The sequence below is a fragment of the Primulina eburnea genome, chromosome 13, assembly GCF_022965805.1.
Source record: "Primulina eburnea isolate SZY01 chromosome 13, ASM2296580v1, whole genome shotgun sequence".
NCBI lineage: Eukaryota > Viridiplantae > Streptophyta > Magnoliopsida > Lamiales > Gesneriaceae > Primulina > Primulina eburnea.
The window spans coordinates 23853805-23961670 of record NC_133113.1 but is presented as its reverse complement, the minus strand read 5'-3'; the positions used below and the strand labels follow the sequence as shown (position 1 = coordinate 23961670).

Genomic DNA, 107866 nt, shown 5'->3' with positions numbered 1-107866 from the left:
GCAAACTAGACTCGTAGAGGTTTGCAGCGGTATAAAATTTGCAGCCTAATTATGCACGAGAAAATACAGTTTATTTGTTGAAGATAGAGCATATGTGCTGCAGCAGAAAATGAGCCATGGAGAAAATTGGTTAGTTATCCCTCCTCTTTTACATTTTTCAAAATTTCAAACATATAGGGGGAGAACTCATTATAGCTTTAATGAGTAGATTATTTTTAGATATTGAGGGGGAGAAAATTTTGTTTAAAATGTTTTGAAATATGACTTTTTGATTCACACAAAAATGGGGAGAAATATGTTAGTTGAGTTGATTGTTTATCCAAGTTTTGTGATCATCAAAAAGGGGGAGATTGTTGGAACTTTTCAAGTTCGCAATCTTGATTTTGATGTTAACAAAACTTTTTATTGTGTTTCTAACATATTTACTCAAGTGTGAAGTTGCAAACACAAGAAGCTAGCTGAAACTGAATTTTGCACAAACTGAATTTCTGGCGAGCTTCGGTATTTTGATGATATCTCTCAACTGGATTATGCAAATGACAATCCGCCAACTCGACTGATTAGAAAACTCAATTTGGAACAAATCATATTTCACGTCAGTTGGGCAAAATCGGACGTTATCATGGTCTAACCGATCGCTCAATTACCGAACTGATCACACGAAAACAACAATCAGTTGTGTTTGAGCAGCTGCCGTATTTTGGTCATATCTCTCAGCTCGGTTATCGAAACGAAGCGATTCAGTATGCTTTGGAAAGCTAAGACAAAGATCTACAAATCATTATTATAAGTCAAAGTCTGAATCGAAGCTTATGATGCTGATAAATGACGATGAAGTTACTGGTTCTGCACAAGCTGAAATCAGCTAGGCTGATTTCAGCACACCAGCTGAAACTGAACCAGCTGAAGACCAGTTGAACCAGTCCAACTGAACCAGTTGAACTGAACCAGACCAACTGAACCAGTCCGACTGAATGACCAGTTGAGTTGACCAGAGTTGACCAGTTGACTAGAGTTGACCAGTCGGGAAAATGCCCAGCAAGCTGAATTTGACCGTTGCAATCTCGGAAACAGTACATAAACTTTCCAACGGTCATATTCTTGTGTATAACGTATATATCAGTGTTGGAGCCTATAAATACAACATCTTGAAGATCAAACAAGAGCTTTGGAAGGGGATTCAAAGCATGGGCAGTTAGCATGAAGAAATCAGCTAGTTGAGAGCACAAGCCCTTGTGTGAGGATACATTTGAGATGTGCACTGTAAAAGATAAATTCCTCACACACACACAATCACTCACACATATATGAGAGAGTTGAGTTTACAAGTTTAGTTGAGTGAGTCTTGCACAAAGACGTAAAACTTGTGTATGTAGTCTTTGCATATGAGACATTAAACAATGTGCTGATTGTGAGGTGCTGCCTACAATCTTGAGTGCTAGGAGTTCTAGTTGGGTGCTGCCCTTCCGGATCGGGTTTGTACAGAGAGTTGTATGAATCAAAGTCTTCTAGTGAATCCTTCCCAAGGGGAAGAAGGGGTGACGTAGGAGTGTTTGAAATCTCCGAACATCCATAAACAAATTCGTGTCTATTTGTTTATTGCATTTACTTATCATTTCCATTAGTTTTAAAGATGCATTGTTGAAGCATTTTATGTGTTCTTCAAATACCAAAATATTGCATACCAAGTGTTTGATAAAATGCTTCAACCGAAAATCTTTTTACTCATTCAACTTGCATATATCTTAAATGGTTTATAAAATATTTATTCGGTTTCTACGAAGGATTATTTCGAGTGTTTTCCGCTTGATTTCATATCAAACTCGATTTAATTCATCGGTGTTTAATATTTCAAGAACCGAGCTATTGTAGCTCAACGATTACCCCCTAATCGATCTCAACAAGTGGTATCAGAGCGGGTCGTTCTTGAAAGAACATTGAAACTGATTTTGATGTTTCAAATTCGAAATTTCAGATTTTTTACACATATATATGCAAAACTGAATTTTCGCGCAGCTTGCAGCGACCGTGGGAAAAATGGCATATCTCTTAGCTCGAGTGTCCAAATGACGAACCGCTTTTTGCGTTGCAAACTAGACTCGTAGAGGTTTGCAGCGGTATAAAATTTGCAGCCTAATTATGCACGAGAAAATACAGTTTATTTGTTGAAGATAGAGCATATGTGCTGCAGCAGAAAATGAGCCATGGAGAAAATTGGTTAGTTATCCCTCCTCTTTTACATTTTTCAAAATTTCAAACATATAGGGGGAGAACTCATTATAGCTTTAATGAGTAGATTATTTTTAGATATTGAGGGGGAGAAAATTTTGTTTAAAATGTTTTGAAATATGACTTTTTGATTCACACAAAAATGGGGAGAAATATGTTAGTTGAGTTGATTGTTTATCCAAGTTTTGTGATCATCAAAAAGGGGGAGATTGTTGGAACTTTTCAAGTTCGCAATCTTGATTTTGATGTTAACAAAACTTTTTATTGTGTTTCTAACATATTTACTCAAGTGTGAAGTTGCAAACACAAGAAGCTAGCTGAAACTGAATTTTGCACAAACTGAATTTCTGGCGAGCTTCGGTATTTTGATGATATCTCTCAACTGGATTATGCAAATGACAATCCGCCAACTCGACTGATTAGAAAACTCAATTTGGAACAAATCATATTTCACGTCAGTTGGGCAAAATCGGACGTTATCATGGTCTAACCGATCGCTCAATTACCGAACTGATCACACGAAAACAACAATCAGTTGTGTTTGAGCAGCTGCCGTATTTTGGTCATATCTCTCAGCTCGGTTATCGAAACGAAGCGATTCAGTATGCTTTGGAAAGCTAAGACAAAGATCTACAAATCATTATTATAAGTCAAAGTCTGAATCGAAGCTTATGATGCTGATAAATGACGATGAAGTTACTGGTTCTGCACAAGCTGAAATCAGCTAGGCTGATTTCAGCACACCAGCTGAAACTGAACCAGCTGAAGACCAGTTGAACCAGTCCAACTGAACCAGTTGAACTGAACCAGACCAACTGAACCAGTCCGACTGAATGACCAGTTGAGTTGACCAGAGTTGACCAGTTGACTAGAGTTGACCAGTCGGGAAAATTCCCAGCAAGCTGAATTTGACCGTTGCAATCTCGGAAACAGTACATAAACTTCCAACGGTCATATTCTTGTGTATAACGTATATATCAGTGTTGGAGCCTATAAATACAACATCTTGAAGATCAAACAAGAGCTTTGGAAGGGGATTCAAAGCATGGGTAGTTAGCATGAAGAAATCAGCTAGTTGAGAGCACAAGCCCTTGTGTGAGGATACATTTGAGATGTGCACTGTAAAAGATAAATTCCTCACACACACACAATCACTCACACATATATGAGAGAGTTGAGTTTACAAGTTTAGTTGAGTGAGTCTTGCACAAAGACGTAAAACTTGTGTATGTAGTCTTTGCATATGAGACATTAAACAATGTGCTGATTGTGAGGTGCTGCCTACAATCTTGAGTGCTAGGAGTTCTAGTTGGGTGCTGCCCTTCCGGATCGGGTTTGTACAGAGAGTTGTATGAATCAAAGTCTTCTAGTGAATCCTTCCCAAGGGGAAGAAGGGGTGACGTAGGAGTGTTTGAAATCTCCGAACATCCATAAACAAATTCGTGTCTATTTGTTTATTGCATTTACTTATCATTTCCATTAGTTTTAAAGATGCATTGTTGAAGCATTTTATGTGTTCTTCAAATACCAAAATATTGCATACCAAGTGTTTGATAAAATGCTTCAACCGAAAATCTTTTTACTCATTCAACTTGCATATATCTTAAATGGTTTATAAAATATTTATTCGGTTTCTACGAAGGATTATTTCGAGTGTTTTCCGCTTGATTTCATATCAAACTCGATTTAATTCATCGGTGTTTAATATTTCAAGAACCGAGCTATTGTAGCTCAACGATTACCCCCTAATCGATCTCAACAAGTGGTATCAGAGCGGGTCGTTCTTGAAAGAACATTGAAACTGATTTTGATGTTTCAAATTCGAAATTTCAGATTTTTTACACATATATATGCAAAACTGAATTTTCGCGCAGCTTGCAGCGACCGTGGGAAAAATGGCATATCTCTTAGCTCGAGTGTCCAAATGACGAACCGCTTTTTGCGTTGCAAACTAGACTCGTAGAGGTTTGCAGCGGTATAAAATTTGCAGCCTAATTATGCACGAGAAAATACAGTTTATTTGTTGAAGATAGAGCATATGTGCTGCAGCAGAAAATGAGCCATGGAGAAAATTGGTTAGTTATCCCTCCTCTTTTACATTTTTCAAAATTTCAAACATATAGGGGGAGAACTCATTATAGCTTTAATGAGTAGATTATTTTTAGATATTGAGGGGGAGAAAATTTTGTTTAAAATGTTTTGAAATATGACTTTTTGATTCACACAAAAATGGGGAGAAATATGTTAGTTGAGTTGATTGTTTATCCAAGTTTTGTGATCATCAAAAAGGGGGAGATTGTTGGAACTTTTCAAGTTCGCAATCTTGATTTTGATGTTAACAAAACTTTTTATTGTGTTTCTAACATATTTACTCAAGTGTGAAGTTGCAAACACAAGAAGCTAGCTGAAACTGAATTTTGCACAAACTGAATTTCTGGCGAGCTTCTGTATTTTGATGATATCTCTCAACTGGATTATGCAAATGACAATCCGCCAACTCGACTGATTAGAAAACTCAATTTGGAACAAATCATATTTCACGTCAGTTGGGCAAAATCGGACGTTATCATGGTCTAACCGATCGCTCAATTACCGAACTGATCACACGAAAACAACAATCAGTTGTGTTTGAGCAGCTGCCGTATTTTGGTCATATCTCTCAGCTCGGTTATCGAAACGAAGCGATTCAGTATGCTTTGGAAAGCTAAGACAAAGATCTACAAATCATTATTATAAGTCAAAGTCTGAATCGAAGCTTATGATGCTGATAAATGACGATGAAGTTACTGGTTCTGCACAAGCTGAAATCAGCTAGGCTGATTTCAGCACACCAGCTGAAACTGAACCAGCTGAAGACCAGTTGAACCAGTCCAACTGAACCAGTTGAACTGAACCAGACCAACTGAACCAGTCCGACTGAATGACCAGTTGAGTTGACCAGAGTTGACCAGTTGACTAGAGTTGACCAGTCGGGAAAATTCCCAGCAAGCTGAATTTGACCGTTGCAATCTCGGAAACAGTACATAAACTTCCAACGGTCATATTCTTGTGTATAACGTATATATCAGTGTTGGAGCCTATAAATACAACATCTTGAAGATCAAACAAGAGCTTTGGAAGGGGATTCAAAGCATGGGTAGTTAGCATGAAGAAATCAGCTAGTTGAGAGCACAAGCCCTTGTGTGAGGATACATTTGAGATGTGCACTGTAAAAGATAAATTCCTCACACACACACAATCACTCACACATATATGAGAGAGTTGAGTTTACAAGTTTAGTTGAGTGAGTCTTGCACAAAGACGTAAAACTTGTGTATGTAGTCTTTGCATATGAGACATTAAACAATGTGCTGATTGTGAGGTGCTGCCTACAATCTTGAGTGCTAGGAGTTCTAGTTGGGTGCTGCCCTTCCGGATCGGGTTTGTACAGAGAGTTGTATGAATCAAAGTCTTCTAGTGAATCCTTCCCAAGGGGAAGAAGGGGTGACGTAGGAGTGTTTGAAATCTCCGAACATCCATAAACAAATTCGTGTCTATTTGTTTATTGCATTTACTTATCATTTCCATTAGTTTTAAAGATGCATTGTTGAAGCATTTTATGTGTTCTTCAAATACCAAAATATTGCATACCAAGTGTTTGATAAAATGCTTCAACCGAAAATCTTTTTACTCATTCAACTTGCATATATCTTAAATGGTTTATAAAATATTTATTCGGTTTCTACGAAGGATTATTTCGAGTGTTTTCCGCTTGATTTCATATCAAACTCGATTTAATTCATCGGTGTTCAATATTTCAAGAACCGAGCTATTGTAGCTCAACGATTACCCCCTAATCGATCTCAACAAGTGGTATCAGAGCGGGTCGTTCTTGAAAGAACATTGAAACTGATTTTGATGTTTCAAATTCGAAATTTCAGATTTTTTTTACACATATATATGCAAAACTGAATTTTCGCGCAGCTTGCAGCGACCGTGGGAAAAATGGCATATCTCTTAGCTCGAGTGTCCAAATGACGAACCGCTTTTTGCGTTGCAAACTAGACTCGTAGAGGTTTGCAGCGGTATAAAATTTGCAGCCTAATTATGCACGAGAAAATACAGTTTATTTGTTGAAGACAGAGCATATGTGCTGCAAGCAGAAAATGAGCCATGGAGAAAATTGGTTAGTTATCCCTCCTCTTTTACATTTTTCAAAATTTCAAACATATAGGGGGAGAATTCATTATAGCTTTAATGAGTAGATTATTTTTAGATATTGAGGGGGAGAAAATTTTGTTTAAAATGTTTTGAAATATGACTTTTTGATTCACACAAAAAAGGGGAGAAATATGTTAGTTGAGTTGATTGTTTATCCAAGTTTTGTGATCATCAAAAAGGGGGAGATTGTTGGAACTTTTCAAGTTCGCAATCTTGATTTTGATGTTAACAAAACTTTTTATTGTGTTTCTAACATATTTACTCAAGTGTGAAGTTGCAAACACAAGAAGCTAGCTGAAACTGAATTTTGCACAAACTGAATTTCTGGCGAGCTTCGGTATTTTGATGATATCTCTCAACTGGATTATGCAAATGACAATCCGCCAACTCGACTGATTATAAAACTCAATTTGGAACAAATCATATTTCACGTCAGTTGGGCAAAATCGGACGTTATCATGGTCTAACTGATCGCTCAATTACCGAACTGATCACACGAAAACAGCAATCAATTGTGTTTGAGCAGCTGCCGTATTTTGGTCATATCTCTCAGCTCAGGTTATCGAAACGAAGCGATTCAGTATGCTTTGGAAAGCTAAGACAAAGATCTACAAATCATTATTATAAGTCAAAGTCTGAGTCGAAGCTTATGATGCTGATAAATGACGATGAAGTTACTGGTTCTGCACAAGCTGAAATCAGCTAGGCTGATTTCAGCACACCAGCTGAAACTGAACCAGCTGAAGACCAGTTGAACCAGTCCAACTGAACCAGTTGAACTGAACCAGACCAACTGAACCAGTCCGACTGAATGACCAGTTGAGTTGACCAGAGTTGACCAGTTGACTAGAGTTGACCAGTCGGGAAAATGCCCAGCAAGCTGAATTTGACCGTTGCAATCTCGGAAACAGTACATAAACTTTCCAACGGTCATATTCTTGTGTATAACGTATATATCAGTGTTGGAGCCTATAAATACAACATCTTGAAGATCAAACAAGAGCTTTGGAAGGGGATTCAAAGCATGGGCAGTTAGCATGAAGAAATCAGCTAGTTGAGAGCACAAGCCCTTGTGTGAGGATACATTTGAGATGTGCACTGTAAAAGATAAATTCCTCACACACACACAATCACTCACACATATATGAGAGAGTTGAGTTTACAAGTTTAGTTGAGTGAGTCTTGCACAAAGACGTAAAACTTGTGTATGTAGTCTTTGCATATGAGACATTAAACAATATGCTGATTGTGAGGTGCTGCCTACAATCTTGAGTGCTAGGAGTTCTAGTTGGGTGCTGCCCTTCCGGATCGGGTTTGTACAGAGAGTTGTATGAATCAAAGTCTTCTAGTGAATCCTTCCCAAGGGGAAGAAGGGGTGACGTAGGAGTGTTTGAAATCTCCGAACATCCATAAACAAATTCGTGTCTATTTGTTTATTGCATTTACTTATCATTTCCATTAGTTTTAAAGATGTATCGTTGAAGCATTTTATTTGTTCTTCAAATACCAAAATATTGCATACCAAGTGTTTGATAAAATGCTTCAACCGAAAATCTTTTTACTCATTCAACTTGCATATATCTTAAATGGTTTATAAAAATATTTATTCGGTTTCTACGAAGGATTATTTCGAGTGTTTTCCGCTTGATTTCATATCAAACTCGATTTAATTCATCGGTGTTCAATATTTCAAGAACCGAACTATTGTAGCTCAACGATTACCCCCCTAATCGATCTCAACAATAGACCGCCAAAGTCTGGGACTAAGAACGTACCACCATCTAGCTGGGGTAAAGTAGATGGGAGAACGTTGCGTTCTTATTCAGATCGGGATCCCTAGATTATGATGAGTCGAGTTAGAGTTTAGGATTCACAGAGTGTGATTCAGAGTTTGTATTGATACATGTTGTTCAGATTTGATACTGGTTATTGATATGTGTTTCATGCTTTTATATATGCTTTTATATGACTGCATGTTTACATTGTTTATACTGGGATATCTATATCTGACCAGAGTTATCCGGCTGTTGTCGTGTTTGTATGTGTGCAGGACAACAGGTGGGACAGGTTCAGGGTCAAGGAGATGAAGAGAGATCGTGATTAGAGTGGAGACTACAGACTTTGATTAGAGATAGGGTTTAAACACTTGATTTGTAGTAGTTAAACCTTAGTTTGAATAATTGTATATAGTACAAGACTTGTACTTTAATACTAACAGGTATATTAGAATGTATTCCATTACGTTCCGCATTTCATACTGTATAAAAAAAATAAAAATTTAGACCCTATTTATTATAATTGATTAAATTGTCCCAAATGATGATTAAGAGCATGATTAGCGTCCGAGTCCCCACAACAGGTGGTATCAGAGCGATAGATCCTTGAGACTGAGATAAGAGCTAGTGAGCGGGGTAGATTGAGTTTTCTTTCCTTGCTTTTGATTGCTAGCATGATTTACTGCTTTGAAATACATGTTTACCTGGCTATCTGATTTGATTTGGTAACGTGTTTATTGAGAATGAATCAGAACCGATTCTTGATCAGCAGTAAGATGATCAGATGAGGACTGAAACAGGTTTGTTATATTTGGTCACTAACCTTTTTGGTAATCAAATATGTCTCCCCGAAGAATACCAGAACATGGTAGTACTTCGAATCCTCCAATGGATGTTACAGCGACACCGATGGAAACACTGTTGAAGAGGTTTCAGTCATTTAAACCGCCAACCCTGAAAGGAACAGAGACTTCTGTGGACTGTGAGAGCTAGTTAGATGACATAGAGATGCTGTTTGAGTCTCTGGATTATACAGATGAGCGACGAGTTCGACTGATTGGGCACCAGTTGCATGATGTTGCCAAGAACTGGTGGATTACGAGGAAGAGAGCATTGGAGCATCGAGGTACGACTATTACCTGGAATGTTTTTAGAACTGAGTTTTATCAGAGATTCTTCCAACTGTCGTACAGGAAAGACAAGGGGCAGAATTTGCCAATCTGAGACAGGGGCAGTTGAACGTTGAAGAATATGTGACTAAGTTCTCCACCTTGTTGAGATTTACTCCACATGTGGCCGAGAATGAAGAAGCTATTGCTGATCAGTTCATGAATGGTTTGAATCCCGAGATATTTACATTGGTGAACACAGGGCGACCGAATAATTTCACTGATGCTCTGAACCGAGCCAAAGGAGCAGAAGCTGGTCTGATGAGGTAGAAAGGAGCTTCGTATGTTCCTCCAGCACCGAGGCCACAACAACCTCCTTCCAGATTTGAGGGTGGTAGTAGCAGTAGTGGAAAGAAAGATTTCTTGAAAGCCCGAGGAAAGTAGTTCAAGAAGTCAGGGAGTAGTTCATCTAGCTCGGGTTGTTCTCGACAGAGCCAGAGCTATACTGGAGTGTACTGCATAACTTGCGGAGGGAGACATCCGACCGAGCAATGCCAGGGAGTGACTGGTAGTTGCAAAATTTGCAAACAACCGGGACACTTTGCTAGGGTGTGTTCACAGAGAGGTTCCCAAAGATCTCAGGGAGCCGAATCATCTGGATCAGCGGCACAGACTGATAGACGATCCGCTGATGTTCATTCATTTCAGCCAGCCCCAGCTCAGTCACAGCAGTGGCCCAAAGGTAGCCAGACAATGAGCCAGCCTCCTAGACAGCAGGCCAGAGTATTCGTTTTGACAGAGGAGCAGGCTCAGGAGGCACCAGATGATGTTGTTGTAGGTAACTGTTTTATTTTTGGTTACCCTGCTTATGTATTGATTGATACCGGTGCTTCTCATACATTAATTTCTGAGAAATTTGCATTGAGTCATGCATTGCCTATTGAGTCATTATCGTCTGTAGTGTCTGTCTCTTCTCCGTTGGGGACATGTTTAATATCAGTGAATTCTGTAAAACATTGTATACTACAGTATGATGGGCATGAGATCGAGTTAGATTGCATTGTACTTGGGTTGTCTGATTTTGACTGTATTATCGGGATTGATATGTTGACCAAGTACAGAGCGACTGTTGATTGTTTCAACAAGATTGTGAGATTCAGATCAGATATGGCTGATGAGTGGAAATTCTACGGTAAGGGTTCTAGATCGAGAATTCCTTTGATATCCGTATTGTCTATGACTCGATAGTTACAGAAAGGCGCAGAGGGATTCCTTGTCTATTCAGTTGACTTACTGAAATCGAGTCCATCATTGGCAGACCTTTCAGTGGTGTATGAGTTTGCTGACGTCTTTCCAGACGAGATTCCGGGTTTGCCTCCGATTCGAGAGATTGACTTCAGCATTGAATTGATGCCTGGTACAATTCCGATTTCTAGAGCTCCGTACAGAATGGCACCAATTGAATTGAAAGAGTTGAAAGATTAGTTAGAATATTTATTGGCCAAGGGATACATTAGACTGAGTGTTTCTCCTTGGGGTGCTCCAGTATTATTTGTGAGAAAGAAAGACGGTTCTATGAGATTATGTATTGATTACCGGCAACTGAACAAGGCAACGGTAAAGAACAAATACCTTTGCCTTGTATTGATGATTTATTTGATCAGTTGCAGGGTTCTTCTGTATATTCCAAGATCGATTTGAGATCTGGATATCATCAGCTGAGATTCAGGGATTCTGATATCCCGAAGACTGAGTTCAGAACCAGGTATGGAAATCATGAGTTTATTGTCATGCCGTTTGGTTTGATGAATGTGCCAGCTGTATTTATGGGTTTGATGAACCGTGTGTTTAAGAAATATCTCGATGATTTTGTGATTATTTTCATTGATGATATTTTGATTTATTCAAAGAATATGATTGAGCATGCTGAGCATCTGAGAACTGTGTTGAGAATTTTGAGGGCTGAGAAATTATATGCTAAACTGTTGAAATGCGAGTTTTGGTTGAGACATGTTGTATTCTTGGGCCACATTATATCCGGAGATGGTATATCTGTTGATCCCAGTAAGTTGAGGCAGTGATTTCTTGGCCGAGACCAACATCAGTGCCTGAGATTCGTAGTTTTATGGGTTTGGCAGGATATTACCGACGATTTATTAAAGATTTCTCGAGTATTGCCTAGCCTATTACTCAGTTGACTCAGAAGAATGCTCCATTCGTTTGGTCTGAAGAATGTGAGACCAGTTTTCTTGAATTAAAGAAAATATTGACTAGTGCATCGATACTGAATATCACATCAGTACTGGTGATTTTGTGGTTTATTGTGATGCATCTCACCGAGGATTGGGTTGTGTTCTAATGCAGAGAGGGCATGTGATTGCTTATGCCTCGAGATAGCTGAAACCCCATGAGACTCGTTATCCAATTCATGATCTTGAATTGGAAGCCATCGTCTATGCTTTGAAGATATGGCGACATTATCTGTATGGTGAGAAATTTGAAATTTATTCTGATCATAAGAGCTTGAAATATTTGTTTTCACAATCAGAATTGAATATGAGACAGCGAATATGGCTTGATTTGCTTAAAGATTTCGATTGTGAGATCAAATACTATCCGAGAAAGTCCAATGCAGCAGCTGATGCACTGAGTCGTAAGGTATGTTCTTTATCCTTATCGACTATTGGTGTGTCAAATTTAATAGAAGATTGTTGTTTGCCTGGATTATTATTTGAGACAGATTACAGACCGATGAGATTATATGTTGTTCAAGTTGAACCAGAGCTGATTTTGAGAATTAAAGCAGCTCAGAAAGTTGATCAGAATGTTCAGAATTCAATATCGATGGTTAGAGCAGGGCATCGATCTGAGTATCAGGTACGTGACAATGTACTGTATGTGAATAATCATCTTGTTGTGCCGAATGTTTCCGATTTGAAATGACAGATATTGTCAGAAGCGCAAAATAGTAGATTCAGTATTCATCCTGGTGGCAGGAAAATGTATAATGATTTGAAAAGATAGTTTTGGTGGAAACAAATGAAAGCTGATATTGCAGAATATGTTTCCAGATGTCTAAATTGCCAGCAGGTGAAAGCGTAAAGAAAGAAACCAGGAGGATTATTACAGAGTTTATCGATTCCTGAATGGAAATGGGATCACATTTCCATGGACTTTAATTTGTGACGAAGCTACCGAGATCCTCCCGAGGTTGCGATGCGATTTGGGCCGTGATTGACAGATTGACCAAATCCGCATGCTTTATTCCATACAAGATGACGTACAGACATGACCAGATGGCAGAGATTTATGTCAGAGAAGTGGTCAGATTGCACGGAGTGCCGAAGTCAATTGTTTCAGACCGTGATCCTCGGTTTACTTCGCACTTCTGGCAGAGCTTACAGCAGGCTCTAGGTACGAAGTTACATCTTAGTACCACATATCATCCACAGACCGACGGACAGTCAGAGCGGACTATCCAGACATTGGAGGATATGCTTAGAGCTGTAGTGCTTGATTTTAGCACTAATTGGCAAGATGCATTGCCACTTTGTGAGTTCTCGTACAACAACAGCTATCAGAAGAGTATTGAGATGGCTCCTTTCGAGGCGTTGTACGGGAAGAAATGCAGATCTCCTCTTTATTAGGATGAGATCTCTGAAGTTCCTGAGATTTGACCTGATATGATCAGAGATATGACTGAGAAAGTGAACCTGATTCAGAAAAGGATGAAGGCAGGTCAAGATAGGCAGGCCAAATATGCCAAAATCAGACGACGACCGTTGGTATTTGAGGCAGGAGGCCGAGTATTCTTGAAAATTTCACCTTTCCGAGGAGTTATCAGATTTGGTAAGAAAGGGAAGTTGTCTCCACGTTACATTGGGCCATATGAGATTCTCGAGAAGATAGGAGATCGTGCCTATCGACTCGTCTTGCCGGCTTCATTATCTGGATACATGATGTCTTTCATGCATCATTATTGCGGAAGTACATGCCAGATGCTTCACATATTGTTCAGCCGGACGAGGCCAAACTGGACGAAACGTTGAGCTATTTCGAAAAACCGACCCAGATTCTTGATCGGAAGGAAAAACAGCTCAGAACGAAGACAATTCCACTTGTAAAAATTCAGTGGAGTCGTCACGGTGTCGAAGAATCTACCTGGGAGACGGAGTTGGACATGAGACAGAGATTCCCAGAATTATTTCATTGATGTGAGTATTTTATTCAGCTTCTCCTTCTTATAGATATGATTGTTTGCCTGAGATTTCGAGGACGAAATCGTATCTTAGGGGGGAGAAATGTAATGCCCGGGATTTTATTTGATAAATTACGATTATTGATTTATAATTTTCGGTAATTATGGACGGAAAGGTTCGTACCGGGAAAGATGAGAAAATACATGAAATGTGTGCGAGGAACAGTACCCCTCGCGCATATGCGCGACACTGATGCGCACATATGCGCCAAGTGGGCAGAGGACCTCGCGCATATGCGCGAAGGAGGTGCGCGCATATGCGTGAGCTGTGCGAGAAGCAAGAATCAATTCAAGATAACCTCGCGCATATGCGCGGAGATGGGGCGCGCATATGCGCGAGCTGCTGTAAACGGGGTGCGCCGAGACTTAGGTCTCGCGCATATGAGCCAAGTAGTGTCGCGTATATGCGCGAGACGTGTATTGCAAAGAACAAGCCACGTTTTGTGAAACATGCATGATACACACACACACACACACACACATATATATATATATATATATATATATATATATATATATATCACAATCCTTATATGTGATAATCAGAAAGAAAGGAAACCGAAGGGAAAAGCTCCAAGTTCCTTACGTGCGAGAATTTGAACGTTACGCAAAATCTGTCCATCTGATTTTGAATCTGACTTCAGTACTGTGTTCCTATCGACGTAGGCTAAAACTGGACGTAAGTTTTGTTACATTTTGACATGTTTTGAAATTATGATATTGTCAGAATCGGATATGATTCATATATGGTGTTTCTGGTATGTTAAACATCTTATAATCGAGATTGGATTGAAGAACGGATACCGTATAGAATTGTTTTGATTTTCAGAATTGATTTGATATCAGATTTGTATCGTTATTGATTTTGAGTTGTGAGAATTGATATCTGATTGATATGGTATTGCTGGGTATATCGTTATTGTACAGTTATGCTATTGAAACAGAATTTGATTCAGTTCTGATTATATCCAGTATTGATCCGAGTTGTATATTGATACGATACCTTCGATATTATCATTGCCAGATTGAGATTGACATGCTTTGAATCCGAGATTTCAACAGAGTCAGATAGACAGAACAAAAGGTATAAATAAATGTTGATTCGGGATTGCACAACTCGAGTTAGATTTGACTTGAGTTTCCCAAAATCACATACTAAATGATTATTGCATTTGATATTTGCAATGTTTGATATTGTTATGCTTACTCTATTGATTTATAACAAAGCATGAGTTAGAGTTGGGACGAGACGCCTAGTCTTCGGCAGAACCGCCATGGCAGAACCGCCAAGTCACTGGACTTTTGGATATATATTGATAGACTAAGGAGAAGACCGACTCCTATTGCAGATCTTCAATATAGACCGCCAAAGTCTGGGACTAAGAATGTACCACCATCTAGCTGGGGTAAAGTAGATGGGAGAACGTTGCGTTCTTATTCAGATCGGGATCCCTAGATTAGGATGAGTCGAGTCAGAGTTTAGGAGTCACAGAGTGTGATTCAGAATTTGTATTGATACATGTTGTTCAGATTTGATACTGGTTATTGATATGTGTTTCATGCTTTTATATATGCTTTTATATGACTGCATGTTTACATTGTTTATATTGAGATATCTATATCTGACCAGAGTTATCCGGCTGTTGTCGTGATTGTATGTGTGTAGGACAACAGGTGAGGCAGGTTCAGGGTCAAGGAGATGAAGAGAGCTCGTGATTAGAGTGGAGACTTCGGACTTTGATTAGAGATAGGGTTTAAACACTTGATTTGTAGTAGTTAAACATTAGTTTGAATGATTGTATATAGTACAAGACTTGTACTTTAATACTAACATGTATATTAGAATGTATTCCATTACGTTCCGCATTTCATACTGTATATAAAAAAAAATTAGACCCTATTTATTATAATTGATTAAATTGTCCCAAATGATGATTAAGAGCATGATTAGCGTCCGGGTCCCCACACCTATCTTGTTTCTTCAAGTAATTAAATGATTCTGGTCTCATTTTTAAGATAAATAATAGATCTACAGCTTTCATTTGAACCCAAAGTCCTGACTCCTAGAGCACGCAACTCATAACCCCAAAATACAATAAATTTTCTTCTTGTCTAAATCACATAATACAGTCTTGACACATTCTTATATAAAATTCATATAAAATCCTTATATTACCGGAATTAGGTAATTTCAGTGTCTATACAAAGCCAACACAAAGCACTAAAAGGTTTACGTGTGTTGTAACTTCAAATACCAATTGTAAAAATCGCAGTAACCCGAAGACCAGGCCCCATATTCACTAAACCTACTGGTATAGAGCTTGATTACATGGTTCTAGCTTGAATTAGAACAAGATGCACAATTAAAAGAGTTCGTAACATAAATCCATACACCTTTGAATCGTAAAATTATTGAACCGAGACAGCATACAAACAAAACACAACCAACTAGAAGTCGAGCACAAAAGCTCTCAAAAAAATCAAAATAAAACAACTTATGCTCGAACAGGGCTAAAAACCAAGAAATTTCAAGCTCTAATGCTTCCATTCAGACAATAGTTGTGGTCGCTGATGACTAGGCTGCCAATCACGGAGGTTGTCGCTCTTTTTTCCGGCAACGTACAACGGTGGCGAAGACAGAAGGAGGGGGAGACGAGTTGGGGTAAGGATTTGGGCTTTTTCTATATTCTCTCTTTTTTTTGTAAGGTTGAGTATACGTATATATATGTATGTATTTTTAATATAATTTGGTTACTAAAAATAAGAATCCATGCCCATTAATCTCGGTTTTTTTATTTTTTTGTTCTTGTGTGCTATTTAAATCTCCGAATGTATTTTATATCGTGTTGACTACAAATACATGGACTTAAAACTATTGTAAGCCAGGGCACATTAAACCTTTTCGTTACAAGCTGAGAGATGATTATATGAGCTGTGAAGTCAACCGGATGTTGCACAAAGTGTTTCCCAACACCAGGAACAAACTGTCAACAGAAAACATATAGTAAAGAAAGTTTGGGTACCTAAGACCGAAATTTGATGCATTGTTATTTTTACATCCTTGAAAACTAGCATTGCAAGTATTTGGCATTTCAACAACGAGCACCACATTATAGGGTCTGAGGACCATCTCTCTGACTGTGTTGAATTAAGAGGTGGACGTGTGACCTATGGAGGTGGTGCAACAGGGAGAACTGCGGGTAAATGGTCCATGTTGAGGGACTCAACTCAAACTTAATAAGCATTAGTCAACTTTGTGATGAAGACTTGCATGTTAAGTTTGATAAAAATAATTGTGAAATTTTTGAGAAAGCTAATTATTATGTAATGGCAGGTACAAGATCTGTTGATAATTGCTATCAACTGGGTAGGGATCATGCTTGGTGTCATACCAAATTAAATGAATTGTACTTTTGGCAACAAAATTTGGGGCATGCAAACTTCAAAACATTGAAGAACCTTAGTAAATATGATGACGTACGATGTATGGCCAATTTAATCTCAGGAACTGCATATGTTTGTGGATCATGTTAGAAAGGTAAGTAAACCCATGTTCCGCACCTAGTGTGGCAACATTTTGGGACAACACGATGTCTTATCTTTTACACATGGATCTTATGGGTCCAATGGAAGTGAAAATCCTGGGTGGTGAGAAGTATTTCTTTGTTTGTGTTGATGATTTCTCACATTTTATATGGGTGAGCTTTCTTAGAGAGAAATGAAACACATTTGATTATTTTAAGAAATTACATGCAATGATTACTAATCTTCGTAATTTGAGGGTCTGTAAGATCAAAACCGACCATGATAAGGATTTCGAGAACTCACATTTTGCATCTTTGTGTTTTAAGAAAGGCATAACTCGTTAATTTTTAGCCCCAAAGACTCCCAAACATAAAGGAATAGTCGAGAGAAAGAATCAAACCTTGCAAGTGATGGAACGAGTCATGCTGAGTTCTAAAAATATTCCAAACATTTTTGGGCTGAGACCTTAAACACATCATGTCATATCTCAAATTGTGTGTATTTAAGGAGTTGCTCCACTGTAACTTCCTTGAGATTATCATGAGAAATAGGCAAATGTGAAATATTTTCATGTCTTTGGATGTATATGCTACGTGTTGAATGACCGAGATCATCTTGATAATTTTGATTCTAAAAGTGACAAATGTTTGTTTCTTGGATATTCTACCAATAGTCGTGCATATCAAATTATTAATTTAAGAAGTAGGCCGATTATAGATCCATTAATGTTGTGTTTGATGATCTTGTATATCTGGCAGGTAAGACAATCAAGGATGATGTAGATGGACTGCTAGATACAAATGAGTCACTAGTCGGGACATATGTTGAGCCAGATGTTACAACACCAAGCACAATACTACCTCTGACTGAGACATAAACAGTGAATGATAAAGAAGATAATGATACTGAAACGTATGCTTATTCGTTTTCTTAAAAAGCGATAGAATTTTTTTTTCCTCTCCTTAATCTCCATAATTAAAAATATACATATATATAAATACTTTAAAATATCTTGTAACCATTTTATAAATAAATATCCAACCGCCATTTAAAAATCCAAAGAAAAATATTTTAAAGCATAAAATCGTCAAACATTTTACCAACCTAAAAATATTATTTGAAAAGTATAGCCCATACTATAACCTCTCAAAAATCTCTCATAACAAAAATAAAAGACGTAAAAATATCTTTAACATTACTAAATCATAAATAATAACTAGTGCAAAAAATTAGCTTCGGTCCTCGGGTTATGTGCACCTTCAGTCCAGCAAAGTCAACCATCAAAACCTCCATTATCATATTCATAATCAATATCACCTGCATCAATCACACCTAGGAGTCTAAATACTCAACACGTCATATTCTTGATAACGAGTAATACGTAATACAGCTAACATATAACAGTAAAAAATACTTATACTTAAAATATCATTTTCATGAAGATGCATAAACATAAATATTTTCGTAAATATTTTCATGATGCATAAAACTTTTAAATAAAAACATTTTCATAATCTTATGCATAAACATTTTCATATAAACATAAACATATCTATATTCATATCAACATATTCATGTCCTCTTATTCATATTCATATTCATGTTCGTGTATGTTGAATTCAGATCGTTGATTGTGACTTTTATATACGTGTTAGGCGATGGATCCATCTACATGTAACCACAGCACTGCGCGGCGGGGGACACCAGCAACACTCTCACCGGTCAGCTGGGCCCTGGCCTTACGTATTAACATATCATCGTATACATATACATATACATATCCGTATCCAAGGAAATAAGATCATCGCGGGCTCCTACTGGGACCATAACCCTCACGATATCTCCAACATATCATCGTGTTAGTCACAATCCTTTCACATCCTTCAACATGTTATCATCACTTAATAAAAACATGCATAATATCATTTTTTTAAAACCAAGCATGCAACATATATTTTAAATGTCCATATTTAAATCATAAAAATCATAAACATTTAAAAATCATAACTTAACATATTAAAAATCATAAACATCCATGAACATTTTTAAAATAAACATTTTAACATCATAAACCTTTAAAATAAACATTTAAATCATAAACATTTAAAATAACTGTTTTAGCATATTAAATCATAAAACATTAAACATATTAACATCTTAAAAATCCATAAACATTTAAAATTGACATATTAACATATAAACGTCCATAAGCATTGAAAATAATCATATTAGCATATAAAACAACATTTAGAGCACTGCCATGACGTTTACTAATTTTTATGTGTAAAAAGATAGTTTTACCCTAGCCGTAAAATTTCCATTTTTTGACATTTTCTTAATTTCATTGATTCTACATGTCACAAATAATTATTTAAGCCTACATGATTTTTCTCATATTTTTATTTAGCTTAATTCGATGACTTTTAAATTAATCTTTAAATGTGACGTATTAATGCGTTTTAATCACAAATTAAACCAAACCTTAATATAAAATTTCTAAATTAAAAAATTAGGCTTTTAATAATTATTTGAGCTTAAATACAATTTTTCAAAATTTTTTGAAGCTTAAAACTAGGCGTTTCAATTAACTTGTTAATTAGCGTTTCGTGCGGCAATTAAATCCCGAATAAATTCAAAACTCAATATTTTGATCCCAAATTTTTAACATAACCTTTTTATGATTTACTCTACCTTGAAAAGTCATGAGCCACACCCGTGGACCCTTGGATTCAATTTTAGCTTTATTAATTTCGTTTTTGACACCTTATCGAACACATCGAGCCATCTACTAATTTACCCGAGCCACGCCCGAGCCACCTTGAGCCAAAAATTAGCCAGCCCATCTAGGGACCCTACTAACCAAGCCCAGCCCGTAAAATAAGCCCTGGCCCGATCAAAAACTTCCTGGAAGTCGCCATAAAATTCTGCACGTGTACGTGTTTGTAGTGTCCATGTTGAATTGGGTTTCCTAGTTGCCTAGGACTCTTCCAGCCGTCTAACCATTGACCCCTCATGACCCTAACCTTCCCTAGACCACGCATAAACCAAGCCCAGACCAACCCAAGCCACTGGTCGTGAGTAGCAAACCACTGAAGCTTGACAACAACTTCTCGCCTAACTTGCTGTCGTGAGTTTCTCCCCTCATGTTTTGTGCTTAGCTCGAGCCATGTCGAGCCACCCTACACCAGCTTATGACAAGCCCCTCTAGGCACCCTCCTGGACCCTTAGAACCCATAGGACTCGAGCCCCAAGCTTGAAAACCGAAGTCCCCCTTCAGTACAAGCATGGCCGAGAAAACCCACCTAGACTAGGATGTAAGAAAATGTGACACATATCAGAAGAAGAACAGACGTGTAGGAATTGGCGACGGCCATTGCCTACATATTTTGACAAACATGCTCAACTTTAGAAACTTGAGATATGTACACATTTCTTCTTCTGAATCTCGGCTCCCGATATACTCATCGATGGTATGAGAAAACGCTTATAAATAGAGCGATTGAGATCCCTAAGCATACACACCTCATAAAGAAATATACACCATCTATCGAGAGGGTGGAGTGCTTAGAAGGCTTCAACCGAGAGGAAAAGCAGAGAAATAAAAAATTTTCAATGGCCGGAGATAACACTCGATTTAAGCTTCCACATATTATATCATGTTTATACATACGTGAAAACATGATTTTGAGAAAAATCTCTAACATTTGGTATCAGAGCCATGATACCCCTGCCTTGAAAATATTTGTTTTCATATCATGAAATTTTGGGAAAAGAATTTTAAGTTTTACGTGAGAAACTTAAAATTTAAAGGACGAACATACAATATTAAGAAACTTACCTGAGAATTTGTTCTCGGTTGTACCTTGAAGATAAAAATATACAGTTTTTTGAATTTTGAAAATTTTTTGAGAGAAGGAAAATTTAATACGAAAGTTTCAGAAAATTTTCTAACGAAAGGTTGAAGATGATGCTGATATAAAAGAATGTAAATCAAATGCATCCGCTGCAAAGCATTTAATATGATAAACATATCACGTGAAGAATTAAATGCATGCAGTTTATATTATTTTGTTTTATTTTTTAAAAAATTAAATTAAATGTGGGGCCCACATATTTTGATTGCCTTCAATTCTCGGTTATATTATATATATTTATTTATTTTATTATTTTTAATAATAATAAATAAATAAATAATTAATGTGTAATTAAGTTATATGTATAATTCAGTATACATATAGCATTTGGTTATATAATTTGTACACATTAAAATAATTCTAAGTTCAACGTAATTTTAAATACATGTTTAAAAATTATTTTTGCATGTTAGATAATGTCAAATATTACGGATAAATGTTTGATTTGTACATGTAAATTTAATATTGTGTTTGCATTTATTCTTGAAATTTAAATACAAATTGTATTGAAAATATTTTGCAAAATCAATATTCATATTATGTTCATATTAAATTATATTGAGATGAACATATCAAGTAAGATGTGAATATAATATTATAAAATATTTCTGATATTCACAAATGAACAAATAACCCTCACTTTATCACTACTCTGATAAAAGAGAAAAACTGATGAGGAGCCACATTTTCACGTAAATGTGATCCTCACTTTATCAATACTCTGATTGAAGAGAAAAACTGATGGGGAACGTATTTTGTTCATATTAAGTAAAAAAGTGAATATAAAGTTATTTAATGAAAAATTTTGGTTTATAAAGATTCATATAAATGTGGATAATTAAGTTGAATAATAATTATAAGGTGACGTAAGAAAACATGATATGAGGGAGTTCTTCATAGATCGGTTTAAACTGCCTTGACTAGCCATTGGTCTCCCTGATGAACATTGCTCTATCTAGGAGTTGGGTATTTAAAGGGCCTTTGCACTACCTATCTTTAATGGGAGCACTCTTGGAAAGTGTTGATTGCGAAATAATTATTATATAAAGCATGGTGAACCGTATAATTTTAAATAATTGAGGAATAGCCACAACATCCTTAATTATGAAAAATTATGCATTAAGTGAGTTTGGATCACATAATGGACATCAATTGTAATTAATTATATAAACATAATAAAATATACCCAAAGGGATTTTTATTATATTTATATAACTAATTAGGTTAAAATATCAAATTATATTTTTCTTAATTTACCCACAGGAATTAAGGAAAATACATTTTGATAGTTTTATCATAAAGTTACAGAAAAGTCTTATTGAATTAAAATTTTAGCCCACAGGCAAATTTTATGTCACTAGATTTTTAAAACATGAATTACATTGGTAAAACATGATATTGTCTCAAAATTTTAAGCATATGATATTTTGTGCAGTTATGCAACCTGCGAGTTTTTCTGATAAGAAATGTGACATTCCCGATCTAAAGGGCGATAATTATAAAATTTGGAAAGAAAAAATTCTTCTTCAATTAGGGTGGATGGATATTGATTATGCTATACGGAAAGACGAACCATCTGCTATTACTGAAAACATCATTCCGGATGATGTTGATCTTTACGAAAAATGGGAGCGATCTAATCGACTCTGCGTAATGTTCATAAAGAACAAAATCTCTGCTGGTATGCGTGGTTCTGTCGATCAGCATAATAATGTCAAAGAATTACTGAAGGCTATTGATGAACAGTTTCAGTCTTCAGATAAAGCACTTGGTAGCACCCTAATTATGTAATTTTCTTCATTAAGGCTCACCGGTGTGAGAGGTGTGCGAGAGCACATAATGAAAATGTGGAATATAGCGGCTCGGCTAAAGACACTAGAAGTGGAAATGTCTGAAACTTTTCTTGTGCACTACATTTTATGCACTCTTCCACAGCAATATGGACCCTTCAAAATTTCCTACAACACACATAAGGATAAATGGTCAATTAATGAATTAATGACCATGTGTGTTCAAGAGGAAGGAAGGCTGTTAATGGAAACAAGTGATAATGTTTTTATGAATACACAAAGAAAGTATAAGAAGCAAGCAAAAGTCAAGGGAAAAGGGAAGGTGTAATTCCACCCCAACCTGACATTAAGAAAGAATCCAAGTGTTTCTTCTGTAAAAAGACGGGACACATTAAGAAGGATTGCAATAAATTTAAGGATTGACTTGAAAAGAAAGGTATTCCTACTTCATTTGTCTGTTATGAATCTAATATGGTTAATATGATTTATAACACATGGTGGATTGATTCTGGTTCTACAATCCATGTTACAAATACCTTGCATGGTATGCAAAACCTAAGGAAACCAATAGAAAATGAGCGGAGCATCTATTTAGGAAACAAGATGTCTTCGCATGTGGAAGCTATTGGGACTTGCTGCCTAATGTTGAATAGTGGTTATATTTTAAAATTGGAAAAGACCTTTTATGTTCCTAGTTTTTCTAGGAATTTAATTTTAGTTTCAAAACTTGTACCCATTGGTTATTCATTTCAGTTTTTAGATAAATCAATAAATTTATTTTATAAATCAAATCTTATTGGAAATGGTACAATGGTTGATGGTCTTTTCTCTATTTCTTTACAAAATAATAACATCACTATGCATGTTCAGGGAGGTATTAAAAGATGTGTTATAAATGAAGATTCCTCTATATTGTGGCACATGATATTTGGACACATCTCCATAGAGAGAATTAAAAGATTAGTAAATGATAGAGTACTTAATACTTTAGATTTTACTGATTTTGAGACTTGTGTGAACTGCATTAAGGGAAAGCAGACCAATAAATCTAAAAAGGGTGCCAAGATGAGTACAGAAATATTAGAAATCATACATTCAGATATTTGTTGTCCAGATATGGACATGCAAAGTCCGAAATACTTCATCTCCTTTATTGATGATTATTCACGATACATGTATATCTACATTCTTCATAATAAAAACAAAGCACTTGAATCCTTTAAGGTTTTTAAGGCTGAAGTGGAGAAGCAATGTGGAAAACATATTAAGATCGTGAGAACTGATAGAGGTCGAGAATATTATGGTAGATACACTGAGAATGGACAAGTACTTGGTTCATTTGCAATGTTTCTCCCAAAACATGGGATTGTTGCCCAATATACTATGCCTGGTTCTCTGGACCAAAATGGTGTAGCTGAGAGGAGAAACAGAACATTATTGGACATGGTGAGGAGCATGTTTAGTAGCTCAAAACTTCCTAAATCCTTGTGAACTGAAGCTCTTAAGACAGCTGTGTATATATTAAACCGAGTTCCAACTAAGGCTGTCCCAAAGACGCCATTTGAGTTATTTAAAGGTTGGAAACCGAGTTTGCAACATATACGCGTTTGGGGTTGTCATTCTGAAATAAGAGTTTACAACCCCCTTAAAAAGAAACTGGACCCAAGAACTATAAGTGGATATTTCATTGGGTATGCCGAAAAATCTAAAAGGTACAGATTCTATTGTCCATCTCACAATACTAGAATTGTGGAATCAAGAAATGCAAAATTTCTTGAAAATGACTTGATTAGTGGGAGTGATCATGACATAGTTTTTGAGAACGATCATATTAATGAACACAAGTGACCGCCCCAGCGAGGACTCATACTTTTCAAAGAAAAAAAGAGTTTTTTTTTCGAACTTACTCGCTAGGGCGGTCAAAAGTGACCGCCCCAGCGAGGATTCGTATCTCTAAAAATTTTTGTTTTTCGAAACCACTCGCTAGGGCGGACAAAAGTGACCGCCCTAGCGAGTCGCGCAGATTTAAAACCTTTTCCCCTTCTCTTTCTACCTCACTTCGAACCCTACTCCCCTCCTCTCATATTTCCGGCGCCCCCCTCCCTTTTGTGTGAATAATCTTTATTATTTGGCAATTTTTCAGGGCAAAGACTCCACCTTGGTCTCTCCTCTCCACAGGGAAGCATTTAGGCGACAACTTCTTCATCTCCGGTCATCTTCCATAGATTCCGGCGACATCTCCGGCGACCCTCAAGTATTTTTCCGACGATATTCATACCTTGTGCACTCCGGTCTTGCCATGGCACCCAAACGATCCAAGGTAACTCACGATGCCTCTAGTTCTCGCTCCACTCCTTCCATGTTTGTGAACGACAAAGCTAGAGAGCGATTTGAGCATGCTAGGTTGCATAGGAAGCCGATCCCTGAGCGCGGATTTGATTCTTTTATGATCGATTTTTTTTCTGAGTCTCAAATTGAAAGGCGAGGGTGGAATACGTTTGTCGCACAACCGAATGCCGCAGTAGTTCCGGTTGTGCGTGAGTTTTATGCGAATGCCCCGGAGGGAAGTCACTATAAGGCGGTTGTGAGGGGACGTCGAGTCCCGTATGATTCCATGGCAATCAATGATGTGTTGGGTCTACAGTCGGTGGATGACTCGGTGTTTCAGGCGTGGGTGCTTAACCCGGACTATGATTTGATAATTCGCACGCTATGTTATCCGGGCACCACGTGGAAACAACCTGGGGCATACACGGTTTTTCTTGAGAAATTTTTGAAAGTCGAAGAGGCCTTGTGGTATGTTTTCCTGTCTAAAAGATTGATGCCAGTCGGCCATATCAGTGATGTGCAGCGTGAGAGGGCGGTTGTTCTGTATGCTCTCTATACTGGGATGCCAATTGATGTGGGTAAGCTCATTTTCGGGCAGCTTACCATGTGCATCAATAGCAGCAATTTGGGCTTCTATTTCCCAACGTTAGTGACTGAATTGTGTGCCCGATCGAGGGTGATTTTTGAAGACGATGATGAGTGGTTACAACCGATGAGAGCCATTGATCAGGCTCTTTATATATCCAAGAGGGAGAAACGCCAGGCTGAGCTACCCGCGGAGGTATTTTTCGGGTATGGGCAAGCAGCTCAACCACCACCAGCCTTGGGACAGGCACCACCACCGCCGCAGCCACGCCGCCGTGCCTTGCGAGACCGCGTAGATGAATTGGGCGCTTGGGCCGTTTATCAGACTCAATACCAGGCCGTGAATCAAGCCCACATTCAGAACATAGAATATTTGACGCAGGGGATCGCGACTCATCTGGGCATCGACACTCCACCTGCCCCCGCATACCCGCCGCCTTTCCATTTTCAGTACACTTATCCTATGCCCCCAGCCGCTCAAGAGGGAGTTGCACCGCCTGAGCATGACGAGGAGGAGGATTTCTGATCAGGGGAGTTTACTATTTCCCCTTTCTTTTTATTTATTCTGTCGTTGCATTTGCATTCATTCGTTTTTATGTTTTTAGTCTTGGTTTCGTTTTGTGCTATGAGGACATGGCACAACTCTAGTATGAGGGGGTGGGTAGTTTGTTTTGGTTGTTTAGTTATTTGTTTTAGTTCATTGCATTTCTTTAAGTTTCGTTGCATTTCTTTTAGTTGGTGTCGTTTATGGTGAGAAGACATAGTTTATGAGCCAATGATGATCTTGAATTGATAGTTTACAAAAAATGTTGATTGGGTCACTTCGTGAACGGTACTCTTAATTGTTGAAGCATAAATTTTGGTACAAAATTTGAACTTTTGAGCACATTTGCGTGGGGACTAGGATTTTGTAGGAATAATGGTGAAATTTGAAAATTTTGTTTGGTTAACTTGAAAGGCACCATTTATGAGTTGATTTAGCATGCAAACCCGTGAAAATAAGTCGCTAATAGTGACCTTGATTGAGAAAAGTTGATTTGCCTTGAACTTTACTTGTACCCCCTCTCCATTGCACTAATTAAAAGATCAAACTCCCAACCGGCTATAATCCAAAGTGATATCATTCTTAGCCTAGGGAGTACATGTGTGAAAATTGTGCATCTAAAAATGTTGAAATAACCAAGTTTCTTGCAAAGAAGAACTTTGAGAAAAAAAGGGGATGTAAGGTGAGGGGGAGCCGAATTAAAAGGAATGAAATTCTATTCCTAGGCTAAAAAGTTGGAGATGTAAGGAGATGAGGAAAGTCAGACGAAAAGTCTTGACGATTGCACAATGAAAATGATCGGTGTACTCCCAACTCTTAGTCATTTGAGCTTATTTTCCTTCTTTTCGACACCCTTATCTGCACTTAAAAGTTGAATAAAGTTCAATTTGTGGCTAGTGATGAATGGACACGGGGATGCATGCTAGTGAGACTTGTATTGAAGTGTTAATTGAGTGACTCGCATGATTTGATAATTGATTTATTTGAAGTACAAATGACTAGACCCATCATGACACACACTCACGTTCAAATTAGTGTCGAAATTTATGTATAGATGAGAAGGAGTATTTGGTTGCGATTTGACTTGATTGGTAATGGGAAAGTAAACTGAGGCATGAACATAAATGTTGTTAACTCACCATTGACATTTGATTGTGTCGGTTTTGTTTCTTGGTCGAGTTTTTGTTTTTGTTGAGTTTGTTTAGTATCTCGTGCTTTAACCTATTTTACTCGAGGGCGAGCAAAAGGTTAGTATGAGGGGGTTGATAGGACTCGTTTTTACGTGTTTTTAGTGTTGGTTTTGAGTCGCATTCATGCATCATAGTAGTTTATTTTAGTTTAATTGTGCAATTTTTTTAGCATTATGTAGCATATGACTGATCTCGTGTGTTTTGTGGTCATCTGGTGGGAATTGAGCAGTTTATTCGAAGAACCTCGCTAGGGCGACCAAAAGTGTCCGCCCCAGCGAGAAGTTTAGTCTTGCCGAGGAGCTGTATTCGAAGTCTCTCGCTAGGGCGGTCAAAAGTGTCCGCCCCAGCGAGACCAGAGACATGGCCGAGGAGTTTTATTCGAAGTTGCTCGCTAGGGCGGTAAAAAGTGTTCGCCCCAGCGAGTGACGAGATCCAAGAAGATTTGTTTCCAAGTTTGGTGGACTCTATCTTACACCATGACCTAATAGACGAGAGAGGCGCAAAAAGAACAGACCATTCTGAAATTTTCCATCACTTTTCTTGGGAGGAAGGCTAGGAGCAAAGGAGATTTTCGAAGACCTCGAGATTTCCAAGCGTCGTGGCCGTCATCCATCGTCAACCTTAGTATTTTAATTATTCAGTTTTTATTTCTTGCATAGATTGTTGATTTTTATTATGAATTTTGTTGGCTAAACTCTATATTTGTTGGGATTTAAGGGGATCCTACCCCGTACTCGTGGTTTAACATTATTTATCGACGTTTTTATGAGTGATTTGTTTATGCTTTTGTGCTTTCTTATTTCAATTGAAGTCTAGCTAACTTCCTTTGATTATTTCATGTTGTTAATGATTTCGATAGAATAATTGACAATAGGATCGAATAGCATAGACCACGGATTTACAATTTTAGTAGATATACGGAATTGGATACGTGTCGACAGTGATAATTCACCCGGATGAAAGCTAGTGGATTCCATAGAACGTAATGCAATCGTGAACTGTTAAATAATTGAGGATACTTGATTACTGCATGTTTATGATTAGTGTTAATATAGCTCGACAGAGTATATTAATTAGTCTAGGGAATTCCGTCGAATGCACGAGTAAAAGTCGAGTATAATTGTTTAAACACGAGTGGTAGGTGAACTGATAATTCCCAACAAATTCGTCTCTCATTTGATTTTCATCCAATTTAATCATTGATTTCTTGAGTATTTGTTCTTGCGCTTTAATTATTTTAGTTATTAAATTCACTTTATTTTAATCACCAATTCAATCTATCGTTGCTGAAGAAATTTACTTGAAAATAAAGATATTGTAACGCAGTCCTCGTGGATCGATACTCGTATTCACTTACGTTTATTATAACTTGACTATCGTACACTTGCGATATTTTAAATCGAGCTTTCATTTATAAAACAAATTTTGGGACTATTCACTGTGCAAGTTTTGCTCGATCATTTTGTTACTTACGTTTGCAGCTTATTTGGTTGAGTTTTATGACCCTAAACTTGTGTAAATTCATGCTTGATCAAGTCCTAATCATGATAGCCCTTTATACAATATAAAAACATGATTTTGGGAAGCAAAAACACAAGTTTAAGACACCTATGCATGTAGTTACGAAAATTTCATCTTGTGTGCCATGTTTTTCATGCAAAATAATTTTAAATAATTACTATGATGTGAAAGATGAGAAAAGGAAGAAATATGACGTGCCTTTCCGTTTTTAACGCACGATTATTCGTGGACGACGTCGAAGAACGAGGCAAGACTTTTGGCTTGAAATCTCCTTGAGCTTTCTTGATTATTTCTTCTTCAAATTGTGGTGTTGTGTGCCGTGTATTGGTGTGCAAAAATTCTGAAATTTGAGGCGTGCAAGTGTCTAGGTTTGGGGTGAGTTTACATATTTAAACACTAATTAAACCCTTAATTAAACTTAAGCTCATTAAGCCTCGAAATTAGGCCCATTAGTCTTAATTAGAATATTAAAATAGTTTTGGTAAAAATAGTTTGTGAATTAAATAGCCGGGTTGCCAAAAAGTTCATATTTTTGTTGAAAAGCCAACACCGATAAAATCTACGTCTCGGCGTATAAAATCACCTCAAAAACCCCTTATTTTTAAAAATAAGAAAAAGCCACACCATATTTAAAATAAGTAAAAACAATTATTTAATAAAAACAGTTTCCTATTTTTCAGCCATCGGTCTCCGTTCCTCGATCGCAACTCGAATAACCTTTTAAAAATACATTTTAATGCAACAATATAGAAAAGTATATTTTAAACATGTCAATATGCACAACATAATTAATTACTGCAATTAAAACAAACAATTAAAATACAAGGGAATTTAATAATTGCATGCATGTGGTTCGCGTGGACCTAAAAATTTTCGGGGCATTACAATCTTCCCCCCTTAAATTGAATTTTGTCCTCGAAATTCGCTTATCCTTAATAACCCAAAGTTTAGACTTAGTTCTAGTATCCCAAAAATCCACGCTTCCACTGCGCTACTCTGATAAAACTTAAATTCTAGAAGGTCCTTATGTCTTCTTTATCCCAATTAAATTTTCCTTCAAATCCCTTATTTGCAAATGGCAACTTAAAAAAAGACCCATAATTACTTAATGCTATATGATTATAACCTCGAATTTCAACTTTTCTTAAAATTTCCAATATAAAAATATAAATGATCATACTTGTCATATATTATTTTCCTTATTTTATACCCAAAATGTTCATCAAGACCTATTAAATTTCAATCTTAAAATCCCAAACGAATCTACTAACACTTAGATTTTTCAAGCCTAATATCGATTCATCCTTAAAAACCCATGATCAACATTCCTTATAACACTATAACCAAGATACCCCAAGGTTCCAAATATTCTTAAAAATCTAAATCATCAAAAACTTTTATCAATTAACCCATTCAATCCTCACTTATTGATAAACTAGTCCCCAAATTCCGTAATAATTGCAAAACAAATCCTTAATTTCCTCAAAAATTATCCTAATTGGTCCTTAATTTCAAAATCATACGATTAACCCATAAGTTCTTAACATTCTTAATTCTCCTCTACGGGTTTCCCATAACATAAATTTCGATAATTTAAACTTATTTAACCAAAATCATTTGCTATAACCTAATTTACCTTTCATCAAAACTTAAAATCTCAATTTATACATTTTCTTACTTCAGAAGTCGTTAGTAATCCTCGAATCATTATTACTTATGAGTAATTCTCAAAATTTATTCAACTAGTAACCACGAATCAAAAATATTTTCTTAGAAAATCTACGTGTCCCAAAAGCATTCATAATATTCACGATTAACTTATAGCCCAAAAAGTAGAACGTCAATACTAAAACCCAAAATCAACATAGTCTAATTCCACCACGAAGCCAACATGCGTTGAAATCAAATAATTTCTTATTTTATATCATATCACGTATGAAAATTATAAAGCATATAAAACATATATCCTCATAATGCTATTAAACATGTGATGTGAACATATAATTTATGTACTTATGCAGGTAACATCATAAAATCATATAAAGCATTTAAATTTACCACTTTGAGGCTTGACGACTAAGCTTCCCGGCACTGATGGTGGCACAACCCTTTACAGAACCATTGCTCTGATACCAACTGAAACGTCTGCTTATTCGTTTTCTTAAAAAGTGATAGAATTTTTTTTTCCTCTCCTTAATCTCCATAATTAAAAATATACATATATATAAATACTTTAAAATATCTTGTCATCATTTTAAAAATAAACATCCAACTGTCATTTACAAATCCAAAGAAAAATATTTTAAAGCATAAAATCGTCAAACATTTTACCAACCTAAAAACATTATTTAAAAAGTATAGCCCATACTATAACCTCTCAAAAATCTCTCATAACATAAATAAAATACGTAAAAATATCTTAATCATTACTTAAAATCATAAATAATAACTGGTGCGGAAAACTAGCGTCGGTCCTCGGGTTATGTGCACCTTCCGTCCAGCAAAGTCAACCATCAAGACCTCCATTATCATATTCATAATCAATATCACCTGCATCAATCACACCTAGTGAGTCTAAATACTCAACACGTCATATTCTTGATAACGAGTAATATGTAATACAATTAACATATAACAGTGAAAAATAATTATAATTAAAATATCATTTTCATGAAAATGCATAAACATAAATATTTTCTTAAATATTTTCATGATACGTAAAACTTTTAAATAAAAACATTTTCATAATCTTATATATTAAAATTTTCATATAAACATAAACATATTCATATCAACATATTCATGTCCTCATATTCATATTCATATTAACATATTCATATTCATGTTCGTGTATGTTGAATTCAGATCGTTGATTGTGACTTTCATATACGTGTTAGGCGATGGATCCATCTATATGTAACCACAGTAATGGGCGACGGGGGACACCAGCAACACTCTCACCGGTCAACTGGGCCCTGGCCTTACGTATTAACATATCATCGTATACATATACATATACATATCCGTATCCAAGGAAATACGATCGTCGGGCTCCAACTGGGACCATAACCCTCACGATATCTCCAACATATCATCGTGTTAGTCACAATCCTTTCACATCCTTCAACATGTTATCATCACTTAATAAAAACATGCATAATATCATTTTTATTTTGAAACCAAGCATGCAACATATCTTTTAAATGTCCATATTTAAATCATAAAAATCATAGACATTTAAAAATCATAACTTAACATATTAAAATCATAAACATCCATGAAATTTTTTAAAATAAACATTTTAACATCATAAACGTTTAAAATAAACATTTAAATCATAAACATTTAAAATAAACGTTTTAGCATATCAAATCATAAAACATTAAACATATTAACATCTTAAAAATCCATAAACATTTAAAATTGACATATTAAAATATAAACGTACATAAGAATTGAAAATAATCATATTAGCATATAAAACAACATTTAGAGCACTGCCATGACGTTTACTAATTTTTAGGTGTAAAAAATCGTTTTACCCCTAGCCGTAAAATCTTCCGTTTTTGACATTTTCTTAATTTCATTGATTCTAACATGTCAAAAATAATTATTTAAGCTTACATGAATTTTCTAATATTTTTATTCAGCTTAATTCGATGACTTTTAAATTAATCTTTAAATGTGACGTATTAATGCGTTTTAATCACAAATTAAACCAAACCTTAATATAAAATTTTCAAATTAAAAACTTAGGCTTTTAATAATTATTTGAGCTTAAATACAATTTTTCATAATTTTATGAAGCCTAAAACTAGGCGTTTCAATTAACTCGTTAATTAGCGTTACGTGCGGCGATTAAATCCTGAATAAATTCAAAACTCAATATTTTGATCCCAAATTTTTAACATAACCTTTTTATGATTTATTCTACCCTGCCAAGTCATGAGCCACACTCGTGGACTCTTGGATTCAATTTTAACTTTATTAATTTTGTTTTCGACACCTTATCGAATACATCGAGCCATCTACTAATTTACCCGAGCCACGCCCGAGCCACATTGAGCCAAAACTTAGCCAACCCATCTAGGGACCCTAATAACCAAGCCCAGCCCGTAAAAAAAGCCCTAGCCCGATCAAAAACTTCCTGGAAGTAGCCATAAAATTCTGCACGTGTGTGTGTTTGTAGTGTCCATGTTGAATTGGGTTTCCTAGTTGCCTAGGACTCTTCCAGCCGTCTAACCACCGACCCCTCATGACCCTAACCTTCCCTAGACCACGCATAAACCAAGCCCAGACCAACCCAAGCCCCTGGTCATGAGCAGCAAACCACTGAAGCTTGACACAACTTCTCGCCTAACTTGCTGTCGTGAGTTTCTCCCCCCACGTTTTGTGCTTAACTCTAGCCATGTCGAGCCACCCTGCACCAGCTTATGACAAGCCCCTCTAGGCACCCTCCTGGACCCTTAGATCCCATGGGACTCGAGCCCCAAGCTTGAAAACCGAAGTCCCCCACTTCAGCTCAAGCATGGCCGAGAAAACCCACCTAGACTAGGACTCCACGTTTTCTTTCTTAGCCACTTGACCAGACCTTGAACCAGCCCCTTGTGCACCTTCTTAAGACCCTAAGGACCTAACCTAGCCCAGCCCAAAGCCCCTGACCGAGCCAACAAGCCCTGCACAAGCTGCTGCCCACCTGTGCTACTCTTCCTTGAACTCACGGGTTGGAGTCCTAGCTTGCTAGGACTCCTTCCCAGCCCTGGTGTTTGAGTCCTAGCATGACTAGGACTCTTCCCTTTACCAAAGCACGACCCTAGCTCAGCCCTGGTCCAGCCAAACCGAGCCATGTGTCCCCTTTCCCCTTAACCGATCACCCATGCCACCAATATTATCAATTTGGTTTCCAGCTGTAATGTCCGAAATTTTATATCATGTTAATATGAGATTATTGATTATGAATTGATATAATTATAGACGGGCTATTACGAGACCAGATTGACCAAAACATATGAATTGGACAATTTTTAGACAGAACTATTGGCGCCCGAGCGGTAGAAAATAACCGCCCGAGCGCCAATGTTCAATAGGAGCATGTTTCGGGCAGAAGATGTGGCGCCCGGGCGGTAGTTTGTGACCGCCCGAGCGCCAATGAAGGATAAGTTAAACCTTCGGACAGAAAGTTTCGCGTCCGAGCGGTAAAGATTAACCGCTCGAGCGCCGATCAAAATACATGAAAATGTGCCACGTTCTCTATCATGCAACCTAGGATATATATATATACATATATACGTTTGTTCCTTCAGTAGAAAGGAAAGAAAGGAATCGAGAAAAGTTCCTGTATATGTGTTGAAAATTCTTACGCCTTTTGTGAGAAATCCGTCCGTCCGAATTGTAATCTGACTTCGGTACTGTAATCCTATCAACGTAGGCTACAACTTGACGTAAGTTTTGCTACGTTTTGACATGCTTTGAAATTATGTCATTTTCAGAATTGAATAGGATTCATATATGATGTTCTTGATATGTTATATATCGTAGAATCGAAGTCAGATTTAGAAACAGATTGATTATGGAATTGTTATGAATTTTCAGGGTATATTGATTTATACCGGACAGATTGGAATTATGACTGGACTATAGATCAAATTAGATATTGGTTATGGATTGTAACTGTTATCTGTTGATATGGTAGTGACGGGGATACTGAAATTGTTCCGTTATGCCGTGATTTGAATTGAATCCAGATTAATCAGATTCAGTGTTGAATTGAGAATGAAATATTGATATTATGATTCTCGATATGTCGTTTCAGATTTACAGAGACAGTCTTGAGTTCAGAACTGATATTGCTACAGACCGAGACTACAAACGGAAGGTATAAGTCAATGTGGTATTGGGAGATCGACTTGAGTCGGTTTAGACTTGAGTTTCCCTAAATCACATACTTTACTTTATTGCATTGATTGGACTGATGTACTTGTTTTCTTGAATTATAGATAGCAGGTATCAGACGAGTAATCTTGTGACAGAAGTGCCTGATAGTGGCGGGATCGCCACGGGCACATTGCACGATGTCACAAGATAGTATAGAAATCTTGTAGACAGAAGTGCCTGATAGTGGCGGGATCGCCACGGGCACATTGCACGAGGTCTCAAGATAGGATATTAGCGATAGAGCTACAGTCTATGACGGTTAGGTCAGGACACCGGATGTTTGGTTATATCGAGTAAATAGAATTGGAATTTCTTCTATTACGGAATTCGATATAGGAACACCATATTTGGTTATATCGAGTAAATAGAATCACTGTTCCTTCTATTACGGAATTCGATATAGGAACACCACATCTGGAAACCAGGATCCCTAGACTAGGACTGAGTCTAGTCTGAATTGTAGAGTTACGAGCATTGTCGACAGTCTGTGATTGATTATGTTTCAGATTTTGATACATATTGTTGTTACCTGTTACATGCTTTATATTTTTGGTTATAGGATTGCATGTTTCGTTGATTTATACTGGGATTATATTCTCACCGGAATTATCCGGCTGTTGTCTTGTTTGTATGTGTACATGACAACAGGTGGGACATGATCAGGGTCCAGGAGATGAGGAGAGATCGTGATAGAGTGGAGACTTCGGACTTGAATGTATATAGAGTTTTGACACTTAATATTTAGATGTTGAACCATAGTTTTACTGATTTGTAGACAGTACAGGACTTGTACTTTATTTTATACTGAGTTGTATGTTAGTTGATTTCACTACATTCCGCATTTAAAAAAAAATTTTGAGACCCTGTTTTATAATTGATTAATTAGTCCCAATGATGATTAAGAACTTGATTAGCGTCCGAGTCCCCACAACAGGTGGTATCAGAGCAATAGATCCTTGAGATTGAGATAGGAGCTAGGGAGCGGGGTAGATTGAGATTTTCTTTCCTGATTTTGATTGCTAGCATGATTTACTACTTTAATACATGGTTACCTGAATTATCTGATTTTGATATGGTAATATGCATTATTGAGTATGGATCAGAACCGATTCTTGATCAGAGGTAGGATGATCAGAAAGGGGCTGAGACATATTTATTATGTGATTGCTAAACTTTTTGATATTCAGATATGCCTCCCCGACGTATACCAGAACAGGGTAGCACCTCGAATCCTCCCATGTACGTTACAGCCACTCCAATGGAGAAATTGTTGAAAATATTTCAGTCATTCCATCCACCGACTTTGAAGGGTACGGAGAATTTCGTGGAGTGTGAGAGTTGGTTGGACGATATTGAAATGATGTTCGAATCGTTGGAGTATACTGATGAGAAGAGGTTGAAACTGATCGGACACCAACTGCATGACGTTGCTAAAAATTGGTGGATTCCAACGAAACGGGCACTGGAACAACGAGGTACGGCCATTACCTGGAATGTGTTTAAAGCTGAATTTTATCAAAGGTTCTTTCCGGTATCGTATAGGAAGGACAAGGGAGCCGAATTTGCAAACTTGAGACAGGGCCAGTTAAACATTGAGGACTATGTGGCCAAGTTCTCTACACTGTTGAGATTTGCTCCCCATGTAGCTGAGCATGATGAGGCCGTTGCGGACTAGTTCATAAATGGCCTAAATCCAGAAATATTTACGTCGGTAAACACTAGGAGACCGAACAATTTTACCGACGCACTGAACCGAGCTAAAGGAGCTGAAGCCGGTTTATTGAGATAGAGAGAAGCTTTGTTTGTGCCTCCAGCATTGGCACCACAGCAACCACCTCCCAGATTCGAGAGTATTAGTGGTAGCAGGAAGAAGGATTTCTTGAAAACTAGAGGGAAGCAATTCAAGAAATCGGGAACTAGCTCGTCCAGTTCAAGCGGCTCGAGACAGATTAGTCAGGGCCAGAGTTATACAGGACCATACTGTAGCACTTGTGGAGGGAGGCATTCCACAGAGCAGTGCCGAGGAGTGGTTGGTAGCTGTCGTATCTGTAGACAGCAGGGACACTTTGCCCGAGTGTGTCCCCAGAGGAGTGCCCAGGGATCACAGACAGCTGAGTCAGCGGGATCAGTGGCTCAGGCAGGTAGACGACCATCTGCCGTTCATTCTTTTCAGCCAGCACCGTCTACTCAGTCACAGCAGAGGCCCGGAGGAAGCAGACAGTGAGCCAGCCTCCGAGACAGCAGGCCCGAGTGTTTGCATTGACTGAGGAGCAGGCACAGGATGCACCTGACGATGTAGTTGCAGGTAACTGTTTTATTTCTAGTTATCCTGCATATGTATTGATTGATACTGGTGCATCACATACTTTTATTTCTGAGAGGTTTGCATTGAGTCGTGCATTACCTATTGAGTCATTGTCTGCGGTAGTGTCTGTTTCTTCCCCGTTAGGAACATGTTTGATATCGGTGAAGTCTGTGAAATCTTGTATACTACAGTACGATGGGCATACGATTGAGTTAGACTGTATTGTGCTTGGTTTATCTGATTTTGATTGTATTATCGATATCGATATGTTAACCAAGTACCGAGCTACAGTTGATTGTTTCCACAAGATTGTTCGATTCAGACCTGAAATGGCAGATGAGTGGAAATTTTATGGTAAGGGTTCTCGAGCTCGAATTCCTTTGATATCTGCAATGAATATGACTCGACTATTGCAGAAAAGAGCGGATGGACTCCTGGTATATTCAGTTGATTTACTGAAGACGAGCCCATCATTGGCAGACTTGCCAGTGGTGTGTGAGTTTGCTGATGTCTTTCCAGATGAGATTCCTGGATTGCCTCCGATTCGAGAAATAGATTTCAGCATTGAGTTAATGCCATGAACAGTTCCGATTTCGAGGGCTCCATATAGGATGGTACCGATCGAGTTGAAAGAGTTGAAAGAACAGTTGGAGGATTTACTGGCCAAGGGGTATATTAGACCGAGTGTATCTCCTTGGGGTGCTCCAGTACTGTTCGTGAGAAAGAAGGATGGGTCGATGAGACTTTGTATCGACTACAGGCAACTGAACAAGGCAACGGTAAAGAATAAATATTAATTGCCTCGTATTGATGATTTATTTGATCAGTTGCAGGGTTCTTCGGTGTATTCCAAGATCGACTTGAGATCTGGATACCATCAATTGAGAGTCAGGGACTCTGATATCTCTAAGACTGCATTCAGAACCAAATATGGACACTATGAATTTATTGTCATGCCATTTGGTTTGACGAATGCACCAGCGGTATTTATGGGATTGATGAATCGCATCTTTCAGAGATATCTGGATGATTTTTTTATCAGATTCATTGATGATATCTTGATTTATTCAAAGAATGTGATGGAGCATGCTGAGCACTTAAGAACTGTTTTGAGAATTTTGAGGGCGGAGAAATTATATGCTAAACTGTCGAAATGCGAGTTTTGGTTGAAATAGGTGATATTTCTGGGACATATTATATCCGGAGACGGGATATCCGTTGATCCAAGTAAGGTTGAGGCAGTGATTTCTTGGCCGAGACCGACATCAGTACCCGAGATTCGCAGCTTTATGGGTTTGGTAGGATATTATCGCCGATTCATTAAAGATTTTTCGAGTATTGCAAAACCAATTACACAGTTGACTCAGAAAAATGCTCCATTTATTTGGTCAGAAGACTGTGAATCCAGTTTTCTGGAATTGAAAAAGAGATTGACCAGTGCGTCTGTGTTGACGATTCCTTCAGGTACTGGTGATTTTGTCGTTTATTGTGATGCATCTCACCGCGGATTGGGTTGTGTTTTGATGCATCGGGGGCATGTGATTGCTTATGCCTCGAGACAGCTGAAATCCCATGAATCTCGTTATCCAATCCATGATCTTGAATTGGCAGCCATAGTCTTTGCATGGAAGATATGGCGGCATTATTTGTACGGTGAGAAATTTGAAATATATTCTGATCACAAAAGCTTAAAGTATTTGTTTTCCCAATCAGAATTGAATATGAGACAACGAAGATGGCTGGATTTATTGAAAGACTTTGATTGTGAGATTAAATACTATCCGGGGAAGTCCAATGCAGCAGCAGATGCATTAAGTCGAAAGGTATGTTCGTTATCCTTATCGACTATAGGAGTTTCCTATTTGATTGAAGACTGCTGTTTGTCTGGATTAGTTTTTGAAACAGATTGTTAGCCTCTGAGATTATGTACGATTCGAGCTGAACCAGAATTGATAGTGAGAATCAAAGAGGCACAGAAGGGTGATCAGAATATACAGAATTCGATTGCAATGGTCAGAACTTGTCATCAATCGGAGTATCGAGTTTGTGACGGTATTTTGTATGTGAATAATCGTTTGGTTGTGCCGAATGTTTCGGATTTAAGACAGCGAATACTGACAGATGCGCACAACAGTCGTTTTAGCATTCATCCCGGTGGCAGGAAAATGTACAATGATTTGAAGACACAATATTGGTGGAAACAAATGAAGACTGATGTTGCAGAATTTGTTTCCAAGTGTCTAAATTTCCAACAGGTGAAGGCTGAAAGAAAGAAACCAGGAGGATTATTACAGAGTCTGTCGATTCATGAATGAAAATGAGATCACATTTCCATGGATTTTGTGACACAATTACCAAGATCCTCCCGAGGTAATGATGCAATTTGGGTCGTAATTGATCGATTGACTAAATCTGCATGTTTTATTCCATACAAAATGACGTACAGATATGATCAGATGGCCGATATCTATGTCAAAGAGGTTGTTAGATTACATGGAGTGCCGAAGTCCATTGTTTCAGACCGTGATCCTCGGTTTACTTCGCACTTCTGGCAGAGGTTGCAACAAGCTCTAGGTACAAAACTACATCTGAGAACCGCATATCATCCTCAGACTGATGGACAGTCAGAGCGGACGATTCAGACATTGGAAGATATGTTGAGAGATGTAGTGCTTGATTTTAGCACTAATTGGCAAGATGCATTGCCTCTTTGCGAGTTTTCGTACAACAATAGTTATCAAACGAGTATTGAGATGGCTCAATTCGAAGCGTTGTACGGAAAGAAATGCAGATCCCCTCTTTACTGGGATGATATCTCTGAAGTCGCTGAGACAGGACCTGATATGATTAGAGATATGACTGAGAAAGTGAAATTGATTCATAAGAAAATGAAGGCAGCTCAGGACCGACAAGCCAAATATGTCAACCTCAGACGACGACCGTTGGTATTTGAGGTAGGAGACCGAGTATTCCTGAAGATTTCTCCTTTCAGAGGTGTTGTCAGATTTGGCAAGAAAGGAAAATTGTCTCCAAGATATGTGAGTCCTTATGAAATTCTAGAAAAGATAGGAGATCGTGCCTATCGACTCGCTTTACCGCCTTCATTATCAGGAATACATGATGTTTTTCATGTATCTATGCTGCGGAAATATCTCTCTGATGATTCTCATGTGATTCAGCCAGACGAGACCGAGCTGAATAAGACATTGAGTTATGTTGAGAAACCGATTCGGATTATCGATCGTAAAGAAAAACAGCTCAGAACAAAGACGATTCCTCTTGTGAAAGTTCAATGAACTCATCATGGCATCGAAGAAGCGACTTGGGAGACTGAATCTGATATGAGACAAGAATTCCCAGCATTGTTTCACTGATGTAAATTGTTATTCGGTTTTAATTACATTCCTTCTTAATGATATGATTTGATTGCCTGTGATTTCGAGGACGAAATCATATCTTAGGAGGGGAGAAATGTAATGTCCGAGATTCTATATCATGTTAATATGAGATTATTAATTATGAATTGATATAATTATAGATGGGCTATTACGAGACCAGATTGGCCAAAACATATGAATTGGACAATTTTTAGACAGAACTATTGGCGCCCGAGCGGTAGAAAATAACCGCCCGAGCGCCAATGTTCAACAGGAGCATGTTTCGGGCAGAAGATGTGGCGTCCGGGCGGTAGTTTGTGACCGCCCGAGCGCCAATGAAGGATAAGTTAAACCTTCGGACAGAAAGCTTCGTGCCCGAGCGGTAAAGATTAACGCTCGAGCGCCGATCAAAATACATGAAAATGTGCCACGTTCTCTATCATGAAACCTAGGATATATATATACATATATACGTTTGTTCCTTCAGTAGAAAGGAAAGAAAGGAATCGAGAAAAGTTCCTGTATATGTGTTGAAAATTCTTACGCCTTTTGTGAGAAATCCGTCCGTCCGAATTGTAATCTGACTTCGGTACTGTAATCCTATCAACGTAGGCTACAACTTGACGTAAGTTTTGCTACGTTTTGACATGCTTTGAAATTATGTCATTTTCAGAATTGAATAGGATTCATATATGATGTTCTTGATATGTTATATATCGTAGAATCGAAGTCAGATTTAGAAACAGATTGATTATGGAATTGTTATGAATTTTCAGGGTATATTGATTTATACCGGACAGATTGGAATTATGACTGGACTATAGATCAAATTAGATATTGGTTATGGATTGTAACTGTTATCTGTTGATATGGTAGTGACGGGGATACTGAAATTGTTCCGTTATGCCGTGATTTGAATTGAATCCAGATTAATCAGATTCAGTGTTGAATTGAGAATGGAATATTGATATTATGATTCTCGATATGTCGTTTCAGATTTACAGAGACAGTCTTGAGTTCAGAACTGATATTGCTACAGACCGAGACTACAAACGGAAGGTATAAGTCAATGTGGTATTGGGAGATCGACTTGAGTCGGTTTAGACTTGAGTTTCCCTAAATCACATACTTTACTTTATTGTATTGATTGGACTGATGTACTTGTTTTCTTGAATTATAGATAGCAGATATCAGACGAGTAATCTTGTGACAGAAGTGCCTGCTAGTGGCGGGATCGCTACGGGCACATTGCACGATGTCACAAGATAGTATAGAAATCTTGTAGACGGAAGTGCCTGATAGTGGCGGGATCGCCACGGGCACATTGCACGAGGTCTCAAGATAGGATATTAGCGATAGAGCTACAGTCTATGACGGTTAGGTCAGGACACCGGATGTTTGGTTATATCGAGTAAATAGAATTGGAATTTCTTCTATTACGGAATTCGATATAGGAACACCATATTTGGTTATATCGAGTAAATAGAATCACTGTTCCTTCTATTACGGAATTCGATATAGGAACACCACATCTGGAAACCGGGATCCCTAGACTAGGACTGAGTCTAGTCTGAATTGTAGAGTTACGAGCATTGTCGACAGTCTGTGATTGATTATGTTTCAGATTTTGATACATATTGTTGTTACATGTTACATGCTTTATATTTTTGGTTATATGATTGCATGTTTCGTTGATTTATACTGGGATTATATTCTCACCGGAATTATCCGGCTGTTGTCTTGTTTGTATGTGTACATGACAACAGGTGGGACATGATCAGGGTCCAGGAGATGAGGAGAGATCGTGATAGAGTGGAGACTTCGGACTTGGATGTATATAGAGTTTTGACACTTAATATTTAGATGTTGAACCATAGTTTTACTGATTTGTAGACAGTACAGGACTTGTACTTTATTTTATACTGAGTTGTATGTTAGTTGATTTCACTACATTCCGCATTTAAAAAAAAAAATTTTGAGACCCTGTTTTATAATTGATTAATTAGTCCCAATGATGATTAAGAACTTGATTAGCGTCCGAGTCCCCACACCAGCTTTTGTTACTTACGTTTGCAGCTTATTTGGTTGAGTTTTATGACCCTAAACTTGTGTAAATTCATGCTTGATCAAGTCCTAATCATGACAGCCCTTTATACAATATAAAAACATGATTTTGGGAAGCAAAAACACAAGTTTAAGACTCCTATGCATGTAGTTACGAAAATTCCATCTTGTGTGCCATGTTTTTCATGCAAAATAATTTTAAATAATTACTATGATGTGAAAGATGAGAAAAGGAAGAAATATGACGTGCCTTTCCGTTTTTAACGCACGATTATTCGTTGACGACGTCGAAGAACGAGGCAAGACTTTTGGCTTGAAATCTCCTTGAGCTTTCTTGATTATTTCTTCTTCAAATTGTGGTGTTGTGTGCCGAGTATTGGTGTGCAAAAATTCTGAAATTTGAGGCGTGCAAGTGTCTAGGTTTGGGGTGAGTTTACATATTTAAACACTAATAAACCCTTAATTAAACTTCAGCCCATTAAGCCTCGAAATTAGGCCCATTAGTCTTAATTAGAATATTAAAATAGTTTTGGTAAACATAGTTTGTGAATTAAATAGCCGGGTTGCCAAAAAGTTCGTATTTTTGTTGAAAAGCCAACACCGATAAAATCTACGTCCCGACGTATAAAATCACCTCAAAAACACCTTATTTTCAAAAATAAGAAAAAGCAACACCCTTATTTAAAATAAGTAAAAACAATTATTTAATAAAAACATTTTCCAATTTTTCAGCCATCGGTCTCCGTTCCTCGATCGCAACTCGAACAACCTTTTAAAAATACATTTTAATGCAACAATATATAAAAGTATATTTTAAACATGTCAATATGCACAACATAATTAATTACTGCAATTAAAACAAACAATTAAAATACAAGGGAATTTAATAATTGCATGCATGTGGTTCGCGTGGACCTTAAAATTTTCGGGGCGTTACAGATACATTGATCAATGATGGAAAAAATATTCCCAATAAAATTCGGAAGAATCATCCATCATCACAGATCATTGGAGAAGTATATTTAGGCATGCAAACTAGAAGAAATGAGAAAGTGGACTACCGAAAATTGATTGGTTTGGTATGAATGAGTTCCGTGTAATCTCAGGTAAGTCACCCTTGCTTTGTGTCACACGTTGAACCAAAAAATATTAATGACACATTAAAAGATGAATTTTGGTTCAATGCTATGCATGAAAAACTTGAGCAGTTTGTCCGCAAGATGTATGAGATTTAGTTCCAAGACCTGAAAATATTAATGTAATTGGAAATAAATAGATTTTTAAGAAAAAAAACTGATGGATCAGATAATGTTGTTAGAAAAAAAAACACGGGTGGTTGCTCAAGGGTATACACAGGTTGAGGGGGTGAATTTTGATGAAACCTTTATTCATGTAGTCCGAATTGAGTTTGTTAGATTTTTGCTTGCCATTGTATGTCATATGTGAATTAAATTGTATCAAATAGATGTGAAGAATGTGTTTTCGAATAACATATTGAATGAAGAAACTTATGTAAGTCAACCAAAATTATTTGAAGATCCGCATCACTTGGACCATGTTTACAAGCTAAATAAATCTCTATGTGGACTGAAACAGGCTCCACGAGCATGATATGGTAGGTTGACATAGTACTTGCTTAACATTGGCTTCAAACGAAGTGAGGTTGATTAAAATCTTTTTATTCAAAGGTTAAAACATGATATTCTGATTTCTCAAGTTTATGTGGACGAAATTATTTTTGGTTCCTCTTCACAAAAGCTTGTTCATGATTTTGTTAAATGCACGTCTTCTATATTTAAGATGAGCATGGTAGGAAAATTAAGCTTCTTTCTGGGGTTTCAAATAAAACAACTTCATAATGGTATCTTTCTGTGTCAATCTAAGTTTGATAAGAATTTGTTCAAGAAATTTTCAAATGCGAACACTAAGTACATGAAAACTCATATCGAGTCTAGTGAAAAATTGTCTAGAGATGATGTTGACAAATGTGTTGACAACACCCTGTACCGCATAATCATTGATAGTCTTCTTTACTTGAGTGCAATTCTCCCTAATATAATGTTCAGTATATGTTTATGTGCTAGATATCAAGTTAATCTTAAGATCACTCACCTAAAGGCTTTCAAATGAATTTTGAGATATATTTCAGGGGCTGTTTTATAGGTTTGTGGTACATCAAACAAACAAATACCAATTTTGTGGGATTCAGTGATGCTGACTGGGCTAATGACCTAGATGATAGGAAGAGTACAATTGTATTGTGTTTCTATCTATGAAATAACCTTGTGTCATAGTACAGTAGAAAATAAAATTGTGTGTCTTTCTTTACTGCTGAATCTGAATATGTGAGAGTTGGTAGTTGATTGATGAATCAAATGGTTGAGTATTATAGTTTTCATAGTGAGACCTTGATTGTTTACTATGATAACTCAAGTGCTATTGATATTTCAAAAAATCTAGTACAACACTCTCAAACAAAACACGTTGACATTAGACATTATTTTATTCGAGATTGGTTGAGAAGGGTATACTTCGAATGAAATTTGTTGGAACTAAGAACCAATTGGCTGATATTTGCACAAAACATTTGTATTTCGAGAGATTCTCCAACTTTTGGAAGTCTCTCAGCTTGTGTGCATAATGATCACTCACACATGTTGTAGTGGGTGTTGTAACACCTGCGACAATACCTTACATGAATGTACTTTTATAGGCTACTAGATAAATTACATATCATTCATCTTGTTTTGTGTAAAGTCTGTGCATTTATGACTATTTCTTGGTATGTCCTAAGTTGTTCAAATTCACAATCAAGTAGTTGAGGATGTTCATGTATTTCAAGATCTTGTCCGTGGAAACGTGCTTTGGAAAATTTGAGCAAAACGGAGAAAAACACAAAAAAAGAGGAAAAAAAACGAAAAAATATTTTAGAATAAAATGAAAAAAAAGGCCTAATAGAGTCTAATGAAGTCCGTTCTTCTAATGTGAGAACTACCACTTCTAATTCGGAATACAAATGTAAAAAACTACCTACAATAATCCAATGAAGAATGTTCTTCTAGTGTGGGAGCTACTATTTCTGAATCAAAAGAAAGTTAATGAAAGTTTTACTCAAAATCTGGAGTATTGTCAAGAGGTGTTGCCAACACCAAGTATAGATAGACTACAACTTGATCAATGTCTGACACTTCCTTATTATATCATACTTGAGGCATAATTAAGACTTGTGTTCTGATTGTTACGTGATTTTATCTTGCACCAGTTCAGATTTATTTTTACCGTTGGGTGAAAACGTAAATTTGATTAGGGAATTGAGTTTGTTTTAGGAGAAAGTTACCTTTGGAAGCCATAGCTTTTAAATGATTACCATAACTGAACAAATTCACTACTTCTGATTAACTCATCTCTCGACTCATACTCCCATCATTCTCATTATCCATCTACGCAAGTTCATGATGTGATTCTTGTGATTTCATTCTTTGATTCGATCCCTATGTTGTTTTCATCTATAATCACTTATATTTTATCTCAAATGGAAATATGTGTGTACGATCCCCTTGACATCTACAGCGAGATGACATAAATTTTTGGTGTTCCATGAAGTGTGACAACACCACCCACATAAACACCTACTGTTGAGAACCTCCAATTGGTTGTTTTCGAAGAAGATCATATTTCGATTGAAACCATTGCCCATGGAGAACCGATAAAAGCAATTGATGTTGACAATCCATCAGATTATGAGGCGTCGTGTCGAGTTTTTCCTCTCCATCCATCTCTAAGAAGATCAAAGAGACAAGCAGGGTATGACCCTTACTTTGTCACATCCAAGAAATTTAAAGATCTTCCTCCCCCGAAAACCTTTTGGACCCCGATTTCTCTTCTGAAGATGACTCGAATGATGAGGATTTTGAACATGTTGTTTTCGCAAAGAACACAACATCTTTGACTGCTACTGTTCAGTCATCTACTGAAGACGAACTAAAGGATGTTCTAGGACCTAGTGATCCTGTTGATTCTACTCATAAATCCTTGGCTGAGTTTCTTGCTGGCTTAAAGAGAAAAATCAACAAAGAAAACACCTCTGATGATTAAGAGCCTGACTGGGAGATGCTACAAGAATTTGATGACAATCGCCCTAACCCTTCTGACTGCTCCTCTTCTGAATCTGATTTTGAGAACATACTGATGACGATGAGTCAAAAGATAGTCATGGTGAAGAAAGTGAGTCTATTGATGATGTTGTTAATGAAGCTGATGGTGCTGTCGATGTCGAAGTTGATGTGGTCAACACCACAGACAACATTGACTTTGTGGGCTATGATGCGAGCAAGTCATTCTCCACAAAGTTCTACTCTGAATCTGCTTTAGTTTTGTGGTCATTGTATATCAATAGAAAATTTATTGATGAAATATTGATGTGGAGACTTTGGACAACATAATTTGACTATTTTCTTCAAAGATTGATGAGTGTTTGCTACTGTAAGCTCTGTGACTCCTTATGCCAGAAGGTGCGTTCTGGAATTTTACTGCAATTTCCTATCCATTGTTGGATATAAAAAGTTTAGTGAAGTTTGGCATGGTGTGTCCGTGACAAGATTTTCAATTTTAATCCCACGTTGATAAATGTCTATAACACCCCTACTAAAGAATAAGAAGAAGAAGTTGCACCTGACTTCAATGTCATTGTTGATGTTCTCACTGGAGGACTAATCAATGTGTTTCCCGATCTTCCCAAAAATTTCATTCTATTCTGTTTTGCACAAAACCACAATCAGAAATTGGACTATCTCCGCCAACAATACAATGCTTACTAAACCTCAGGCCATAGTTCTCTACATGATTGGTACTGGTAGTGCCAATTTCAATTTTGGTTAGATGATATTCAACACAGTTATGCAGTTTGCCGATGGATGATTCAAATCCACCAAGTTCCTTTTTCCTTCCTTGATCTATAGGATTTTGGAGTTCTGAGGTTTTTTGAAGGATGTAGATGAAGAAATTTCTAATGTGGGTGACCAACTGAAGATAGCACCTGCATATTTCAAAGGAAACCGAAAAATAGATCTTCCATGGTATACATATAGAAAAGACTTCGGAGTATGTTGTGTTCTTTACCTCCCATATTCAAACCCAAATAATTTTTGGTCGACAACAAATTCAGACCGCAAGAGAGGTTATTGCATTTTATGAGCTCAAGTGGTTGAGTTTGAATTGTTGGAATTAGTAATCCATTCATTTGCTTAACAAAAAAAGGAGTAACAGATGTCAATGCAAAAAATGGATGAATCTAATGTTGATCTTAATTATAATAATGATGGAGATACTATTTGAGACATTCCAAAGTTTGTTTGGTTTTTTTTTTATTGTTTTATCTTTGAGTTTTTAGTCCTATTTGCTTAGTTATCTTGTTCTGTTAATGAAATTTCCGATTGTTTTGGTTTACATGTTACAACATATATTTGACAACACTGCACTAACATGTTTGAACTCAAGGAGAGATAAATATCTAACTCAGGGAGAGTTATTATATAGGCAGAGATACTGCATATAAGAAAGATAATATCATTTTTGGATGTTTTTTTTTTCCAGAAATGCAAAAAGGAGATATTGAAATGAACATTTTATTTATATTTAAATTTTTCTTGTTGATAATATTGTGATATTAACATATGGAGTTTTGCTTTTATAGACTAATAAAATTTTCTAGAATATTGATATATATGATAAAAATTTCTAGAATATTGATATTTATGATAAGATCTTTAGATATTATAATATTGTTTAAAAGAGTTTATTTCTTAATGAAATTCTTGTTTTCATATTTGTGTATGACTCTATAAAAGGAATAAATTCTAGGGCAAAGGAAATTTATAATCATCGTTGCCGTGCGCATGTGGTTTTTTGGAGTTGAAGGGAAGCAGTGAAACGCAGCAAAAAGAGTAAGGAATTATGTCAGTGAATTAATTAAGAGCTCAAGTGAAGGTGTATTGAAGCATTGTCGTGAAGTGTTGAGAACATTAACATTCAATCACAAGACATAATCATTGTTTTGATTAGTGTGTTTTCTGCATCTGTAATTTTGATTATACAGTTTGAAATATGCTTGGAAGCACTTTATTCAAGGAGTTAGTTTTTATTTGTTTATTAGTATTAATTTTTGTTAACTGATAAGTTTTCTAATAAATCGTTTTGCCCTAACATACCACACAAATAAAAATACTTGTATTTATATTTGTGCATGATTTCTTACTTTAAAAGTTTATTTATGTGTTTAATTAATATATTTTGCTTCATGTTGAGAATAAATGTTACTACACCTGTACACAACATTTAATTCTGATACACACAATATTAATATTTTTGTCCTTTTATTTTAAACCATTCTTTCAATATTCAATGTTGAAGAATTTTTAAATTTAAATATAATACAAATTAAGCATTTCCTTACTTCTTATTCAAATTTCCTTCCAACAAATTTGCAGGAAATGGAAGCCAAACACCACTTTCCACTACAATTTACCAATCCTTTTCTTTATCTGTCTCGCACTATAAATTTCTCAACATATTCGCAGTATAACACCTAAGAAAACACGTTATTTTTGTCAGAACAAAAATTGTGTTAGGAAAAAAGGTGGTTGATGAAGTTTCAAAGTGGCTAACGATGTTAGAAGATGGCTCCGTCGGCAGGACATGGACTGGACCGCGGGAAGTAAAGTTCATGTCGGACCCGTAGCGCCACATGGCCATTTTATGTACGGTATTGCCGTAGCTGATGTCACCGCCGATAACAATCCAGCTTAAAACTTCGCATTTACCTACCAGAGAAACAAGATGACGACTTGCAGAAACTCGCCATTTTGCTGACTTCCACGGCGGAGGATTCTGCATTAGCCAGCCCGACTGGTACATGTATTATGCTGTTTACACGGGCCTAGCACGCGCGCAAGAGCAGTCGTGGTGTCCGTCTACCTCCGCCGTGCTCCGGAGCACCGCCTCCATGCAGCCCATGATTACGCCCTCGAGGCCCTCCACTGGCTCCGCTCCGTTGCGCGCGGCAAGTCGTATGAGCCCTGGCTCAACGACTTTTTCTCATCGGTGACAGCTCCGGTGGGAACATAGTCCACCACGTGGCAGCGTGTGCAGGCCAGGAGGACTTGAGCTCATTAGCAGTTGCCGGTGCCATACGAATCCACCCAGGATTCTGCCGCGCGAAACAGAACAAGTCGGAGCTGGACCAGCCAGAGACGCCCTTCCTGACATTAGCCATGATGGACAAGTTCCTAAGCTTGGCGCTGCCGAAGGACCACCCGCTTACTTGCCCGATGGGGGAGGCAGCGGTGGCGCTGGAGAAGCTGAATCTGCCGCCGTATTTGTACTGTATAGCGGAGCAGGACCTGATGTTGGACACTGAAATGGAGATGTATGAAGCCATGAAAAAGGCGAAGAAAGATGTGGAGCTGTTGGTCAGCCATGGAGTTGGGCACAGCTTTTACTTGAACAAGATCGCAGTGGATATGGATCCTAACGTTGCTGCTCAAACTCTCAAACTTTTTCAAGGGATCAAACAATTTATCCAAACCCATTGAAGCTTTGTTTTATATGTAATAATAACAACTGTTACTGTGATCTTTTTCTTGGAATTCGAATAATACTTGGAAATTTTTATTCATATGCCATATTTATATCCATGATTTTTGTATTTAAACATATTCATTCAAAAAATAAAAGAAATATTGTACTCTAAAGAGCAATTGCTTAATCAATAAAAAGCTACAGACCTTTTAGATCACCTTCTATGAATAAAATATGATTGTACGAACAAGTTTAACAAAACTTTGAAGTGGTCTCATTATGGACCACATCGAATTCGGATAGACTACGTAATAGAAAGAAAAAAAAAACGCATTTAAGATTACCAATCCAAAAGATAAATTAAGCAATTCTTAAAGAATTCTCTTCTGCTCAGAAAAACTTGTGTTCAGGGCTCTGCTAGTTTTAAACGAGGAACAATGTTCATTGACTGGAGCTCCTGCAGCAAAGATTGATACATACATAAAAATCACAAGCTTCGAAAAACTAATATACCGTCAGTTGCGTAAACTTAGTTGGAAGAGTCTCAGACAAAATCACAATGTGAATATTCATTCACACCATTTAGAGCCGTCTAACATATGCCACAATGAGCTAAAAACAAGAATTTTGTAAATCAATTGCACCACCTCAATTTTTTTTTTTTTTTTAAAATACATAAATGAATCGGAACGGTGCATGATTATTACATTAACATGGTTCATTGATTCCAAAAAAGTTTCACGAAACAATTGGTAATTAATTTTTTTTGAATATAACAATCATTAATAAGAGCTGAATTGGTGTTTGGACGGGATGAGTCTTCGTATCAGGCCTAAAAAACTTACGCCTACACGAATCTCTATTTTCTAACCAAATTACTACTTCACACAACAAACTATTAAAACATATTATAAAATATGCAAACATTTTTCTCTTTATATATTTTAGACACGATCATCATAATTTTATTCCAATTTTTTTCACAATCATCATATCAGTTCTCTTTCATTTCATATCACAAAAAATTTCTATCCAAAAATCATTTCGTATACATGCAGCTACACGAGTTTTCCACAACTTTTCGTTGGCTCGAGTTGTAAGCCTAACCAAACTCCACCACAGCGTTTACCAAATAATCAAAATTCATAGAGATCAAAGAATAATTCAACAAAAAAACTTGTAATACCTGGAATAAGAGAAAATTCATAGAGATCAAATAATAGTTCAAGACAAAAAAACTTGCAATACCTGGAATAAGAGTTTGCATGCGTAAGGTAACTTCATGGTTGACATTTTATCCCCACTCTTACACATTGTACAGAAGCCTGTATTTAGATTAAAGTTGTAATATCCCAGCAGACCACACTTCCGGCACACCTGCAAGCAGACTAATTAGCAATTTATGGAAAGATGTGATTTCAAATCTTTTTCAAACCTTTCAGGAAAGACAATCTGATATTGCAAGTGAAACAACATGAATGCTACATCGTGCTAAAGCAACTCAATAACATGTAATCCGTATCCCACAAAAAAATGGGTGATTACGAATGGTGATACATCTCACGTGCTACGTTTCCATTAAAATATCTGCATTCACCGGTCTTGATGTATGGATCCAAATCGTATATAATACATCCCTGGACAAGTTAATGGCTAGTTTGCTGGACTAGCACTATTTATATCAGCTTTGAATAACTGTTAAAATTCTTTAAAGAAAATCACAACTGTTTGCAAGGTAGCATTATCATGTTCTTTCATACGAACATTAGTTATCAAAGAAGCTCACCTGAACCTCAAATGGGTCACTAGAAATCATCAATCGCTCATATATCAGCATGCTAGCCCCATAGGCAATTAAGCAATCGCGCTCCATTTCTCCAACGCGAAGTCCTGCTCAATTATAAAGATCAACAAATTGTACTCACGGAATATCGATAAATTTTTAAAACAACACGATGTCACACCTCCATTTCTACTCCTTCCTTCTGTAGGTTGTCTAGTCATCAAAACGCGAGGCCCATTTCCACGGGCATGCATTTTATCTAATACCTAAGACTCAAAAACAAAATTCAACAATAAGAAAAATCTTGCAAAGGACCTTACACTCGGTTAAATAGGCATGCAATTTTGAGGAAAAAATTCCATATTCAGGCGTAAATGACACTTTCAAAGGAGATTTGTAGATCTTTCCACAATGCAACAGCGTTGGATCGCGTAAAGTTGGTGACAAGCAATGAAAAAAAGTACATCAAACCCAAATGATACAGCAGTATATAAGAAAGGGATAGGCTGAAAACTAAGACATGAATTGAGCATCGAGAGCTCACATGCTATGACAATTAAGCCATGTTAATTTTATTTCACTTGCAGCAAATTTTCCTTGTGGAAAATCATCGATTGGGCGGATGGCATATGTGTCAGGTTGGGGTAGTTTACAGAAGACCGAGAGGTTAATTCTGGTAGGTTAAAGATGTGAGAAATTTCACTGCATACCATGTGTTTCAGCTTTTGATAATAAATTGGACCCATGAAAATATACGATTGTAGTGGCTCTCCTGTGATTCCTGAAATAAGCATATAGACAAAAATCAAAAGCATAAGCTCAGGAAGCCACGTTGACACAAGAAAAATCTTCAATGAGATAACTAGCATTCATGAAAATATAAAAAATCAGTGGGGTTAAAAAGAGAACAGAAGAGTGTTCACGCAATTCAGTCGTACAATAAGTATTCCACCAAAAAGGAAATGTGATTGCGAATATAAGGCAACCTTTCACCCAAAAATATATATAAATGAAATATAATAAACTTGAGAAGGCAAAAGTTTTAGAAGAAACGATTTCTAATTGTCCATACTAAAACAATGTGCTTATATTATGAGCTGGGCGTTTTCATGAACCATAAGTGATTCTCTTTTCTTTTCAAATTTCATGAATTTTATATACCATCCATCTTTCCCTTGGTATGCAGGTATTACTTCTGGAACATAAATATGTCGTGATAAATTTATCAATTCCTGAATCCAACACTATGTAACATATTGATGGCCTCTCGAGAGAAGAAAAGCAAGCTTTCATAAATTCAAGTCCTAATGCGATGTGCATGTTTATGATGATGACCCATATTACCCAAAAATATTTATACATGAGTAAGCAAAATAAAATGTATACTCTAATCTCTTAGAAGTTAACATATCCAACACACCATTACTTTCTAATTACTAGTGGGGGTGGCACATGCATTGCATGCATCACACGCAACAAAATACAGTACATGTGTGCAATTTAATCGCATAAGTTGTAACAACAGGATTACAACTTTACCAAGCCTAATATCATTGAAAATTATACATTATCTCCAAAGGCTAAATACCAAAGATAGGAAGAAAGACCTGAATAGATGAAATCTTTGCCATTATAGCTAAAGCCATGCTTCACCAGTGTTTCGCTGCAAACATTATAAAGGGTTCTGAAATCCGGAGAAATGACATTTCAAAGTGCAAGCCATGTGTCAAGGAGGTTGATGTGGGAAGATGTAGAAAAGTGGCAGTAGAGACCTTATTGCCTCAACTTTATCTGCATGTCCACCGGGCTCTCCAAATGCACTTCCATAATGAAACCTACCGCAAGAAACTCCAGCTTTGCTACCAAGAAGTTCTAACATTTTTCCAACTGTCATTCGACTGAAGATACATGACACAAGAAAAAGTTTCGAAATGTCAAGGGAGGGATTGATTTTCTAAGTTCAAGCAATCAACAGTGGACAATTTCAAATGTTTAAAATCTTGTATCATTCAGATACAAGCAGGTTTCAGATATCCACAAATAGTAGAATGATATAAATTAGCAAATACAAAATAAAATAGTTTTGGTGACCAAACAAGTCCCCAATGCCACATGCCTAGTATTTAATCACACTTAAAGATGACCTATTTTCCACAAGTGATCATAACAATACTTAGTCTGAAATATCTCATCAGGACAATTTGATGTCAGTGTATTGTTACCGAAAATTTTATTACAGGGCATCATAGTACGAGGTGAAGCCCCAAAGTGCATGAATCCTTAAGTTTTGCTAAAACATGAACGAGGGTCAACCTCCACAATAAATAAAAAAAGCAAAGCCATCAAATTATGTTCCTCCCTATAGTTGCATTGAAAACTTGTGTCTGCTTCGCATACTGTAGCAGCCAATTCAAAATTATCCTCGGTTTACTCAATATGAAGTGCTTTGAAATAGAAAAATAAAACAAAATACAACATATTTCATGAAGAAAGATTAATACCATGAAAATTTACGAAAATTGTGCTTCCAGTCATTCAACAATAGCTATGAACTGACATTGAGATTACTATTAACGAATAATAAGTTATATTTTATATCAAAGGATTCTGAAATAGATTTTCTCCCTTTTTCAGATTCACAAATGCACTTCCGCCTCTTCAGGGTTAGTGCTCATATTCTTTACCAACAAGAAAAGCAGGAAATGGTTGACAAGAATGGCTAGGGTATTACAAAATGGAGTAAAGACTCCAGATCTAGCTGGATATAAGATCTAAGTAGGGAAATTAAGTACCTTGGAAATCCATGAGGATTCATGATTAAATCAGGGCATATGCCACGTTCAGAAAATGGGAAGTCTTCCTGTTGGACTATGGTACCACAAACTCCTTTTTGCCCATGACGGCTGCTAAACTTGTCACCGACCTAGTAGACAATCATTTCTTAGTCCCTCAAAAATATAAATAACAATTCAAAGAAGGAAAATTGTCACCGTGAAGCTAAATTGGTTTAGCACCTCAGGCCTACGAGTATGACGAATCATAAATTTAATGCATAGATTGTTATTCCTGTCAGAGCAGAGTGCCACTCTATCCACCACGGCTGTCTCACCTTCAGGCCCTTTGTATTTCAGTCTACTTGCCTTATATGCACTGTATGTAGCAGAATACACCAAGAGCTGATTAACTATCTGCTATTTATAAAGCTAAGGTTAAGCATATTGCCCGAAGATAAATAACCAACCTATCTGGCAGGCCCATATGTGATGCCACTGCCCCCCTAGTGACAGTGGGAGACTCCTTATTGATCAAGATGTCATTGGGTCGAATAATTTGTCCAGGAGCAGCTAGTCCATCATAATCCAAAATCTGCATGGAAAAAAGAAGAATTCAAATGGAAGATACTGGATTTTGATTGTACAACCTAACAAATCTGTTGGAGAGTTTGAATAGGATAGGTTAATTTTTTTGAATTGTGATAAAGTTTAATCCTATTCTTAGTTAGTAGTGTAGAAAAGATTAGATTTGTTTCTGTTTTCCATAATTTATTTTGTTTCCTAATTAGTTAGGATTCCTTACTTGAGGGAATTATGTTTCCTTATTTGATGGAGACACGTTTATATATTTGACTGTAAATATTTTTATTGGAATAAGAAGAATATTCAGATTTCTTCATGGTATCGGAGCCGATCTCTGTGCCCTAGCTGCACTTCTTCATTATTATTCGCCGGCCATCCTCATAACCAAATATGGCATGGCGTCACATACATCTTCGTCGGAAGTCACTTCCACCGAGCTCAATTCCCCAATCTCTTCCACCCCTGATTTCTGCTCTAATATTGTTACAACAAATAAACTCCATGGACAAAATTATCTCCAATGGTCCCAATCTGTATTCATGTATATTTGTGGTAGAGGGAAGGATGGACATCTCACCGGTGAAAACTGTGGGTCCGCAGACTATGGATCCCAAACACCGATCCTGGAAGACTGATTGTAACGATCATGGGTCATTAGGCTGAACCAACAAAGGCCTCGGCCCATACCCACGCACCACTACTGGTCATGGGTCGTTAGGATGGTCCAGCATGGACCTCGAATTTCAACTTTTCTCAAAATTCCCAATATTAGAAATGGCCGTCCGAATTTTATTGCGTCTTACTTTCTGATACTATACCCGTAATGTTCATTGACCTATTACATTTGTATTTACGCAGTTCGACCTAAGAAACCTTAGCACCAAAATTTACTGATCGACTTATATCCTTGGTATTACACTTAGAAGTTGACCTTACCTCAACCCATAATAATATTAACCTAAAATCTTTGAATCAAATCTTGTCTTACGACACCAAACTTACGGGACTTAATTATTTAAGAGTACATCCCAAATATTAAATTGTTTCAAATCTTAAATTCGAGTAACGTTAATCCATAAATCCCAAAATGTACAACACCGATCTTCTACCTAAATAATAAAATCATTCTAGTACCAATTACATGCTTAAAATATTTCTTTCCAAATTACAATATAGTTGTGGCCTAAGACCCTTGAACTTTCATCATTGGGACGAATATCGCATTCTTACGTATTCTTTAATGCTTAAGCCTATAAAACTTAATAAGTTATCCCATGGTAGTCTTAGACTAATATAATAAATCAACTTCACTTATAGCCCATAGATTTCTAGAATCCCCATATCACGATTTTAGATTTTTTACTCGATAAAAATCTTAATATTCGTTCCTTGGTAATCTATGTTGAACAAAACTAATTCCATTTTGTTTTTATTTCCCTAAAATTTTCCGTACGAATACCTAATTCATAAACTTAAAATTCAAGCTTACGCAACCCAAATAATATTAGATAACATATTTCCAACACACCTAACCACTTATTCATAAGTTTCTTAATGACTTACCAAAAATTCCTCGAGACAAGGTGTCTCTACCTCAATTCTTATAAGCGTTTATCGAGTATCCTAACCATCTATCATACCCAATTTTCTAGAAAAATTAAATTCCAACAAAGGTATAATTTTAACTCTTAAGATCATGATTAAAACTTAAGCTACATCAAACCTTAGGCTCCCAAAAATAAGTTAACTTACTGTCGAATCTTATAACTTAACTAATTGCTCAACTTCACCTTAAATTGTCATCACTTTAAATTCTTAATTTGCCACAACATTATTTCACTAACACTTAAATTTTCAAGACCAAGATTGATTCATCCTACAATGTTCTTGATTATCATTCCTTATTACATTATAACTTAGATATCTAAAGGTTCTAAATATCCTTCAAGACTAAATCACCAAAAATTCATATCATTTAAACCATTTAATTCACCCAATTAAGATCGTTACACTGATGATCATCTTGTTATGTCTTGGCAGCTAAATTCCATGCAACTGAAGTTGAAGAAAATTTTGTGCTTCACAAAACAGCCAAGGACATATGGGGAGCGGTACTTGAAACATACTCAAGCACAGAAAATACCTCTGAATTGTTTGAGGTTGACACGAGACTGTATGACCTCCAACAAGTGGATATGAGTGTCACTCAGTATTTTAACACCCTCATACGCTACTGGCTGCAACTAGACCTGTATGAAGTCTATTCTTGGAAGTGTGCTGATGATTCTGCCTTGTATAAGAAGATTGTTGAGCAGAAAAGGATTGTTCGATATCTTCTTGGCCTAAATAGGGACCTAGATGAAGTCAGAGGGAGGAGTCATGGGAATCAAACCTTTTCCTAACCTTAGAGAGGCTTTTGCAGAAGTCAGGAGAGAGGAAAGTCAAACGAAATTGATGCTGACAGAAAATAAGTCTGCAGTGGAAGGCTCGGCCTTATTCACTCACAATACCTCTCCACTCAATAGGTTTGGCAAGGGACGGCCTTGGTGTGACCATTGCAAGAAACTTGGTCATGTCAAGGCTACTTGCTAGAAATTACACGGCAAACCAGCAGACTGGAAGCCGTGCAAATGCTGCACCTATCACAGAGATCAGTACCGTGGTTTTGTATCCTATGCTCATATTGCCAAAAACAAATCCTTAAAGCCATGGATAATAGACTCAGGGGCTCAGATCACATGACTGGAGACATCAGCCTTCTCAAAAATTCTCAGTCGTGCACTAGCAATTCAGGAGTTCGAATAGCTGACGGCTATCTATCACCTGCGGCAGGAATAGGATCATTTCAATTGACAAAAAACTGTTGCTTTCTTCTGACCTTTACATTCCAAATTGAATTGTAATTTAATTTCTATCAGCCAACTGACATGGAATCTCAACTGTGTGACTAAGTTTTATTCCAATCTTTGTGATTTTCATTCAGTGGAACCGGGGAAGGTGATTGACAATGCTGAGATGCATGGTGGTCTGTATGTTACTCAAAGAAAATAATCTCCTCAGTAGACAATTTCAATTGCCAAGTTTTGGTCCTACATCAAATTCAGTCAAGCGTTTTTCACATTCTATGTTTATTTCCAATTCAGCGTATGTTGAAAAGTCAAGTTATGTTACGGCATTTTTGCCTTGGTAATCCTAACTTTGATTATATAGGAAAATTGTTTCCCATTTATTTATTAATAAACATTCAAGCGTTTATCAATGTGAAATTTGTCAATTTTCCAAGCATACAAGAAGTATGTAATATGTATCCGAGCTCACAATACAAACCTTCATCTCCATTCTCTATCATTCACAGTGATATTTGGGGACCCTCAAGCATCAAGAATATCAATGGGGCTGGGTGGTTTGTTACATTCATAGATGACCACACAAGAACTACTTGGACCTTTTCTCATTAAGGAAAAATCAGAAACATCAATAATTTTTCAATCCTTTCACTCCATGATATCCACTCAATTTCAAAGCAAGATCCAATTTCTTAACACCGAAAATGTTAAGGATTACTTCAATTCTATCCTTGGATCTTATCTCTCCAATCATGGTATCATTCACATAAGTTCTTGTGTGGACACTCCACAACAAAATGGGGTAGCAGAAAGAAAAATAAACAATTACTCGATGCTGCCCGTGCCAAACTCAACACAGTTCGAGTTTTACTCTCTCTTGTAGTGAATCTAGATTGGCCTCTTAACCAACTTGACGTAAGAATGCTTTCCTTAATAGGGATATAGAAAAAGTTTATATGATTATTCTTCCAGGAATAGAAACCAAGTCAAACCAAATGATTCAAAGCTATGCTGCATGGATACGGGTACGGGTATCGTATCGAATGTGATACGGATATATGACAAAATTTGAAAATATAAAGCAAGATACGGCTAGGATACGACAATTATTAAAAAATGTACAAATATTATATATAAAACTAAATTTAGTATTAAAAATTAAAAATTGTAGAGATATATTTATACACACACACACATACATATATATATATAAATTTAGTATTAAAAATTGTTGAGATATCGATATTTATATAAACATATTGTAGAAATATATATACATATTTATGTAAATATATACAGCGTATATTTTCAGAGCAGTGATCTAAAAAAAACTAAAATTTTATTTTTTTGCCGAAATGTGTCCGAAAAACATGTATGCGGTGTGTCCTCGCCGCGTCTGACTGGTCAACCCTAAAAAGTCAACGACACGGATTTTGCCGTATCCGACACACGTATCCGCATGTCGTGTCCGTGTCCGATACTTCAGAATTTTTTCAAAAGGTGTTTGTGTCACACCTATTCACATGGCTATTAGTTCAAACAGATTAACGCGAAATGCTAGGTCTTCGCCCGCTTTAAGCGGCACACTTCACCTACCCTCGGGTGTAGTGTCAAATGAGGTAGGCTACAGCGACGCCAGTTGCGATGATTAATACGCAAGGATTATCGCACCTTACTAGATCTAAGAGAGTAAAAAATATTGTTTAGACTAGGATTAGGAAAATTAAATTAGCCTCTTGGAACATAAAAACATTGACCGGCAAGTCAATAGAGTCAGCGGATGCCATGCGAAGAAGGAAGGTAAACATAGCTTGTCATCAAGAGACAAAGTGGAAGGGAAGCAAGGCTAAGGAATTAGGAGAAAGTATCAAACTTTCTATTAAGGAACATATGAAACTAGAAATGGAGTGCAAATAGTGGTGGATAAAGCCTATAGAGATGCAGTTGATGCGGTTAGGAAGTTTGGAGATAGGATTATTAGTATCAATTTAGCCTTAGAACCAGAGATAGTTCACATCATTAATATGTACGCACCACAAGTGGGATTAGATGATAAGACTAAGAAGGAATTTTGGAACTCTCTAGGAGATGTAGTTAGCAGAATCCCCCGCGAGGAAAAGATATTATTAGGCGAAAAATTAACTGGCCAACTAGGTAAGGATAAAATTGGGTATGTGTGAGGATCCATGGAGGTCAAGGCTTCGACTTCCCCTTAGCTAGTGATCTTAGGAAAGTAGACACTCCCTATAAGAAGAGGAGGCAGAGTCATCTAGTAACCTTTATGAATGGGCATAATATAAGTCAAATTGATTAACTTCTTGTAAGGTGACAAAACCTAGGTAGTAGTAAAAATTGTAAGTTCATGACAGGAAAATGCTCGACGACCCAACATAGGCTATTAATCTTATATACTTGCCTTAATATTAGAAGCAAAAATGTTGGGATATAGTCAAGGGAGACATTATGAGAGTTTTTGATGAGTTCCATCGGACGGGAGTCATAAATGGTGTTATCAATGAAACTTATATTTGTTTGATAAGGAAAAAAAGTGAATCTATTAAAGTTAAGGATTTGAGACCGATTAGCCTAACCACGAGCCTGTATAAGATTATAGCAAAAGTCTTAACTACAAGGCTAAAAGATGTTATATCAGATACGATCTCGGAATCCCAAAATGCTTTGGTAGAAGGAAGACAGATACTCGATTGTGGTCTTATAGCGAATGAGTTGATAGAAGAAGGAAGGAGAAAGAAGAAGAGAGGGTGGGTATTTAAGGTGGATTTCGAAAAGGCTTATGACAATGTAAATTGGGAGTTCCTCGATTTTGTGCTTGGAAAAAAAGGGTTCGGAGAAACATGGAGAAAATGGATTAAAGGATGTGTGTCGAACGTTTCATTCTCGGTTATGATTAATGGGAGGCCAAGGGGAAAAATTAGGGCGCATAAGGGTCTTCGACAGGGTGATCCTTTGTCTCCGCTATTGTTTAATTTGGTTGTGGATGTTTTGGGAAGATTGATTGACAAGGCCAAAGTAACAAATATGATAAAGGGGATTGAGGTTGGTAGAGACAAGATAGAGATCTCTCACATCCAGTTCGCGGACGACACACTATTCTTCGCAAGGAACGAGGATGACATCAGGTTTTTGGTTCAAATCGTGAGATCCTTTGGGTTAATGTCTGGATTGAAAATAAATTTGGAAAAAAGTGCTTTGATGGGTATCAATTGTGAAACAAGTGAGGTTGAGTTGTTGGCACAAGAAGTTGGATGTGGAAAGGAGAGTTGGCCTATTACATACTTGGGAATGCCCCTAGGGGGAAATCCGTTGAAAGCTGTGTTTTGGGAACCGGTTGTGACTAAGGTGTCCAAAAAATTGGCAAGTTGGAAAAAAGCTTTTTTGTCCAGAGGAGGAAGATTGATTTTGATAGCGTCGGTTTTGAATTCTATTCCGATATATTACTTGTCTCTCTTTAGAATGCCAAAATGTATTGCAAAGTTGATTGAGAGGATTTCAAAAAAAATTTTATGGGACGGAGCGGATGGAGATGTTCATAGCCATTTGGTCGCGTGGAAACAAGTGTGCAAACCGAAGGATAACGGGGGGTTGGGGGTTGGAAATATTCTCTTGCGAAATAAGTCCATGATGGGGAAGTGGTGGTGGAGATTTTGCGCCGAAAATGGAACTCTTTGGAAGAAAATTATTGTGAGTTTATATGGGATGCAAGAAAACGGTTGGGATGCAGGTTTGGCAAGAAATGTTACGTTTAAGTGCCCTTGGAAGATTATTTCACGAGTATACCCGACTTTTCAGCAACTTGTGTCGACACGGGTTAGGGGGGATAATAAGGTTAGATTTTGGGAAGATAGGTGGTTGGGGGATTCATCTTTCAAAGAGCTATTTCCTGCATTATTTCCATTGTCCACAGTTTATAACATGCCAATTTCTCATTTTTATTGTATAGACAGCGAACTCTCTACTCAATCTTGGGATTTTCATTTTAGGAGGGCAGTTAGAGATGAGGAAATTAATCAGTTAACAGAGCTATTAGGGATGATAGAGAGTGTTAGGTTGGTGGAAGGGGTGCAGGATTATCGAGTGTGGCGAGGGGATTCATCTGGGGTCTTTACGGTCAAATCATTCTTCGAGTCGTTTTTTCCACTTACAAATTTTCCACTTTATCCTTTTCTCCACATCATCTGGAAGGTTCCGGTACCGATAAAAATAAAGGTAAGTTATCAACCTCGGAGACGATGCAAATAAAGTGGCCCTCGATGAATTTTTGCCCGAATTGGTGTGTTTTGTGTAGGAATGACTCAGAAAATCAAGATCATATGCTCCTCCATTGTTCATTCTCGAGTGGTTTGTGGGCTAAGGCGTTGAAAGATCTTCAGTTGGTGTGGGTTAAGCCGGCAACAACAAAAGACTTATTTGCTATGGATCTGGGGCAGCAGAAAGGATCAAGAGGAAGAACATTTTGGCGTGTCGTGGTACATTGCATCTGCTGGTACATATGGCTCGAAAGAAACCGAAGAATTTTTGAAGGCAAGGCTGAATCACGAGAACAATGCTGGGAAAGAATCAATAGAGCGATGGCTTTGTGGATTGGCACTCATGAAGATTTCAAGAATGTCTCCATATTTGATATTTTGAGAGATTGGGCTTTTATTTATCATTAAAGATTAGAGTTACTTGCACTTCTTGATTTAGTGGACCACTAGTCCACTGATGTAATTTGACACTTTATTATCAATAATCTATTGTTTCTTATAAAAAAAAAAGATAGTCAGCGTCCTCGAAAGACAAGAGGATGTAAAGCATGAGGATAAAACCGATACCTCTAACCATATAGGAGTGGGGCGAGGGAAGTACTGGAAAGGCTAAAGGGAAGGACGACATGACAAAGAGACATGTGGTGGAACAATGAGGTGCAACAAGCCATTAGGGAAAAGAAAAAAAAGGTTGAAGAACTGACAAGAAGCTAGAGACCAAGGATCGAATGAGTTGTATAAACAAACCAAGAGACTCAGCAGTAGAGCAATAAGAGATGCTAAGAAAAGAGCTTATAATGATTTGTATGATAGGCTAGGTACAAAAGAAGGAGAGAGATTTTTAAGATAGCGAAAGCCAAGAATCGAAACACTAAAGACTTGAGCCATGCCAGGTGTATCAAGCATGAAGATGGTAGAGTTTTAATGCAAGATAATGTTATCCTAGATAGATGGAGGGATTACTTAAAAAACTTACTCAATGAGATAAGTACGGAAGATTTAAATGTGGGTAGACATGAGATGCAGGAAGAAAGGCATCTAGTGTTCCATCATAGAGCTAGTGCTAAGAAAGTAACAGAGGGGAAGCTAGTTGGACCACATGAGATATCAATTGAGGTGTGGAAGTGTCTAGGGGAAGTTGGGATCCAATGGCTGACTAACCTCTTTAATAGGATTCTAAGTTCTAGGAAAATGCCAGAATCTTGGAAACATAATATTGTAGTACCAATTAATAAGAATAAAAGAAATATACAGGGCTGCTCAAACTATTGAGCGATTAAGCTAATGAGCTATATTGTGAAGCTATGAGAGCGAGTAATAGAGCGGAGACTTAGATGTATCATTACTGTATCAGAGACCAATTTGGTTTATGCCGAGTAGATCTACAATGGATGTTATTTTCATGGTTAGACAAATGATAGAAAAACATAGAGAACAAAAGACCATGCATAACTTAGAGAAAGCCTATAATAGTCTGCCTAGAGAATTAAACCGGTGGGTACTTAGAAGGAAGCATGTGCCTCAATGCTTCATCGAGATCATTGAAGATATGTATGAAGGTGCCATAACTAATGTTAGGTATGTTGGAGGGATGTCGTGAATTTCCTGTGGAAGTAATATTTCATCAAGGATCAGTTTTAAGCCCTTACCTATTTGCTTTGGTTATGGATGAGCTGACGGGACATATTTAGGATGAGCTGTCTTGGTGTATGTTGTCTGCAGATGATATTGTTCTGATAGACAACACTAAAGAAGGTATAAATAAAAAATTAGACAGATTGTGTGAAGCTCTTGAGAGTAAATATTTAGAATTAGTCGCTCAAAAACGGAGTATTTAGCTTGTAGTCTTGAATCTAGGCGAATGGTTAGTCCAATTGAGATTGACGGTCGAGAAGTCCAATACTGTAACTTTTCGCTATTTAGGATCAATTTCAAGTTATCCAAATTTTAACCACCTTTTTATATTAGATCTAGTTAGGGATTGTAAATTTATTTACAGTTGACGATAGTGTAGTAGTCGTTGTGGGGTGTTTTGCGGATTTCTCATCCGTCTTTTTTCTAACTTTTTCTACTATTCTAATGAAACTATCGTTTCAAATAAAAAAAAATTATCCAAAAGATCGGGAACATTAGAGAGTATATAGACTATAGGATTAAAGCAAGGTGGATGAAATTGAGATGAAAAGGATGCCAACGAGATTGAAAAGAAAATGTTATACTATTGATCGACCAGCTATGCTTCATGACTCGGAGTGTTGGGCCACTATAGGACTACATATGCATAAGATGATGGTAGCGGGAATGTGTTTGTTAAGATGGATGTGTGCCAAATCGTGTAAGGATAGAATTATGAATGAACGGATTATGAGCTATTTAGGTGTAGCCCTCATAAAGGATAAGATTAGAGAGACGTCTATTATGGTTTGGTCATGTGAAGAGGAGACCAAACACGACCCCAATACGACACACCTTAGGATTGGCAGGTTATTGAAAAAACTAGAAGGAAGAGTAGACCACTGAAAACTTGGATAAATGTGGTTAAAAATGATATATTAGATCTTGGTTTAAGAGATGACATGCAGAAAAATCGCTTACTTTGGAGAACTAATATCCATGTAGCCGACCAGCAACTAGCGGGAACGTGCTATGATGATGACGATATGATATAGCATGCAGAGTATGATGAAATGCAATCCTTATGATTGCTAAATCAAACAAAATTTCTTGTTAAAGCATTGGTTCCTTCATGTTAGTACCACCAACACAGTTCATACAAAGAATTGGCATAATCAAGCTCGATTACCTCAATAATATTAATTGTGTCGGTGTCCTCGCAATTAAGAAATACGAAAAGAAAGAAAGAAATATACGTCATAATCCTTGAAACTCTAACATATTATCCCACTAATACTACATTTATCACCATATCTTCTTCACAAGAAAACATAAATTGGAATAATCACCTTCATTCTTTCTGCTTCCTGTCCTTCATGTTGTGGTCTAATTATACGATCAGATGTACCATTTTCATACTTCTCACTAACAGCTGACATTCTGTTTGAAGTAAAATATATTACACAGTTATCAAACATTAAAATAATATGAATAGAGAAAGTAATGTATGGACTTGTACTTTTTCATGACGATGCAGCGACCAAAACCACGATCCAAGGATGATTTATTCATCACTATAGCATCCTCAATATCATATCCACTATAACTCATTACTGCAACAGTTGCATTCTGTCCAGCTCCCAACTTATCAAAACTGACCTGCAAATAACATCATTAAGATACATGGTAGTTGTTTCAAATCACACTGACAATGAAATCCACTAACCAGCTCAATTGTCCGCGTCGTTAGTAATGGCCGTTGAGGATACACTAAGAGGTAGATTATAGTGTCCATCCGACACAACTGCAAAGACAAAAACTTGCCAGATGTTAGTTCATAAAAATATATAATGAGTTTTAAACAGACAAAAGTCAAATTAATAGCATGCCTGATTATATGCAATATTGCCCATAGCTTGCTTACCCATAGCACACTGCAAACGAAACAATACCGAACATGATCATTAAATATCCATATTTTTACACCATCCAAACTATATGTGGCCTGAATAAGCAAGGAAACCATACCTGATATGTATTTCTTGGTGACTGGTTATGATGAGGATATGGGATCAACCCAGCGCATACGCCTAGAATGGTCAAAGGCTCTATTTCAATATGAGTTGTTCCTTCTTTAGCATTCTCTTCATACAAAGCAATCTAACAATGATAATCAAACGTAAGACGGGTTACAGTTGACCTTCTAAACAAAGAAATTTCAAAAAAAGAGAAACATGCAAACCAAAGCATTGTTCTCCTCGTTGACATCAAGATATTCTATCAAGCCTTCTTTCAAAAAGCTATCAAATGTGCGGACTCCATCCTGAAACAAGTGAACTTTATATGAGGGGAGGATCAAGACAAATGAGAAATACATCAATATCCTATTTTTTTACCCTCAACTCCTTCATATGGTGCTCCTTGATTCTTGGTATACCTTTGTCAGCAATTACTAGAGGACGACAAACACGACCACCATCTGAAGCAATGTAAACACAGCGCTGCAAGAGAATATCCTCATTAGAATCTCCACTGATGAGTCACAATTTTGCATCTACAACATGAAATTGAGCTGTCTTGCAAATGCCAGTGGTTAAAAAATTGACAAACAAAATCAATATTATAGAAACACAAGAAAAAAGAGTCACCTGCTTTTCGTTCACGAAGATGCTTACAAACTCACCAATTATACCTGCCCTTCGCAGCTTTCTCATTGCGTTAGCAAATCTCTGAGAACATTTGAAAGCAAATAAAAAAAAGATCTAGGACAGCATATCCAAATAAACTAATAAAACAACTTTGACCATCAATAAAACAATACCTGTGGTCGTCTGTGCTTCCCAAGAATAAGTCCATTTAAAATTATCAGATAAGAATTTGGCATGTGAAGTTCTTCACCTGAGAGTAATTCAAAGTTTTCTACCCCGAGAGAGTAGCACTGTCCCAAAAGAAGAATGTAGTAGTGAAACATACAAAACAAAAAAGATAGGCCTGCCTCCCAAATAGTTCAATTAACAAAGAGTAAATAATTGAAATAAGAGAGAAATTTGGGCTTATTCGATTGCTATAGTATGAAAATATATTACCACACAATAAAAATGTTGATTTATCTCAAAGGAGATTAAGCTGTCAAGAGAATTGTACCAGAGAAATAAGAGGCCCTTCGTCCTCGTCAGTGGTAACATGTGTCATCAAGGCCAGATTCTTCACCAATCCACAAGATTCACCTTCTGGAGTATCACAGGGGCACAACATGCCCCACTGCAGATGAAGTGGTTTAAGGTAATCCACATGAAATTCATGGAGAGGAGAAACAAATGCATAAGAGAGAGAGTAAGGAATGGAGAATAAATCAAATCACCTGGCTGGGCTGCAAGGCTCTAGGACCACTAACTTTTCTAGATTTTTCAAATTGGGACGAGATCCTCGTCATGTGACCTAATGTCCCTATGTATGACAATCGAGCTACAGCCTGCAATAAAAAATTCGACGTTCAGTCCATAAAATGCTACCAAGGAAAAATCTTGGAGCAAAAATGTTGTGGGCCAAAACGAAGTCACATAGTAGATGAAAATCCCATAATTAAGTTTGATTATTATAGAAAAAATAAGGGATACACACAAGTAAAGGGGGAATCCGTCTGCCAAGGATTTATCAGAAGCTGGCTCCTAGATATTACAGTCCTTTTAGAGTGCTGCAGAAGGCAAGGAATGTGGCTTACAAATTGCAATCGCCTGCTGGATCCAGTATTCATCCGATGTTCCATGATTCATGTCTAAAAAGAGCTTTGGTAAGTGCAGTGGCTCTGCCTCCTTTGCCTACGGGATTAGAGTTAGAGCTGACAGTAGAGTTTAAGCCAGAGCAGGTAGTTGCTCAAAGACTGAAGCAGCTAGGTGGACAAAAAGTGCAAAATGCTGATCCACTTAAAGGAAGGTCTATGGAAGAAGCTACTTGGGAAGTTGTTGCGCTTTGTCGATAAGTTATTTTAAAAAAGTGAATAATTAAATTATTTTAGATTGGATTTGATTGAAATAAAATCTGGTAACATAGATTAGGAAAAATATTTTCCCTGATTTGTTGGGATGTGATTTTATTTTCTTTGGCTATTCTAGAGGACTTTATCATCAAGAAATAAAATAACTTTCTTTTCCCTGCTATATTCAATGTTTTTATGCATGGTATCTGAGACCGAGGATGGTTCATGAATTTGAATAACACCATGGTCGGCGTTGGCTCTATCACTTCCGCCTCCAGCAGCGGTGGTGGTACAACCTCTTCGACCGGCAGCTCTCAAACCCTGCCACACATCGCACTCTCTGAAAATTCCCTTCAAAATCAAATAACCATCAATAAATTAAATGGAAAAAACTATCTTTAATGGGCTCAATAGGTGCAGTTGGTGATTGGCTGTAATGGTAAATTGGGTTACTCGAACGGCGAAGTGAGGCCACCACTATCTACAGATTTGGAACTCAAGCAATGGCAGTCAGAAAATTCCATGGTCACTGTATGGTTGAATAATCCCATGGAACCCCCAATACGGCAATAGTAAACCCTTACTTTTTTTACCTACTGCCATGATGTTTGGGAGGCGGTTCGAGTTACATACTCCGATTTGGAAAACTACCCTCGGTTGTATGATCTCAATACTTGCATGTGGCTTTTGCAACAAGGAAATGAGACGTGACGACTCATTACAATGAGTTGTTGACTATTTGGCAATAATTGGATTTTTCTGAAATTGATGAACGGGAACACAGTAAGGATTGTTCTCGCTAAATAAAAAGTTGAGCGAGCCGAGGCTGTATGTTTGTCTTCTTGGCTGGATTAAACAAAGAATTAGATGAAGCGAGGCAAACTCCTTGACATCGAGCCTCTTCCAGGTTTTCGTTAAATTTTACTGAAGTAGGCACGAAGAAGCCCAATGCCATGTTATCTTACGACGAGTCAACGAGCATAAAATAGAAACTGAGAAAACAACGCAAGACAAGAAGGAAAATAAATACGCTGGTGATTACCATGACGAAGGAAAGCAAAAGCCGTGGTGTAAGAAGCGTAAAAGACCATGGCATACTGTGTAAACATGCTGGGAATTCATGGGAGATCAGCACACTTAAAGAAAAATCCGGGCAGCAACAATAATTGTGGTAATGGTAGTCAATGCATTTCAAACAGGTACTACTGAATCTGAACCGCAATCCTCCTCAAATTCTTCCCCTTTCACGAAGGATCAAATAGAGCACCTGTCCAAATTGTTTCTATCTCATCCAGGAAAATCAAACTCTTCTTGCATTTGGGCCCAAACAGGTAGTTACTCCATAGCAACTGTCGCATGCTTAAATTCTAATAGCTCCTGGATGACAGGAATGTCACAATTATTTCCTCCTATATCTTGTGGTGATGATAAGAAGGTTAAAAATGGTTGATTGTTCCTTCCCAGGGACCATTATTAGTTCTCAATTTTTAACTCTTATAATGTCTTGCATGTTGCACTTTTGTCCTATAATTTACTACCTATCAGCCAATTAACTCGTGATCTTGGGTGGGACGTACGGTTGGCAAAGAACTCGACTTCGAGAAGCCCCTGGAAGTTTATCTCTCGTTCTTACACGACTTGTCATCAGTTGATTGGTACGGTGCTTAAAGGGGGGAACTACCTACGATTCTTGGAGGATAGGTGGGTGGGAGTGTTGTCCTTCAAAGAGTGTTTTCCTAATCTTTTCCTTCTTTCTTCGTCGATTAACAAACCAATCAACCATTTTTATTCTATCAACGATTCTCAAGGTGTATCTAACTTTCAGTGGGATGTGAGGTTTAGAAGGAGGTTAAACAACATAGAGTTGGGAGAGTTCAGTGATCTTTTAGGTGTCTTAGATTTAGTAAGGTTGTGTGTGGGATTAGTGGATGTTCGGGTTTGGCTAGGAGATCCTTCTGGTGTTTTTTCAGTCTCATCTCTTTACGATTCATTCTTTCAAGTCAACTCGTTTAATGTTTTCCCATACTATTCTAATATCTGGCAAGTACCAATACCACTTGAGGTAAAGGTGTTCTCTTGGATTGTGGCTTTGGGGAAATTGCAGACTTGTGATGCTGTGCAAAAACGAAGGCCATGCATTGTATTATCTCCCCAGTGGTGTACTCTATGCAAGAAAAGTGAGGAAAATCAAGATCATATATTGCTGCATTTTTCTTTTACAACTAGAATTTGGATCAAAGTTATGCACCAGTTGGGATTCGAGTAGATTTTTCCAAGCAGATCGAAAGACATGCTTCTCATGGAACCGGGATTCCTAAAAGGGAAGGGACTTAAGAATTTTTGGTACATAGTTGTCCATTGCATTTTCTGGTCTATCTGGATGGAGCGCAACAGTAGAATTTTCAGGGATAAAGATGACTCGTGGGAAGATTTATGGGACAAGATCAAATTCAGAGTAGCGACCTGGACGATCAACATACCACAGTTTCAACATATGACCGTCTCGGACCTAGTTAGAGATTGGAGTTTTATTTGTTGCTAGTAAATTCGTGATTAGATGATACACGTTATCTATTGTGGATTTTAGATTTTGATGTTTTGTGGACCGCTCATCCACTAAATTTGTAACCTTGAATAATATTATAATAAATCTTAGTTTCTGATAAAAAAAAAAATTAACTCGTGATCTTAATTGTTGTGCCTTTTCTTGTCATCTCATTGTAAGTTTCAGGATATTGCCTCAGGGAAAATGATTTACAATGCTAGGCAAGGCAGCTGACTCTATCTTCTTGATGCTGCTTCCATCTTTGCACCGAGTCTGATGTAGGAAGTTTTCCAAAGCCACAATCCACGAGAAAATTTGAACCTTTTGTGGAATAGGTACTTTCCAAATATGATCATGACAAGAGAAGACGAGATAAATATGAACCGGAAAGAAAGACTCGTAAAAAGATCTGACCGAAAATAAGCCCGTAGAATCTCCCAACCAAACTCTGAAGTCCTCTGAACCCACCTGTAACCTGACCGTATATAAAACACCCACAAGAGCAGCAGACTCCCCTAGCTCGAAATCGTTAAGATGTCTCCTAAAACGCACGTCCCATCGATATGTTTGACTGACTCCTACATTGACCACCTCTAAAATGCTACGAATAGGTTTGTTAATCTCTGTACAAATCCTAAACAAAGAGGGAAAACGATCTTTGAAAGAAGGACCCACTCCCTCCCAAACATCCTCCCAAAACCGAATAAAACTACCCCCTCTCAAAACCGTTCCACTCAGAAGATGAATTGCCGGGAAAGATCGAGAAATATATTTCCAAGGGCTTCTGAATGTCGCATTCCTGCCTAAACTCAAGCCCCACCCATTATCTTGAAGACCATAAATGCTTTTTCTAACATTTTTCCACGTCTCCTTTTCCTTTGTGCCTCTCCACCACCATTTTCCTAATAAATCTCTATTTCTCAAGCCGATATTCCCCAAACCCAACCCTCCCCTGTCCTTAGGTTTACAAACCTGCTCTCATCCAACAACATGACAATGCTTATCCCCGTCCATACCAATGCTTATCACCCATCGAACAAAGATTTTGTATCAATGGACATTCCATTTTTTTGAAGTTCAATCCTACCATGACTCTCATCTTCAAGTGGAGTATACTATTATTGAAGATTAATGTTTAACTCATTCAAACTTAACAATTGATTTCATAGATGATGATGTTTCTGACGAAGTTATGCGATTTTATAAATCTAACACGAGAGGAAGGAAAGAAACAGTTCAAGGTCTTGTATATACAAGGAAAGGCCAAACACAAAGAAGCAGTGGAATTGCCCCACTATGAAGACATGAATCAATTCTCGGCCAAATCGTGACACTTGCAAAGATACCTTGACCAGTTTTGATAATCGCACTCAAGGTATATACCCAAGGTAGCCCCTTCTAACGATATTGAACTTCATATTGCTCAGAAGAAGAATAGTCATGTACGAAACAACCACTGTCAAATTTTGTAACCTATACAAATCTGTTTCCCTCCTTTCATGCTCTTGTTTCTCAACTTGACTTTATTAGTGTTCCTAACAATGTACAGGAAGCTCCAAAGATAAATGAGTGGAAAGAGGCGATTTCTAAGGAGATGAGAGCTCTGAAAAATAACTCTACATGGGAGAAAGTTGATTTATCTAAAGGAAATTCTATTGTAGGAAGCAAGTTGATGTTTACCACAAAATACAACTCCGATGACTCCTTGGACGGATACAAAGGTCGCTTGGTTGCCAAAGGCTTCACTCAGACCTATGGGGTTGACTCTTTTGAACCATTTTCTCCAATAGCGAAACTTGATACAGTTCGAAGAATGTTGTCTGTTGCTGCGAATCTTGATAGATCATTCATTCAACCAACTATATGTGAAGAATGTATTTTCTAAATGAGGACATGGAAAAAGAAATTCATATGGTACCTCTTCCTGGATTTAATGATCAACTTGGATAAAAGGTTTGTAAATTGGATGAGATTTTATTTTCTTTAGTTCTTTCGGATGTGATTTTATTAAAATGTATGTTCTAGAGGACTTTATAATTAATAAATAAATTAACTTTCTTTTCCCTGCTCGCTTGCTTCGCAATACCCCACATTCAGCCTTGAGAACAAGGCTGCTTTGAAGGGGGTATTGCTGTGGGCCCAAAAGAAAAGATCCAAATAGTGAGTGATAGCCCATAATTAACTTTGTTTATTCTAGAAGAAATAGGAGACACACACATGAGAAGGGGGAAGTATTCGCGGAAAGAATATTGCTAGAGGGGAGTTAGTTATTTTCTTTTTTCGAGTGACAAGAACTAGCATGAGCTAGTGTTGTACAAAGACAATCCTTTGAATTTTCTTTTTCAATTCAGCATAATACATTCAGTTAGTCCCATTTCAATATCATTTGTGTATTTTTATTGTGGTTGCAAAAAAAAATCAATGACCATAGGAAGATAGATGGACAAATAAATAAATAGAGGGTGATGCATCAAAAGATATGTATAAAATTAAGGGGTGATCACCTGAGTCATGCCTTTTCGATGCATCCTGAACCTTTTGACATCCCAATTTCCAGTAGAAAGAGTTCTTTCTAGACCAACAGTAATGCTATCCTTCACTATAAACTGGAAAACGTACAAAAACATAATGCAAAAACAAATTAATCTACTAAACATGTCAATCGCAGAAGCGATAAAAGTGAAGAATCACACTTATTAACAGGAGTGGGCATTCGGGACAGGTAATTCAGGTCCCGATCTGACCCAAACCCGATTGGACAGAGGAAAATCAGGTAATTCAGGTCCTGATCTGGCCCATGCTATTTATTACATTTGAAGATCTTGTGTAAATATATAACATTTTCTTGGTGCAAAATTTTCAAAGAACCATCCTACCAAACCAAGGGCCATGGGATCGATAATTTTCAGTATAAAGTTGTTAAGATAATAAAAATCACTGTAATACTTTGTCTTCTTATGTTCTTGCTTTTATGTCACATAACTTCAGACATCAGGACAAACCTGAGAAATGTCAAACCGGCTGGAACGGCTGGGCTTTGCCAAAATTGTATCTATCGTCTTTCTGGCCTCATCATTCATGGTCTTGAATAAATCCTACAGTACAAAGTTAAGAGAGAGATTTAATGGTATTTAGTCATCATCAACTGAAAGATGGAACCACCGAAGGACCTCAAAAATACCTCAAAAAGTAATGATAGCAATTGACCTGACAGTTCCAGTCTTTTGTTCCCCACATAATCCTTCAATAATAAGTAGATTAAATAATGATAAACACTATCTACAAGAATTAATGGCGTCACCAAGGTTGACAGTTTACTTTGTAGAGCAAAGTAATATCACATGAAAAGTCACTTCCAACATCAAACCACATAGCAAGATAAATCATTAACAATTTGGCACCAAAATAGTCAAATTATACAGTAAATCAGCAACACAACAATGATAACAATTTCAAAACCTGAATCAGACACAAACAAATACATTTTCTAGGTAGGCCGGAATTTTCGGGTGGTTTTTGCCATTGGTAACCCACAAAAAAAGAAATTGTTAGCTAACGGTGGAAAAAACCACCTCCAGTCTGTGCTAATATTTGTTTCAAGAATAAAATAAATATCTGAGGTATCACCTCTCCCAATGAAAACGACCAACCAATTAATTAATGATTACAAAAGTACAGTGCGGCAACATGGAATAAAAACCAAAATAAAACAGAAGGAAAAGTTGAACAAATTAATAATAGAAAGGATAATGTCTAAAACTGCCCTTGTTAACTGGCAGAAGGATAAGATAACAATCAAGTAACTAATAACCCACCAAATTAATCGATAAAATTATTATAAGTACGGGCCTAGCCATTTACACCTTATCATCCATTGCATCTTTATTTAAGATCGCTTCCATCATGCGTCTCAACATCACTGCAACATATATGCATTTTGGACGAAAATTGTTTTGATGGACCTGCAAGGGAATGGGGGGTTTGCAAATCAGGAAAAAAAAAAAAAAGCAAACATTTATGAAGGACCATATCAAAATATTGAACCTACTGGAATGTTGGCCAGAAATATGTCATGAAGGATACTGAGAGGGCGCCCTTCCTGAATATGATATGAAGGATAGGAAATAGGACAATGAGCAAAATCGATTTGAAAGAGAGAAGAAAAGTTTTCTCAAATTCATACTAAGGCAACAAACAATAACAGACCTTCGCAAAAGCAGTAGCATATGGTGAAGTTACAACCTACATCATAAAACAACAATGATTGAGAAAAAAAGTAAAAGAAATTAAACATCAGCAGAAAGCTACAGAAGATGGAGTAAAAAATTGTGCATATCGCAAAGGAAATTCCTAGATTTTAAATAGAATAAACAACTCAAACAAGCAAGACATCTGAAATATTTGTCACCTGTGTGACGATAATCATTTTTATAAAAATCTGAAAGTGTACAATCTATATCTTCATATTTATCTCCCGACACATCCATGGGTGTGTGGGGTTTGTGTACAGGATATTGCTTCAATTGTTAACTATAAAATCATCATACTCCACAATGACCTGCCCAGTTAGTATGCCCCACCTTCTGCTGAAATCACATATCTGATATACACACAACTCACAAGTATTACAGTAGATTATTTGGTATATTGAAGTACAAGAAATCGATATCTGGCCTTTGTTCTCCAATTCCAAAATGAACAATCCAGCAGAATCCCCAACTCATTAAAATATTAACTGGTAATATAGGCATTTTTACCTTCACTTTCTTCTTGGTAGAAATCAATAATAAATCGAGTAACAAACAATTAACTGTACTTTAATAACTGTCCCTATAGCATCTCTCAGTTTGTTAGGTTGCACCAGTAACAAATGTTAGATACACCAGTAAAGTATTTTGCTGTTCATAAAATGTTTTGTTAAGGAAAGCCATAAATTTCTTATTTGTTTCTTTCGAAATGACAAAGTACGATCAAACTTCTTCCGATGAACAAAACCTTCTGTTCAAGGAACTCTAGTGCCTGATGTTGGGTGTATACAGCTTCCTTCGCACAATCCTGAATCCAAAATATAATACAAAGAAAATTCAGAAGCCACATTTTTTATTGAAAACAAAATTCATTATTAATTACAGGAAAGTATAAAAGACATCCTTCTGGTACAAATTTTCGAATATTTAAATTGACAACCCAAGTTGCTATCCTTTGCGTTTCAAGACCCATGATAGACATACAATTCATCAGATGCTTGAAGATTCAGTAGCTCTAAAGCTCAATTTCATCCAACAGACAAGATACCTAGTCAAAAGGCTCCAGCAGAAAACTTCATAATTTTATAAAGGCCAACAAACCCAAAATATCGCTGGATGTTTCTTTCAAGAGAAATGATAATTTGTTCCTAGATATTGACCCTGACCAAATGATATACCTCAATTGAAGACAGTAGCAGTTCACCCTACACCAGATTGTGTACCTCAATTGAAGGCAGTAGCAGTTCACTATAACGGGGGTCTCTTCCAACCATCTGGACAACCTCTTGATCGCTCTCCATACCCATAGCTTTCATTACTACCATAATAGGAACCTATGAAAGATAATGCAACCACAGAATGAAATTAATGACAAGAAACAAAACTACAAAAAGAGAGAGGAGAAAGGACTTAAAAAGACATATCAACCTTGGTTGTGAACTGATTCAGGTATAAATATATCTTCTCTTTCTCCATTTTTATAACTGTTTTACTCTTTGTTGTCTCTGTGCTGCTGGTAACAGAAGCTTGCACACTGAGAGAAAAGAAACAATCTGTTAGGAATACAATTCAAGGAAACGATGCCGTCATAAAAGACAGAATGGAAATTTCAAAGCTAAAATGATTTTTAAGTCCTATGACAAGAAAGAAGGGTTATTCTTTTATTCACATAGTGGCTCATCAGCATCTAAGAACAATTCCTTCTGTAAAAATGTTGAATAGAATATAGTCAATTGGGTAGAAGATTATTTAATTTGTAGATAGGACCAGATCTTAGGGATATGATTAATACAAAATATCCTTTAATTATGTACATATTTTTGTTTCCTTTTTTTTTGATAGAAAACTAACATTATTATAATAGTGAAAAGTTTTACAATAGACGCGGATGAGTAATCCGCAAAAAGCGATACAAGAGTAGTCGCTAAAGCACTACGCTATGACACTATCACACTATCCTCATGACCATACAAATTTTCGATTTTTGTTTCCTTTTAGGTTCACCTTGTAAACTTTATTTAAGAGTTCTGTAATTAGTTCAGATTCATGACATTAAACTTTTTCTACAAGAAAATATTCAAATCTCCTTTTGTATTTCTGGTAAATTATTGTATGGAACCAATCTCACCGATATTTGATAGGATAGAATCAACAGAATAAATTACATTGCATAATAGTTTCCTTTCTTTATTTACCTCTCCATTGTGATTATAAATCAGTGTGTTTTTGGTTGATTAATGATACACTGAAGTTATTTCCTCTTATCCTCTTAATTTATATGGTATCACGAGCCTAAGGGTTCATCGACCTTCAATATCCAACTGCATCCACCAATCTTCTTCAGGCGAAGCAACGGCTAAAAAACCCTTTGAAAAACCCTTGTCCCGTTGCCCCTCTCTCCAATGGCTAAAAAAACCCTTATCCACTAATGTTCAAGTGTCGATACCCCACAACAAAACGAAGTATCCGAAAGAAGAAACCGTCATTTGTTGGAAGTAGCCTGTGCTCCTATGTTTACAACGAATGTTCCAATATATCTATGGGTAGATGCTCTTCTTACCGTTGCATATCTCATAAATCGCCTACCTATCCGCCCCATAAACTTTGTCACACCTTTCTCTCTTCTCACCAAGAAATACCCACAAGTTTCTAGCTCCAATAATCTGCTCTTTAAGACCTTTGGGTCCAGGGCTTTTGTGCATGTCCATGCCCATAAGCATAGAAAATCTTATTGTCAAGCTAAAACACAGTTTTTATAGGGTATTCTCCTACTGAGGATCTCTCTTAATTTTCTAACACTTCGTTTCAAGGCGAGGAAATGATGAATCTTGTTACTCCTGGGATACTCTACCTCTACTTGGTGTGAGTCTGGACGTCACAAATGTCTCTGATCCTATTCAAGCCAGCCCAAAAATTAGTGAAACTGATGATCCAGAAGTGTTGGAAACAGGGGGAGTACAACGACAGTGAAACATAGTTTATTACTTTATTCAAGGAGGAAAAATCCTCGAGTTAATAAAGAAACTGTGAATCCTAGCCAAAGCCAAGAAGATGAGAGGTAGAATCCTCAAACGAGTAAGGTACATTTGTTGATATCAACATAGCAATAGCAATCAGAAAGGGTATTCAATCTTGTACCAAACATCCAATTTCCAATAAGTCTCATATTCTAATGTGTCTCCCACATTTTGTGTTTTTACCTCAAAATTATATAGTGAATTCGTTCCTAGGTCTATCATGGAAGCAGATTACACGCTATTTGTCAAGGGAAAGATCACCATTCTTATAGTGTATGTTGAGGACATTATTGTCACTAGGAATGATAATAAATAATTGGAGGAAATCAAGAATGATGGCCCAAGAATTTGAGGTAAAAAACCTTGGAACTCTGAGATGTTTTCTTGGAATAAAGATTGTCAGAAACAAAAAAGGTCTTTTAGTATCCAAAAAAATACACTTCAGATTTGTTGAAAGAAACTGGCATGTTGGGATGCAAGCCAAGCAGGACGACAATCGAGCAAGGGAAAAAATGTGTAAAGGAAAACCTGTTGATAAAGGTACTTATCAGCACCTTGTTGGAAAACTCATCTACTGATCTACCTCTGACATACATGACCAGATATTGCTTTTGGAGTAAGCCTGGTAAGCCAATACATGCATTCACCATGTCAAGGCCACCTCATTGTAGTTTACAGAATATTGAGATACCTGAAACAAACTCCTGGGAAAAGATTATATTCAATGTTCTAAAATGCGCCTGGCGCCTAGGCGCTAGGCCGCGACCTACTGCACCGATAAGGTGCTAGGCGGCCAGCCTAGGCGCCTGGGCGCTCCTGGGCACGCCTAGGCGGGCCAAGGCGCTCTTAGGTGTGCCTTGGCTGGCCTAGGTGGGCATGGATGCCTAGGCATGCCTGGAGACCCTTAAATAAACCTGATTTGTTTTGAAAAAAATTGTTTGTGGTTTTAATATTTCAAAGCCCAATTAAAAGTTGAAAAGAGGCTGCCCTAAATCTAACGCAGCACCAAATAAATCGAGAAGCCTGATGGGAAATATTTACATCCCCCGTCTTGTGGAGCAGCAACGATGTCTTTCTTCTACCTTTTTTTCCTTTCGGTTTCTTGCATTCTTGATATATCTGCCTTTGGTACAAGTACATGAAACAGATTTGAAGAATTTTCATCACTGATTCTGGTACCATTTTATTAAGCAACTTCCTCTGGTTTTATCGTTATCTCAATCTCCTCGTCTCAGGTGAGTGTGAAAGTCCTTGGTAATTTCAGAAAAGCATGTAGGTTATTAGCATTGATAGTTTCCTTCTCATTTTTTCCCTTCTCGACTAAGTTAAGTTTAAACCTTAAATTATTCTATTCAATTATTTAGCATTGATATTTTTCCTTCTCGTATTTTCCTTCCCCTGATGCTATCATTTTTTTTTTTTTTTTTTTTGATAAGAAACAAAATTTTATTAATAATATTAATTTGCAAAGTACATAAAGTGGATAAGAAATCCACTAACAATCTCAAGGTAAATAACTCCCCTGATGCTATCATTGGATATACTAAGTTTAAAAATTAACTTATTCTATTCAATTCTGAATCATTGTTTCTAAATTCCATCTCTGCTGTCAGTGGTAACTTGTGGGTTTTTCTGGGCTATCGTTCCAGTGTGTGTGTACTAAGTAGGATCTCATACTGATTATCTATACGTGTTTCTCATATCCATCATCTAGAAAAACTTGGTGGATGTTGGGCAGTACTAATTATGCATAATATGTTATGGCTCTTGATGTATATGTGGATGTTGGGCAGTACTAATTATGCAGTACTAATATATGGCTCTTAATATATTACGGCTCTTAATGCATAATTTTTCTCTTTGTTTTCTTCTTGGAATCAAACAGATTTGGAGAGTAACAATGACAAGCAATTCATCTGAATTCTTTCTTATTTTATTGAGATGACACAATAGATTATATAGGGAATATTTTGAACGGATTTTAAATTTGATGATGTTGTGATGAAGTTCTAGTAAGTGATTTATTATGTTGATACCGTAGAATCCGATTAGTGGCGCCTAGTCCCCGCCTAGGTGGCCTAGGCGTTGGTCTGGCGTCCGACTAGCGCCTAGCGAATTTTAGAACCTTGATTATATTTTGCAAAGACAAGTGATCGAGGAGTGAGCGTATACACTGATGCAGATTGGGCAGACTCAATCAATGATCGAAAATCGACCTCTGGGCATTGTACGATAGTATGAGGAAATTTATTGACATGATGCAGCAAAAAGTAATAGGTAGTTGCAAGAAGTAGTGATGGAGCAGAATACAAAGCTATGGCTCATTGAGTGTGCGAACTCATCTGGATAAGAAGAGTGATTAAAGAGTTGAAAATTCAATTCGAAGATCCTATGTTACTCTACTGTGATAATAAGTCAAGCTATCAGCATATCTCACAACCCGTTCATCACGATAGGACTAAACAAGTAGAGCTAGACCGTCATTTCATTAGAGAGAATGTGGATGAAGGTAGTATTGGTATTGAATATGTTCCAACATCTTATCAACCGGATGATCTCCTTACAAAACGACTATCTAAACGAGAAAGTAGGAAAGCTTGGTCTCATCAACATCTACAGCCAAGCTTGAGGTGGGGTGTAGAAAATATTCAAATCTCCTTTTGTATTTCTTGTACAGAATCAATCATGGATATTTGATATGATAGAATCAATTAGAATAAGTTATTTCGGCAGGATAGTTTCCTTTGTTTGTCACTCCATAGTAACTGTAAATCAGTGTGTTTTTGGTTGATGAATGATATACTGAAATTATTTGCTCTTCCTCTATTAATTTATACCTTCAGATACTTTAAGAGTAAAGCAACAGGAATCTTATACAAGTGTGGCAAAATTCCTACAAGATTGTTATATTTATGGAAGACCTGGCACTCTTCAGAAATTCCAAAAAAGATCTAAGAAAGCTTCCACATAATATCTTAAAAGTTCTGATCAACTGTGCAAAATCGTTGTGCGATATTGATAACACTAAGTTACTTTCTCGCACACCAACATAAACAGAGATTATGTATATGCGAGGAATCCAACTTATTTACCCAACTATTACATGGACCTATTGAAGAAACACCAACACCACCATGATCTTACTGGTAAGCTTAAAATGCAGTCATTGGAACTACGCAGAACTTAAAAAAAATGCACTTTAGAAGGGAAAGACTGAAGTTAAATCCACTGACCATCCCTTTTTATCCATATCGATAATTATTCTGTTCTTCGAAAGTTGCTCTTGAATCAAAATCACCTAAACCAAGATATATAAAATCAGCACCAAGCTAACAGATTCCAATCGGAAAACATCCTTCCATAGATGAAAAGAGATTTGCTAGTCAATATTATCTTTAAATGTGAATGACGGAAATGCTTGTAATTTGTGCCAGAACATGTGAAAAGGGCGAGTATTCAATAAGAATTAATTCAACACTGACAGCTTAAGACATTCATACACTGAGGTGTTCTGTGCTGCAGAGTAAGAAAATTGTGCCCTGAGCCCCTGATATACTACTAACAATATAAAGAAACCCAATAATAGAGGAACAAATGGAGCAACACTATTTCTTGTCTTGATAGAACATGTAAAAGAAATTGCTACTGCATAAATTACATGGAGACCAAAGAGTAACTCAAAAGGCTCACACACAAATAAAGTCCAATAACAATGATTTTATCTTCATCATAGGATTGAAGATGCTGAAATATCAAGATCACATAATATACATCCAACATTCAAGCAAAATTAGAAACCTACTTGGTAGAGTACAATACTTCTCAGAATTTTATTGTGTCAGCCATCCAAGAATGAAGAACAAACTAAAAACAGATAATATATTACGGTAAGAGTGTCACCTTCTCTGTTCCTTTAATGATAAAATATCCACCAGGGTCAAGTGGGCATTCACCTAAAGATGATGGACCATGGATCAAGCAATTATCAAGGTCAAGTGACAGTAAAATTTAGCATACAAAAAACGACTGACTTCCTATGAGAAAAAGTAAAAACATATGCCTGCATTTGAAAGTTGAGCAGGTTTACCATATTTCGCTAGTTCTTCTTCATCCTTCTCATGCAAAATGCAACAATAGCTTCTTAACATGATAGGCATTCTGCCAATAATGACATCCCTCTGGCAAAATATAACTCAAAAGAAATTAATATATGAGTATTTTATCCTTGGTCGTGTTTATGCATAGCAATTGTCTATATGTGCCAATCTTCCATTTATAACAAAGTTCTCACTTGGAATCACCTTCATTTGGGTTGTCTTTGAGCCATGGCTTCCAGTAATATATTCTATGTTCACACAGATTGGAGCAGCATATCTGGAATCAATGGCATACCAAGAGAGTAACATTTTATAAGTAAGAAAAGTTAAGATCTTGAACTCTAATTTTTTCCCCATTTCTATAGGAAAAGAAAAATATCTAGAGGATGAACATATTAGTACATTTCGAGTTTCGACTTTCACCACGGAGTATGAAATGCTTCAAAACAAAGTTAATACAATATAAAGTAATGTTTAGATTGATAAATTTGAAATCCATGATTTCAAATTCCTTGACTTGGTTGGATAGACAAAATTCAAGTGAACACTAAATCCACTCGACATAAAATCACACAATTTAATGGTAATTGTGGTGGATTTCAAACTCCTCAAGATGAGTATCATTTTGAAATTTTTTTTTTATAAGAAACATATTTTATTAAAATATTGAAGTTTACAATACATTAGGCGGATAAGTATCATTTTGAAATTCATTCCTCAAAACTTCCCCAAATCAAATTCATCCTCCAAATCAAATCTATCAACCCAAGGGCAACCTAAATTAATTTGGGATGTAATATTTGAATTAGATGCAGTAAAGTTGAACCAAAGATTAAAATTTTTCATTACACTTGAATGTCTTAAAGTTAGCCTTCATTTCCATGCGCTCTGTAGAAACTCCTCAAAATAGTTATATCTACTTCCACAAAAGTACAAAGAAGATTCAAAATTCAGCAATTTAAAATAAAAAATGCTAAACCTATTGGCTCAGTATCCTACAAAACTTTCATCGATTATAAAATCTTTTATTCTGAACTCTCTTTTATTCTCATAAGATCATGTAAAAGGAATAGAATGATAAAAAATTGTGAAAACAACCATGACAAAAACTGATTGGAAGATCATTTACATCATTTTGCTTCCTCAATCACTTCTTTCGCAGCATCACTTATGTTATAATGTTTTCGAGAAAACCAAAAACCCTTTGTAGGCTAAAGGAATCTATTTCGTCTGCCAAATTTACTGTTCATGCAACAATTCTCAAAAGTATATGCACCCCTCTGTTTTCCTATGACAGGTCCCAATACATACAAGAGAAGAGATAAAACAACAATTCACACTCACGTAATGTCAGACAGCCTGCATTGGTGGGGAGTAAGTTTTTCAGTGACACCATCTATTATTACTGATGGTTCACCAATCCAAACATCTTTGTATCTGCAACAAATAGAATAAATCAGAGTAATGTTGAAGCAGCTGAATTCCTCTCATCAGCATGTAGAAAAGACATTGTTGAAGATAAAGAAAAAAATAACAACGATAATCGCAAAATTTTCACCTTAGATAAATACTTGGGTATATCTTAGAGGTAATCAGATCATTAGCTTGAACAATCTTTTTTATCTGTGTCCTCACAAAGAAGTTAAAGGAGTCCAGATGTTGTTTCACAAGACCTCTCACCTACATTTTCATATAATCAAAGGTGTTACAACCAGTATAAACTCTGCAATGACAACGGCACGAGCACAAGCACAAGATGATAAAATAAAATCTAAATCCAAATTAATCAAATAACATATCCTAGACTCTCGTTACAATTTCCATCACTTTTGAATTGTATACTGCATAATCAAGAAACATATGTGTACCAAAGCCTGGGCTCAAGGTGCAAGTCGTGGCGAACATGTTATTTGAAATGAAACACACTGAGTAACTATATTTTAAAAGCTAGATGCATAAAAAAATTATGTCAAATAGTATAATACGTAATTTACATGTCATTAAATAGCAATAAAACAATCGATCCAAGAGAAGAAGTAAATATAAATAACTATTACATTGGATTAAATTTGAGGGATGCATGGACCACAGAATCATAGGCTCAAGATTCTAGTCGATGAAAGCACCTTAACAAAACGAAGTGCACCTGAATAGTAGCGCACTAGTGATATTTAAAATTTAGATGAATGAAAAAAATACGCCATAGGCATGTAACATCTAATTTACAAGAAGTTAAACAATATATCAAACATTATGTAGAGACCAAGAAAATATAAATGACAATTAAATTGGATTCGCTTCAAGACTTCAACTACACAATTTTTTCATTTGAGACGCATGTAAAACGCAACTTGGGCCTTAAGTACACGGGCAAGCAAACATATACCACACCCCAAGTTTATTTTTCATTTTTTAATAATATATACTAGCCTTTTAATACAAAAATCTCTTTTCTGCGGAAACAAAAAAACAAAGAAAACAATCCCAGAATACTAATATTTACTCGTCAATCACTTTCATAACCAAAGTAACTTAGAATAACTAATCAAGTGGATGTCAATGAGGAAAAAATTGAACTTTAAACAGGAAAAGAAAGAAAGAAAGAAAGAAGGAGGAGGTAAAAGTGTATACTTTCAAGAATTCTGGAAGCAACTGATACTTGTCGACTGCCGACTTGACAGGTGCGGCAAGGGCTTGTTTGTCGAATTCCAAACTAAATTCAAAGAACATAGTCAAGCCATAAGAAAGAGAGATATTTTCAGTAAAAAAATCAAGATTTTTGTAGCAACGGCTGCACGAAACTATTGAGTTTACCCTTGATGCAAATCATTGAGCGAATCAGGGTAGCCTCCTTTCACTACCATTTGAATTTCAGATTTTCAAATCCAAATAAAGTTCGAACTAAAGGAAACGGGCGCGCAGAGCCGGCGACGGGGAAGCAGTAGGAGAAAGAAAGCCACGGCGGAGAGGTGGCGGCAGCAAAACAGTGGGAGAATAAAAATTAATTATATGCAGGTCGTAGTGACGGACTATTTCGGATACATATATAGAGGAGTTTTTTTTGGGAAATTTAGGTAAATAACAATCAACTAGTCATATTTAAAAAACTAATGCTCATTTTTTAAATGTCAATGTCGGGATAATACCAATTTTCGTCCTTTTCGTTAACCGCTTTTCTCATTTCAGTCCCTCATGATTTTTGACTGCTTAAATAATCCTTCATATTTTCAAAATATTCCCGAATTGGTCCCTACTGTTATCCTGACGTTAAGATTAACGTTGACTCATATCACACGTGCCACTCACATGATCATTTATTTATGAAGACAGTCAGTTGAGTATTTCTTTTCAAAATTACTCCCCCACCTGTACAAGAACCCTAATCCCCAAATCAAACGATGGAAGGAAAGGGATTGTCGAACTCGAAGAAAATGTAGCAATTCCAGATTCATTGATTCCATTACAAAGGTAAAGTTTGGGAGTAAAAGGTAAAGGAGTCAACGTTAATCTTAAGGAGTCAACGTTGAAGGAGTAAAAGATTCCATAAGTTCTGCAGTTTACCCTGGAGGCCCTCCTACTCCTGTCCAAGCTCCCAAACTCATGAAGTTTGTTGATACGACAGAAATGATGAGAGGGCCACAAGAACCACCTGGTTATTGGGTTGTTTCTGGTGCAAAACTTATGGTTGAAAAAGGGAGGATCTCTCTCAGGGTGAAATATTCGTTACTGAGTGTTATTCAATCTGATGATGATGTTCCTGAATAAGATTACAACAGGCTTGTATTTTCTGAAAAAGAGAAGCAATTAGGAATGAACACGAGATTTGTGTGGATCAAATTAGAGCGACATTGTGCATCTAGAGACACACTAGAGACACCATAAAGTTCCACTGTCGTAGAGTGATTGGCTGGATATGCACTCTCACGTGAAAACTTCTGCAGGGCAGCTACAATCGTTGTGAAAGAGCCGAAATCATCCTTGAGATGTTACCTCTCTTGGTGATCTCTGGATTTTTTACTGTGTATGTGTGCATGTGTGGTCGATGATGTTTGCTTTTTTGTTACTGCACGGCTGTGCTTGTAAATGACAATTATTAAGTTTTAAGTCATTCTTGGTTCTTGGTTTCTAATGTTGCTACATGATCACGTGAAGGAAAAGTTTGTGGTTAGATTAGATTTGTTTAAATTGTACTTCGACACTGTCGACGGACGAAGGTAAACCCTAAACCTTTGGTAGTACTAGGGAGTACTGGTTTTGCTAATCGAGCATGGTAGTATTGATTGGGTATGCTTTTGATGCGTAGGCTTGTGCTAGACCTGTTTAGCGGTGTTGCGTAAGGCTAGGCTTGCTGTGATAGAGGTACGAAAGTACTATCCGAGATATCCTGGTTGAGTATACATTCTTATATGTGTTGCATGATTATGTGGTGCATTGATATATGTCATATGATGCATGCTATTATGTCACGTTTATTACTGCACGTTGCATTTCATGTTGAGCCGTACCTCCTTCGAGATAGCCTTTACTGTTGAGCTGTATCTCTTTCGAGATAAGCTATATCTTGGGGCCGCTCAGCCCTGTCTTGTGGACGCATGGACACCGAGAGTACACAGTGGCCGACGGGTCGGGAGGGCTTCGGTGGTCCGGGACATTTTAGGTCCACGTCTGTCTTGTAGTGGATGCAGTGACCCAGAGGTGTACCGCGCGGCACTATCCACTTGGCGCCTCTAGACTGAGCATTGTTGAGATCCTTTTGTGACTCCTGTTTCTTGACTACCCCGGTATCATGATCATAGCATGTGCATTTCATATAGGTCTGTATACTCATATTTTTGTACTGGGCGTTCTTATCGCTCACGTCCTCGGTTTTGTTTATTCTTGGACACCCCATTCCCACGGGGCAGGCCTCAGGTTGGACAGCTCAGGAGGAGCAGGAGGAGGACGTTGAGTAGCTGGTTGGTTTAGTTTATCGGTATTGTTTTGATTCGATATGGTTGTATTGGGTATTTTATTTTGAGTTATTCTAGACTTCGATTGGGTTGTATAACCATTATTTTGTTGACTATTTCCGCTGTTATCTCTGATTATTGTTAATTAGGTTAATTGCATGCTTAGTTTTTGATTAGTAGGTGATTCTGGAACGGGTCACTACAAATTGCATGCTTAGTTTTTGATTAGTAGGTGATTCTGGAACGGGTCACTACATTTATGGTATCAGAGCATGCATACGATTTTGGGATATAGATTTCTGTTTTGGGATTTCCGTTGACCAATTTACTAGTTTCCCCATTCTATGTTGTAGCAATGGCTGACCACTTTGGTGATGAGAGTAGTCAGGGGAGTGTAGGTCGTTGGGGTGACCAGGACGATCGTAGACGTCATTCTTTCCGTTTCTACTCCGATGGGTCATTCGGTGTTAGCTAAGCGTCTAGTGATGGGTTGTCCCTTAGATTTTGAGGGTAACGATGTTGTTATTTCGTTTTGTTCATCCTCTAAGCTTGATTTCGAGGACGAAATCGTTTTAAGGGGGGGAGAATGTAGTAGCCCGAATTCCAAATTGGGTAATTAACGGAGTAATGGTGATTAAGAAGGTTTAAGGTGTAATTTTGACCGAGTCATGATCGGACGGACCGAAGATGGTTCGGAAGCACCGAAGAGTTCGGAAGGTCCGAAGTGGGTTCGATGGATCCGATCATGAGGTGTCAAGAGCAGCTGGACACGTGCAAGTTCGGACGGTCCGAAGTGTATGATCGGAGGATCCGATCATGAGCTGTCAAGAGCCAATGGACACGTAGCGTTCGGACGTTCCGAAGTGTTGTTCGGAGGATCCGAACATGGCCTATAAATAGTGCTCGGATTTCTCATTTTTGACTTGCCAATTTCTTGAGTTTTCTCTCATTTTGGAGAGTTTGGAAGGTTTCTAGGGTTAGTTGTTGGTCGAGCGATAGCCAAGAGCTGCCAGGAGTAGTAGCGTAGCGGCGCCTGAGTTACGAGGCAATCGACATCAAAGGGCTGTCGACGGACGAAGGTAAACCCTAAACCTTTGGTAGTACTAGGGAGTACTGGTTTTGCTAATCGAGCATGGTAGTATTGATTGGGTATGCTTTTGATGCGTAGGCTTGTGCTAGACCTGTTTAGCGGTGTTGCGTAAGGCTAGGCTTGCTGTGATAGAGGTACGAAAGTACTATCCGAGATATCAAAATTATGCTGGAAGATAAATGATCGTTAGCAGTCAGTCTTCCTTCTGATTGCAAGATGTGTCTCAATTTCAAGCTAATATGTGACAAGTTCCCTTCTGGATAAAATTCTCTGCGTTCAGGATTTTGTTCTTTTACATAGTTTGGGAGTAAAAGGTAAAGAGTCAACGTTAATATTAACGTCAGGATAACGATAGGGACCAATTCGGGAATATTTTGAAAACATGAAGGATTATTTAAGCAGTCAAAAATCACGAAGGACTGAAATGGGAAAAGCGGTTAACGAAAAGGACGAAAAAAGGTATTATCCCTTAATGTCTATTCTACCTTTATTTTAAATATTTTCAAATCTTTTTTTTTTCTTTTAATCATAAACTAACGTTTTTTTTATATGCAAATCTCTTTTACTTGTGGAAGTTGCTACCCAAATTCCACTATCTCCCGATTTACCATCAACTTTCCTCTCTTCGATTCTCCCGACTCCATGTTGGATTTGCTAACTGTATGTATCCATATCTCTGCGACGCGTTGGTCATTCATCCGAATTGTCCGATCATCGATTGACGAATGTTTTGTATTTTGAATGTTTCTTTTTCGCTAAAAGCTGAATTTACCATTCGATTATCTCACATCGGTTTTTCTTCTTTTCTTCGGTATAAGGTTTCTACGTTTTTATTTGTAACAGTTGCTTAATTATTGGTCATGATTTATGTGGGAAAAAAATCTGATTAACTAGTTTTTTTTCTCTTTGTAATTTTTTGATCATTGATGCTTTTTTTAGCTATCTCTATTCTCCACTCTGTGGAAAATCCTTCACAAAAGCAAATAGTGGGTTAAGTTCGGTGGAGTAAATGACGATATTACGATTGAGTGATATGGGAAAAACAAAGACCGGTGGGTTAAGTTCGGTGGAGCAAATAGTGGGTTCACAAAGACCGGATGACGATTGAGTGATATGAGAAAAACAAAGTGAGCTAATTCGTGTTTTATATCATATTTACTATATTATGGTACGTTTTCATGGATAAGAAATTACGAAATTAAACGCAGTGTAAAATGAGGCAAAAATGACTGAGGGCGACTGTGAGCGACCGAATGGTGACTGTGTTATATAATAAAAAATAGTGAGCAAGTTCATGTTTTATATGCTACTTAATATATTATGATATATTTTTATGGATAAGAGATTATAAAATGAAAAATATTGTGAAATAAGCTAAAAAGCGATTGAAGGCGACCGAATGATGATTGAGTGATATAGCGAAAACAAAGTGAGCAAACTCATGTTTTATATCTTATTTACTATATTATGGTACGTTTTCATGGATAAGAAATTACAAAATTAAACATAGTGTGAAATAAGACAAAAATGACTGAGGACGACCGAATGGCGACTGGGGGCGACTGGGGCGGCCGAATGACGACTGAGTTATATAGTAAAAAATAGTGAGCAATTTCATGTTTTATATGCTACTTAATATATTATGATATATTTTTGTGGATAAGAGATTATAAAATGAAAAATAGTGTGAAATAAGCTAAAAAGCGATTGAGGGCGACTGAATGACGATTGAGTGATATGGTAAACAAAGTGAGAAAATTCGTGTTTTATATCCTATTTACTATATTATAGTACGTTTTCATCGATAAGAAATTATGAAATTAAACATAGTGTGAAATAAGGCAAAATTGACTGAGGGCGACCGAATGGCGACTGGGAGCGACCAAATGACGACTGAGTTATATAGTAAAAAAAAGTGAGCAAGTTCATGTTTTATATGCTACTTAATATATTAGGATATATTTTATGGATAAGAGATTATAAAATGAAAAATAGTATGCAATAAGCTAAAACAATATTTTCTAGTACATCAAGTGGTTATATTAGAGCACTCATATATCACTCAGTCGCTCTCAATCGCTCTTTGTATTATGACATTATTTTTATATTTTACACTATCACTCCATTATACTATACTAAAATAGAGTAAATAGACCCCAAATGTAAAGTTGTTCGTATTTTCTATTATAAGAATCATATATCACTCAGTCGCTCTTTGAATTATTTTACGTCACTTTTATATTTTATACTCACACGATTATAATATACTATAATATATTAAATAGTCCACAAAACATTAATTTGATCACCTTTTATATATTGAATAGTACAAAATATCCTCGATTCATTCATACTAAATCATTAATGTTCGATTACATTTTAAAAAAAAATATATATCCAACCTTCCACTTCCAAAAAACAATATTTTCTAGTACATCAAGTGGTTCTATTAGATCACTCATATATTACTCAGTCGTTCTCAGTCGCTCTTTGTATTATGACATTATTTTTATATTTTACACTATCACTCCATTATACTATACTAAAATAGAGTAAATAGACCCTAAACGTGAAGTTGCTCATATTTTCTATTATAATAATCATATATCACTCGGTCGCTCTCAGTCGTCCTTGAATTATTTTACGCCACTTTTATATTTTATGCTTTTTTGAGGATCGAAGTTGAGTTTAGAGGGGGGTGAATAAACTCTACTCGTTTTTCTTTCTCTTTCGATGAGACACTAAAATCCTGTTAGAGATAGTAGTTTATCTTATGCGTACACCTTCACCTAGATTACAATAATATGTGCGGAAACAATCTGATGAAGTAGTAGAAAAACAATAATAACAGTAGGCAGCAGTTGTTTATGGAAGTTCGAAGATAAAATCTTCTAAGTCTCCCCTTCTTCTGTTTCCAGAAGGTATAACTAAAAGACTTTGGATATTACAGTACAACTTTTGTACACACCCACTTCAGAAGGACTTACACCTCAGCCTACTGAAACTCTTAGTTACTCAACTCACAAATAATGTGACACACAAAGTTCTGAAAAGACTCTTTTCAGATTACAATCTCTTTCTGATAAATTATGTATTGAAAGATTGTAAAGAATGTAAGAATCAGTAGCACAAGATGATCTTCAAAAGATCAGATATTTTGCTATGAAGCGTGTGTTACTTTTCTTTGTGTTGAACTCTAAGTGATCAAGGAATTTCGAGGTTGTCTGTTGAGTAAAAGCTTTTGATCCTTGAAAAGATATTATGCGTAGTGGGGTGTCCTGTGAAAGGATTTGTTCCACGAATATATAAGCGACTGAGTTCAACGTTCATAATCAGAAGATGTCTTCAGATAACTGATAGAATCAGCTTTATTACAAAAAATGGTTCCTGCTGAAAAGCTATAAAACAATCAGTTATGTTTTATACTAAACTTGGTAAAGTGCATTAAATGACTCCGTATAGTATTTAATGCTGTAATTAATACTAGTACTAGGAGCTTTAACGGTAACATTTAAAGTAGTCACGTTAGGCAACATCTTCTACTGGTTCTGTTTTTCTATCCTTTCTACTGCTTTGGTTTTGCAAGACCAGTAGCTTCTGATTTCTAGTTAGTCTACTGTTTTCTTGCTGGTCTGCTGGTTTTTTATTTACATCGCCACAATTAAATTCATGTCTATCAATTTCCCCCTTTGTGGTGATGCCAAAACCTAAACAGTAGGAAAGCGTTAAATAACAGATAATCATGTGGCAAAATGATAAAGTCAATAAAGTAACAAAGTAAATTATCAATCAGTTCCAATGTCCCTGTAAATGATTTCTTCATCTTGAGGATCCTGCAATCTTCTATCTGAAGGTTCAGCATCTGATTGCCTTAGAGCTTCTAATGGATCTCTTCTTTCTTCTTCCTCCTTTTTGGCATCAGCGGCAATCATCTGGGCCAAAAGATCATTCATTCGCCCAGACAAGTTTTGAATACCATTAGTTAACATCTCCAGATACGGAGCTTGAGAGGAGATACGATCATTGAGAGTAGTGATAGATTGAGTTTCAGAATCAATCTTGGCATCCATTACTTCCAAGGAGGTGGAAAATGATCGAAATAGATCATCAAGCTCGGTGATTCGATTGAGTATATCAGTTTGAGCAAGCGCAATGTAACTGTTTTTTGTCGTGATGGCTTGTCTGAAAACAACGGTTTCAGCATACATCTTGTCCATGGTTTCCACCGTGTTATATATGTATTTGCCCATCCGATCTCTGAAGGATTGAGCACCAGCAAATTCTGATATGTTCTCACATGACATTCGTTTGACTAAATCAGACAAGTTATTGAGTTCCCTTTGTAGAACATCAATCTGGAACTCCAAGTTGAAAGAATCTGATTCAGGGGAAGGGGTTCGCGCAAGCATGTGTTCCCTCATTTCAGCAGTGCGAGAGTTTGAACAGGATTAGTGATAATCAGTGCAGTAGAGACCGGATTGGTGTCTATCACAGCAGTGGAAAGACCAGGATCAGCAGAGCTTTCTTCTGGAATGGCAGAGACAGTTGGTTTAGCAACAACTACGGCAGGAACGATTTCTTCATCAGGAGCAGCCATGGTGGAGACCAAGTTCTCTTCTGGTGGTATAATGGCAGCAGGTGAATCTGATGGTTCTGTAGTAATGGGTTCAGATGGTTGATCCAAAAGATCTTTCATTTCTGCTTGATGATCAGCAGAAAATATCTCTAGATTTGGCAAAAGAGATATGCCATCTGATTTCTCCATATGTTGTTCTGCGGTTGGAGAGGGTGATGGTGGCAATGAAGTAGTGGGTACTGCTTCCTGAGTAGTGGGGAACGTGGGAACAATCGACTCAATGACTTCCTCAACTGAAGCCAGTTCATGCACAGATAAGAGAGATGAAGACTGAATGGGCCTTGTTGGAGAAGCAGGAGTACTGAGAGCAGAAGCCTTTGGGGAGGCTGTAGTCCGTTCCTCAACTGGCTGAATCTGGTGAAAGTCTGGAACAAGGCCGACTAGATATTCAATTGGCTTGCCAAAGCCCTTTTCTTGAGCAAGAAGTTGCTCACGCATATGTTTCAGTCTGTCAGTAAGAATCAAAATGACGTTTTGATCCTGGACGGCAGTAGGAATAGCTGGATCAAAATTTGACTCAAGAATTTTCAAAACTGATTCCAGCTTCTGACATCTCAGCTGATCGAGGATGTAACTTCTTCTGCGCAAGGCCTCGATGACATTTTCCGTTTTGGCAAGCTGAAATACCCTCTTCTCAGCGTTCATTATTTTCCCGTAGGCTCCTTTTGTCCTGAAGTAAGCAAAAGAATGGAAAATTTGGACCTTGTGCCACTCGTCAAAGAAATTCATGTCATCATTTGCAAAGCTTTCGATTTCTGTCAAATGAAGATCAACACCGGTGGTCACAGTTGTTTTGAGTCCAAAAACTGGTGGTTCTTCAATCATCTTACCTTTGCCTTTGTCGGTTGATGAGATAGGCAAAATGGGTTGAAATGCAGAAGACCCGCTTGTTGATTCTCGAATAACTATTCCAGACGTTGGTCTGAAAGCAGAAGCAACAGATGTTGCTGGAATAGATGCAGTAGCTTGTACTGAAGTAGGAGCAGGGGGTCGTGCAGATGGAATTACTTCTGGAAACACTTGTCTGATTGGCACTTTCTCAATTTCAGAAAGTGCTGTGCTGCTGTCTTCTTGATTTTGAGAACAGTGCGAGCTTACTTCTTGATTGGAGTAGGTAGGGATGGTTGAACATCAGCAGTAGACTCTTCTGATATTGTTTTATCAGAATCAGTAGAAACGATCACTCTCTTCCTTTTAATTTTTCGTTGTGGTTTCTGAGCCTCAGAAAGAGTTTCTCCAATCTCCTTTTTCAAGGCAACGAATTCAGCCACGGTTGGCTTGGGCCTTAAAGCGAGGACATTCTCAGCATCAATCATTGTTACTGAAACAACATCTTGTTCACTGGTAGAAGCGAAACCAGCATCCTTGAGCATTGTGCTGATTTGAATAGCGAATCCAGAACTTTTCTTTGTGACCATATCTTTCATTATTCTGAATATGAAACGACTCCAGTCCACTTTGGTTCCCTTAGTGATGGCAGTCATCAGTTGAACTTTCTCCTTTGTTAACTTGTCGAAAGTGCCAGCTTTGATTAATATAGCTTTTGCCACAATATCAGCCAGAATTTGGTATTCCATTTTGAGTAATTTTTTGTGGCAAGAAGGAGACAATTCTTCTCCAGAGGCTGAGAAAGTGCTGAGCGCAATAAACATATCTATCTTGGAGATATCAGATAGTTCAGAAGTACCTGTGAGTGGGAGAAGAAAGGTCGCTCCCAAAAGTGCGGCATCAATGGAGATGGATGCATTTTCTTCAGAGTGAACGATTTTTCCTTCATACACAGTTGCTTTAGCATAGAAATTCAGAAGAGCATTTTTGTATATCACAGCTGGTGCTTCCAGGAAGTTTCGAAGTCTTGATTTCTCAAGAGCTTGAAACATTTTAACAAGGTTCTCATCCTTGACGTTGAGAACCGAAACAAAATTGACTTGATATGCATTGAGAGTGTATGCTCCGGCCATTTCTGTATGAGGATAGGATCAGATAAAATTTGCAGTAGATAGAGATAGAGATGATGGAGAGAAAGCAGTAGCTGAATAACAACAGTTATGAAACAGTAAAGATGAAAAGGTGAAATTTAAAGTAAATATACAGCCGTCAAATAAACATAAAGACACGTGTCAGTATGTTTTTGGTTGAGTGTTTGAAAAGATTTGCAGAAATTGTCAGAGATACGAATGATTTTTAAAATTTTGAAAAAGGCGGGCTGTCCAGGCGGTTACTAGGAAAAATCAGAAGAAGATTTGTCGTTTTATGATAACGTCTGCTGGAAGTTTCAGGGTGCTGAAATATTTGAGCATTTTGACAAAACCAGCAGACTCGTAGTTTTATCGAAAAGACAAATATTCTATCTGTTTTCTGAAAGAGGTGTAAAAATCTTAGTCTGACTAAGATACTGTTCCCCCTCGGTAAATGCAACTAATAAGTGGTCATTAAAGCGACAAGTGACTCTTGACAATATCGCAATCTGAACCATCGAAAATGAACAGTCGCAAAAGTCTTTGTTTCTTCTATAAATGCCTGTGTTGGAAACAAGATTCTGGAGTTTGACAAAACGTAAATCAATCAATTAACAAAATATGAGCATATTCGGCAACTGAAGACAGTTGATACAATGATACAAAGTAAAATGATCAGTTGAAACTGATCAGTTAAAAACAGAGTGTCTTAAAAGCTTCTCAACTGAAGACATCTCGGGAAAGACCAAAGGAGACAAACAAATTACAAGAGCGTCGCACCTCGATCACTACAACATAGAACAATGTGTTTCGGCTATTGCAATTAAGACGTCGTATCACAATCAATGAAGAGAACATTGCCCAAGGATAGATGAAGTGGCAATCAACGGATACTAGAATTCAAATGCATATCAAAGTTACCGTTGAAAAAGAAGTATAAATATAACTGAAGAACAGCAGATGAAGTATAGAGACAATCATTCAATCTTAAGCTTGTTGTTACTCTGTCAAAATCTCAGCTCACTCTCATTTGAATTACTCGTAGCAATCAAGGCTACAATCTGAGCTTATTAGCACTCTCTAAAAGTTGTTAGACTCAATTGTGCTAATATCAATTATGTACTGAAAATATTGTGTATAACTAAGAGTTTCAGTTTTGGCAGTTGTAAGTCCAAACTGAAGTGGGTCTATACAAGTGTTGTACTTGATCAAAGTCTTTTAGTGAATATCCTATCATTGTGATAGAAGGGGTGACGTAGGAGTAATTAAATTCTCCGAACATCCAGAAACAACTCTTGCATATTTCTTTCAGTTTTGTATTCTATCTTTCAGTCAGTTACTTTCCGCAACTACTCCAGTTTAACTGATTGTTATTGACCAACAAGATTCCGAGTTTCAGTTTGTAACTAAACTGAACTCAAATATTCTTAAAGAACAATTTTAAGTGTGAGTGTTTTATTCAACCCCCCCTTCTAAACACTCTTAGTGTGATAACCGATCCTATCAAGTGGTATCAGAGCAGTTGAATCTTGTTTTTTGAATACTTCTGATCTATAAATCTGTTAGCACGACTTCTTTCAATAAAATTCCTATGTTCTCAAGAGAAGATTTTGATGACTGAAAAATCAGAATGCAGGCTCACTTAGCTGCACAAGATGATGATATGTGGTTTGTCATAACAGACGGACCCATGAAGATTCTGAAGCAAACATAGCAATAGCCATAACTGAAGGGGCACCACAGAGAATTCAGAAGCCCAGAGAAGAGTGGACAACTGAGGACAAGAGAAAAGCCAATCTTGACAACGTGGCCAAAGATACTCTATACAAAACATTGGATAAAGCAACCTTCAACAAAATAAAGATGTGCAAAACAGCAAAAGAAATTTGGGAGAAGTTGATTCAGTTGTATGAAGGAAATGACCGAACAAAAGAAAATAAACTATCTGTTGCTGTCCAGAAATTTGACAATATCAAAATGAAGGTTGGAGAGTCAATGAATGAGTATGATGAAAGAGTGAGCAGTATTGTAAATGAATTAAATGCACTCGGAAAAGTGCATACTAACAAAGAAGTTGCATTGAAAGTAATGAGAGGTCTTCCAAAGGAATGGGACGTCAAAACAATGGCTATGAGAGAATCAAAAGACTTGAACCAGATCGAAATTCATGAACTATTTACTGATTTAAAAGCTTATGAATTTGAAATGCAGAACAGAGAAGGAGAACCATCTACTCCTACAACTACAGCTGCCTTGGCAGCTGTCAGAACTGAATCAAGCAGTTCAGCTGAGAAATCTGCTGATCAGTTAAGCAATGATGCAATGTCATTATTCATCAAAAAGTTCGGGAGGTTCATGAGAAAGAACCAAGGAAAGTTTCAGAAGCAATACCAGAAAAATAATTCAAAAGAAGAAACAAATGCTTGCTACAATTGTGGCAAAACAGGTCATTACATTGCAGACTGTCATAAAACTAAAAAGGACAGTCAAGGATCAACTGACAGAAGAAAGAAACCATATGAGCATAAGAGAAGGCCCAGAGATGATAAGAAAACCAACAGAAAAAAATATGAAGTTCTATTAGCAGAAGAAAACAAATCCAAATGGGCAGAAACTGATAGTGATGAATCAGAACCAGAAAGTTCATATAGCTCAAGTGATGAAGAGGAAGTCAAATGTCTAATGGCAAATGATGCTGAAGCAGAATCTACAAGTCAACAGGTATTTGATTTTAGTTCAATTGATTTTACAAGAGAAGAACTCATTTTGACATTGCATGATATGGTAAATGAATACCAGAAACTTGCATTATCATTTGAGGAAATGAAATCAAAGCAAAATGATCCTATAGACAACAAAACCAAAACTGATGAATCAGTTGATGAGTTGAGTCTAAGAAGGGAAATTGCTGAGCTAAAAGCGGAGAAAAAGAAAGATCAGTCACTGATCCAGAAATTGATCCTTGAAAATTCAAAACAGACTGAACTCATTCAATCTTGGAATAAGTCGTCTACTGCATTGAATGAGATGCATAATTCTCAAAAATCAGTTTCTGACAAAACTGGTTTAGGGTTCAGTAATTAAGGAGAAACACTTTCAAAAGATACACAACCACAGTTGACAGTAAACAAAGGAAAGTACATTCAATTTGTCAGATCAACAGTATATCAAGAAAAATTTGAGCCTAGCAAAATGAATGAACAATCCATTGAGAATATGTATAAGGGCAAAAGACATGGAGTTGATTACAGTCCAAAAATCTCTGCTGACTCAGTAAGTCAGTCATCAAAAATGTTTGGAAGGAATCGTTCATATAACTATTCGAATTATCACAACTGCAAACCAGTCCAGAAAAGATACAGACTAAACAATCAGTCGAACCAAGTCGAAATGCATACTGTGTCATCTATACAACACACACCTAACACACAGAAGCCGAGAAAAACAATTTGGAACACAGTTACTGGAAAGACAGTTAGACTAATCCAAGTATGGATTCCAAAGGGACTAATAAGTCGTGGACCCAAATAGATATGGGTACCAAATCATATTATGTATGTGCTTGCAGGTAACAGGTACAGATAGAAATTCAATATGGTATTTGGACATCGGATGCTCACGACATATGACAGGAGATGCAAGTATGCTATCTCAACTGACCAAATATAGTGGTCCAAACATCAGTTTCGGAGATAATTCCAAAGGTAAAACCGTGGGTAAGGCTAAGATTATCCATGGTAACTTTACTATTAAAGATGTATTATTGGTAGAAAATCTAAAGTATAACTTGATTAGTATAAGTCAGTTATGCGACAATGGATTTTTGGTACAATTTGATAAAAACTCATGCTCAGTTAAAACATCAACTGATGAAATCATACTAACTGGCAAACGATGTGGAAACACATATAAAGTCAGTTGGAATGAACAGCCTCATGCACCAGTTTGCTTCATTGCTACAAATTCATCTCAAAACTGGTTATGGCATAAAAGATTAAATCATTTAAACTTTAAATCCATTGCTTATCTGAGTAAACATGAACTTGTAACTGGTTTGCCCAAAATAAATTTTTCAAAAGAAAAACTTTGCTCAGCATGTCAGTATGGAAAACAAGTACGATCTTCTTTCAAAAACAAGGGCTGTAAATCTTTATCCCGATGCTTAGAACTATTGCACATGGATCTCTTTGGTCCAATTTCAGTCACGAGCTTAGGGGGAATGAAATACACCCTGGTGGTCGTAGATGATTTTTCAAGATTTACTTGGGTTATATTTCTAAAATCCAAAGACCATACGGCTGCACAACTGATTAAACTCTTCAAAATACTTTTAAATGAAAAATCAGTTGGGATTGATCGAATCAGATCTGATCGAGTAACTGAATTCATCAATCAAACACTTTCAAATTTTCTAGAAAATGCTGGAATCAAGCATGAGCTCTCAGCAGCAAGAACTCCTCAACAAAACGGTGTAGCTGAGAGAAGAAATCGGACCCTAAAAGAAGCTGTTAGAACAATGCTTGCTGATTCTGGGATCTCTCAAAGATTTTGGGCAGAGGCAGTAAACACTGCGTGTTATACTCAGAACAGATCGATGATTAATAAGAATCATATGAAAACACCATATGAGATCTGGCATGGAAGAAAAAGTATAATCACCTATTTCAAAATATTTGGCTGTAGATGTTTTATTCATGATAATGGTAAAAATTACTTAAAAGCATTTGATGCCAAATCTGCAGAAGGAATTTTCCTTGGATATTCATCAGTTAGTATAGCTTATAGAGTCTTTAATAAGAAAACTTTAAATGTTGAAGAATCTGCGCATGTTAATTTTGATGAAACTGTACTAACTGATAAGTCAACTGATCAAGTTGAGCTAGCTGATCGATTGACAGATATAAGTTTGGACGATGATGATAAAGATGAAAGTCATAACAATCAAGACATCTTCCAAACACCAGAACCAGAGATTTTAGATCAATTAAATGAGCAGGAAGTCAACGACAACAATCAGTTATTAAAGGAAACTGATAACATTCAAATACCAGCTGTTGAGACATTAAATGAAACTGAAAATCGCACTCAGATGCCAACTGAAGAAGTTGTTGATGCAACAAATACAGAATACAGATGGAGAAAATCACATCCACCTCATCTGGTAATAGGAAATCCATTTGATCCTGTAAGAACTCGCAATCAAATGTTAAATTTATTTATGCACTCAGCTTTTGTCTCACAACTGGAACCAAAGAAAACTGATGAAGCTCTTACTGATCCCAACTGGGTAAATGCTATGCAAGAAGAGCTGAATCAGTTCACTCACAATAACGTCTGGAACTTAGTTCCAAGACCAACTTCAAAAACCATTATAGGTACGAAATGGGTTTACAGGAATAAGCTAAACGTGGATGGCTCAGTTATATGCAACAAAGCAAGACTAGTAGCACAGGGATATAGGCAAGAAGAAGAAATTGACTATGATGAGACGTATGCTCCAGTTGCAAGATTGGAAGCAATCAGGATATTTCTTGCTTATGCATCCCACAAAAACTTCAAATTTTATCAGATGGATGTGAAAAGTGCATTCCTAAATGGTCAGTTACAGGAAGAAGTATATGTCGAACAACCTCCAGGTTTTATTAATCACAAATTTCCTGATCATGTATATTATTTAAACAAAGCATTATATGGTCTTAAACAAGCTCCCAAAGCTTGGTACGAAACTCTTTCAAAGTTCCTAACCGATCATGATTTTTCAGCAGGATCAGTTGATAAGACCTTATTCATATTTACTAAAAATAATCATATCTTATTAGTTCAAATTTATGTTGATGATATAATTTTTTGGTCAACTAACCCCAAATTGTGTGAAAAGTTTGCTAAGTTAATGCAGGATAAATTTGAAATGAGTATGATGGGTGAACTGACATTCTTTCTTGGACTGCAAGTGAAGCAACTGGAAACTGGTATATTCATTAGTCAAACAAAATATACAAAGGAGCTGCTAAAGAAATTTGGTATGGAATCATGTTCAGCAGCAACAACTCCCATGAGCTCATCAGTTAAACTAGACATTGACGAAGGGGGAATATCAGTAGAAGCGACATTATATAGAGGATTAATAGGTTCATTGCTATACCTAACAGCCAGTCGCCTTGATATTGTTTTTGCTGTCTGTATGTGTGCCAGATTTCAAGCAAACCCTAAGCAATCACATTTCTCAGCAGCCAAAAGAATTCTGAGATATCTTAAAGATACACAAAATGTTGGATTATGGTATTCCAAAGACTCCACCTTCAATTTAGTTGGATACTCAGATGCAGATTATGCAGGATGTAAGCTTGATCGCAAAAGTACAAGTGGATCTTGTCAGTTCTTAGGAGATAGACTGATCTCTTGGTTCAGCAAGAAACAGACATCTATAGCTACATCAACTACTGAAGCAGAATATCTTGCTGCTGGTAGCTGCTGTGCACAACTGATTTGGATTCAGCAACAACTGAAGGATTATGGAGTCAAGTCAACTGAATCGCCCATATTTTGTGATAATACAAGCACAATTGCCATTACTTATAATTCAGTTCTTCACTCAAGGACCAAGCATATAGATGTCAGACATCACTTTATCAGGGATCATGCATTGAAGAAGGATATTCGACTAGAATATATTTCAACTGAACAGCAAGCAGCTGACATCTTCACAAAACCATTACCCGAGGCTAAGTTTTCTTATTTTAGAAATATACTTGGCTTAATTGAGTTGTCTTAGAAATTATTAATTTTGCTTCACTAACAGAATTATATGCAGAAAATAAGAACACAACAAATCGAAAATAACATTTTATTACGTATACCAACGTTTCCAGTTTACAAAACATATCATGGCATCAACTGAATCAAGCCATGCTCTAACCCAATCATTTAATTCATAAATTCGAACTCTAGCAAATGCCCTAGATTTCGAAATCTTATCAACAACATGCCACTCCTTCCACAACAACGCCTCCAAAAGGCAATTGTCTTCAACCAAATCTCTAACATGCCTAACTTCAAAACGTGCAAGATACTTCAGTGCTCTTGCCTCCTGAGCACGAGTAGGAATTGCACCACTGTCACTAACCCTCTTCAATTCATGAATTTTTTCCCATGTTGTCAACACCTTCTGCAGGACATATCTTTACATTTTTCTTTTGATATCTACTAAACGAGGAGCTGATTGCTCAGTCACATGGACATGAGTGCTGCTGCATGTATCAGAATCGGACATATTGAAATATTTTGAACTGATATTGCATCACACTCTAATCACTATCATCTCATTTATAGGACAAAGACGTTGGAGAAGCTGAAGAGTCTCAAGTCAATTAAAGAGGCTTTCACATATACCGAGGGCTTTTAAGTTATCAGTTGTTCATTATCAACTGACACCAATTTGATTTTCATTAACAGCTGTTTAAATAGTATCAGTTCATAATAAATTTATGATAATTAGTTTCTTAACAGTTCACTTGTTTACTTATCACAACTGGTTTTTCTTGTTTGCTCATAAGTTTACAACTGATGAATTTCACACAGATCATTATGTGCAGAAATAAAGAAAAATGACGCATTATCAAAATAAACATTTTATTTATCCATAAATTTTGTAGAGAACAACATGTTGATAAGTTTCTTCAACACTAGCTATCCACATCCTCATCCAAACAGCCAAAGCTGAGGAAGAAGTCCTGGAGAAGCTGTGAGAAGAAGCAATGCCGTTAAGGATCTCCAGCTCCTTGCGAAGCATCAGCTCATAGAGATGGCCTTCCTTTAAAGCATCCACCTCTACAGAAATATTTAAGTGCCTTCGCACCTCTCTCAGCTGGGCCATCCGCTTGAAAGTGGTAACCCTCCCAGAATTGTACAGAAGCTCCAGCTCCTGTAACTCTTCCCAATAGGGAAGACTGACATAAAAAACCTTGTCCTCTATGGCAGCTTTTTCAGCTTCAAGCGAAAGTGGAGAGACGTTTGAACTGCTTACTCCTTCCATTTTTTTTCTGTTACTTGTGACTAACTCCTCTACTTTTATTTATAGGTCAAGACGAGGAAAATGAAAAGACACTTCCTTAAATGACGATTACTCTACTAAGTCTCAAGATTTTCTTAATTAATCAGCATTATTTTATTTTAACGCATTTATTTAGGGGGAATGGTGGTTTAAGAGGTTAACTGAGAAGACAGTTGTTAGTGTATTCTCAACTGAAAGGACTCAGCTTCACTAAATGATCGATCAGTTGACAATTTCACTAATCTTCTTATATAAGTTAATTAAATCTATTATATTCCAAATCAAATGACGTGACTGTCTGCCAAATCATGATGAATTTCAGATTATAACGTGGACACACTTTTAACAGTTCAAAATTGTACACACGCTTACAGCACGCGTACACACATTTTTTATTCAAAATTTTTCCTGGACTGACACGTGTCAAATAATTCAAACAGTCACAAACAAAAGTACTTTACCCGCTTTGATTCAGTTCGTCTTCCTTACATTCACGATTATTCTCTATTCTCAAAGCAAATCTATAATTTTTGTCTCGACAGGAAATCACTCAGCTATCAATGGCTACTCAAATTCCTGCTCATATATTGAATGCAATGGTCATTGATTTTAACTCCGTTCTATCGACTCAAGAAACATATATTAAGGATGTATTTCTAAAGCTTGAATCAGCATGTCTCAGGAAGTTCTTAGGACAATCTTCCCAGAAGATATATCTCAAAGAGGTCAACGAATTCTACAGAAAAGGATTTATCACTAATAATGACACTATATCTGTGACTATCAATGATCAGTTGTTACGTCTTTCTGAGGAATCTTTCGGAGAAATCTTTTCTTTACCAACTGATGGTTATGCGAATTTTTCTGAAGTGAAAACTCAGGACATTGAAGAAATGCAATCCCGATTATCTGCTGATGGACAAAAAATCAAGGTTTCCGATCCAAAGAATGAACTGAAACCAGAAATTCAGTTGCTAGCTGATATCGTAGCAAAGGGGATATTAGCAAAAGCCGGTTCTTATGCTGCTCTTACACTCGAAAAATTCCAGGTAATGACCATAATCATGAGTGAAAAGAAAGTAAATTGGAAATGTATTCTGTTTAACATCTTGAAGAATATGCTCAAGTCATCCAAACAATCATGTGGCTTTGCTATCCAGATCAGTTATCTGTTAAAACTGAAAGGTTTAGTAGCTGAAAATGCTGAAATATCATCAAAATTCAAAGTTTTTACTGCCAAAAACGTCTTGGTATCAAGGACCAAACTGGAAGTTGAACCATCATCAGTTAAGAAGGTCAAAACAACAAAAAGAAAACTGATTCTCAGTGAATCAGACACAGAGAAAACTCCTTCACCTAGGCTTATCAAAAGACCAAGAACTAAAAGAACCAAAACAACAACAACAATGGAAGTTATTCGATCAGCTGATCAACAACCCATTCAAGCCATACCCTTGCAGGTAATCTAACCTGATGAACCAGTTACCAAAGCCAAGACAACAGCTAAAGTTAAAGCCCCATTAACCCTTGTAAATCACCCTACCATCTTGCCAAGGGCCAGATCTAAAGGTATAATATTAAGGGAACCAGTGCAATCAACACACTCAGGGATGGATCTTCTTCACACTCTTTCAACTGACAAAGGAAAAGGACAGCTAGTTGAAGAACCCCGGCCATCCAATGTGATTCAAACACACATTGACCTTGTTTGGGAACAGGTCAATGCATTTGCTACATCAAAATCAAAATCTTTTGACCGTTGGAAAAGCTTCAGAACAGAAATCTTTGCCAAAGAACTGAAGCATAGATCTCAACTGAAAAAGTTCATCAAATTAGAAGCAATTGTGATGAAAGTAGTCAAAGCTGCTACAATCTCTCAAGCATTAGAAAGGCAAAAATACTTCTTTGATCAGATTCGAGTCAAAAAGTTGGCAAGAATGGAAGCACATCTGAAGTCCAACTACCATCCAACAAGTCCAACCGCATACAATGATAGAGCTGTGTTCACTCAACTGGACGCAGATCTTAGTAGCCTGCAAAGAGAAATAAGATTTTGGGAAGAAGATCATGAACTGGTTATTCATGAAAAACCTTTCAACTCAAATCCTGAAAAAGATTTATCCTTCTCTCCACAGAAAGAACCATCTCCACCACAGTCAACTGAAAACCCAGTTCAGAAAATACCTCAATCTTCTCAGAAAGAACAACAGTTATACTCTGAAGAAGAACTAACCTTGGCAAACATCGATGAAATCATTCAAGCTGTTGCATTAGAAGCTCAGTATGACTCAGTTTCTCAGTCAGCTGAACAACCAGAGCAAGATATTAAAATATCATCTGAAGCTCCAACTGAGTCACTCAATGATGAAAAAGTTATATCTGCTCAAACTGACCAACTGAAGTACCAATCCAAAATTCAGAAAAAGAAATAACTGCATCGGAAAAAGCTCAAACTGAAGTACCTGTTCAGTCAGAAAGTTCTGCTGAACAAGTTGTTCAAACTGACGAACAAGCAAAACCATCAGACCCAGAAACTGCTGAACATAAAGAAACTCAGTTGCTCACTCAATCAAAAGAGCAAGAACAAAGTCCAGTTAATCCTCCACAGGAAGCCTCTATGCATGAACCATCCATCTCCATCATTCAGGCAAACAGACCATTATTTGATCAAAATCAACCATCTTCATCTCAAATTCAAGAAAACATTCCAACTCAATCTACGGTTGGAACAATGGAAACTAATCAAGCATTAATTCTTTTTGGACAACCATCAAAGTATTCAGATACACCCAACCAGCAACCATCAATTCAATCTACAGAAATGGATACTATTCTTGAAGAAATTCAGAACATACAGTACAACATGCAGCAGATAATAGCTGAAATCAAGAAAATTCAACACGAACAGCTGTCGCATTCTGTAAAATTAGATTCTTCGATTGAATTTGACTCAGCAAAACTAAACAATCTTGAAGCCAACACGGACTCTCTTAGCAAGACTGTGCAAGAAATGAAGCAAGGGCTAGTTGGATGATTCTTTACAACTCAGAATGTAATCAGTCAAAGAGTTGAGCGACTGGAAACCTCTTTTTCTAATCGAATCACATCACTACAAACCTCCTTCACAACTGTCGCCTCAAGTATCTCAGCAGATGTAAAACTATTATCCATTGACGTTCGAAAGTTATCAGACCAAATGGAGATGTTTGACAAAAAGGGGGAATGACAAAGCAGCTGAAGAAGATTTAATCAGATTATTTATATTCTCAGATTTTATGTTATCTACAAGGAATCCAGATATTATATTTTCAGTTTTTATGTTATCTACAAGAAACCCAGTTATTTTATAATTCAGCTGCATAGTCTACAAAGAGCTCAGTTATCCGATCTTAAATCACTTGGTTTTGTCAAACACCATAAAGGGGGAAATTGTTGGAAACAAGATTCTGGAGTTTGACAAAACGTAAATCAATCAATTAACAAAATATGAGCATATTCGGCAACTGAAGACAGTTGATACAATGATACAAAGTAAAATGATCAGTTGAAACTGATCAGTTAAAAACAGAGTGCCTTAAAAGCTTCTCAACTGAAGACATCTCGGGAAAGACCAAAGGAGACAAACAAATTACAAGAGCGTCGCACCTCGATCACTACAGCATAGAACAATGTGTTTCGGCTATTGCAATTAAGACGCCGTATCACAATCAATGAAGAGAACATTGCCCAAGGAAAGATGAAGTGGCAATCAATGGATACTAGAATTCAAATGCATGTCAAAGTTACCGTTGAAAAAGAAGTATAAATATAACTGAAGAACAGCAGATGAAGTATAGAGACAATCATTCAATCTTAAGCTTGCTGTTACTCTGTCAAAATCTCAGCTCACTCTCATTTGAATTACTCGTAGCAATCAAGGCTACAATCTGAGCTTATTAGCACTCTCTAAAAGTTGTTAGACTCAATTGTGCTAATATCAGTTACGTACTGAAAATATTGTGTATAACTAAGAGTTTCAGTTTTGGCAGTTGTAAGTCCAAACTGAAGTGGGTCTGTACAAGTGTTGTACTTGATCAAAGTCTTTTAGTGAATATCCTATCCTTGTTATAGAAGGGGTGACATAGGAGTAATTAAATTCTCCGAACATCCAGAAACAACTCTTGCATATTTCTTTCAGTTTTGTATTCTATCTTTCAGTCAGTTACTTTCCGCAACTACTCCAGTTTAACTGATTGTTATTGACCAACAAGATTCCGAGTTTCAGTTTGTAACTAAACTGAACTCAAATATTCTTAAGTACAATTTTAAGTGTGAGTGTTTATTCAACCCCCCCTTCTAAACACTCTTAGTGTGATAACCGATCCTATCAGCCTGCACAATTTGAACGTAGTTAAACATACATAATCTAAAATGAAAGCTCAAGTTAAAATAGAGTTAGAGTCTGATCCAGGAGCCGAAGAAATGTTCAGAAGGAAGTTTGGGGATATCATTCTTTACGTAATGATCCTTGAAACTGGAGTTGTAATGTCGACAGCCAAACAGATCTGTTGCTTCCATTGATATTGATATGTAGCATCGATTCCTTCCAGAAGCATGCTAATGCAATAAGAGAGTGCTGGTTGATCGATAAAGCTGATATCATCTATGATGCCCTGTAAGGCATCTAATAATACATTAGTGCTGACAAGACCCAAGCTTGCTAGATTCTTTCTAGACTCAAGCTTTGCTGGAATCTTTATTCCTGTTGAAGTACTTTGCAAACAAACTGCAGGGTGCTTATTACTGAAGACAAAAGCTAAATGTAACGCTTCTGGTTAAAGACCATTTGTAGATCTACTGTTTTTACTTCTGCATTGTTTAATGTACTGGAATGGTTTCTAATAAAGTTTCAGTTTACGTACTTGACTTTCCCTTCTGCTTTCCTGAAAATAACTTACAGTTGGCTAAATAAGATAAATAACTGATGAATGAATAAAATTCAGAAGAAGAGAAGTCGTCTTGATAGCTTCTACTGGAAGATAAAATAAGCCTTGTTTTGTTAAAGAGACAAAATACCTTTTGCTTCTGACACAAATCACAGAAAATCAGAATAAAGTTTTCCTAAATTAGTGCAATAAATGGTAACAAATCCGATGAGAGCTAGATATGTGATGTTTTATATATTTACTGTAATCAAGAATTTCTCGAGCTTTGGTCCCTGGTTTTCATCTA

General features: G+C 36.9%; 1 protein-coding gene and 1 pseudogene across 2 annotated transcripts; one reads left to right on the top strand and one right to left on the bottom strand.

Moving 5' to 3' along the window:
- The first annotated feature begins 43729 nt into the window (after positions 1-43729).
- Positions 43730-50320, top strand: LOC140810384 (probable carboxylesterase 6; annotated as a pseudogene).
- Positions 50321-50373: 53 nt separating this feature from the next.
- LOC140810723 (DNA-directed RNA polymerase III subunit 2) lies at positions 50374-85003 on the bottom strand. 2 transcript variants are annotated; one of them, XM_073168607.1, is made up of 38 exons: positions 84787-85003; positions 84604-84685; positions 83531-83652; positions 83317-83409; positions 82177-82249; positions 81963-82053; positions 81776-81828; positions 81109-81173; positions 76287-76392; positions 76082-76192; positions 75607-75666; positions 74818-74853; positions 74660-74710; positions 74475-74573; positions 73793-73852; positions 73614-73706; positions 73116-73217; positions 67452-67562; positions 67235-67351; positions 66912-67028; positions 66739-66819; positions 66487-66591; positions 66333-66413; positions 66119-66250; positions 65980-66024; positions 65817-65894; positions 65610-65749; positions 65440-65530; positions 55248-55372; positions 55021-55156; positions 54799-54929; positions 53779-53904; positions 53614-53669; positions 52717-52787; positions 52188-52272; positions 52010-52113; positions 51472-51600; positions 50374-50680 (listed from the first exon to the last, which is right to left on the bottom strand). In XM_073168607.1, the coding sequence occupies exons 1-38, from the start codon at positions 84834-84836 to the stop codon at positions 50630-50632; spliced, it is 3459 nt and encodes a 1152-aa protein (XP_073024708.1). In that variant the 5' UTR covers positions 84837-85003; the 3' UTR covers positions 50374-50629. The 2 variants fall into 2 exon arrangements, with proteins under 2 accessions (XP_073024708.1, XP_073024709.1); XM_073168608.1 differs by lacking the exons at positions 83531-83652; positions 84604-84685; positions 84787-85003 and having other exon boundaries at positions 82167-82249; positions 83317-83358.
- Positions 85004-107866: the final 22863 nt, after the last annotated feature.

Bases quoted from the DNA above. Each gene is read 5' to 3' on its own strand.
- LOC140810723 (XM_073168607.1), bottom strand. From the start codon at position 84,836: ATGGTAGTGAAAGGAGGCTACCCTGATTCGCTCAATGATTTGCATCAA. The intron at 82,250-83,316 runs GTGAGTGTGAAT...CATTGATTCCAG, and splicing joins TGCAGGCTGTCTGACATTAC to ATATGCTGCTCCAATCTGTG. The intron at 50,681-51,471 runs GTATTGCAAGTT...TCTTTGCTGCAG, and splicing joins CATGCAAACTCTTATTCCAG to GAGCTCCAGTCAATGAACAT.